The following is a 144,179-nucleotide window of genomic DNA, read 5'->3' as shown; positions in this document are numbered from 1 at the left end:
CTATGTGAGCTAGTTTTGCCTTTGGAAAACATTTGAATTGTGAAACTTTGATTCCAAAAGTTGTAATAAGTGTTTAATAACATTATTCAACTAATGGTGAAAACCAAATTGGTCTAGGGTCAAAATTTATAAAAATGCCATAGGCATATGTGAGGGTTTTTAGGGTTTTGCAATTATTGGATTTTCTTCCTCTTTGTTTTATTTGGTTGGTGATCTTCATAAGATCTCATTAGGGTTTTAGAGCATATCAAATACAAGTAATAACACTCATCATGGCATATCAATCAAATGCACAAGTCCTATGCATGGTAATATATGCAATTTAAAAAGTTTTTGTTGGTTTGAAATTTTTGCTCTCTGGAATTCTCTAACTTTCTTTTTATTGAAAAAATTGGGGTGTTACACTAAGCCTGATACTGTGTGCTATTACTGCAAGGAGAAGGGGCACTGGAAGCGGAATTGCCCCAAGTACTTGGCCGATCTGAAGAGCGGCCACATCAAAAAGAAAGGTATATTTGATATACATGTTATTGATGTCTATCTTACTGGTTCTCGTAGTAGTGCCTGGGTATTTGATACTGGTTCGGTTGCTCACATTTGTAACTCAAAACAGGAGCTGCTAAATAAACGAAGTCTGGCGAGGGACGAGGTGATGATGCGCGTTGGAAATGGATCCAATGTCGATGTGATCGCCGTCGGCACGCTCCCTCTACATCTACCTTCGGGATTAGTTTTAAACCTCAATAATTGTTATTTGGTACCTGCATTGAGCATGAACACTATATCTGGATCTTGTTTAATGCAAGACGGTTATTCGTTTAAGTCAGAGAATAATGGTTGTTCAATTTATATGAGTAATGTCTTTTATGGCCATGCACCTGAGATGAATGGTTTATTCTTGTTGAATCTCGATAGTAGTGATACACATGTTCATAACATTGATGCTAAGCGAATTAAATTGAATGATAATTCTACTTATATGTGGCACTGTCGTCTTGGTCATATTGGAGTGAAGCGCATGAAGAAACTCCATTCCGATGGACTTCTTGAGTCACTTGTGTTTGAGTCACTTGATAGATGCGAATCATGTCTAATGGGTAAAATGAGTACGACTCCATTTTCCGATACAATGGAGGGAGCTACAGAACTATTGGAAATCATACATACTGATGTGTGCGGACCAATGAGTGTAGCATCGCGCGGTGGTTATCGTTATGTTCTAACCTTCATGGATGATCTGAGTAGATATGGGTATATTTACTTTATGAAACATAAGTCCGAAACTTTCGAGAAGCTTAAGGAATTCCAAAATGAAGTAGAAAATCAATGTAACAAGAAGATTAAGTTTCTGCGTTCTGATCGCGGAGGCGAATATCTGAGTTATGAGTTTGGCATGCATTTAAAGAAATGTGGAATACTTTCACAGTTGACACCGCCGGGAACACCACGGCGCAATGGTGTGTCTGAACGTCGTAATCGAACTCTCTTAGATATGGTTCGTTCTATGATGTCTCTTACTGATTTGCCGTTATCGTTTTGGGGTTATGCATTAGAGACAGCCGCATTCACTTTAAATAGGGCACCATCTAAATCCGTTGAAACGACACCGTATGAATTATGGTTTGGAAAGAAACCTAAGCTGTCGTTCCTTAAAGTTTGGGGTTGCGAAGCTTATGTAAAGAAGTTACAACCTGACAAGCTAGAACCCAAAGCGGAGAAATGTGTCTTCATAGGATACCCTAAAGAAACAATTGGGTACACTTTCTATCACAGATCCGAAGGCAAAATCTTTGTTGCCAAGAACGGGTCCTTTCTTGAGAAGGAGTTTCTCACTAAAGAAGTGACTGGAAGGAAAGTAGAACTCGACGAGGTTATTGAACCTTCTCTCATAGATCAGAGTAGCGCAGTGCCGGAAGATGTTCCTGTACAGCCTGCACCGATAGGAGAGGAAGCAAATGATGATGATCATGAAACTTCGAACGAGGAAGCTACTGAACCTCGCATATCGACGAGGGAGCGTACCACTCCTGATTGGTATGATCCCTGTCTAAATGTCATGATTGTGGACAACAATGATGAGGACCCTGTGACGTATGAAGAAGCAATAGTGAGCCCAGATTCCAACAAATGGCAAGAAGCCATGAAATCCGAAATGGGATCCATGTATGATAACAAAGTATGGACTTTGGTAGACTTACCTGATAGCCACAAGGCTGTCAAGAATAAATGGATCTTCAAGATAAAAACAGATGTTGATGGTAATATAACTGTCTATAAAGCTCGACTTGTCGCAAAGGGTTTCCGACAAATTCAAGGAGTTGACTACGATGAGACTTTCTCACCTGTAGCGAAGCTAAAGTCTGTGAGGATTTTGTTAGAAATAGCTGCATTTTTCGATTATGAGATTTGGTAGATGGATGTCAAAACGGCGTTCCTTAATGGTGACATTGAGGAAGAGTTGTATATGGTACAACCCAAAGGTTTTGTCGATCCTAAAAATGCTGACAAGGTATGCAAGCTGCAGCGTTCCATTTATGGACTGAAGCAAGCATCCCGGAGTTGGAACCGACGCTTTGATACGGTGATCAGAGACTTCGGGTTTATACGGACTCATGGTGAGGCCTGTATTTACAAGAAAATGAGTGGGAGGTCTGTAGCGTTCCTGATATTATATGTAGATGACATATTATTAATTGGGAATGATATAGAACTATTATGCAGTGTTAAAGGTTATTTGAATAAGTGTTTTTCAATGAAAGACCTTGGTGAAGCAGCGTACATTTTAGGCATCAAGATTTATAGAGATAGATCGAGACGCCTAATAGGGATTTCATGGAGTACATACCTGGACAAGATTCTAAAGAAGTTTAGAATGGATGAGAGCAAGAAAGGGTTCTTGCCTATATTGCCAGGTAAGGTCTTGAGTAAGACTCAAGGACCGGCTACGGCAGAAGAAAGAGAGAGGATGAACAAGATCCCCTATGCATCGGCAGTAGGCTCTATCATGTATGCCATGCTGTGTACTATATCGCACATGCTGTTAGTTTGACCAGCAGATATCAGAGTGATCCAGGAATGGAACACTGGACAGCGGTCAAGAATATCCTGAAGTACTTGAAAAGGACTAAGGATATGTTTCTTTGTTATGGCGGTGACCAAGAGCTCGTTGTAAGCAGTTACACCGATGCAAGTTGGAACACTGATCCTGATGACTCTAAGTCTCAGTCTGGGTACGTGTTTATACTGAATGGAGCTGTAGTAAGCTAGATGAGTTCCAAGCAGTGCATGGTGGCAAAGTCTTCAACTGAATCTGAATACATCGCGGCTTCGGAGGCTTCATCGGAAGCGGTATGGACGAAGAGGTTCATTGTTGAGCTTGGTGTGGTTCCTAGTGCATTGGACCCGTTAGTCATCTATTGTGACAACATGGGTGTCATCGCCAATGCAAAGGAACCAAGGTCACACAAGAAGGTGAAGCATATCAAGCTGCGTTTTCATTCGATTCGCGAGTACATCGAAGATGGTGAAGTAGAGATTTGCAAAGTGCACACAGATCTGAATGTGGCAGATCCGTTGACTAAAGCTCTCCCTAGGGCAAAGCATGACCAACACCAGAATGCCATGGGTGTTAGGTACCTTACAATGTAATCTAGATTACTGACTCTAGTGCAAGTGGGAGACTGTTGGAGATATGCCCAAGAGGCAATAATAAAGTGGTTATTATAATATATCTTTGTGTTTATGATAAATGTTTGCATACCATGCTATAATTGTATTAACCGAAACATTGATACATGTGTGTTATGTAAACAACAAGAAGTCCCTAGTAAGCCTCTTGTATAACTAGCTTGTTGATTAATGGATGATCATGGTTTCGTGATCATGAACATTGGATGCTATTAATAACATGGTTATGTCATTAATTGAATGATATAATGGACACACACCCAAATAAGCGTAGCATAAGATCAAGTCATTAAGTTCAATTTGCTATAAGCTTTCGATACATAGTTGCCTAAGTCCTTCGACCATGAGATCATGTAAATCACTTACATGGGAAGGGTACTTTGATTACATCAAACGCCATTGCGTAAATGGGTGGTTATAAAGATGGGATTAAGTATTCGGAAAGTGTGAGTTGAGGCATATGGATCAATAGTGGGATTTGTCCATCCTGATGACAGATAGATACACTCTGGGCCCTCTCGGTGGCACATCATCTGAATAGCTTTCAAGCATGTGATTAAGATCACAAGGGATGACATACCACGGTATGAGTAAAGATTACTTGTCGGTAACGAGGTTGAACAAGGTATGGAGATACCGATGATCGAACCTCGGACAAGTACGTGACAAAGGGAATCGGTATCGTATGTACATGGTTCAATCGATCACTAAGTTATCGTTGAATATGTGGGAGCCATTATAGATCTCCAGATCCCGCTATTGGTTATTGCTCGGAGAGGAGTCTCGAACACTTTTGCTATTGTTTTGCCTCTAATTTGTGTATTTTGGATACAACTAACACGGACTAACGCTGTTTTCAGCAGAATTGCCCTGGTGTGTCATTTTTGTGCAGAAATTCAACTTTCAGGAAAATCCTCGGAATTTATGTCGAAGGGCTTATTTTTCCAGAAGAATCACGGAGCCAGAAGGGCAGGCCTGGGGGAGGCCCAGGCCCCCCAGACACTAGGCCGGCACGACCTGTAGGGGGGCGCGCCGCCCTAGCGTGTGGCCCCCTCGGCTGGCCTCCGACGCCCTCCTCTGGACTACTTAAGGGTTTCGATCTAAAAACGCGAGACGAGAAGTCGAAGTCGCCAGAAACCATCCAGAACACCGCCGCCATCGCGAAACTCCGTCTCGGGACCAGAAACTCCGTTCTGGCACTCCGCCGGGACGAGGAATTGGAGGAGATCATCGCCATCATCACCACCGACGCCTCTCCATCGACCAGCCATGTTTCCCCCATCCATGTGTGAGTAATTCCCCCGCTGTAGGCTGAAGGGGATGGTAGGGATTGGATGAGATTGGTGCTTACGTGGGAGTTGGATTGCAACGGCCCCAGAAAGTAGCTTCCTTGTGACGGTAAAGCACTCGTCCGTTGGGAACCCCAAGAGGAAGGTATGATGTGTACAGCAGCAAGTTTTCCCTCAGTAAGAAACCAAGGTTTATCGAACCAGTAGGAGCCAAGAAGCACGTTGAAGGTTGTTGATGGCGGAGTGTAGTGCGGCGCAACACCAGGGATTCCGGCGTCAACGTGGAACCTGCACAACACAACCAAATTACTTTGCCCCAACGTGACAGTGAGGTTGTCAATCTCACCGGCTTGCTGTAATAAAGGATTAGATGTATAGTGTGGAAGATGATGTATGCAAAGAACAGTAAAACAAGTATTGCAGTAGATTGTATTCGATGTAAAAGAATGGACCGGGGTCCACAGTTCACTAGTGGTGTCTCTCCCATAAGATAAATAGCATGTTGGGTGAACAAATTACAGTTGGGCAATTGACAAATAAAGAGAGCATAACAATGCACATACATGTTATGATGAGTAGTGTGAGATTTAATTGGGCATTACGACAAAGTACATAGACCGCTATCCAGCATGCATCTATGCCTAAAAAGTCCACCTTCAGGTTATCCTCCGAACCCCCTCCAGTATTAAGTTGCAAACAATAGACAATTGCATTAAGTATGGTGCGTAATGTAATCAACAAATACATCCTTAGATATAGCATTGATGTTTTATCCCTAGTGGCAACAGCACATCCACAACCTTAGAGGTTGTTGTCACTCCCCCAGATTTGGAGGCATGAACCCACTATCGAGCATAATTACTCCCTCTTGGAGTTACAAGTAACGACTTGGCCAGAGCCTCTACTAGCAACAGAGAGCATAGATGATAGATTGATAATCAACATAGCATAGTATTCCATATTCATCGGATCCCAACAAACGCAACATGTAGCATTACAGATAGATGATCTTGATCATGTTAGGCAGCTCACAAGATCCAACAATGATAGCACAATTAGGAGAAGACGACCATCTAGCTACTGCTATGGACCCATAGTCCAGGGGTGAACTACTCACACATCAATCCGGAGGCGACCATGGCGGTGAAGAGTCCTCCGGGAGATGATTCCCCTCTCCGGCAGGGTGCCGGAGGCGATCTCCTGAATCCCCCGAGATGGGATTGGCGGCGGCGTCTCTGGAAGGTTTTCCGTATCGTGGCTCTCGGTACTGGAACTATTATCGACGAAGGCTTCTTATAGGCGAGAGGTAGGTTTAGGGGCGACGCGAGGGGCCCACACAGTAGGCCGGCGCGGCCAGGGCTTGGGCCGCGCCGCCCTGTTGTGGCGTCGCCTCGTCGCCCCACTTCGTATCTCCCCCGGACTTCTGGAAGCTTCGTGGAAAAATAGGATCCTGGGCGTTGATTTCGTCCAATTCCGAGAATATTTCCTTACTAGGATTTCTGAAACCAAAAACAGCAGAAAACAGTAACTGGCTCTTCGGCATCTCGTTAATAGGTTAGTGCCGGAAAATGCATAATAACGACATATAATGTGTATAAAACATGTGAGTATCATCATAAAATTAGCATGGAACATAAGAAATTATAGATACATTTGAGACTTATCAATTGGTCATGTAATAGCATAAGATTGTTAGGGCATAGTGCCTAGTGTCCGTAATTGGTACTTTGATGATATTGTTGCAACTTGTTATGCTTAATGCTTGTCACTAGGGCCCGAGTGCCATGATATCAGATCTGAACATGTTATTGTTTCATGATGATATTCATTGTTTTATGATCTTACCTGCAAGTTGTATACACATGTCGCTGTCCGGAACCCGAGGCCCCAAAGTGACAGAAATTGGGACAACCGGAGGGAAGGCAGTGATGTGAGGATCACATGTGTTCACGGAGTGTTAATGCTTTGCTCCGGTACTCTATTAAAAGGAGTACCTTAATTTCCAGTAGATTCCCTACAGGCCCGGCTGCCACTGGCTGGTAGGACAAAAGATGTTGTGCAAGTTTCTCATTGCGAGCACGTACGACTAAATATAGAACACATGCCTATGGATTCCTTAGTACCTGGATACCGTTTTATTACTATCTGCAAATGCCCTGCTTTGATTGTTACATGAGTTTCTCTCATCCATGCAACGCCCGTTCATCCATCCCTGTGCCTACAATATTTTAATCCTGCTGTTTACTATAATCACTACTGCTGTCTTTGTTACACTGCTGCTGATATTTCACTACTGCTACTGCTATAAAACTGTTACTACTGATAAACTCTTGCGAGCAAGTCTGTTTCCAGGTGCAGCTGAATTGACAACTCCGCTGTTAAGGCTTTCAAGTATTCTTTGTCTCCCTTGTGTTGAATCAATAAATTGGGTTTTACTTCCCTCGAAGACTGCTGCGATCCCCTATACTTGTGGGTCATCAAAACTATTTTCTGGCGCCGTTGCCGGGGAGCACAGCTTTATTTGGAAGTTCACTTGGATTGATATTGTTCGCTGCAAATTCTCCATCATGGGTAAATCTCGCGATCCTAAAGTCGCCATATTACCATCCACTACAAGAAAAGGTACAATTCTGAGTACCTCTGCTGCTCTTGATTCACCATCTGTGATAAGTCAACTTGTTTCACCACCACAAGCTGCACATGCTGATACTTCTGCTGAATCTGAAAACTCTTATAATTTTGATGATGCTTCTGCTGTGCTTGATGATAGTGGTTCATTGGGATCTTTTGTAGATGCTACAATTGCTAGGTCTAGACAACTTGAAAATACTAAAACTCCTAAAGAAAATACTGCTACACCTGTTAATTCACGTGAGTCTGTTGAATACTCTAGTGATGATCCTGATGAGGATTATGTGGAACTTGATGATGATTTTATTGATAAATGCAATGCTACTACTGATGCAAGAAAAATTAAAAGTTGCTTGCACAACATACTGTTAGATATAAGCTGTCTCCTGATCCTAAATTTGCCACATCTCCTATAAACATTAAGGATAAAGATTATGATTTTTCTCTTGATCTATCTCATATAGCTATTATTGAGAAAACACCCTTTTGTGGTACTGACAAAGAAAGTGATGTAGAACACATGATTGAGCTGTCTACTCTGAGTGGCTTGTTTTCTGATGATATCAAGATGCGTACTTATTTTGTCGCTAAAATTTTTCCTTTCTCATTAAAGAATGATGCTAAAACTTGGTATAATAATTTGCCTCCTAATTCTATTGAAAGTCCAACTGGTTTGTGTGATGTTTTCTTTCGAAAATACATTCCTGCTAGTGCTCAACATATTGCTTTGCAGAGAATTTATAATTTTGACCAGGAAGATGGAGAGCATTGAGTCTAGAGCATATTTGGATAGTTGTGCTGGTTGTGTTTTCAGGAAAAGAACTCCAGACGAAGCTGAAGAATTATTGGCTAAAATAGGCCGCAATCATGATGATTGGTCTACACCTGAACCAGCCCCGACGCCGATATTGAAGAAGAGGGGTTTGATTAAATTAAATGATGAAGATATGAGGGAAGCCAAGAAATCTCTTAAGGAGAAAGGTATTAAATCTGAAGATATGAAGAACTTGCCTCCCATAGAAGATTTATGTAAGATAACTCCCCCTTCATCCATGATTGAGGTAAATTCTCTTCAACGCTTTACTAGGGAAGATATTCCGTATTCAAAACCTCCTGCTCAATGCTTAGATGAGTTTGATAATTATATTGTTAAGCAAGAAAATTTTAATATGAGAGTAGAGAATCATTTAATGGAAAATTCTCAAGCTATTAGTGAATTGCATGGTATTATGGAGAGAACCTCCAATGATGTTAAGATGATTGTTAAACATTTTCATATGATTCAAACTCAAATTGATCAACTCACTAAAGTGCAAAATGACTTGTTAAAAAATAACTCTAAAGAAAAACATGCTTATGAAGTAACAACTAGAGGCGGTGTTTCTACTCAGGATCCTCTATATCCTGAGGGGCATCCCAAAAGAGTTGAACAAGATTCTCAACGAACTAAAGAAATTAGTGCACCATCAAAGAAAAAGAAGAAGAAACATAAAAATGTTGTAGAATCCTCTGCACCTGTTAATGATCCTAATAGTATTTCTATTTCTGATGCTGAAACTAAAAGTGGTAATGAACATGATAAAGATAATGATAAGAATGATGCTTCTGATAAAGAAGAGGTTGAAGATGAACCGGAAAAGCATGCTAAAAATAAAAAGTATACTAAAGAAGATTTTATTCCTAAGAAACATGGTAATGAAAGAGAACCATGGGTTCAAAAGCAAATGTCTTTTCCTGCTAAGAAACTTAAATCAAAGGAAGAAGAACACTATAATAAATTTTGCGATTGGATGAAACCTTTATTCTTGCAAATCCCTTTGACTGATGCTATTAAATTGCCTCCTTATTCAAAGTATATGAAAGATATTGTCTCTAACAAAAGGAAAATTCCTAATGAGGAGATTTCCACTATGCTTGCTAATTACTCTTTCAATGGCAAAGTTCCAAAGAAGTTGGGCGACCCAGGTATACCTACTATTCCTTGTTCTATTAAGAATAATTATGTTAGAACTGCTCTATGTGATTTGGGAGCAAGTGTTAGTGTTATGCCTTTTTCTCTTTACAAGAGACTTTATTTAGACAAGTTGATACCTACTGATATATCTTTGCAAATGGCTGATAAATCTACTGCTATTCCTGTTGGTATATGTGAGGATGTTCCTGTTCAAGTTACTAATAACTGCTTGATATTAACTGATTTTGTTGTGTTGGAAATGCCTGAAGATGATAATATGTCTATTATTCTTGGGAGACCTTTTCTTAACACCGCAGGGGCTGTTATTGATTGCAATAAAGGAAAAGTTACTTTCAATGTTGATGACAAGGAGCATACCGTTTATTTCCCCAAGAGGATCGATAAAGTTTGTGGAGTTAATACAATTTCTAATGTGAGAACTATCAAAGTGGGAGCTATTGATTGTCCTATATATGAGCCTAAAGAAGGATATCAAAGTATTATGATTGGATCCATATCAATTCAATACAAGGTAACATGATTGATTTGAGGTTTATTTCTTCATATGTTATGTAAAATTTATTTGGTGGCAAGACTTGATCAACCTTGTTAACAAATCCATTTTATATGCATAGAGGAGTTAAACAACATCTCTTTCTTCCTCCACTTGTTCTACTTGCTGTAGCATTTTTGTTTTGCAAAGTTCTTTAGTTGTATAGAGATTTCAAAATCTTTTTCTGCCCAGTAATAATAAAATTGACACCCAGAAATATGCATTTTTCAAAGTTTTCAAAAATTTAAAAAAATTATACCGTTGGTCTTATTTTTCGAAGAGGCACCTGGGAACACCTGGGGATGACCAGTGGGGCACCCCAGGGTGGCTCCCACCTAGTCGGCGCGGCCAGCAAGGGGGGCGCACCACCCTGGTGTGTGGGCCCCTCCTTGCCCCACCACTTCATCTCTTCCTCCCACTCTCTTCTCTCTCCCGAAAAAACTCACACCAGCTTTCTCTCACTCGTGTTTCTGCTCAAGAGCTCAAGATTTCCTGATCTCTTTGCTCAGCCCAGATTTCTGTCCGAAATTTGGCACATTTGCTCTCCGGTATGTGACTCCTCCGATTATCCAAGTAGAATTTTGTTTGGTTGAGTATATCTTGAATATTTTGCTGCTGTAGGCAACATGTTTGGTGAGCTTGAATGATTGTTCTAAGTTGTAGAAACTAGTTTTGATGCATGTTTAGTACTCTAGCAAGTTCCTATAGTAGTTTCCCTCAATTATATGTCACCAAATCAAATTTTATATTGTTTGTTGAAAAATTTCAGAAAATGGAGTGGAATAGGCATCAACTAAACCAACAAGAATTGGAGGTGCAACAAGTTATGCGAGTTCACCGTGAAGAGGGAGTATACCCCTCCTACTACCCATGCACTGATTTTATGAGAAGCGCGAGAATCTTGCGGGATGTTCAAGATCTAATTTCTCGTGCAGGGTTGGATGATTTTGTTGTTGATGAACCATGCCAATATGCAAAACTGACTATGTATGTAGTGCAAGATTTTGAATTCAATTGGTCTCAATCTAACCCCATGGTTCGGTACAAAATTTATAATAAAACTGTCAACTTGCCTTTCAATGATTTTTGTGCAGCCATAAGAGTGCCGCAATGGGGATCGTGCGAGAAGATGAGGGGATCGCCGCAAGAGCTCTTGAATCTCTACAAGATGATTTGTCATGGAAGAAGCTTCTCAGAGGATGGTGGTAAAATTAGTAGTATTCAACTCCCAGCTATTCGTTACTTTGCTTATTTCATCACCAAGTGCGTTCTTGCTAGAAAGAATGCAAGTAAGTTATCTATCCAGGATTTAGCCTTTCTAGCTGCTGCATTACAAGGTGATAGGACTTATAATTTGGGAGCTTTGATAGCCTATAGACTTGCTACTAACCGTGAGAAGGGAGGAATTTGCGGAGGTCTCATCGCCTCTCGTTTATTAGCTATGCATGGTGTAGAACCTCACCATCTTGACATTCAACTCTCCATAGAAAAACTTGACATAGTCTCCATGATTAAACATGAATTTGTTTCAGATTTGTCTAATTTGAGTAACCTGTCTTATAAGATAACATTTTACAAGAAAACTTGGAGAACAACTAAGAAAGCTAAAAAGCTAGTAGTATTGCCTGCACCTGCCTTGTTTAACCTTGATTCGAGGAAGGATTGGTCAGTCACAGAAGGTGAACTGAATGCATATATAGAGGGGGATGGCCATCATGCAAGAGACGGCACGGAGGAGTCCGAGGAACACCTCGACTCGTCATCCAATGCAGCGAGCTCTTCGCATCACATTTTGGGCATGAGGAGCCTTCACCCTTTTCTTCTGCACCGGGACCTTATTATGACTACGCCATGTATGATCCACCGGCGTGGAACCCTGACCCTCGCTGGGGTTGAACTCCACTTAGGCCAAAAGCCTAAGCTTGGGGGAAGGTATACCGACATCACTCATTCTTTGCATATTATGATTGTTGGATACTTGTATATACTTGTTTAGCTTCTTTAAGTGGTTTTCTAATAAGAGGGAGATGATATTTGGGGAAGTGCTGATTGAAAACAGATTCTGGACTGATGCCATAAAAATTCTCAAAAACAGCCAGAACGTTATTTTGCGAAGACAATTTTTGAGCATGTTCCCCAGGTTGTTATATAACTTTCATTAGTTTAACACTTTTCGATCTGGGCAGCGGAAGAATTTCTTAAAAATCGATTACTGTACTGCTGTCAAGTTTGATGAATTCCTGCTGCCTTGTGTTTATGTGACTCTTCTAGTTTTCATTTTCTTGTTTTTGCTTTGTTTCTTCCTAAAACACAAAAAGACCAAAAATATTTCTGTTGTTTCTCTTCACCATTTGCTTATTTTGGTTTCTTGCTTTTATCTTGCCTTATTTGCTATCGTTGGTTTGCTATAAGAAAATCCAAAAAGATTTTGCTTTGCTTTGTTTGCTTGCTTCCTTTTGTTCTTGTTTCCAATTCAAAAACACCAAAAATATTTGCTGTTCTTCTTTGGTTTTGTAAAGTTCATTATGGAGTTCATTGGTATTCGGTGGCTGGAGCGTGGTTTTCATTCCATATTATTCAATCTACACAAGTGAAAGGCAATAATGACGATCTACGACAATTCGACTGCGGTGAGAGGCTGGTATGAAATCTATTTGTTTTCATTTTTGTACATATACTCATCCATGTGAGCATGATTAGTTGGTTCATGTGAGGTATATGTCGTTTAAGAAAATCTAGTAGTTCATGATCTCTCATGTTTAGCTCCAGTTTATTAATATGAGTAGCATGTCATAGATGTTTGCTTGCATTGTTTTATTCATAAATAGGTATGACATTGTGGTATCCTCCTCTGAATAATTCATTCGAATCGACTTGGCACATGCTCACGCATGCATATGACTGAACAAAAGTCAACTAAGTCTTGATGATTTAATTTGCTTCAGAGTTCTTGTATCACTTTTATGCCCCCGTTAATTTATTTTGCCGCAAGCATGATTATGACAGTTACTGCTCTCTTGATTGTCGCTTCCCAGTCTATTGCTAGCTTTCACTTGTACTGAGCGGGAACGCTGCTCGTGCTTCAAAACCCCCGAAAGCCAAGTTATTCCAAAGTGTCCACCATAAATACCTATGCATGGCATTTCAAACCATTCCAAGTAAATTCTCATGCGCTACCTTTAAACCTTCGAAATGCTTCTCAATTTGTCAATGTTTTATAGCTCATGAGGAAGTATGTGGTGTTTATCTTTCGACCTTGTCATTTACTTTTGACAGACTTTCATAATAAGAGCTGGCAACGGGGTGCCCAGCCCCAAATTAATCAAACTAAATTCTCTTCACATGTTTTGCCCTGATTCATCAGTAAGCAACTTAATTTTGCAAATAGACACTCCTCCATGGTATGAGATTGATTGGAAGGCACCCGAGGATTCGGTTAGCCATGGCTTGTGTAAGCAAAGGTTGGGGGGAGTGTCACTCATAATAAAACTAAAATACGTGTGTAAACAAAAGAGAAGAGGGATGATCTACCTTGCTGGTAGAAATAACGTCCTTCATGGGAGCCGCTCTTGAAAGTCTGGTTGATGAGGTAGTTGGTGTACCCATTACCATTCGTTGACAACAACAAACACCTCTCAAAATAATTTTTACTCCTGTTTTAAAAATGAAAAGCTCTAGCGCATGTTAATCCCTGCTTCCCTCTGCGAAGGGTCAATCTTTTACTTTTATGTTGAGTCACCATCCTTTCTTTGAGCACTTTCTTGAGAGCACTACTGTCATTCTTAGTATAATATGCTTGTCCCAAAATGTGATTAATTGTGGTATAACTTTGATGCTTTTATCTTTGACAATCTCTACTTCTAGTCTTTCCATGAACTTCAGAGGTGCCAGAGCATTTATGTTTTGCTATTCAAATTCGGGCAAGCGAGATACCACTTTATCGTATCCTTTTATGAACATTACAATCCTGCTGATAGACATGATTCATGATGCTTATTATTAATTTGTTGGTACCTGTCCATGATTGACATAGCCATTGGATGATCTTATTTGCATGTATCTTATTATGAATTTCCTAAGTACTTGTCCATATCATGAGAATATTTACATCATATGAACAAATGTGTTCGTGAAAGTTCTTTTATCGCACTCAGTTGTTAACTGAATTGCTTGAGGACAAGCAATAAGCTAAGCTTGGGGGGAGTTGATACGTCCAAAACGTATCTACTTTCCCGAACACTTTTGCTATTGTTTTGCCTCTAATTTGTGTATTTTGGATACAACTAACACGGACTAACGCTGTTTTCAGCAGAATTGCCCTGGTGTCTCGTTTTTGTGCAAAAATTCAACTTTCAGGAAAATCCTCGGAATTTATGTCTAAGGGCTTATTTTTCCATAAGAATCACGGAGCCAGAAGGGCAGGCCTGGGGGAGGCCCAGGCCCCCCAGACACTAGGCCGCGCGGCCTGTAGGGGGGCGCGCCGCCCTAGCGTGTGGCCCCCTCGGCTGGCCTCCGACGCCCTCCTCTGGACTACTTAAGGGTTTCGATCTAAAAACGCGAGACGAGAAGTCGAAGTCACCAGAAACCATCCAGAACACCGCCGCCATCGCGAAACTCCGTCTCGGGACCAGAAACTCCGTTCTGGCACTCCGTCGGGACGGGGAATTGGAGGAGATCATCGCCATCATCACCACCGACGCCTCTCCATCGACCAGCCATGTTTCCCCCATCCATGTGTGAGTAATGCCCCCGTTGTAGGCTGAAGGGGATGGTAGGGATTGGATGAGATTGGTCATGTAATAGCATAAGATTGTTAGGGCATAGTGCCTAGTGTCCGTAATTGGTACTTTGATGATATTGTTGCAACTTGTTATGCTTAATGCTTGTCACTAGAGCTCGAGTGCCATGATCTTAGATCTGAACATGTTATTGTTTCATGATGATATTCATTGTTTTATGATCTTACCTGCAAGTTGTATACACATGTCGCTGTCCGGAACCCGAGGCCCCAAAGTGACAGAAATTGGGACAACCGGAGGGGAAGGCAGTGATGTGAGGATCACATGTGTTCACGGAGTGTTAATGCTTTGCTCCGGTACTCTATTAAAAGGAGTACCTTAATTTCCAGTAGATTCCCTACAGGCCCGGCTGCCACCGGCTGGTAGGACAAAAGATGTTGTGCAAGTTTCTCATTGCGAGCACGTACGACTAAATATGGAACACATGCCTATGGATTGCTTAGTACTTGGATACCGTTTTATTACTATCTGCAAATGCCCTGCTTTGATTGTTACATGAGTTTCTCTCATCCATGCAACGCCCGTTCATCCATCCCTGTGCCTACAGTATTTTAATCTTGCTATTTACTATAATCACTACTGTTGTCTTTGTTACACTGCTGCTGATATTTCACTACTGCTACTGCTATAGAACTGTTACTACTGATAAACTCTTGCGAGCAAGTCTATTTCCAGGTGCAGCTGAATTGACAACTCCGCTGTTAAGGCTTTCAAGTATTCTTTGTCTCCCCTTGTGTCGAATCAATAAATTGGGTTTTACTTCCCTCAAAGACTGTTGCGATCCCCTATACTTGTGGGTCATTAGCCCACGACCCTAGGAGGCCTAGCATGGGTCGAGGGGGTGCTCCCTAGCCTAATGGGCCTGGGGCACATGCCCCTCAAGGCCCAGCCGGCCAACCCCTAGGGTTTCCCTAGGGGGGATCAACTTGGGGGGGGGGGGGGGAGATTTCCCTCTGACCCTCCCCTATATAAAGAGGGGAGGGGATGGCCGGCCACCACACCCCATTGCCTCCTCCTCTGGCCGCCCCTTTCCTCCTCCATACGCTGCTCCGGCTTAGGCGAAGCCCTGCAGCTTTTCTTCCTCCATCACCACCACCACGCCGTCGTGCTGCTGGATTTTGGAGGAGATCTACTACACCTCTGCTGCCCGCTGGAACGGGGAGAGGAAGGGCATCATCGACACCGTACGCGCGACCGAGTACGGAAGTGCTGCCGGATTGCAGCACCGGGGACGATCGTCTACACCAACAACGAGATTAATCTCGTAGGCTTTGTAATCTTCGAGGGTTAGTCTCATCTCCATCTCGTTGCTCCGATCTTGTAGATTAGATCTTGGCTTTTCCATAGATTAGATCTTGGGTTTATTCGTCTTTGCGGTAGGAATTTTTTTGTTTTCCATGCAACGAACCCTTCAATATATTGCCGCTCTGTGGGGCTACCGCAGCCAATGACCAGTGGGGTCGTCTATTTATTTATAGAAAATCATATATTGTCGCTCTATGGGGTATCCGGAGCCAATGACCAGTGGGGTCATCTATTTTTCAGGAAAATACATATATTGCCGCTCTGTGGGGCTGCCACAGCCAATGACCAGTGGGGTCATCTATTTAATTTTTTTAAGCTAGACCCATCAGGTGACTGTTTTTGCAGCTTAATCTAAAGTGAATTTTATGCTAAACATGGCTGGAACCTAGTGTTGTGTATCTCATTAGTCACCGGAGAACCGCTGGCAGCTCGTTCCCCACCCTCGGACGGAGCAGCTCCGCCGTAAGCAGATCCGCCGCCAACGATGACTGGGATTTGTTCCGCGCACCAATTGGTAGTATAGCTTGGTAAGACCTCCGCTTCTGCCTCCCTGCCCCCTAATCGATTCGGTTCCCATAATTTATTGGAGTTTGCAGGTGCGAAATAGTCCTCAATGTCTGGTCGTAGCGGGTATACCGGCGAGGGTGGGGATTCGATCATGTCGTGGCCACGTTCTACTTCTCCTACCTCGTCGGAAGTGCGGGTATCTAGCTTCTGCTCTCTGTACTATCGTTTAATTTGAAGACCGCCATGGCCTGTTGGAGTGATTTCAGTTGTTCTTTTTCCCATTATTGTTACAGTTAGCCAGGCAAGCCGATGATCCATGGTACATTGCATATCAAGATGAATCAACTCAGTGGTGTAGCCAGATGATGGATTTGGAGGAGAAGGTGGCCAATTTAGGTGATGAATTGGCCCGTAAAAAACTGAGGATATTCGAGCTGAAGCGTACTGTGGAAGAAGAAAAGAAGAATTCAGAGCTTATTCACAAGGAGAAGTTGAGAGTTGAGACAGATCTTGCTGTATTTGATCAAGTGGTAGAAAATCTAGAACATGAACTTCAAGTGATGGGAGAGGAGAAAAGTAGATTCATCTGAGCAGTTTTATTAGGTGTCATCCCTGTCCTAGCAGTTATGTGGTTGTGGTAGACGATTTAGATAGTATAGAATTGTTATTCAGTAGATGGCTCTAACCACTGTATTTTGTTGTGGCTCTAACCACTGTATTTTGGCGTACAATTTCCTAGTTGTGCTAAGTAATGCGCGCGATGATTTTAGCATGTACCAGCCTCTCGGATCAAATACATATCAAGTTGGGATAGAATTCAAATCATACATACAGATGTACATGGACACATCAAGAACGTGGAGAAGCTTTTTTTGAGACGGAGGTAGTAGTTCGAACAATTTTATCCCAATTTGAAATTGAAAAATACAAATTTATCATAATTTATCCCCATTTGTGGCATCGAACACGGCCGCGCAGCGATGGGCAAGAAGGGCCGGGACGATGGGCGGCTGAGGGGTGGTCATCTGTGCCATCCGCCGTCGAAGCGATGTTGTAGGCGATAGCTTCAATGTTCATGGCATCGATGACCACTGTCGGCACCGCCGTTGTCTTGGTGTACTTCATCAGCGAAAGATCTGCGGAGGGCTGGATCGGCGGCTTCGTAGCGCGGTTGTAGACGATGGCTTCAATCATCTTGGCATCAATTCGCACTCTCGGCACCGGAAGTGAGACATCAACAGGCTCCGACATTGAAGGCTAGATCTGCGCCGTCGAAGCGATGTTGTAGGCGATGGCTTCAATGTTCGTGGCACCGATGACCACTGTCGGCACGGCCGCCGTCTTGGTGTCCTTCATCAGCAACGAATCTGGGGAGGGCAACGAAAGTGAGACATCAACAGGCTCCGACATTGAAGGCTGGATCTGCATCGTCGAAGCGGTGTTGTAGGCGATGGCTTCAATGATCTTGCCATCGATGACCACTGTCGACACGGCCACCGTCTTGGTGTTCTTCATCATCAACAGATCTGAGAAGAGAAACGAAAGTGAGACAGAGAGAGACATTTCAACTATTTCTGAGGGTTAGATCCTCACCGGCACTCTTAGATCCACGCCGCCACACGGTTAGATCCGCGCCCCCACACGCCGCCGCACGCACGGTTAGATTCGCGCCGCCGCGACCGCCGGAGTAAGAGAGGAAATAGGAGAGAGGAAGATGCGACTGGAATATGCGACTGCCAGGGTTGGTAGGTATGTGCTCTGCTCTTGTCTCCGTATGCGTCCATCGTGGTAGAGAGAGATATATAGGCCGTCCTATCATAAAAGATCGAACGGTGCAAGTATTCATTGAGCTTTCAACTAACCAAGATTCGTGTGACATACATCTCGACCAATCAGAGATCAGCCAGTCAGTACAAGTGAGGAAAACTGAGTAGAACTAAGAGGGGGAAAAGTGAGGAAATGTTTATCGGAAGGGCAAAACTGAGTAGGACTGAGTAAAACAAGTGGGCCCGGAGGGGGAAAACTGAATAACACTAAGTAAAACAGGGGCACCTAAATAATAAATGGACTAAGGAAAATTGAAGCTTTTGGCATAAAAATTGTAAAATTGTGTTATTTGAACAGTATAGTACATTTTGGCCGACGTGATATTGTTTGCAATTCAAAGATACACAAGTGTGATGAATTTGGACTCATTTGGACAAAGTTTGTAAGCATAGTTGGTATTTGGGAGGTGTGTTGAGTAGAAAGCCCTGCATCTTCATAGCTCGTAGCTCATGGACTAGGAAGTGGTTTTGAAGTTTTTGGCATAAAAACTTCATATCTCTATATTTTCTTTTCCATTATTATTTCTCTAGGTTGTAGGTAACATAACAAGACTCCATGGGAAGGTTCCACCATGTTTTGAATTATTTTGAATTAAACCGTAAACCCTAAAACCCTAAACCCTAGATAAAATGATAATTGTGGCTTAACACATACATTCAAGGGATCCCTACATTCAAATTGTTCAATACAAAGGGAACCCCAATACAAATTGTTCAATACAAAGGGACCCCCAATACAAAGGGATCATGCAAATTCAAATTGTTCATACAAATTAAAATTAGTTGTTCAGAATAAAATATTTCTCTTGCTCCTGGTGTGACTCGCTGGGGCCACCACCTTACTCCGGGTAACCCTACCAGGGATATTACCGGTGTCTACCTTCCTTTTGCCATCTTTCTTGTTCTTCTTCTTCTGCGAAGCTTGTGCTTTTTCTTCTGCAATCTGCTCTTCGAAGCTAGAACTCAGCTGGGACATATTAAATTCAAAGCACTCTCTCTCAATCTGTTCCCTCTCCTCTAGACTCATTGGTTCAAGCAGCTCTCGATCCATCGGTTCAATTTCCTCATGTTGAATTGCTGCTTCAATATCCTCATGTTGAATTGCTGCTTCAATCTCCTCATGCTGAATTGTTGCATCAATCTCCTCATGTTGAATTGCTGCTTCATTCTCCTCTGCATTTGCTGCTCCCGCCTGATCTTCCATTCCAAGAGCTGGGTCAACACCATTTTTACAAAGCCTAGCAATGTGTCTAGGGATTCCACAACGTTTGCACTTACGTCTTCGAATCGGTGCACCACCCTCTGCACTAGCTCTGATCCTATTCTTTCTCGGCCTACCTGCCGGTCTAGTCAAAACTGGAGAGTACAGTTTGAAGTCTGGATCGACTGTCAACCATTGGTCTTTTCCCAACAAGGTAGGAACATTCATAGCATATGCAGCCCTAAATTTCTGACACATACTGATCAACTTCACCTTCTTCACCCCCTATAACACTCATGAAAAACAATGCGTGTATGCAGGGTATCCCACGGATCTGCCATCCCCTACAATGGCATTTCCTATCAACCAAACTCACTGGATACCTCCACTGCATGTTTTTACTATCAGTGTAGGTTACCTCAGCCTCCATTCCTTTTCTGACGCATTGCATCTTCAATTGTTTTGCCCTGTCATGCAAAGACTTAATCAAAGATGGGAGCATGAGATGGCCAGCATATTTTGTGGATGCAATTCTTTGACGCAGATCGATCTTTATCATGATCATCTGCCTAATCTTATCAAATATTTGCCACAACATAAGCCCTTTCAATGACTTGACCTTTGAATTGAAACTCTCTGCAAGGTTACTTGTTACATAGTCTACCTTGCAAATTTCATTGAATTGGCTTCTTGACCACACCCTACCATGATGTTCATCCAAGTACTCCTTCACCCCAGGTTTTTGTTTATACAACACATCCAAATGAAACAGATGCTTCCTAGAGTTGCATGTGTATGAAGCTGGCTATAGGTTGTCAGTAAAAACTTTACCCTTGAATTTCTTTGTAAAATTTTGTACCAAGTGTCGCATACATTCCCTATGCTCCACTCCAGGGAATACTGCTTCTACCGCACTCTCCAAACCTTTGCAAGCGTCTGTGTGGATAACAAGTCCTATTGGATGACCTATAAGGTCGCGCAAATTCTGTAGAAACCAAGTCCAACTTTCCTCTGACTCAACCTCCAAAACTCCATAAGCAACAGGGAACATCCAACTATGTCCATCAACTGCAGTAGCAGCAACTAGCTGTCCTTTAAACGTGCCATGAAGAGTTGTTGCATCCACGACCAAATAAGGCCTACAACCGTCCAGAAAGCCTTTCCAGCAAGCTTTGAAACAAACAAAAGCCCTTCTAAAACATTCCTTGTGCATTACCTTCCCGCTTTTCAATTTGTAGGGAACGGTATGCGTGTCTATCGCTACAACACTGCCTGGACTAGCCATCTCCACTTCAGCTTTGAAAGTGTAAAGCAACTGAAAGCTTTCATTCCATGGACCATTGATCTTGTCAAGAGTCATTTCTTTTGCATAGAACATCCTCATGTAAGGTACTTTTATATCAAACTTCTCAGCCATGTTTTTCTGGAGTGCTGTAGGAACAAGTGAAGGAGTTTCTCTCAGCCAATCTAGGATTCTATCTGTCAACCACCTAGTCTTCGCTAGCTTTGTTTTCACCTCTGGCTCCCCCCTCGAGGTGGACACCTATGGACCTCCTCATTCTTCTTTATCTGAAACATAATGATAAGGGATGTCAGTAACAGTTAACAAATTTTACACCGTGATCTAAAATACACAACTGGTTGGCGTAGTACCTGAACCAAGGTGCTTCTGTGCATTGTTGATGCATGCAGCCTCCACCTACACCTCTTGTATGGGCATTTAACTGTGAACCTACCTGGCTCACTTTTAATAACCTCATAATTATTCTTAGAGAGAAGGAAATATGTAGTAATTGCATTACGGCAGTCCATCATTGTTTGAAATACGGTGCCTGCTGCGGCGGCACACCAGACGGAAATACAAACTCTACCTCGACAGGGGTAGATCTAGATCTGGTGGAGGCGGAGCCCTCTCCGCCTCCCGGGGGTGGTGGTGGGGGCGAGGGCAGCTCGGCGGCGGACGACGCCATAAGGTAGGTGGGCAGGACGGTGTGGCGGCGGAGGGGCGGTGTGTGAGCTCCTCCAGTCTCGGGCGGAGGGGAAAGCTTTGGGTCTTCTCCTCCAGTCAACAGTCAACACAATTCAAAAGCAACGGTCAAGTCAAAACCACCGCGGCTCCCTAGCCGTCACCGGTAACGGAAGGCCTCTGACCAAACGGCAACCTTCCCGTCCGAGCGTCTGCGAGGGGTTTCAAACTAGTGGGAGGGGAAAACTGGGGAAAAGTTAAGAGGCTAGGGAAAGCTGAGTACAACTAACGAACCAGGGGCACAAGAACAAAAAACCCAATTTTATAAGCTAGAGACTAAGGCCCGCTACCAAATTCCAACAGATATACACGTTTTAGGGGCTTAGGGCGTTGGCAGAGTGTTGCATTGGTAAAAGAGGCTTTTCTAGTTAACAATATGCATTTCTGGGCGAGCATTTTTTTGGTTTGGCCCTCCACGTCACTCTCCGCGGGCGACAGGATGGCGAAAAACCATAGCGCCCGAGCAACCGCCTCTCCCCGCCCCTCCCCGCCACCGTTGTCGACCTAGGCCGACGGTCAAAGCCCACGCGGTGCCGGTGGCGGCGGAGCTGCCTTTACCTGCGCATGTGAAGGGGATACGTGGGGTATCCTCGTTACGTGGCGGTGCTCCTAGGTTGGCGGGGTGCCACCGATAGCGCTTCCTTCCGGGCGGCGCGATGGCGGGTGGCGAGGAGGCGGTGGCATGGCTCCTTGGCCGCGGGGCGGCATGCTGGCTCGGGGTGTGATGCATGTAAAATGCATACATGGACTTTGTAGTTTATTGATTCATATTTCCACATATTTGCACCATATATGATGTTATATCCATGTTTTACATTAATTTATTATGGGGATTTATCAATGATCCCCTTTATTTGGGTTATAACTCTACATGACACAAAAACCTTGTTTTGTGTATTTTTTACTTTGAGGGACCTAAACGGAGTCAAATTGAGCTAACATTTCGGGGATATCAATATTTTACCAAGAGAAGCATCTGGAGCACTGGAACCTCACGAGAAGGGCTTGAATGCCCAAATGAGGGCAGGTGGCGCGCCCACCAGCGCATCACCCTTTTTTCCCGATTCTTTCGCCAACCGACTTCATTTGACCTAAAAACCCTATATATACGACCCCCCGGGGTCCCTCGAGGAGAGCGCCGCAGAAACACCAAAATAGAGGCTTAAGCATCGAAGATTGGAGGGGGAAACTCCACCGGAGCCGCCTCCAGAGGGTTCTCCACCTTCTCAAATATGCTCAACATCATCACCACGACGAAGGGCCGGGGGGGTTGTCCACCTCTGGACTATGGGTTTGTGGCAATATCTTGATCTATTTTTCTCATGTTTTTCATAGATCTTAGTACCATATGAGATGTCCAACATGATTATGGTCATATATGTAATTTCTATGTGGTGAATCTCTATTCTATGATATTGATATATGAGATTGGAATCTATGATGTAAGATGTATTGATAGATGTATATCATTTACCCCGTTCTTAAGTACTTGTTCTGATCCAACTTGTATGCAAGAACATGTATGGGGAGAAGTGTGTATTAGATGAAGTAGCATGGTTGTAGTGATTGAATAATGATAACAAATTATGGTTTTACCTTTTCCTTTGCCGCCTTACTAGGGATAAAGTGAATGCATGTGCTATATTTATCATGTGACAATAGTGATAATCTTGTTGAATCAACGTATCATATTTGATATTCAAACATAATGTCAAAATAGTTAAGGCTATGCTTTGTTAATTCTTAATACAAGATTGCTTCGAATTTTCCCTTTCTTGTGGAGTACTACCTCCGTCCCAGGGAATAAGGCGCACACGTATTCCAAGACAAATTTTGATCATAAAAATTGAGCAACAAAATCTTGATTATATTATATGCAATTGGTATCGTTGGATTCGTATTGAAAAGCACTTTCTAATGATGCTAATTTCATACAACCAATTTTATATATATGAGTCAATTCTTCGTCAAACAAAAATCACGTAAAATGAGGGCGCCTTGTTCCTTGAATCAGGTGGAGTATAAGAGGGATGTGTTGCATCATCTTTATGTTAGGACATGATGCCCATATGAATGCTTATCAAACACATGTTGGAGTTCCACTAATATTATGTCATTTGATGAATTGTTAGTGTCCAGTACAACTTAAAAAGGAGTAGACAAGTGAATCCATGAACCCGATCCAATTTTAATCATAAGAAACACATTTCCATTACTTTTACCATACTTTATGCTTGCAACAATATTTTAATCCGAAAATAAAAAAATATTTTCTTTAGTTAAATGCACACAAAACCCCAAAACAACTCTCTCTTTACCTCTTTTATCTAGTTTACTTAGTTTATTTATTTTACTTTACTTTCAGTACCTCTTTTATCCACAATCACTAATACAAAACCTTGTGCTTGACAACCACACGGTGAAGTTGGAGACACAAGGTAAAACTTTGCTTTGCAGGATTACTGGAAGAGGAGAAAGAGGAGATAACTCAAAGCCAATTCCCCGAGAGTTCGATATAAACCCTCGAGTCACCCTTGTGGGGAAAACAATGCTTTCTAGGACACTTTGCGCTTGGAGTCCCAACGAATTGACGATATACCCGAGCATTATCAGGGCGGAGCCCACCTTGGCCAGATCTTGTCCCTTCGGGCCCCATCTGGGTTCAGGCGGGCCGGTTCCCCCGACAGTGCTCTTCTTGGCGGATGGAGAGGCGGCCCAAGTTGGGGGGTGGAGATGTCGGTGTCGCGTATGCTGCAGCAAGGAGACGAGAAAATCGCGAGCTTGCTCGGGCTTGGCTGGGCTAGGTGGGCCTGGTTTGTTCCGATCGATGCGGACGGTCGGTCTTCGCAAGTGGCGGTGGAGGCGGTTCCCTCCGGCGTGGCTTCTGACGTGATCCCTCTCGCTCTCGGATGGCCCTTCTTGTTCGTGCTGACCTCGTTCTCATTGGTCACATTGAGATGGTGGTGGTGCTTGCAAGGTCGTGGTGGCGCGTGGCGGTGGCCAGCGAGTGTGGTGGAGCACGATGAAGCATCCGAGGCGGGGTTGCGAGGAGTTAATAGCATAAAACCATCACTTTGATGGTGAAATTTACCGTCTACCACCACTTTACGTTTGCGCGACAAAAAACCACCAGATTTTGCGAGTTTTTTTTGCAAAATAGGCTAAATGCGAACTAAACGCGAATTGGCAGGGAATCTGACAGGTGGAGCGCTAAGGTGGAAACACTATGCAATAGCTTGCTGATGTGGACAGAGGGCCCACTTGTCAGTCCACATTAAAAAATAAAAAATTCCAAAAAGCATAAAATTGGGGAGGTTATCTCCTCCCGTGACCACCCTCCGCCGTCCGCCGGCCGTCGGAGTACTCCCGCCGCCACCCCAGTGAGAAGGGCGACGCCAGCGAGGAGATCCCCCAGCGCCATTGGGCCCTAGCTCCACCCCGCCCGCCAGGCCCCAGCTCCAGCGCCACCGTGCCCCTGCAACACCCGCGTCGCTGCCCCGTGCGGGAACGTCGCCGTGCCCCCTGCAGCACCCGCACCGCCGCCCCTACAACTCCCACGTGGTCGTGCCCCCTGCAGCACCCGCGCCGCCGTGCCGCCATCGCTCCCCTGCAGCACCCACGCTGCCGGGTCGCGAGAATGCTGCTCCGCTGGTGATGCCTGCTGCCCCCTGGGCTCTGTGTCGGCTGTAGCCGTGCTCAAGGCGGCAAGGTGGCCAGATCGCTGGAGGCGGATGGTCGGCGGCGAGGGGGAGGCGGATGGCCATCGGCAACGGAATTTGGGGACCGGACGGACGAGATTTGGGGACGGACGGGATTTGGGGATGGGGCTTTTTTTCGGATATTATTGTTTCTTAATGCAGCTTGACAAGTGGGACCCATGTCCAGATCATCAACATCACTAGTATGTTGCCACCTCAGCGCTAGCAATGGGATCCACCTTTCAGATTCCATGTCAATTCGCGTTTAGTTCGCGTTTAGCCTATTCCGCAAAAAACCTCGCAAAATCTGGTCGTTTTTTGTCCCGCAAACTTAAAGTGGTGGTAGATGGTAAATTTCACCATCAAAGTGGTGTTTTTATGCTATGAACTCGGGTTGCGAGGGTCGAGGAGAAATCCCTGTCGGTTTTGCCGACATCGACGTGGTGATGTTCGCAGGCGCCACCCTAGCTTCCTTCTTGAAGGGTGTTGGGTGAAGCCTTGTTTCCCTGTCCTTGCGCATACCAGGGGAAACTCTAGGACTAGTCCGGGCAGTAGCGCTGCCGTCATCGCATCCCTTGTTGAAGGTGTTGCTTGGTACGCGGGGCTTCAGAGTGCTAGGAGCGTGGTGGGAATTCTCCGGTGGTCTTAGCGGTTGCGAGGCATTCCCGTTTTCGTCGATCCGATCCTTTCGACATTCTTTCTCTTTTCTTTCTTTTATGTTTTCTTTTTGGTATGCTTGTGCTTTTTGCCCCAGCAATGGCTCCAATATTGTATCGGTCGTGTGCTATAGTAATAAAGCGGGGCAAAAACATGTTTGGAGGAACAATATGCATTTCTTTCATATGATGAGTAAAATTGGAGGAGTAATATGCGGAGTCAAAACAAGGGTACTTTTGTACAACGTGAATACAATATGCGTTTGTCATCTCATGAAATTTTAGATACAAATTTCAACCACAACTTGAGTAAATAATAGACAACAATTTAGCTGTGATATACTACCTCGTTTTAAAAAGTAATTTAAAAAAAATATTTTTTCAAAAAGATTTATATTTCAGAACGGTGGTAACACGCACGTGCATGTTAATATCTCAATCATAACTCAATGTGGGTTACCCACTGTTGATACATGTATGTTGATTGTCAACGTCACCAATTATTGTCATATTTTGACAACCTAATTCGAACTGTTTTCAAGAGCAATTGGTCCGCCAACTTCATAAAACTCGGAGCATCTCATGGCAACAACCCCTATTAGCCTATAGATGTGATTTGGGGGTTGACCCTATTCCTAAACACCCAAAAATTGACTCCCACTCCAACATTTTCCCCCGTTTCTTGTTCTCTATTATTCGAGATACACAGCCCATTTGTCACATGTGATGTTTAAACCTTTTAAGTAATATAAAGCATTATTTGTTGGAAAAATGCAGCCATTCATCATTTATTCGTTATTTTTGTTGTTTCATTTGTATTTTCCTGTGAGGGAGGAGCTCCAGAGGATTGGCAAAGATCCATAGGGGCATCAAAGTGGAAGCAGAGGAGTTGGGGAGTGAGTAGCAGGGGTGAAGGAGCTGTGCGGCGGTCGATGTGCCTGATGAGCGGCATCAAGGGGAGCTCGGGAGGGGTTGCGGATCTTGGGGGGGAGTGGCTGATCAGCGGAGGAGCTCAGGAAGTGGCAACATAGAGGCGATGTTGTCTGGGTGGTGGTGGAGGATCTTATAAACTACGGATAGGGGTGGATCAGTGGCACGATTGTTAGTACGAGTGGTAGAAGTTCTAAGGAGCGTCATAGAGAGGAAGAAGGAGACAGACAATATGTCTACAGACAACATGTCTACACTCTACACACCTGTGGCAGAGATGGTTCGGTGGTTTTCTGGTGGGCGTGAAAATTTCTGCCACATCAGCAACTTAAAGTAGGGGCCATGGCGATAGAGCCCTAGTTGAAGGAGTTGTCGGGGATGGACGGGTGGAGGGCTAGCTATAACACATGGTAGGGTCCTTGCTGAGTGCTTTTTTTTTTGCCTAAACCCAAAAAAACTAGGGGGCTTGCTGAAGATACTCTAAAGAGGTTTTGGCAACAATATTTCACTAGATTCACATACATGCCATTTTTCTTATAGCATATAAAAGGACTAAATGTATAAAAACAGAGTGGAAAATTAGAAACTTTGAAGGAAAATAAAGAACATCAGCATATTTAAAGGTAAACATGTTATAAAATAGGGAAACGTTACAAATATAGTGTTTTAAGCCTACTTTTAATGGTGAGTGGATTTTATACACTATTTTAAGCCTCATTTTTTATTTACAAAATCCGTCATCACATGCTCCATCTAGCAATTATCAAGTACAATAGAGCATCTCCAACAAAAAGTGCTATTTTAGCGCGCGCTAAAAATCGTTTCAGTTTTAGGTATAGAGCTCACGCTAAAAAAGATTCGCTCCACCGGCCGCTATATTTTACAGCACGCTCGCGGCCGCTCAAACACGAAGCACAAACCTAGCGTATATGCAAATGCGAAGATCAAACAAAGACAATAAAATCAATAAAAAAGAACATCAAATAGTAGACAGGACTTTATATAATAGTTCGAGCAAGCACACTTTTTAGAATACCATAATTAAAACTACTACATATATAAATAACGCTTCGAGACAATGACGACATCGGCCGCTCCGACTAATCGGAGTCCCGATGGCCCCGACTCCGATGACGACAGGTCGTTCCAGCGCGGGTCGTCAGGGGGAATCGTTGGATTCTCCAGCTGCGCGAGGATGAACGCGCGGCTCTCCACCTTGGATTCTCGCTAATCGATTATAATATTTTTTTCAAAAATTGAAGATTCCGCTTAAGAAAAAAAAGTATTTGTATGGTATCTTCGTACGGGAGTAATCTCCACGAAAGACAACCTTGTTTAAACATAATTGTTATGAAAGTATGAAGTGTGTATTTTGTCATCATGATGAGACAATCGAACACTTATTATTCTAATATAAATTTGCTAGATTTATATGGTCAACTGTCCAAGTAGATTCTATTTGTATCTCTAATGTATTTGGCAACTGACTACGAGCGATTATCGTTATTTGGTCGCTCTGTCTATGTAAAAATGGAAGATTTTTAATGATATAAATTCTTCTCTAATGCATTGTATGTATCGGTGCATAACTTTACTCTATTGGTCATGTCTACAACATGTGAAGAATAGAGACCTATTTGTAGAGGTGTCTACAAGACTAGAGGATACGCCGAGTGATATTTTTATCTAACGTGGTTGACAACGTGATCTATGAATTAGCTATCTTCTTAGGTGGCTTTACACTTTTTATATTTTACCTTTTGTAGGACTTGTGCGGCCATGTGCGTCTTACTTATGCAGCGGTCCCGTGTAATAATTAAACATTTTAATTAATAAAACACTCTTTATAAAAAAAACTGGTGTATTTTACAAATACAAAAACATATATCGTGTACATTTTTAGCATGTAGCATGGCCGGCCCATTCGTTGGTCTCGTCTGCATACATGACGCTCAGTCTCCAAAGTCGGTCTAGTACGGGTCGGTAGCACGTGGCGATGGCATTCGTACCATCGATCAAGCGTAACATGGACAGCAGTTAACAACCAACAATATAATGTTAATGAATCTCTGCAAGAGCTACGACGAGCTGGCAACGAACGGAACGAGGAGACACTGGACTTGTACCCAGCAGCTCGTTAGAGAATATAATCTTCGGTCAATCTTTCCGATCGAACGCGGATAGCTTGACCTCCTCAAAACCCATGCTCGCAAGACCGCAAGACCTGCTGAATCAGTGGCGATGCATATGCTTGATCAGGCTAATACTGCGTTAATAGTTTAATTAGTGAGCAACTGGTAGTTGACTAATACGTACATGATCTCCGGACAAAGCAATAATACAAGCCAGCCAAGGAAAGGTCTGCGAAAATATGAACAAGCCTACTTATTTAGTACTTCAGTCAGCTGCAAAGCTAGTATACTTTTACCCTGATCTGTCGCCGATCTAGTCTTGCTTATGATGTGTCTTTGGCGTTCCCTTTCGATCGCATGCGTTCTACGGTCTGCAGGTTATAGTTGGTCCCGAAAGAAGAAATTCAAAGTTTTCTACGGATTGATTTATGCTCTTGGTCGGCCTATAGCTTGCTCGCTGATCTTCCTGGTCGCTTGAATCTTTTTTCGAGGGACCTTCTCTGTTGAATCTGACGGTTCAAAGACTCATATTTGCGGAAGCAATTAATATTCAATTTGTAGGAATCTTGATTTGCAGCAGTGTAGCACATGTCCTGGAAATGTACCCGTAATTTTCCGCAAGATTGGCCGTAATTTCTTCAGCATTATCGTCTATCAAGTGTAGGCAATGCTCCCATATGTATAATAGACAACATTTAGCTTGTATAAGTGTATATACTGTCACCGTCAGAGAGTCATATATGTATTACGTTCCACTAATTCATGGTCGTCGCGAAAAAGCATGCCAAATTGCTGCCACGCACTACGGCGACGTACGTACGTAGGTTGTTTCGTTGATTTCTTTTTCGTCAACTTGATGAATTTCAACAAGCTCACCTCTGTCTAGAACTATTTTGAAAACTCAAGTTTTCATAATCTCTTCTTTTCCTGTCAACGGTATTATTGGTACTGTATGTGCGCAGTGTGTCTATGCGTGCCAGGATAAATAAGAAATCTGGACTATTCCACTTTCACATTCCGGCCCAACGGATATACTGTTACTATCCGTGACCATTATATGTAGCATTATTCAACTACATTAAGGCAGTGGCATCATCACTAATGTCATTCATAACTTAACAAAATTAATATCCTAGTATTTTCGAGAGGCGGCTTTGTGAACAGCTCTGAACTGCAGGTACTTTGCAACTCCACGTGCTGATGCATATGCCTACAATTCTCCTAGCTACTCTTCAATTACTCAGAAAGTTCGTATGTACACATATATTTCGAATTAACCACTTAAATTACTAGTTTTCCAGGTATGTTTGTGATAGCATCATTCATCCGCCTAAAATACATTTTCAAGCAGGCAACACATTACACATATCTTAATTTACACGCATCTAGCTAGTCATTCCATGTGATAGACTGCGGAATATGATTGTATTGATATATGATATTTGGTAATTACATTGAGCCTCTTGGGCTGTTTATATAGTACTAGAGACTTGGAGGGCAAGAAGCCTAGTAGAGATAGAATTGGAGTACAATCTTAAACTACCTAATATAGCCTAGACGTGATATACTCTAACACCCCCCCGCAGTCGGATCGGTAGTGACGCGAATACAGCAAGAGCGTCGCGGACGGTCCGACTGGAGCATAAGCCGAAGATGTGGTGCAGCCCCTTGATGCCGATGTCGATGAAGCCGTTGTTGTCGTGGTCAATGGTGCCGTGTGATTTAATTACCGTTGATGAAGTTCTTGATGTTGATGTTGTTGTGGTCGGTGTCGTCTTGAGCCCGGGGGAAGTCGCCATAGTGATAAAATAAAAGGCGGTTGCAGCGGTAGTCAACTCGAGGTAGACGTAGCTGGATTTGTGGTAGTTGAGATAGGCGACACGCCGCGCCGAACTTGCCGGGCTCGGGAGCGCGCCGGGGACGAAGGCACGCGCCGGTGTTGCCGGTACCGGGCGTGCGAAGACAGGGACCACCATGAGCCATGCGCGCCAGAGTTGGATGGAGTAGCAGAGAAGGCCTCCGTGTACGGTCGGTTGCGCGCCGTATGCGCCGGAGTAGACGAAGTGGTTGCAAGAATAAAATTGAGCACATGCGGTGCAAACAAAAAAATTAGACTGCAACTCTGGCGGTATGGTCATTGTGGACGAAGATGACGAGGTGGTTGTCGATGGCGATTGAACTGTAGCGGTAGTAGGTGTCGGGGATCGAACCCGTTTTATTCATCTACATGCAGGAGCGCGGCGACGCAGAACCCGTTGGCGTTGACGAAGACCTTGATTGGTGATGACGGCGACGATGCAGTACGTGCGGCAGAGTTGTTGGTGTAGATAGTGGTTGGCGATGATGACCAGCGACGATGATGCGGCCCTTTGTTGATGGCGAGGCGCATAGTTGGGACGGGTGTCCCGGTTGGTGTTGGCGAAGATGATCCGACATGGTGGCGGCGTGAGGTTGGAGTAGAGACGCGTGATGACAACATGGCGAGCAGACTATTTGGTGGCTAAAGAAAAATAGAGAAAGAAATAGATCTGAAACAAAATTTTGCTAAACTACGAAACTAATCTAAAGAAAAACCTAGCAACGAGATCGGATGCCCCCGGCGGAGATCATGGAGATCGATCTCCCCGGGGGTGGCGGAAGCGGTGGGTGGCTAAACCCTAGGTCGCAGAAAGAACCGCTCTGATACCATGATAGACTGCGGAATATGATTGTATTGATATATGATATTTGGTAATTACATTGAGCCTCTTGGGCTGTTTATATAGTACTAGAGACTTGGAGGGCAAGAAGCCTAGTAGAGATAGAATTGGAGTACAATCTTAAACTACCTAATATAGCCTAGACGTGATATACTCTAACACCATGTATGTGGGAAAGTATCATGCAAAGTAGTTTGCTTTTCGAGGTAAATGTACGGAATTATCACCTGTGCCATACTCCTATAGATATACTATCTACAATCATTACATCAAATTAACACTCCTAAATATAAATATAGGATTATATATGCGACTATGTATATACGTCCTAATCCCCAGTTCCCCACCTAACCCTCGCATGTAGTATATTGAGTAACGAGTTAACGACTACATCGAAAGAGTCATAACGCGGACAATGCATGTGGCCGATATACATATTGGTTTATGCAAGTATCGACAATGATTAGGTACTTAATCAGTGTACTAATTATATATACAGTCCACGCAGAGGTCAAAGGCCCAAATCAAAGACATGGTCTTCAGAGGAAGTTCAGATACAACATACACTTGCTATGTGCGCTAAGCTGCTGATGATCAACCTAAGATATTGCTGGTTTTCATATTCCTGGTTTTCTTATGCCCGTTTTGCTTCAGTGCATGCATGTTCAAGGTCAGCCATACCCAGTCTTGCTTCCTGGTTCAGTTAATGGTGGACATACATACATGATACAGGCACACTCTCTGAATACAATGATCCTGCCAGCCTTGGTTTGGTTTACTCGATCTCGATCGTATACACTATTTATCAAGGCGATTAACTAGACGATTGATGCTTGTCATTATGGGTGGGGGAGGAAGATATATGTAACTGTCACGCTCTGAAAATAGTGTGAAAAGCTAATAGACTACTATTTGTTTCCCCTCAAAGAGTCAGAAGATAAACAAATTATAGGGTTTTAAACAAGTGAAGCCTACTGAACTGACTTGGAGTATCTAGCAACATTTAATCGTCGTATATATAATACCGAATTCTTTACCCCTAGAGGAGCTACAGTCTACAGGACTATCACCATCATACCTTACAAGATACTCGGTGTATTATCTACATTGTCAAGTATTCCCTTTTTACGGAGTTCGTTTCTATTGATACCTGGCAAATGCCTTATATACGACTGCCTGTGGTTTTACACTTGGCAAAACACTAAAGACTCGGCATAAACGTTTTTTTTTCAGTATTGGCTTGTAGTGGTTTGTTCTTTCAAATTAGATACTGTATTTGAATTCTGCAAGTCTGAAGCTTCTAGCACTAATGCTCTATCCAGTTTTTGGACATGGATGTAATCGAAGTTTTTATTGCAAATACAATTACAAATAATAAATAAACTTTTTCAAAAAATCAGTATATATTTGATAGTATAGTCGTAAATGTTACATCTCCTAAACACTGTTTCACAATTGTGTGAAATACCGTTTTTGTGTGGACCGTGTAAAGTTATTCTATGGATCGTATAGACATACGGTTTCACTAGTTCTCAGTCGACTGAGAATTAGCTTAGTTCTCAGTCGACTTCTAAACCATAGAATTGCACCGTGATTCATGCTAGTATATGTTGCACCTGATATTTCTGTATTTTCGACTGAGGTTGCAACTAAGAAAATAAATGTACGGGCCGTTGGATTGCCTCGTGATTTGTGCTAGGCATGGGTGGTAATTGCCTTGGACAGTTGGATTTCTTCGTGATTCGTGCTACTAATGAGGTGCAACATGTGTTGCAATTGAGTTTCAACTAATATGGTTCAGGCCCATAGACATGTATGTATGGAGACGAATGTCATGAATTAAAAAGATATTACTAATAGTATGTTTTATCAGGAAGAGTATATATTTTCCTTCTAACATATCTATAGCTACAAATATCCCCTGAATTAATAGTGCAATGTGGATATATACGTGCAGAAACATGCATGCATGAATATATTGCTTTGGTCTGGTGCTTGCATACTGCCCGTACGTGAGAGGGAAAGAATAGTCCGCATACGGCCGGCTGGTGACACGACGCCACAGGCCATGGCAACCAAAGGACAGACGGTAGGTCGCGAGGGGACAAGAGGGAGATATAGCCGTATAGGCATATGTACGCACGTAGCCAGAAAAGTGCAGGCAGCGCCGAGATCGGTCGATGCCCGGGCCCCTCCCGTTTGTTCCCTAGCTTTCAGCTTTCTCCGGTCTGAAGAAGTTTCTCCCCGTCGAGATGATCAGCGGGACGAGATCGAGGGGGCCAGCATTGACAAGGTCATCCTTCGTGCGTTCCCGTGTGTCCACGAACGAAACGACTCGACGTGCATGCATGATGAACCCATGCTCGTGCTCTCAAGAAAATTTCATTGCTAAAATTATGTGGTAGCCCCTGGCCCTCTGGCCGATCGATCCACCCAAAAGGACAAAAAAAAAAAAAAAAAAAATGAATTAGTGCTAGGAGGAACTAGACACTAAATGATATAGTAGAAGCGGGACCTCGGCATGAGAATTCCAGAAATTCGTTCCTGACAGGATTCGAACTCTGGTCGTTAGGGTGCGCCACTGCGACCCTAACCACTGGGCTATGCCCACGTCCTCAAACTTGTGGCTAGTTTTCAATCTGACTAAGAATTAACTTAGTTCTCATCATGTTATTAAATCTTAGTGACAATTCATGTCACCTCCGGCCTATTAGAGTTTAAATCATAGGTTTGACATTTTGGTGTCTTGTAAAAGGCGGAACATTCTTTCGGAGGGAGATGATGTTTCTGTCGATAGCGAGATAACTATGGTGATTTTGTAAATTTCATGACCCGCCAAATAAGTTTCTTGGACTCAGTCTTTCGGAGGTCTTCATATGGGTAGAGTGTGCATGCATGTTTTCATAGGAGTGAGTGTATCAGCATCTGCATTTGTACTCTGTTTTAAGAAAAATACTATTGGATAAGTTAGCAGATTCAACGTTCGATGGAATAATTATTTTTACGGTTTCTCTATTTCTCAACTAGATGAGAACTAAGCCAGTGCTTAATTAAGTCCTATGTCATTCAATTGCATCATGATTCGTATATATAAGTTGCAAGTTGGATTGCAACAAAGTTTCTTCAGTTGCAACTCGGGACGCAACTAAAAAAAATTATAGTTACAATTAAGAAAATGTTCCAGGCCATTAGATTTGCTTCGTGATTCGTGCTAATGATAAATAATGACATGAATTGTCACTAAGATTTAATAACATGATGAGAACTAAGTTAATTCTTAGTCAGATTGAAAACTAGCCACACCCTAAACGGGCCATGGCGCCATGCTACCTACCTAGCTGGTCGTGCAGTTTTTCTAGTTTTCTTGTGCATTTTTTTTCTCTAGCTATGTTTCCGGCCATGTTCTCTAAGACACGGTGGAAGACTCACACACACCAGCTAACTTAGCTCCCCTAACCCCTATAAATACCACTGCCGCAGCCCCCCTTCGAAGCACACAACAAAAGCTTAACTGCCGCTCTCTCGCCCTAGCTCTCTCGCTTACACCGAGCAAGCACTCCAGCAGCAAACTAGCTAGCCTCCAACGCCGGCCGCCACTCCATCCATCACCTCGCTCCGACACACAGCTAGCTCCACCGCACCCTCGCTCCACCTAGCCGCCTTTCGTTCGACGGCCATGGCGAACCGTGCCACGAGGGAGGTCGTGCCGGCGTCGTCGAGGGTGGCGATCATCGGCGGCGGGATCAGCGGGCTGGCCTCGGCGAAGCAGATGGCCGCTTACGACCCCGTGGTGTTCGAGGCCACGCCTTCCATCGGCGGTGTCTGGAAGCACTGCGTCTACCGCACCACGCGCCTCCAGACGCCGCGCCCGGACTACGAGTTCTCCGACTACTCGTGGCCCAACCGCGACGATCCGACGTTCCCGACCCACACCGAGATCGTCGACTACTTGGAGGGGTACGCCGACGAGTTCGACCTCTGGCGCTACATCGCGTTCGGGTCCAAGGTGGTGGACATCAAGTACCTCGGCGGCCCCCAGGCCGGGTTCACGGAGCTCTGGAGCGGCACAGGCAAGGCGCCGCTCCAGGGAAGGCCCATGTGGGAGGTCGGGGTCGCCACCGGCGGCGTCGTCCAGGTACGGCCATCACTTCTTATGAATCAGCTGTCTCACGTTCGCGCGCGTGTGCGTACTTATTCTGACGATCAACCTCGTCGGTCGTGCTAATTTGCAGTATTACAAGTTCGAGTTCATCGTGATGTGCGCGGGGAAGTACGGCGATGTTCCGCGGATGCCGGTGTTCCCGGCGGGGAAGGGGCCGGAGGTGTTCAAGGGGCAGGTGATGCACTCGCTGGACTACTGCAAGCTGAGCGAGGAGGAGAGCGTGGAGCTGATGCGAGGGAAGAAGGTTGTGGTGGTCGGGTACAAGAAGAGCGCCATTGATCTAGCCAATGAATGCGCTCAAGCAAACCAAGGTACGTACTACGTAGAGGAAACATGCGCTGGCAGCGTTCCATGGTTTGATTTTTTTCCAAATTCGATTAAAATATGGGGAAATCAACATACTTTGGAACTATGCATGAAACTAGCAGCCAACGCAGATAATTAAGCTGTGGTGCGCCTGTGAGGCGCATATCCGAGGAAACTAATTAAGAGACCTCGTAAACTAATCGTAGAAAAAGAACATGACATGAAAGTTCACACAAAACTTGATTATCCAATAAAAAAAAGAGTGATCGAGCAATCATTCGACAAGGTGGTTGTAAGAATATCGCATACCATATTTGGTAACGATTTGCGGAATCGGATACCCTGTTCCATAAAAGGTCACTCTTGTCTTGACCCGTCGTACACTCCACCTAGAAAGACGCCTACAGTGTAGCCAGCCTATGGAGTAGCTAGAGCCCTTAGGTCTCTCGCATTTACAAGTTCAAAGTACACTAGACACAATACGTACGCATCGTACCACTTTGACTTCTCAACCTCCACACACGGACAGCATCTACATATATACAAGTAGACTACTACACCACTTGGGGGTCAAGGAAAAGTCTTCCTGAACGCACACGCATCACTCCAATACAAGTGTTTGCAGGTTTGACTAGTATATCCAGCAACAAAGATTATCTGCCGTTCTAAACAACCCTTCCAAACTAGTATAGCTAGATTGTTCTTCACATACATGCAGGCTGCAGCTGCTGACCGACTGGTAGCTAGCTAGCGACCATGGCGTCCTTCCTCCATCGCTAGCTTGAGTATACATCTCAAATGTTCCCCTAACAGATAACATAATCAGTGCCGGTACCGACCGGAATTGACCCGGCTCGCCGCTCGATTTAGATATCGTTTCCGGAATTAGTAGCAGGATCCACTGGCCGCGTCGAGATCCGGTCGCGCAAACAAGAACCAGATTCAGATGTTGTAATATTAGTATGACTAACAATTGGTTTGTGTGTTTTGTTTGTTTTCAGGTGAGGGAGGTCAGGCGTGCACGATGCTAGTGCGGACGCTGCACTGGGTGGTGCCTTCTTACTCCATCTGGGGACTGCCATTCTTCATCTTCTTCTCCACACGCTTCTCCCAGCTCATCTACGAGCGCCCCAACCAGGGCTTCTTCAGATTCCTCCTCTGCCTCCTCTTCAGCCCACTGGTACGTTCTACACGTATGTGTGATCATGAGTAGACACTAGACAGTGTGAAACTTGTACATGAAATGTACACATATAGGAAACTTACGTATGAACGTGCACCGTGGACAAGCACGTGCGCATGCACGAGACGTACCAACTTGCCTACTGAGTATATTGCTCACCGTCAAGAATATTATCGCATGCACAACTTTGTCTGCCGATTGCGTTCGTTCTGACAGCAACGTGCGTGCTGAGCTGATTGATATTTTTGATGGAGCAGAGGACGGCGGTTTCCAAGTTCATCGAGTCGTACCTGTCGTGGAAGCTTCCGCTGGGCAAGTACGGGCTGACGCCGGACCACCCCTTCGTGGAGGACTACGCCAGCTGCCAGATGGCCATCCTCCCCGACGGCTTCTTCGACATGGCTGACCGCGGCCTCGTCCGCTTCCAGCGGGCCTCCGGCGGCTGGAGCTTCTGCGAGGACGGCGTCGTCCTCGCTGACGGCACCAAGGTGGAGGCCGACCTCGTCTTCCTCGCCACCGGTTTCGAGGGCAAGGACAAGCTCCGCGCCGTCCTCCCCGACCCCTTCCGCAGCCTCGTTGTCAACAAGTCCTCCATGATGCCCCTCTACCGGTACGTCGTCGTCTACCCTGCCGACCCCCCTCTACCTAGTTTTGCAGGTCTACCGCAGGGCGGCGGCTGATGATCGTCGACTCATTGTGTTTGTCTGTGCAGCGGCACCATCCACCCGCTGATCCCCAACATGGCCTTCGTGGGCTACGTGGAGAGCGTCTCCAACCTGCACACTTCGGAGCTGCGCTGCCGGTGGCTCTCGGGGCTGCTGGAGGGGCGGTTCGAGCTGCCGAGTGTCAAGGCCATGACGGCGCACGTCGAGGACGAGGTGGAGGCCATGCGCCGCACCACGCGCTTCTACCGCCGCCACTGCATCTCCACCTACAGCATCCACGACAGCGACGGGATGTGCGCCGACCTCGGCGCCGCCACGCGCCGCAAGGCCAACTGGATCGCCGAGCTCTTCGCGCCCTACAACAACAAGGACTACCAGGAAGATCAGTAAATCAATTAATACGTACAAACGTACATTTACTCGTGCCGATCAATACACGGCCGAGTATGCATGTACGCATATAGCAGTATAATCCATTCTTTCAGTCAAAATATTCCGTTGGTATAGTAATAGAATATCATCTACATCTACGTGATTGGCTCGTATAATAATTAGGTAATAAGAAGATTCGTTATTCTTGTAATACTACTAGTATACAAATGTAAGTTAGGGATGGGTGGTGACTAATAATCAAGGACTTGGTCGTGATCAAGTGTCATGTGAACTGATGAGCGTTCGGTTAAGGACTGGAGACCGCGAGGTCTCGCCCGCGACCGCAAGATCTCTGCAAGAGGAATCATAACTGGAGCGGGACCATGTGAGTCGAGGAGCATGTAGACCGTAGCTAGGTCGATCGGTGTGTACGTATATATGTACTTCTTGGAACAAAGAATAGTCGTACTAAGTGGTACACTGTGTGTCATTCAGTCCCCTGTAATTCTTGTACTTTTGTGAATGTAACTGTTCATTTTTAAGCATGCAATAAAATTCGTCATTTCGCTCAGCCCTTAACCGTACCTTATTATTATGGTATTTTGTATTCTTTTTTAGGGAGATATACTACTCTTGATGATGCATCCGTGGAAAAGAAATTTATATTGTATAGAGTATAGCACTAGTACACCTTTATTTTTATTTTTATTTTTATTTTTAGAAAAGGGGAACGGAGCCCCGCTGCATCGAGTGGTGCATACAACCTTTTGTTCATACCGCAAAAGTCGAACAAGTTCAACCCGTAAAAGAAAGCCTGAGGCCCTATGCCTCGCGACAATAACTCCATAAGACAACCCTTTAACCTTATATGGTACAAGACAGAAACGAAATGAAAAATACACATCTCCTAGACTAAGTCTTCAAGTAGGAAACACCACACGTGCCCCGATGATGACGAGTCCAACCTTAGGTCGGTCTTGGGATTTTCAATCCCAAAGCGAGCTTCGATCCACCTCCTTCAGCAAGGGAACGATGTAGAAACACGTCAACATAGCCTGATCAAGATCTTGTGTTTCGACTGGAGCGTATACTCTCCCTTGAAGCCGCCTCTACAATCATCTCATGTTCGGATACTGACACCTCGAAACCTGGATGTCTTCTCGAGGAGATATCGGAAGACGGAGGCGTCCCATACCGTCTAGCCTTCCGTCACTACTGCACCACCATCCATCCAATATCAAAAGGAATGACATGTCACTTCCATAATAGCCATCGTGCATAGCACCTGTTGGTAGTAGGCATGACTTGACGTCTAGCCGCCGTGCGTAGCACCTTTCCGGCGATAGGCATGACTTGGTGCATCAACATGTGTCGCTATGCGCATTAACTGATGAGATGGATTGATCCCAAAAGTCGTCGCGTCGTCCACACAACCATGAAGGATGCCGTTGTCGGAGAACTAGGGCCGCTGCCCCTATTTCCAAACCGTCACCGCCAAACCGCCACCGCTTGACTGGCTGTCGGCTACCGCGCTCCCTCGCAGCATGAGACAACGACAATCACCACCATCTCGCTGTAGATCGTAGCAAACCTGATCCAAAGGCCCGTCGGTCTGAAGAATTTTCCGCACTGGCCTCGACACCACCACAATTGTTGCCTAGTTGGTCGCCGCCAGCCCCACCTCGGTGCCAGGTGGCCACCACAGCCAAGCATCGTAGCGCCACCTACATCAACGAAGGAAAATCACTGATCTGCCTAGGGCAAGGCCCAGGTCAAACCCTGATCTGCCGACACTGCTATAGGGACCTCCCATCCGGGTTAGATGCGCCCACCTCCGCCTTCAGGGATCTACAGCGCCACTCCACCAATAATCGTCAGCATCAAATACGACCACCACAAGGAAGAAGGATCACTACCATCCGTGGGGAATACATGTTGCCGCAGTCTCCGCATGGGACTTTCCCGCTGGTTACCTCAGGCGATAAGAGGGAGGGGGAGATGCTGGAGGCGCCGGTACCCCCATGTACACCACTATACATATACACAAGCAATCAAATGATTTATTTTGGTTTTTTGCAAATCACCTAGATTGTTTCAAATTTGAAGCCTATATATTTAACCAGCCCTAGTCAAACCGGTTAGATTATTTGGATGCTTCAAGTACATACTACGCAACACTTAAACTAAGAGTTGACTGCAAGCAATTCATTTAGTTGATGTGTATTAATACTAGTCTATTATACTATCCACATCATGTCCTGCCAAAAATTATAACTATCATTATGCCAGTACATAAACAAACATTAGCTAAGCTAGTAGCTAAGATCCGATAAACTACCACTAGCCAGCTCTCCCTTTCGAGTTGTTGCCACATACAAAGTCAGATCGATGTTCATTGATTAATTGACTAATTAAGTTGGTGCTTGTAGTTCATCGGCAGGTTTCATGAATGTACGTACGTACGCAAAGACTTGATCGATGGAAGCAAGTTCTGTCGTTAATTGATTATTAGTTCGTGCAGGTAAAAACAAGAGACGCAACTCCAATTTGCAAGTTGCTCTTGCATGTTGCGAGTCAACTGGTCAAAACCGTGGGCACGTATGTTGCACATATGCAGCACGGTTTTGACCACCAAAACCACCTAGAACTAGGTAGCTACTCCTATAAGGTTATAGCAGATGATTGTTTAGAAATTTCAGTTTGGGTATCCAGAAAGGGCTAGAAAAAAATAACAACACAATCGACGTCCTAAGCTACGATTTTAATTTGAGGATCCGTCAACAATCCACTGATTTAGATGTTTTATATCAAGTATGGTGATAATTAACCATCTGGTCTAATATTGATTATACTTACTACCGCGTGAATCTCAAGACAGAAGTACCACGTCTCAGAGGATGTCATATGGAAAAATTATATCAAGATATATCATCAGTTTAGCATCGCTATAGCAAATTTGGAGAGTTCACGCTACGATGTTAATCCCGAAATTGCGTGCTATTGCGCCGCTGAACCATACTAAACATTGTATAGAACATTTGGAGAAGATCAACGCTAAATCTAATACCGCGCTATTTTTACCTCAATCAAATTGATGAATATCACCAATTTGATTTTCATCCAAAGCGAGTGTACTCTCGTGTGGAGCTCCAAAATGGTTCTTATAATAGTTAATTATGTTTTTTTTCAAACAAGCGGGACCTTCTATTCTACCTTCATTTTGGTGAAATCCAACAATGCGCTTCTTTCTATATCGCCAGTTTGCGAGCATACGGGAATATTTACCCCCTTCTAAGATAAACTGATCCTTAGACTTTTGATACCATTTGATCTTCCTCCTATAAAAGTTTAGTTGTCTGTTCATTTGATTGGTTCTTAGTCTCAATCTCATGTTTGGATAACACTCTACTTTCAGCTACCTTAAGCTCATAAATTATGAGATAACCTTTCATCTCTTTATTGTAATCCCCATCTGTGTCTACAGCTCATCCAAAAGGAATTATTGCAATATGTGACTTTCAATTCTGATGTTGGATCGACGTGTTCCCTTTTACAGGTTTATCCTGGATCGCGAAGTTGATAAAATTTTAATTGGCGCGATGATTACCAGTAAAAGCTTGTGCATCCAAGTTAAGCAGCAAAGCATGATATTTTTTACAATAAAGGGTACTCTATTGCCTAAAAGGTTTAAGCATTACACCATGTCTCTCTTAACTAGGATGCACATAGCCACTCAAGATGTGCACCACTAGACACCTCCATAAATACGTCACGATTCCCCACATGTTGTAGAGACGACATGAACGAAGCAAAGATGTGCACCGTTAGATAACTTGCATGCGATATGACTTTTTTACAATTAAACACCTTGTCATTTCTACATATCCAAAGCCTGATTCACACAGGTTAGCCAGTTTTCGAATATATTAGCAATGGTCCGTGTTGGGTACAAGGTTGATCTACTTAGACGGCTCCAAGAGTAATATGTGTTTAATAGTCTGATCATGTTGAAGGACTACACACTTTGTACTTCCGTGCTAGTTGTGCTTTACAATGTTGTCTTAGGTGACTTTTATCTTTACGGAATCTTCAATTTCAATTTTTTTATTATCAACTGGCATCTCTGGCTGGATTAGTGCTCTATACATGGATCCTACATAGAGTTTACCACTCTTGTGTAGATTCCACCGAAGTTTGTCAACCCCTTATGCCAGGAGGACCAAACCCAAACATTGTAGAAAATCATTCCATGATGCAACTCTAGCGCCAACTAGATCTCTTCTGAACATAACATTTCGCGGTGATATATCCAACACCTTAGCGATTATATATATCCCTTGTAAGGAACAATATTGTATAGAGATGGAAATTGTTCTTAGAGTGTAGCATTACCTAGCCACTTCTCCTAGAACATAACTTTAGGAGTCATCCTTCATTGTGAATGAACCGTATGGGAAGAAGTTTTGTGTTCATCTCCATTAGGCCATCCCGGAAACACAAGTGTCCAGGTTTCAAGTAAACTTGGGATAATGCATATGATCCTATGAATTTTATTTTAAAAAGAGTTTGCCACACTCCATTTTGAGTAAGAAGCTTGAAAATACATTTACCCAAGAAGAGTTGTATTCTTGACCTCACGGTCATGAATCCCTAGTTCTCCTTGATCATTATATTGGCAAACAACACTCCATTTAGTTGGTGGTATTTTTTTCACTATCAAGTTGCCAAAAGAATCTTGATCGAAATATCCAATCTCTACAAATCTCCTTTGGGTACTTGGAACAAGGAAATCATATAAAGTACCATGTTACTTGGTACCGAATTGATGAGAGCAAGTATTCCACCAAGAGAGAGTAATTTATTTCCAAATACTTAATATCTTTCATAGTCTCTCTCGAACGTGTTTCCGTTCAATGTTTGCGAGTCTCACATAGTTTATCGGAATACCCATATAGCTAATACGAAACCTACCTTGCCCACAACCAAAAATGTCAGCAGATAGGGTGGCCACGTCTTGGGCCTCACCAAAGAAAATCTATTCACTTTGGTGAAAATATATTTTGACTCCTCAAAGTTGCTCAAAATCTAATAATATTAATTCGTATCTTCGTATTAACAGGCAGAAAACCCTGTCAACTAAATGTGATTACACCTTCAACTCCGTCATCATCAGGAAACTATTGAAGATTTAGATATTTTTGGCTTTTTATGTGGCCTTTGCCTCTTTTTTGAGAAGGAAGCTTTAGATTTCCGGCTATATGCTTTCAGATCATAAACAGAATTGAGTCCCACCTCATTTAAGCCAACCTCAAATACGTCACCAACTAGATACGAGAGAAGGTGTCCATCAGTTGTGGCATGCACCTCCTCATTATTAATTACTTAATCCCTCCCTCTATCGAGGTTCTACACTAACACCTGAAGTTTCATCGTATCTAGCTTGAGCCACAAAAGAAAAACTATATGTACGGGACTTGGACTGTAGGAGGCCCGATTGGGAGGCGGCCAAGAAGAACCATCTAGAGTTTTGTCCCCTCGTCAGCTATGTCGTTGGTACGCACGTCCTCCGATGGCCTTGGAGCCATGGAGGTGTGGCGGACCACGGCCTCTTGCCGAGGAGAGTGTTCGTTTTTTATTAGGTTGTTTTCAGTGTATTCTTTGGGATGGTGAGGCAACGTCTACATCCTGAAGTCATAATAAGGTCATTTTCGCCCTATCCTCACTCTAGTGGTGTGTATAGCATCGGCGGAGGGTACGTGGAGTAGTGTGCCCGGTGGATCTCCTCGGATCAGGTCGGTTTTCATGTTCATTCGTGTGGTTTCAGGTTAGTTCCTTCGGATCTACAGTTTAGTTTCTTCCGATCTACCGGTTGTCATCTTTGGCGACGGTTGGTTCTTGGTCCTTTGGGACCTTAGCACGGTGTATTTTCATTTGTCTACGACAACAAGCTCTACTACGATAAGATTTGCCCGCCTTCGATGATGGAGGGGCGAGAACGGCGGCGCGGCTTTAGCAGATATATTTGATGTACTACCTCTAACCATAAAAGATAAAAGATGTCTTAACTTTTTCAACATTTAGATAGATCTATATCCTAAATCGTGTGTAGATAATCTAAAGTTTAACCAAGTTGTTATATCCTTTTATGGAGGGAGGAAGCAGAAAACACAAGATTTTTCAATGATTTCTCTGCACCTTCCGAGTCAAGGTTTCGAACCTCCATGCGACGCATAGCCTCAAATAACCTTTATATACCAAACGATGTTTTCTTGAGATCGATGGGACATAGCTTGTAGTATGAAACTTCTTGTAGCTTGCATGAATCTCCTTTGGAAAATGTAGGCGAGACGGTAAAACACATGCTCAATTTGATACAACCAAATATGACACCCTCATCTAAATTTCCATTCCCTTTCCAATTGTTGCCAAACGCGCCGTCATGTGCATTGCATACGTCAAGATTCAACACGTGAATGTTTTTCCTCTCAAGCTAAGCCATTCCTTTTCAACCTAATGACTGGCTAATTTCGTACGAGACTGTAATATGGCTGTACGAGACGTACGGTCCTCTGCTGGTTGCTTTTGATTGTTTGTTCACCCGACCATACCGTACGTATGTGGGCCCTGTATGTCCGGTCAGTCTGGCACCCGACATACGTCCATTTGTGTTTTTCCACGTTGAAATCTTGGGTTCGTTTTTACCAGCACGTGGATAACCAAAAGTAGTAAAGTTTCAACACGCAGTTCGGGCTTTGGTTTACGCGCTCGTACGGACTGTTTTGGATTGGCATTGCACCGAGGGAGCGCCGTTAGTCAGCGAGTTAGTTCATTTAAAAAAAAATCAACCGATCTATTGTTTTATCTTTAGTACAATAAAATAAATTACAAATAAATTTTTAGACCGCGTAGCAACAAGACACTAGTGCGAGCAAAAGGGTGTCACAATCCTCGTTCCTCAATCACCGGAGCCACGTGAACCTTGTTGTGGTAGTTTGTTGCTAGACAAACGAAATAGTCAATGATGTACACAAAAGATCAATGCACTATAGCAGCAAATATGACACATTATGAAACCTGTAGATTGGAAGACTCACACCAAATACCACATCAATGAATACGATAATCAACTCAAGTGTATGAGATCCATGGGACACACAACTCCACAAACCTTCAGTCGCTGTTTGACACGCAACCTAATCAAGGATATAGCAGAGAGAACCTTATTATGACTTCAAGATGTATTCGATGTCTCACCATCTCGAAAAAGACACTAAAATAACCTAAAAATAAAAGGCCTCTCGTCGTCAAGGGGTCGTGGACTCGTGGTCCACCTCGACTTCAAGACACAAAGTATACCAGAAGCAGAGCAAACTGCAGGCGTCGCGGGAGGGGGAAGGAAACATAAATGGGTTCTATCGATGACCTCACGACTATTTATCTTCCACCTCATGTACCGGTTGGGTGGGGGAGCTCCTACTCGCCGCCCTAAGCGACGAGAAGGGGTCGCATCGCGATTCTGTCCGACATGGGTTAAGTGGGCCAGCCCCATACCTGTTCGGTAGTGTCATTCGTCTACTTTTTGGCACACCAGACTGGAATTTCTAAAAATATTTAAATCTAAAATATGTTTGATTTTTTTAAAAAAAATTAAAGTACAAATTTGAAGAAAAAATCAAATTAAAATTGTCGAAAAATTTCAGATGTTGCAATTTAAGAAAAAAAATCAAATCTGAAAATTATTCAAATATGAAAAATTCCAAAGTTGAAAGTTTCAAATATGAAAAATGTTTGTACTTGGAAAAAACTTCAAAGTGAAAATGTTAAAATTCGAAAAATATTCGAATCTGAAAAACGTTCAAACTTGAAAAGGGTCAAACCTGAAAAAATGTTCAAACTTTTAAAAGGTTCAAAAGTATTTGAATGGTAAAAACTGAAAAAACGGAGAACAACGCACAAAACACGGAGAAAATAAAGAAAACCCAGGAAACCCCGGTCGTTGGTAGAATCCATAGCTAAATAATGGGCTGGCTTTTCTCTTTCGAACGGTGCAGAAGTGTTTTGTTTGGAGGCTGGATCTGGGCCGTGGCCTACTAGAGCAGAGGCTGGCAATTCCGTCGGGCCATTTCTCCACTCCGCCCCGTTCCCGCTCCGCCTAGGCCTTGCAGTTGCACGGGCCGTTGCAGAACTCCATTAAGCTCCGGTCTCGCGCGCGTTGCATGGGCCGTCGCCGTGCAAGCTCTCGCGCCCCACTACTCCGGGCGACTACGATGGCAGGGAAAATGGATAGCTCCTTGTCCTTGTTTACCGTTATCCTCTTCTCCCCGAAGCTTCCATGTCCACATCTTCGTCGACCGGCGCCGCCGTCGTGATAGGTGACAGCCGCCCGCGAAGCCAGGCGCCGGCGGCGACTTGACTCAGGTGCCTTGAACGTGCTTCTGCTCCGGTCTCCAGTACTACATACCTCTGTTTAATGCACGCCGTGAGGCGCGTACGCCCGTACACGCATACATCAGGTCGCCGTACGTAGTCCACGGGAAGAACAAAATCCCGATCGATCGAGCCATTCGGTGCTGTCGCTAGCTTGAGATTTCTAGCGGCAGTCGGACCTGCCCGCGAGCCGGTAATGGCAAGGCTTATCCGAACACAATCCCCGTTTATGCGTTCTTGCTTCCAGATGTCGCAACAGTTACTGCACGCCCAGCGTCGTTCTCCTGAAATATATCTCCAGATCTCACTCACATGCTTGATGCTTATCCCCCGTCCGTTGAAGGAAAATGTGTATAACACCTGCCGCCTTTTTCCTCCTTTGTTAGAACAATTGGTCTGCCGTTTCTTACCATTAGTAGAGTGATATACTGGCTAGTTGCAAACTTCAGTTTCCGCCATGCGTCCCCCAAACGACCTCTGGAAACATAGCCGGATCAGTCATGCATCGAGTAGCTTGGAGAGGTGAAGTTGGCCATTATAACTTTGTTGTGCAGCCGCAGGTCTCGAATCCCAAGCCCCCTTGCACTGTTGGCATCGTCACAATATCCCACGCCACAAGACAATGGCCACCTAATATTTTGTCCTTGTTTTTCCATAGGAAGGCTCGTCTCAGCTTGTCTACTGCTAAATGTCAAATTATGAGTGACTAGTGTACAATTTGACATACCCACCGGGTACCCAATGGGTACGGGTACCCATCGGGTATGGGTATGGGTAAAGTTCTGTACCCATGGGTACAAGTATCAGTAGAAGTTTGTACCCATTGACTATACGGGTATGGGTATGGTGTTACTCTACACTGCCCATATCCTACTCATCGCCATCCTTAGATGCAATATTGTTGGCATCTTCCTGTGTCATATGCATAGGAACAAAAGTGCTTTTCTGAAAATTTATTTGCAGCCCCGTGAAATCTGTAAAGGCATCCATGATCTTCTTCCGTCGTAGTAGCAGTCACAGTCACGTCGAATCGATATCGCATGGACCACATCTATCTCCCACTCCTCTTGCGACATCAATCTGGCTTTGTCTTCGCCGCTGAAACCTTGTGTGGCTTGTTGAAGGGCGCCTTCGCACCCTTTGGACCCGCATGCTTCATTACCTTCGGCTCGGCCTGCTTCATCTTCGACGACCGCTTTGGGGCTTTCGGCGGCAGCGGCGAGGTATGGGTAGGAAAGTGTATCAATCGGCGGGAGAAATGAAACGAGAATAGGAATTGTAAGAGATATGAAACAGTCGCCGTGTCAATGATAGGGTTGGCCCGCCATGCGTCACGTCTATCACCGTGTTGCGTCTGGCACGCCCGCAAGGAGCCTTTTGAGCGGGGCAGCCTCGTGGCATCGGACCAAAAAGACCTTTGGGGCACGGCGTTGGGCGTTGTCTTTTGCTCGGTGCTCCCCAAAGGCTTTTAGGGAACGGTTTGGCGACGCGATTGGAGATACTCTTATCATGGTATATTCTATAACTGGCTAGGAAAATCAAGTTAAAATAATCAGTTTTAAGGCCATCTCAAGCCAAACACTTATAAACGGTTAAAGGAGTAAAAATTTGGTTTTACTCCTCTAAACTGCATCGAACTAAACCCCAAAACGGTATTAAGGAGTAAAATTTTTACTCCTTGGTCACTCAGTCCCATATTCATACCGATCAACTGAGCGCCCGGGTATAATTTTCTCCCCCTCCACAACCCTTCCAACTCTACCTAGAATCCGTGCGGAGCCCCCCACCGCAACCCTAGCCCCACTATGGCACTGTAGATGGCCGGATCCTTCAGACGCCGATCCCCTCCGTCGATTCAGAGCAAGAATCGAAGCCGCACACAACCATCTCGAGGCGGCACGACCCGGTCTAGCGGCAGCTCCTCCCATGATAGTCTGTCACGGTCCAGCAACAAGCCATGATCGCCGCTGCAGAGGTAGTACTGAGACATGCGCTATTGTGCAAGGAGGCGTCGGTGGCGGAGATCACCGACTGCAGTGGACATAAAATAATATGAATCGGCACCTTCCATTCGGTGGAGCAAGCGGCAAAGGTGTACAACATTGAGTCAGTACACCTCCACGGCGCATATGTGAAGGCGAACTTCCTGCTTGGCATCCTCGATTGGCAGGACGATGCTTTGGCTTACCGTCGCCTGGTCGACGGGTGCGAGGTGCGGGAGCATCAGGAGTCCCATGAGCGCGTCGAGGCGGAGCGCGCCGCAAAGGAGTGCATGGGAATGCTCTGCTCTTATTGTCTAGAGTGCGTCGAGGAGGAGCACCAAGCCTTCTAGCACTACAAGGCTGGGTACGCCGATGAAGCTAGGCCATCTGATTCACCGATCATTGACCTTAGCTCCGACCAACGACTTGACGAAGATAGCGATAGATGAGACCTTCAGTAGCAGCAATGAAGGAGTTTAGTTTAGATTTAGGGAAATATAGTTAATCTAGTAGTTTAATCAAGTTCAATAATAGTTTGAGTCAAACTTGTATGAATTTGTTTCAAATTGGTATGAATATAAGTTTAAAGAGTTAAGTATAAAGGGTCGGATACAAACCCTACTTTTTAGAGGGATCAACTAGAGATGCCTCAATACCCTTCACTAGTAGAAAAAGGGGCAATAGGCCCGGTCCATTTGGGCCTTCAGACCCGGTTCCCGAACCGGGACCAATTAGGCGGGACTAAAGGGGTTACCCTTTAGTCCCGGTTCAAAGATCAACCGGGCCTAAAGGCCTCGACACGTGGTGCGGCCAGGGAGCTCGCGGTGGAAGGCCTTTGGTCCCGGTTCGTGGTACGAACCGGGCCTAGGTTTCTCTGCCGCGGCAGAGAATTGCTATTTCTCTGCCGCGGCACAGATTTAGGCTGTACCAGCGTTTCTCTGCCGCGGCAGAGAAACAGGGCGTTTCTCTGCCGCGGCACAGTTTCAGCAATGCATATATATCATTCAAGAAAACCACAAAAAATCGTCATGAATATATATAGACATCGTCAACTGTACACGACATAGTCAACAAAGTACACGTAATGCATGCATATTTACAATTCAACATCTCCTCTACGAAGATCCTCGATCGTCACGATCTGCCGCGGATAGTGCTCTCCACCTGGGGTAAGGACCTCGGTAATAAAGAATCCCGCGATTTCCTCTTGAATTGCTTTTATTTGATCCATTTGTTATGAGAGTGTCCCGCAGCGTGTCATCTATATTTAAAAAAGGAGATCAATATATGAATGGAACTCAATACAATAGATGGTACTAATTAAGATTAATTGTGAAAATTTGTTATCGTACACGAGTGTGGTGTATTTGGGCATCCCCACCCTTGGGACAGGACATGTCACGCATGAAGGTGCAGACGTAGTATCCACATAAGTTATTCCCTTGTTCCTGCCTCATACACTTTACGAAAAAATAGTTCGATCAAACTAATAATCAAGCATCGTATTGAAAGTAAATATCATATATAAAGTTTCACGGACATAGCTATATATATAGTACTACTTACAGGGTAATCTTTAAATGTAAGCTCCGGTTTCCATTTACCCGGAACAGTATTGATGAACCGTTTCCAAGCCCTGCCCGGCAAAAAATAATGAGTAAATGAGTAATTGATTAGTTGATGATATCTTCGAATTAGAGCAGATGAAGATGCCAATACGAAATTGATTGAAACTACCTCTGGAGGATGGCAGCCATGTCCGCCCATTCCGCATATTCTTTACGTTTCGAGTCCATGACGTTTACGACTCCAAGGTGAAGATCAATGATTAGGAGAATAAAGTGGAAACTGCACAAGCATAGCTCAATGATTACGAGAATAAAGTGGAAGGTGCACAAGCATAATGTATGTTATATATAACACTCACTTGAAGTTGTAGGGAAAGAATATATCCTCTTTGTCTGCTTGCTTCTCTAAAAACATTACGATGTTGTCCTCTGTGTCCTTGGCGAAGTCTCGAACCGTAACTTCATGAACTGTGTTTGGGTCTATGAACCCCAGCGGTAGGAGCTTGCCTCTTTTGTATTCCAGCTTCTTCATTCTGCATAATTAAATGTATAGCGTACACAAAGAATATAATGAGGATAATTGTTAGTGCAAATGAATGAGCTACAAACTTAATTACACAAATAAATCACTTACAAAAGCGGTAGCAACTGATGACAGCTTTGTCGAGGGCGTCTTGATTGAATAACTGAAACAGTTCTTCTAACTCAAGGTTTATCTCGTCTTTCCCCCGGAAGTAATGCTCATCTCTAAGATACACCGTGAGGTAGGCATCACCTCTTCGACAGGCTTTCAGGTACCATTCATGTAACCTTCGCATTTGAGTCCCTAGACGCGCGAGCTCGCCAGGTTTGACGAGATCAGATCCGTATCTATACGTGTTTACCACTTGAGCCGTTGGATAGTAATCTTCGTACTCAACTGATGCTCCCTGAGCTCTAGCCGCCCGTTCGATCATCGATGCTGTCTCTGAATCATGATAGGGCTCCACGACGAAGTGGGGTGCGGCCTGAATGTCCTGCTGTCCAAGCTGGGCGACTTTTTTTGCTTCTTTGCTCGCTCTAGAGGACTGTCCAAGAGAGCGGTCATAATCAGCTCTCTGCTCAGGTCTCTTCATTCTCGTCTCGGCAAAGTGCTTCACTGTCTGCGGTGGAATAAACATCTTCTTCGGAGCAAGAAACGCCTTTTGCTCTTCAGTCTGCTCATGTGGTAACAACTCTGGAGTCTGTGCCCTCATTGGAGTTGATGATCTCTTCGGAGCTGTAGGAGGTGCCGCGGACCGCTTCCTCTTTTGCTTAGGTGGAGGCGGCGGAGTCTCCTGACGAGGAGGAGGAGGCGGCGGAGTATTTTCACGCGGAGGAGACTGGTCATGGATAGGGGAATCATCATCGCGCAGAGGAGAATCATCACGCGGAGGAGACTGCACAGGTGGCGGAGGAGGCGGAGGTGGCCTCGCTTGTTGGCTTCTCACCTGGAAACACAATGTTCTCCTTCCGCCATTGCACGGTGGTTCTACGGGCTTCTCCCAGTTCTTTGATTTCCCCATCTTCACCTGCAGGGTGCTCAAGCACCAACCCCTCATACTCTCTCAACACTTCATCCACCATCACAACAGCAAAGTCGTCTTGGACCGGACGACAATGGTAAGACCTTGTAGGTAAGAGGATGCCGACCGCCGCCTTGAAGGATAGGTTGAAAACTTTAACATGCAGCTCACAAGGACGGCTCTCAGTGAGATCATCCACGGGGGGGTAGCGAGGAGGCTCGACCACCTGGTCATCATCATCATCATTATCCACCTGCTGAGAGGAAGCCACGCTGCTTTTCCGGTGTGGTTGAGATTGCAGCGGGGCGAGGGCATTGAGCAGTGCAGGATCTACAGCCTGCCCCCGAGCCATCTGAGATGTAAGTACTTGGGTTACCATGGTTAATTGGGCTTTCATGGTGCTCATACCCTCCTCTAAGTTAGCCAGGCGGTCTGTTTCCCTTGCCTTCCTCCTCTCATGGCTTTTATCAGGAAATCTCTTCCTTTCCGCAGGAAAGCCATACTTCCACGGAACGGAGCCTTCTGTGCCTCGTGTTCGTCCGCCGTGTTCTTTGTTCCCAAGGGCGCGTGTCAGCTCATCGTTCTCTCTTTCGGGCTGGAACAACCCCACCTCCACGTCCCTATGTGCTTGTTCCAGGGCATCAATGGGAACCTTCAGATGAGCTTTCTTATAGATGCACTTCCCTGTTTCTGGATCCAACGTTCCCCCAATCCCGTAGAACCACTCCTTACACCGTTCGATCCAACCGTGTGTCCCTAATCTGATCCCTTTACTGGTCAGTTCCGCCTCAGCTGCCTGCCACTTAGGACGGTTAGCCCCGTATCCACCTGGACCCGAGAATTTGGTTATATAGCTACAACGCACCATTTGACTTATTAATTTCCTACCTTATCTTAAATTCTTCCGACTCCGTCTTTGTACTTCACGAATTCGTCCCAGTGATTTTTTACCTTCTCACTGTCCGGAGTCTTCTTTAACTTGATAAGGCGGCGCAATTTTTTCTTGTGGCTCTTGAATAGTTCGGCCATCTTCTTCTTGCCAAACTCGCGGAGGGCCTGCTCCATCTTGGCCTTTTCAGCGTCACCCCCCTCTTCGGGTACTATGTTGAAATGTGACATGAGCTTGTTCATAATGCTGTTTTTGGCTACATCATCGATATAAAGACCTTGAGCTTCTTCCTCTGCAGACAGCACTAGTCCCTTCGGCTTGTGCCATTCTCGAACGGTGATCGGGACGTGGTCCCTAACAAGCACTCCGCATTGAGCTGTAAATGCCTTTGCACCTTTCTCCGGAGCAATCGGTTTACCATCCTTTTCGATGTGGGTGATGTCGTGCCTAACACCGTCATCCAACTTTTTGGCCGGGCCTCGCTTCCTCGACTTTACAGAAGAAGTGCTCGATCCGGAGGGCTAAAAAAGAAATAGTTCATAGTCAGTACAATTTAATTAGTTAATGCATCTAGTCGATCAACAGCGGCTTAATTAATTTATATACCTCGGTGATAACTACAGTTCGGGAGCCATTATGATGATCTTGTTCCTCACCGGCGCCACTAGGATCTTCTTCCTCAATATTCTCCGCTCCCTCACCGGAGTCATTCAAATAAGTTGCGGTGACATCGTCACCGCCATCATCTGGAATAACGTCGTCGTCGCGATCATCCAGAGTACCGTTTGCTATGAGTTCCTCCATGAAATTTTCTTGAATTTCATCTCTGTCCATGCTTTCTACAACGACCTGCAAGCTATACATAGGAACCATCATATGATCAAATTAAGGATAATGCAGAAAACTGAAATGGAGTTACATATGTAGTTCTTAACTAAGGATCGATAATATAGTGTCAAAGCAGATATCTGTGATTACATGCATGCATAGATCGGGTTCATGTTTATTTAACCCTAATACATATCAATCACTACACTACAACCACTCAACCGCGCAGACCGGGTCCTAGAGGGCGCCGACCGGGTCCTGAGCCGCGCTGGGTGTACCCCCAAAGCCACGGAACAACAACGGGAGCATAGCTAACATGAGATCCCCGCATAACGCTCCATCCGGTCCTATACATGTTGTCTAACGCGTACATGTAACGGCGAACGTGCTGGTCCTCCGCTTCAATGCGCTGAGCTACCTCCTCCGGCGGGGCCGGCTCCCTCTGAAACGACCGTGGCCCATAAGACCTCCACCAAAGAATATCCGGGTCGACAACGGGACCCGGATTCCGCACCAAGGTGCGCGACCCGGAAGCTAAGACCTCCCAGTGCCACCCTGGCGGAGCCCAGTCCCGGACCTCCCCCATCTGCTCCATCTCCTCTAGAAGAGTCAGATCACGGCGCGGCGGCTGTCGCGGCATCGTAGCTACGAAAACAAATCATATATATATGTACCAACGTTAACATAAATTAAAAAATAACTTCACTACTTTTATGTTAGTCGGCGCCGGCACTACCATTTGGGGGGCGCCGGCACTACATACTCTATTTTGGGGGCGCCGGCAGGGGCGTCGGCACTACCGTATTTGGGGGGCGCCATCGTGAGCGTAGCGGTTACCGGCGCGGCGGCACTACATACTCTATTTTGGGGGCGCCGGCAGGGGCGTCGGCACTACCATATTTTGGGGGCGCCATCGCGAGCGTAGCGGTTACCGGCGCGCCGGCACTACATACTCTATTTTGGGGGCACCGGCAGGGGCGTCGGCACTACCGTATTTGGGGGGCGCCATCGCGAGCGTAGCGGTTACCGGCGCGGCGGCCCTCATAACTATTTTTGTAACAGTAACACTAACTAAATTTCTAACTATTTTAACTAAATTTTACTAACTTTTTTTCTAAATTTCTAACTATTTTAACTAAATTTCTAACTATTGTTTTAACTAAATTTCTAACTATTTTACTAACTAATTTTACTAACTTTTTTTCTAACTATTGTTTTAACTAATTTTCTAACTAAATTTCTAACTAATTTTACTAACTTTTTTTCTAACTAAATTTCTAACTAATTGTACTAACTTTTTTTCTAACTATTGTTTCTATATAATTAACCTAACAAATTAACTAATCTAACAAATAAAAAAAATAAAATAAAAAGAGAAGACGGCGGCGCTTACCGCGGCGGAGGTGGGGGTGGCAGCCGGCAGTGGCGGGGCGCGGCGACGGCGAGAGGTGGCATGCGGGCGGTGGCGAGCGCGGCGACGCGGTGGCGGACGGCGCGGTGGCGGACGGCGCGCGGCGACGCGGTGGCGGGCGGTGGGCGCGCGGGCTCGGCGGCGCGCGGTCGGCGGCGCGGTGGCGGAGGCGGTGGCGCCCGGCAGCGGGGAGACGGCGGCGGAGGCGGTGGCGCGAGGCGACGGCGACGGCGCGGGAGGGCGGCGGCGATGACGGCCGGCGGCCGGCGGTATTTCGCAGCCTGGCGGCACATCGCTTCGTCTCCGCTGGATTGATCTCCGCGGAGACGAAGTGTTTTCTTTTATATTGCCCCCCTTTGGACCCGGTTCGTGTTACAAACCGGGACCAAAACCCCTTTGGACCCGGTTTGTAATACAAACCGGGACTAAAACCATTTTCTTGCGTTTTTTTTGCGCGCGCAAAAAGGCCTTTAGTCCCGGTTTGTAATACAAACCGGGTCCAAAGGCCACTTTTTAAAAAGTTTCATTTCCGCCTTATTTCAAATGAAAAAAAGCCACCGCACTGCCACACGTGTCCACCGCCGCCACCGCCATGCATGTACGAGCCACCGTCGCCACCGCCGTGTATCGGCCACCGTCGCCACCGCCACCGCCTGGCCACCACCGTCACCGCCATGTACGGGCCACCGCCGTGTACTGCCCACCACCGCCACCGCCATGTACTGGCCACCCCCGCCACCGCCCCAGCGGTCCCTGCCCCGTGCCACCTGTCGCCGCCGCATCCACGTGCCTCGCCCGCCGCCACCGCCGTGCGGCGTGTAGATCCCGCTTCCACGTGCCACGCCCGCCGCTTCCAGCGCCACCTGTCGCCGCCGCTTCCACGTGCCACGCCCGCCGCTTTCCCGCGCCACCTGTCGCCGCCGCTTCCACGTGCCACGCCCCGCCGCTTCCCCGCGCCACCTGTCGCCAAACTTGCCGCGTCGCTGTGCTATAAAGCGCCGCGTGCGCGCGGAACCACACGTCGCCGTCGCCTCCGTTCATTCGTCGCCGGGATGCCGCCGCGCCGTCGCGGCTCGTCCGGCTTCCGTGGCGTCCGAGCGCGTCCGAACGGTAGGTTCTACGCCGAGATGCGCGCCGGTGGCTTCCGGCTCACCCTCGGCACGTACAACACCCCGGAGCTGGCGGCGCGCGCTTACGACGCGGCCGCATGGCGATTTCGGCGGCCACGGTGCGACATGAACTTCCTAGACGTCGAATCGCTAGAGGAGGCGGAGTTCCTCGCGCCGACGCCGTGCCTCGTCGACGACGAGGACCGTCGCCGCCACCGCCAGGTGCAGCGTCGGATCGCAATCGCCGAGCACGACGAGGAGTTGATGCGCCAGTGGAGGGCGCAGTTCCCCAACGACGTCGACAACACCGCCGCGTTCTTCGCTGACCTCCGGGCACAACGCAGGTCCAACAGGCGCCACCGTCGGGCCGTCGCCGTGTTCGAGCTCGATAACCCGAATACAACTTGGGCCGACAACGACCCTCGGTGGGACGACATTTGGACCGAGACAACCTCCGACGACGAGTAGATCGACTAGACTAGTTGTTTATCTATTTTATTGTATTTTCAATAAAGTCGTTGTGGCAGACGCTGATGATGAGAAAAGTTTCCCGCCAGATTACATGTGGAATTAAAGTACAGAACTCAACTGAAAATTAATTAAGATACATGGCCAGATTCGACTGTTCGAGTCATTCAGTCATACTCGTGCCTAGCCCTATAGTACTCACCATTGTAGTCGTCGTAGTCGCCGTCATCATCGTCGCTGGCATCGGGGTCGCGGTAGTCAAACCTCGGCGGGAGAGCACGCGTGGGTTGGGACTGAGGGTAGCGCAGGCGGGGGCCACGGTGGGCCGTGACGCCCTGGAGAGTCCGGTCGCGCCACCACAGCCGACGGCCGGCCTCGTTGAAGTTCGAAGGAGGCGGGCCGCCCTCCTCGTGCCTGGCGAGCGCCCTCTCACGCCGATTGATGAAGAAGCTTTCCCAAGTCGGGCTGTAGTCGGGATGCCACTGGGGATTCCTCCGCTGCTCTGGCGTGAGCTCGAAGTAGTAGTGGTTCGTGATGGCCATCTCGCGCGCCACACCTAGAGGGACAGGAGGGACCGGTACCCCTCTGACGCTCAGCAACCAGCCGGTAGGGACGCGGTAGCCCGGCGGGCAGGGGTAGTTCGACGCGCAAAGCGCCTCCGCCTCCCGGAGGGTTAGAGATACGATGGAAGCCATGTGACCTGGTGATGAGGTTTGCAGATATGAGTCTAGATGTGATATGTAAATGGAGGCCAAGCCAACATATATATAGTGAAAAAATGGCGGGAGGACAGAGGCGGGAAGCAGTGGAAAGCGCGGGAAGAAAAATAGGCGGGAACGCAGTGGCGCCAAAAACTGTCGGTGGGATAAGGACGTGTGGGTAACCTTTAGTCCCGGCTGGTGGGTACAACCGGGACTAAAGATCCTTTTTTGTGTCATCTAACAAAACTGTCGGTGGGATAAGGACGTGTGGGTAACCTTTAGTCCCGGCTGGTGGGTACAACCGGGACTAAAGATGTCGGCAGGATAAGAACGCATGGGTGGACGCACTGCTCGATGAGATAAAGCATGTAGCGCATGACGCCCTGTCGAAGGAACAAGACAAAGTAGAAGAGGTGTCGTGCCTATAAAAGGAGCATCGATACGCCTTGCCAAGCAGATCAACAAGCCAAGCAGAGTTTCATTCCCATGGATGAAGGGAAGGGTTGGGAAATCTCCCGTGGCGCAGCTTCTCGAAGATGTCGTTGGTGCACACGCCCTACGACATCTTCGGAAGCTGCTCCTCGGAATTTTTCCCTGCAAGCCCCTAAACGACTACATCTCATCTAACAGTGTTGGGGAAAGGGTTGGGAAATCTCCCGTGGCGCGGTTTCTCGAAGATGTCGTTGGTGCACACGCCCTACGGCATCTTCAGAAACTGCGCCTTGGAATTTTTTCCTGCAAGCCCCTGAACGACTACATCTCATCTAACAGTGTTGGGGAAAGGGTTGGGAAATCTCCCGTGGCGCATCTCCACTTTTAATATCTTACATACAGTTACATGATTACACAAAAATAAATGGGAAATTGATTGCCATGTTGAGATACTCATTTGTGCCATGAACATTCTTCAATTAACTTGATGATGGAGCATCTTCATCATTTAATTAATCTTCTTCGGCCGTAACCATGGAGCATCTTCATCATTTAACTTGATGCTTGGATCAATGTTCACTCTGAAGGGTGGAATTTCATCAAACTGATTATAATCTTCTCACATGTCTGTCTTGTCCTCCACTCCCACGATGTTTCTTTTTCCAGAAAGAACTATGTGGCGCTTTGGCTCATCGTTTGATGTATTTGTTTCCTTATGTTTCCTTTTTCTTGGTTTGGTAGACATATCCTTCACATAGAAAACCTGGGCCACATCCTTGGCTAGGACGAATGGTTCGTCTCTATACCCAAGATTGTTGAGATCCACTGTTGTCATTCCATACAACTTGTCTACCTCGAACCCCGCCTCCTGTTTTGTTGACCCATTTGCACCTAAACAAAGGGACCTTAAAAGAAGGTCCATAGTCAAGTTCCCATATATCCTCTATGTAACCATAATATGTGTCATTTGGGCCTTCATTCATTATTGCATCAAACCGGACACCACTGTTTTGGTTGGTGCTCTTTTTATCTTGGGTGATCGTGTAAAATGTATTCCCATTTATCTCGTACCCTTGGAAAGTCACTACAGTCGAAGATGGTGTCTGGGCCAGCAAGTACAACTGATCTTCAATATCTTTGTTATTCAGAGATGTTTTTGCAACCAACCGCCGAAAGTCGACATGTGTTCACGTCTAATCCAATCGTTCGACTGCCCCGGGTTCTGGGAGCGTAGAAAGTTCTTGTGGTCACCGATATACGGAGCCACCAAGGTGGAACTTTGTAGAACTGTGTAGTGTGCTTGAGTCAAAGAAATCCCGTCCCTACATATCATTGATTTCCTTCCTAGCGTGCCTTTTCCACTTAGTCTCCCTTCATGCCGCGATTCAGGAACACCAATCGGCTTAAGGTCAGGAATAAAGTCAACACAGAATTCAATGACCTCCTCTGTTCCATAGCCCTTGGAGATGCTTCCTTCTGGCCTAGCACGGTTATGAACATATTTCTTCAAGACTCCCATGAACCTCTCGAAGGGGAACATATTGTGTAGAAACACAGACCGAGAATGGAAATCTCATCGACCAGGTGAACGAGGAGATGTGTCATAATATTGAAGAAGGATGGTGGGAACACCAGCTCAAAACTAACGAGACATTGGACCACATCATTACGCAACCTCGGTAGAATTTCTGGATTTATTACCTTCTGAGAAATTGCATTGAGGAATGCACATAGCTTCACAATGGGCAGTCGAACATTTTCCGGTAGAAGCCCCCTCAATGCAATCGGAAGCAACTGTGTCATTATCACGTGACAGTCATGAGACTTCAGGTTCTGGAATGTTTTCTTCTCCATATTTATTATTCCCTTTATATTGGAGGAGAAGCCAGACGGGACCTTGATACTGCTAAGACATTCAAAAAATATTTCCTTCTCTGCTTTTGTAAGAGCGTAGCTGGATAAATGACGTCCTTTAACTCTCTCATGCAGCTTTTTGGGGTCTTTCCAACGTTCTTTGGTCCTCCCGTGCTTCTGGTGTATCTTTTGTCTTCCCGTACACACCCAGAAAGCCTAGCAGGTTCACGCAAAGATTCTTTGTCACGTGCATCACATCGATTGAAGAGCGGACCTCTAAGACTTCCCAATAGGGTAGATCCCAAAATATAGATTTCTTCTTCCACATGGGCGCGTGTCCGGCATCGTCATTCGGAACAGACCGTCCGCCAGGACCCTTTCCAAATATTACATCTAGATCCTTGACCATACCAAATATATCAACACCATCACGATGGGGAGGCTTCCTCCGGTGATCAGCCTCACCGTTGTAATGCTTGCCTTTCTTTCTTACGGGATGGGTAATCCTAAGAAATCGACGATGCCCCAGGTACACGACCTTCTGACCTTTTTCCAAATAATCACCTTCGAGCTCATGTAAACCGTGTGTGCATGCATTGTATCCCTTGTTTGACTGTCCTCAAATGTTACCAAGAGCAGGCCAGTCATTGATGGTTACGAAAAGCATCGCTCTTAGGTCAAATTCCTCCTGCTTGTGCTCGTCCCACACACGTACACCTGCTAGGGACCACAGCTGTAGAAGTTCTTGGACTAATGGCTTCAGGTACACATCAATGTCGTTCCCGGGTTGCTTCGGGCCTTGTATGAGCACTGGCATCATAATGAACTTCCGCTTCATGCACAACCAAGGAGGAAGGTTATATATACAAAGAGTCACAGGCCAGGTGCTATGGCTGCAGCTCTGCTCTCCAAAAGGATTCATGCCATCTGTACTTAGACCAAACCGTAAGTTCCTTGCATCCTGTGCAAAGTTTGGGAACTCTCTATCGATTTTTCTCCATTGGGAGCCATCAGCAGGGTGCCTCAACATCACGTCTTTCTTACGGTCTTCTTTGTGCCATCGCAACAACCTAGCATGCTCTTTATTTCTGAACAAGCGTTTCAGCCGTGGTATTATAGGAGCATACCACATAACCTTGGCAGAACCCTCTTCTGGGCGCTCGCCCTCAACATCACCAGGGTCATCTCGTCTGATCTTATACCGCAATGCAGTGCACACCGGACATGCATCCAAATTCTCGTACTCATCACGGTAGAGGATGCAGTCATTAATGCATGCATGTATCTTTTGCACATCTAATCCTAGAGGGCAGACAATCTTCTTCGCTTCGTACGTACTGGCGGGCAATTCGTTACCCCTTGGAAGCTTCCTCTTAATTATTGTCAGCAACTTTCCAAATCCTGAGTCAGTGACACCGTTCTCTGCCTTCCATTGCAACAATTCCGGTGTCTTTGCCTAGCTTTTTATGGCCATCCTCGCAAGGTGGGTATAACAAATGGTTGCGATCGTCCCGCATCTGGTCGAAAGCCACCCTTTCCATTTCAGTGGCACATGCTCTCCAGGCATCCGCAATGGCCCGGCCAAGATCAGCATCAGCAGGCTCATCTGGTGCCTCTTGATCTTCTACTTCATTGTCTTCATTGCCTTCTGCAGTATCATCGTATTCAGGGAAATTGGGATAACCGTCATCATCCTCTTCCTCTTCGTCATTGTCTTCCATCATAACCCCTCTTTCTCCGTGCTTGGTCCAACAATAGTAACTGGGCATGAAACCGGATCGCAGAAGGTGGCTGTGAATGAGACTCGAGTGAGCGTAATTTACGGTATTCTTGCAGTCCACACATGGACAATACATGAAGCCACCATGTTTGTTTGCCTCCGCCACGGCCATAAAATTATCCAGGCCCGCAGTGAACTCGTCAAACCATCGGTCAATGTACATCCATTGCCGATTCATCTGCATGATATAATTAAGCTGATCAAAACCATTACAGAACATCACGATGTATATATACACATGCATTTTATCAATTGCAGATGAAAAGGATAAAGTTGTTAACCTCGATGAAGAAGAAAAAAGCAAGTTAAGTGTGGCTTGATTTGTGTAAACTCAAGTGGCAAATCCTCTTAAGCATTTCATCGAACACCTCTTGTGCATGTGAAGAAGAGAGGAAAGCAATACACCCCTCTTGTGAAGATAGTGAAAAAATGGCCAAGTGTGGCTCACACTTGGGCAGGGGCAAGGATATATAGCCAGAGGCGGGGCCTTTGGACCCAGTTTGTATTACAAACCGGGACTAAAGGGTTCCCCACGACTGACACGGCCTGCGGCGCCCTGCGGTGGACCCTTTAGTCCCGGTTTGTAATACAAACCGGGTCCAAAGGCCACTACAGGACAGGCGCCAGCGGGTGGGGTCGTCCTGGGCAGAAACGAACCGGGACCAATGCCCCCATTGGACCCGGTTTGGTTCAGCACTGGGACATTTGCTTGGGACCAAAGGCCTCTTCTCCACTAGTGCTTCTAGGCTTCTAGCACAACGCGCTGAGCAGAATGAACATACTCCAACAGTAAGTATGCACTAAACCTAGCGGTGCATAGTCTGGGATAGGCCAGGACTAGACTTTTGAGCCCAAAGATCAGATCGGGCTCAAACTTCATGTATGGGCACGCTAAGGCGAAGACGTGGCCTGAGGCTCGTTAAGGCTTTTCAACTACTTAGGGCCTATTTGTTTGGGCTTTTTTCAGCTTTTCACTAGAAAAAGCCACCAAATCGCTTTGAATAGTAGTTTTCCAAAAGGGTAGCACTCAACGTCGGTCACCCGATGTGGCCTAAAAATCGGTTGATGTCCCGACCATCTGTTGGAGATATGCCCAAGAGGCAATAATAAAATGGTTATTATAATATATCTTTGTGTTTATGATAAATGTTTGCATACCATGCTATAAATGTATTAACCGAAACATTGATACATGTGTGTTATGTAAACAACAAGGAGTCCCTAGTAAGCCTCTTGTATAACTAGCTTGTTGATTAATAGATGATCATGGTTTCGTGATCATGAACATTGGATGTTATTAATAACAAGGTTATGTCATTAGGTGAATGATATAATGGACACACACCCAAATAAGTGTAGCATAAGATCACGTCATTAAGTTCAGTTTGCTATGAGCTTTCGATACATAGTTACCTAGTTCTTCGACCATGAGATCATGTAAATCACTTATACCGGAAGGGTACTTTGATTACATCAAACGCCGCTGCGTAAATGGGTGGTTATAAAGATGGGATTAAGTATTCGGAAAGTGTGAGTTGAGGCATATGGATCAAGAGTGGGATTTGTCCATCCCGATGAAGGATAGATATACTCTGGGCCCTCTCGGTGGAATGTCATCTGATTAGCTTGCAAGCATGTGAATAGTTCACAAGAGATGATATGCCACGGTACGAGTAAAGAGTACTTGTCAGAGACGAGGTTGAACAAGGTATGGAGATACCGATGATCAAACCTCGGACAAGTAAAATATCGTGTGACAAAGGGAATCGGTATCGTATGTAAATGGTTCAATCGATCACTAAGTCATCGTTGAATATGTGGGAGCTATTATGGATCTCCAGGTCCCGCTATTAGTTATTGATCGGACAAGAGTCTCGATCATGTCCGCATAGTTCTCGAACTGTAGGGTGACACACTTAAGGTTTGATGTCGTTTTAAGTAGATATGGAATATGGAATGGAGCTCGAATGTTGTTCGGAGTTGATACGTCTCAAACGTATCTATAATTTCTTATGTTCCATGCTAGTTTTATGACAATACCTACATGTTTTGTTCACACTTTATATCATTTTGATGCGTTTTCCGGAACTAACCTATTGACGAGATGCCGAAGTGCTAGTTCCTGTTTTCTGCTGTTTTTGGTTTCAGAAATCCTAGTAAGGAAATATTCTCGGAATTGGACGAAATCAACTCCCAGCATCTTAGAATTCCACGAAGCTTCCAGAACACCCGAGAGCCGCCAGAGGGGAGCCCTGGGGGGCCCACACATGTGGCCGGCGAGGCCTAGGCCATGGCCGCGCTGCCCTATTGTGTGGTGGCTCCGTACCCCCTCCGACTCCGCCTCTTCGCCTATTTAAAGGTCCCTGACCTAAATCTTCGATATGGAAAAGCCACGGTATGAGAAACCTTCCAGAGCCGCCGCCATCGCGAAGCTAAGATCTGGGGGACAGGAGTCTCTGTTCCGGCACGCCGCCGGGATAGGGAAGTGCCCCCGGAAGGCTCCTCCATCGACACCACCACCATCTTCATCAACGCTGTTGTCTCCCATGAGGAGGGAGTAGTTCTCCATCGAGGCTAAGGGCTGTACCGGTAGCTATGTGGTTAATCTCTCTCCTATGTACTTCAATATAATGATCTCATGAGCTGCCTTACATGATTGAGATTCATATGAGTTTTGTATCACTATTAGTCTATGTGCTACTCTTGTGATGTTATTAAAGTAGTCTATTCCTCCTTCACGGTGTAATGGTGACAGTGTGTGCATCGTGTAGTACTTGGCGTAGGTTATGATCATAATCTCTTGTAGGTTATGGAGTTAATTATTACTATGATAGTATTGATGTGATTCATTCCCCCTTCATAGTGTAAAGGTGACAGTGTGTATGCTATGTTAGTACTCGGTTTAAATTGCAAAGATCTATTATGCCCTAAAGGTTACTTAAATATGAATGCCGAATGTTGTGGAGCTTGTTAACTCCGGCATTGAGGTGCTCTTGTAGCCCTACACAACGAATGGTGTTCATTATCAAACAAGAGTATATGTAGCACAAAGGTAGAGAACTTATTTATTTATGTGATCAATGTTGAGAGTGTCCACTAGTGAAAGTATGATCCCTAGGCCTTGTTTCCAAATACTGCAATCATCGCTTGTTTACTGTTTTACTGCATCTTTACTTCCTGCAATATTACTACCATCAATCGCACGCAGCAAGCACTTTTCTGGCGCCGTTACTACTGCTCATATTCATTCATACCACTTGTATTTCACTATCTCTTCGCCGAACTAGTGCACCTATACATCTGACAAGTGTATTAGGTGTGTTGGGGACACAAGAGACTTCTTGTATCGTGATTGCAGGGTTGCTTGAGAGGGATATCTTTGACCTCTTCCTCCCTGAGTTCGATAAACCTTGGGTGATCCACTTAAGGGAAACTTGCTGCTGTTCTACAAACCTCTGCTCTTGGAGGCCCAACACTGTCTACAGGAATAGAAGCGTGCGTAGACATCAAGCACTTTTCTGGCGCCGTTGCCGGGGAGGTAAGGTAAAAGGCACTCACACTCCGGTCCCAGGTAACTAAGTTATTTTCTGTTGCCGTTGTAAGTGCTCGAAGCTATTTCCTTTAGATCCTGCAATTGCATCTTTTTGTTTCTTGTTTTCACTAGTTAGGCTTAATGGAAAACAATAACACAATGAGAGATCTTTATGAATTTTATCTTGAATTAGGACATGATGTGTTTGAAGTGAGAATTAAAAAACCCATGGAACTTTATATGCATGCTAATGAGAATGTTATTAGTTTGAATGCTTTGAACACCATTGTTGCTAATGCTATGGAAAATTCTAAGCTTGGGGAGGTCGGTTTTGATGAAAATGATCTCTTTAGCCCTCCGGGTATTGAGGGGAAAGTTTATGTTGATTATGATATGCCTCCCATATATGATGATTATAATGATAGTGGTCTTTTGGTGCCGCCTACTATGGAGGATAAGTTTAATTATGATTACAATATGCCTCCTATATTTGATGATGAGAATAATAATGATAGCTACTTTGTTGAATTTGCTCCCACTACAACTAATAAAATTGATTATGCTTATGTGGAGAGTAATAATTTTATGCATGTAGCTCATGATAAGAATGTTTCATGTGATAGTTATATTGTTGAATTTGGTCATGATGCTACTGAAAGTTATTATGAGAGAGGAAAATATGGTTGTAGAAATTTTCATGTTACTAAAACACCTCTCTTTTTGCTGAAAATCTTGAAGTTACACTTGTTTTATCTTTCTATGCTTGTTGCATTATGCTTCATGAATTTATTTGTGTACAAGTTTCCTATGCATAGGAAGCATGTTAGACTTAAATGTGTTTTGAATTTTCTTCTTGATGCTCTCGTTTGCTTCAACTCTTATTTCTTGCGAGTGCATCATTGAAACTGCTGAGCCCATCTTAATGGCTATAAAGAAAGCACTTCTTGGGAGATAACCCATGTTTTTATTTTGCTACAGTACTTTTGTTTTATATTTGAGTCCTGGAAGTTGTTACTACTGTAGCAACCTCTCCTTATCTTATTTTATTGCATTGTTGTGCCAAGTAAAGTCTTTGATAGTAGGGTTGATACTAGATTTGGATTACTGCGCAGAAACAGATTTCTGTCTGTCACGAATTTGGGCAGGGTTCTCTGTAGGTAACTCAGAAAAATCTGCCAATTTACGTGCGTGATCCTCAGATATGTACGCAACTTTCATTCAATTTGAGCATTTTCATCTGAGTAAGTCCAGTGCCTCTAAAAAATTTGTCTTTACGGACTGTTCTGTTTTGATAGATTCTGCCTTTTATTTCGCATTGCCTCTTTTGCTGTGTGGATGGATTTCTTTGTTCCATTAACTTCCAGTAGCTTTGGGCAATGTCCAGAAGTGTTAAGAATGATTGTGTCACCTCTGAACATGTGAAATTTTTGATTATACACTAACCCTCTAATGAGTTTGTTTCGAGTTTGGTGTGGAGGAAGTTTTCAAGGGTCAAGAGAGGAGGATGATATACTATGATCAAGAAGAGTGAAAAGTCTAAGCTTGGGGATGCCCCCGTGGTTCATCCCTGCATATTTCAAGAAGACCCAAGCATCTAAGCTTGGGGATGCCCAAGGCATCCCCTTCTTCATCAACAATTTATCAGGTTTCTTCTCTTGAAACTATATTTTTATTCGGTCACATCTTATGTACTTTACTTGGAGCGTCTGTTTGTTTTTGTTTTGTTTGAATAAATTCATGCTTGTGTGGGAGAGAGACACGCTCCGCTGTTGTGTATGAACACATGTGTTCTTAGCTTTACTCTTAATGTTCATGGCGAAGGTTGAAACTGCTTCGTTAATTGTTATATGGTTGGAAACAGAAAATGTTGCATGTGGTAATTGGTATAATGTCTTGAATAATTTGATACTTGGCAATTGTTGTGCTCATATAGATCATGTTTAAGCTCTTGCATCATATACTTTGTACCCATTAATGAAGAACTACATAGAGCTTGTTAAAATTTGGTTTGCATGATTGGTCTCTAGAGTCTAGATATTTTCTGGTTAAAGTGTTTGAACAACAAGGAAGACGATGTAAAGTCTTATAATGCTTACAATATGTTCATATGTGAGTCTTGCTGCACCGTTTTATACTTGAGTTTGCTTCAAACAACCTTGCTAGCCTAGCCTTGTATTGAGAGGAATTCTTCTCGTGCATCCAAATCCTTGAGCCAAAATCCATGCCATTTGTGTCCACCATACCTACCTACCACATGGTATTTCTCTGCCATTCCAAGCAAATACTTCATGTGCTACCTTTAAACAATTCAAAAGCTATTCTCTCTTATTTGTGTCAATGTTTTATAGCTCATGAGGAAGTATGTGGTGTTTATCTTTCGATCTTGACATTTATTTCGGACAGACTTTCACCAATGGACTAGTGGCATATCCGCTTATCCAATAATTTTGCAAAAAGAGCTGGCAATGGGGTTCCCAGCCCCAATTAATTAACTTGCATTAATAATTCTCTTCACATGTTTTGCTCTGATTCATCAGTAAGCAACTTAATTTTGCAAATAGACACTCCTTCATGGTATGTGAATGTTGGAAGGCACCCGAGGATTCGGTTAGCCATGGCTTGAGAAAGCAAAGGTTGGGAGGAGTGTCATCTAAAAAATAAAAAATAAAAACTAAACTAAAGTACATGTGTAAACAAAAGAGAAGAGGGATGATCTACCTTGCTGGTAGAGATAACGTCCTTCATGGTAGCCGCTCTTGAAAGTCTGGTTGATAAGGCAGTTAGAGTACCCATTACCATTCGTTGACAACAACAAACACCTCTCAAAACTTTATTTGTATGCTCTCTATATGATTTCAAAACTTAAAAAGCTCTAGCACATGATTTAATCCCTGCTTCCCTCTGCGAAGGGCCTTTCTTTTACTTTATGTTGAGTCAGTTTACCCACTTCTTTCTATCTTAGAAGCAAACACTTGTGTCAACTGTGTGCATTGATTCTTACATGTTTACCTATTGCATTTGTTATATTGCTTTATGTTGACAACTATCCATGAGATATACATGTTACAAGTTGAAAGCAATTGCTGAAACTTAATCATCCTTTGTGTTGCTTCAGTACCTTCTACTTTGAATCTATTGCTTTATGAGTTAACTCGTATGCAAGTCTTATTGATGCTTGTCTTGAAAGTACTATTCATGAAAAGTCTTTGCTATATGATTCATTTGTTTACTCATTGTCTTTACCATTGCTTTGAATCACTTCATTCATCTCATATGCTTTACAATAATGTTGATCAAGATCATGTTGGTAGCATGTCACTTAAGAAATTATCATTGTTATCGTTTACCTACTCGAGGGCGAGTAGGAACTAAGCTTGGGGATGCTTGATACGTCTCAAACGTATCTATAATTTCTTATGTTCCATGCTAGTTTTATGACAATACCTACATGTTTTGTTCACACTTTATATCGTTTTGATGCGTTTTCCGGAACTAACCTATTGACGAGATGCCGAAGTGCCAGTTGCTGTTTTCTGCTGTTTTTGGTTTCAGAAATCCTAGTAAGGAAATATTCTCGGAATTGGACGAAATCAACTCCCAGCATCTTAGAATTCCACGAAGCTTCCAGAACACCCGAGAGCCGCCAGAGGGGAGCCCTGGGGGGCCCACACATGTGGCCGGCGCGGCCCAGGCCCTGGCCGCGCCGCCCTATTGTGTGGTGGCTCCGTACCCCCTCCGACTCCGCCTCTTCGCCTATTTAAAGGTCCCTGACCTAAATCTTCGATACGGAAAAGCCACGGTACGAGAAATCTTCCAGAGCCGCCGCCATCGCGAAGCCAAGATCTGGGGGACAGGAGTCTCTGTTCCGGCACGCCGCCGGGACGGGGAATTGCCCCCGGAAGGCTCCTCCATCGACACCACCGCCATCTTCATCAACGCTGCTGTCTCCCATGAGGAGGGAGTAGTTCTCCATCGAGGCTAAGGGCTGTACCAGTAGCTTTGTGGTTAATCTCTCTCCTATGTACTTCAATACAATGATCTCATGAGCTGCCTTACATGATTGAGATTCATATGAGTTTTGTATCACTATTAGTCTATGTGCTACTCTTGTGATGTTATTAAAGTAGTCTATTCCTCCTTCACGGTGTAATGGTGACAGTGTGTGCATCGTGTAGTACTTGGCGGAGGTTATGATCATAATCTCTTGTAGGTTATGGAGTTAATTATTACTATGATAGTATTGATGTGATTCATTCCCCCTTCATAGTGTAAAGGTGACAGTGTGTATGCTATGTTAGTACTCGGTTTAAATTGCAAAGATCTATTATGCTCTAAAGGTTACTTAAATATGAATGCCGAATGTTGTGGAGCTTGTTAACTCCGGCATTGAGGTGCTCTTGTAGCCCTACACAACGAATGGTGTTCACTATCAAACAAGAGTATATGTAGCACAAAGGAAGAGAACTTATTTATTTATGTGATCAATGTTGAGAGTGTCCACTAGTGAAAGTATGATCCCTAGGCCTTGTTTCCAAATACTGCAATGATCGCTTGTTTACTGTTTTACTGCATCTTTACTTCCTGCAATATTACTACCATCAACTGCACGCCAGCAAGCACTTTTCTGGCGCCGTTACTACTGCTCATATTCATTCATACCACTTGTATTTCACTATCTCTTCGCCGAACTAGTGCACCTATACATCTGACAAGTGTATTAGGTGTGTTGGGGACACAAGAGACTTCTTGTATCGTGATTGCAGGGTTGCTTGAGAGGGATATCTTTGACCTCTTCCTCCCTGAGTTCGATAAACCTTGGGTGATCCACTTAAGGGAAACTTGCTGCTGTTCTACAAACCTCTGCTCTTGGAGGCCCAACACTGTCTACAGGAATAGAAGCGTGCGTAGACATCAGGAGTCTCGGATGGGATCCAAGACATCACGAGGAGGTTTGGAATGGTCCGGAGAATTAGATTCATATATGGGAAGTCATTTTCCGTGGTTCGGAAAAAGTCCGGTGTTTTGACCGGCGCTTCTAGAAGGTTTTGGAAGGACCGGAATAGTCCGGAATATTATGGAAGGTTCTGGAAGTGTCCGGGACGACCCGGGCTTTCTAAGGAAGTCCGGAGGGCTCCATAATAGGTGCAACCACGTTGCCTTAAGGGAAAATGAGTCTTTTCTTAATGCAATTTCGGAATTGGCAAAAGTGTCCGAGTAGGAGTAGGTTTTTGGAACCGGAAACCTGTCGGAACTCAGTCAAACTTGGGGGAAGGTTTTTGGACGACCCAAGGGCTTGGCCACCTATTTAAAGGGACCAAGGGGCACCCCAAGGGCACCACAAGTCGCAGCCCTTGCCCCCTCTCCCCAAACCCTAGCCGCCCTTCCTCCTCCTCCCTCTTGCACGGCTACGGTGAAGCCCTGCCGGAGATCTCCACCACCACCGCCACCACGCTGTCGTGCTGGCGGGATTCCGAGGAGGATCTACTACATCCGCTGCCCGCTGGAATGGGGAGAAGGACGGCGTCATCAACACCGAACGTGTGACCGAGTACGGAAGTGTTGCCCCACTGTGGCACCGTCAAGATCTTCTACGCGCTTTTGCAAGCGGCAAGTGATCGACTACATCCACAACGAGATCTAATCTCGTAGGCTTTGGAAATCTTCGAGGGTTAGTCTCATGATCTTCTCGTTGCTACCATCTTCTAGATTGGATCTTGGCTTGTTATTCGTTCTTGAAGTAGGAAATTTTTGGTTTTCTATGCTACGAATCCCATCAGTGGTATCAGAGCCGTGTCTATGCATAGATTGGTTGCACGAGTAGAACACAATGGTTTTGTGGGCGTTGATGCTTTGTTGTCTTTAGTTCGTGTACTTTGCATCTTGCAGCATGGTGGGATGAAGCGGCTCGGGCTAACTTTACATGATCGCGTTCATGAGATTTGCTCCACGCTCGACATGCAACTTGTATTGCATAAGTGGCTTTGCGGGTGTCTGTCTCTCCCACCATAGTGAAGATTCAATTTACTCTTTCTATTGACAACACTAGTATCACCGTTGTGGTTCATGTTCGTAGGTAGATTGGATCTTACTCGAAAACCCTAAACCACGTAAAATATGCAAACCAAATTAGAGGCGTCTAACTTGTTTTTGCAGGGTTTGGTGATGTGATATGGCCATGATGTGATGATGAATATGTATGAGATGATCATTATTGTATTGTGGCAACCGGCAGGAGCCTTATGGTTGTCTTTATATTTCATGTTGTGGTATTATTTCAAAGTAGTTGTAATAGATGCTACACACGGTGAACAACTATGAAGACGGCGCCATGGACCTTGACGCTACGCCGACGATGATGGAGATCATGCCCGTTGATGATGGAGATCATGTCCGTGCTTTGGAGATGAAGATCAAAGGCGCGAAGACTAAAGGGCCATATCATATCACATATGAATTGCATGTGATGTTAATCCTTTATGCATCTTATTTTGCTTAGATCGCGACGGTAGCATTATAAGATGATCCCTCACATTAATATCAAGATAATAAAGCGGAAGAAGCCTGGTGACTGGGTGTATACGTGAGCACGCGTCCAGAAGTCGACATGTGTCTAACGGCGTTTATTCCGCCGTGAGGTGATGTGCTACTAAAAAAATTGTTTTCATCAAAGCTGCAACCCCACCCGCAACTCTCTTCTTATCCCTTCGCGAGTCCATCCTGACCACTCAATTCCCCAATTCTATCACCACCACGGAGTAGCTGCGCTGCTAGCGGAAAAGTCGACGAGTTCGTGAGCCACCAGATGATAGGGCCGCCGCCGCCGGGTACGCAGCGGGAGGCGCCGCGCTGGGGAGGGTGGAGGCGCGCGCCGACGAGCGCATGAAGCCTGCGCGAAGGGGTGTCCCTCTGCTAGCGCAGGGGAGGTTGACGCCGACGAGCTTCTGCGGTGCGCTCGAGGAGGAAGCGTCAGTCCCTAGTGCAGGGAGGGCTCCGCCAGCCCGCATTTGTCGTCCCTAGCGCGGACACGCCACGGACGAGTGTGTGGAGGAGTCGCCCGTCCCGTGCGCGGCCACGCCACCGTCGAGCCCGTGGAGGAGTAGCCCGTCCCTTGTGCGGCGACGCCGCCGAGCGCATGGAGAAGGCGCCCGTACCTAGTGCTGAGACGCACACGGCGACGAGCACACAACGGGAAGCATGGGCGGATCCAACAGGGTGGAAGGGTGGGGCTAGGACCACCCTAAAAATTGTCCCAATAACCTTACTATATAGTATATATTCGAGAAAAAATAAAGATAATAACATCTCTAAGAGCAACCGAGGAAGCAAAAAATCACGCTAGTCCATACCGATGTGGTTTCTATCTTCTCTCGACAATCCTGTGCGGCTGTTCTCGCAATCCCCAAACCTGTCCTAGATGCCTAGCCCCGATACTGCGGTTCCGATCCAAAGTAGCTCGTGTTTTAGACTTTTGATTTTATGAGTAAAGGAAGACGATCAGAAAAGCAGCGAGCGAGCACGCGGCATGTTGTAGATCAGAAGCCGGCCTGCCGCGTAAGCAGGCTAATCAGGTCTATCTCTTTACTTCTCTCAAGTGTTAAATTGAAAATTTGATTACCTTGTTCTTCCTACACAAAACTAGAACATCGATTCATTAGTGATCAAAGTAATCGATTCAATGTAGTTCGTACAATTTGGCTTATCAGTTTTAAATTTGCATTGTAGATTTACTTTGAACATGAAAAGGACCGGGGATTTTCCGCAAAAAGAAAGAAAGAAAGAAGAGGACCAGGAAACTGCTGCTCTCTTCGAGAAGCATGAAACAAAGAAGCTCGCCTGTTAAGATGAGAACTTTAAAGGCCTAAACTATCTTGTTGGTCTCACTGTTAAGCTTGTTGAAACAAAGAGGCATATTGTTCATGATGTGGTCTATTCCCTTCTCAAATTAGTATTGCTTCTACCTGTGCCGATCACAAGTTTTGAAAGGGCATTTTCTGCAATTAATCTAGTGAAGCATAAGATGAGGAATCAGATGGGTGATAGTCTTCAGGATGATTGTCTAGTCACATTCATTGAGCGAGATATTTTCTCCATGGTAAAAAAATGATGATATAATTGAGACTTTCGTGGTTGTGAAAAAACGTTATTCTAAGAAGAAGAAGTTTATTTGAATTATTGCAGACATGTAATATTACTATATGCGTATTTTACATATTTTATTTGTAATCATTGAATTATATGCTGCATGTGAAACCTTATAAATATATTTTTATTGTTATTATATACCAATACAATTATACATTATTTTTTGGTATTGAAGAAAAGATTGTGTCTAATTGCCCCACCCTAGTGCAAAATCCTAGATTCGCCACTGACGGGAAGTCCACCATGGATGAGCACGTGGGAGGAGTCCGTAGCTAGAGCGAGGATGTCGCCGCCTACGAGCATGCATCCAGGAGACCGTCATCGAGCATACTGAGGGGAAGCTCCCGCCATTGAACATAAGGAAGCATGTGCGTTGTGGAATTTGGCAGCCACTAGTATTGGAGTAGTAATATGGGTACTGACCAAATTAATCTGGCAATCTATCCCAATTAATCTGTATGTTACTCCTAATCATTCTGGCAATCGATTGACGTAATAATGTGATGATTTGGACTACCTGGTGACCATGACAAACTAATCTGGTAGCTCTGCGATTAAGATAACCCAGGGAAGTGCTCTTTTTGCATCGTAGAATATGAAGCACTGGACTCGGGCGCATCACTCCTTCCTCCCATGGCGAGGTGAGCCACGACAGGAGCGGCAGGCACCCTGGCGTCGCAGGCTGCTGTCGCGGGCATGCTTCGGAACTGGTCTCCGTGTTCTGCGACGAGGGCGCGCTGCAGTGGACGGCTGCAGCCGTGCCGCCTCTCCTCCCGCGCATCCGCGCGCGCCGCGCAGAGCCAGTCCGGCGGCCTTACCCGCGCCTTCCGCGTCGCCGCCTTCCAGCTAACCCCGCCGGCACCGGCGTCGGACGACGAGGAGGCCAAGGCCGCCGACGAGGGCGCCGCCAACCACACCGACAAGGCCGCCGACGAGCACATGGGTGTCGACAGAGCTTTTGGCTTGGAGCAGTTTGTTTCGTTGCTAGCACGCCCCGCGCTGATTCAGAAAAGTGGACAACAGCCAGGAAAAAGTAGAGTTAACGTCGTTTCATTGCCGTGAGCCTTGGCGAGAATCTAAAAGCAAATCGAATGATAGGGAGCGCGTGCTCACGTATACACCCGGTCACCAAATCCACTCTCGATAATAAAGTGTTCTCCCCTCGTATGCACCGTTGCTACAGTTCGTCGTTTCGAAGCATCTCGTGATGATCGGATGTGATAGACTCTACGTTCACATACAACGGGTGTAAGCCATGTTTTCACACGCGGAATACTTGGGTTTGCTTGGCGAGCCTAGCATGTACAGACATGGCCTCGGAACACAGGAAACCGAAAGGTTGAACACGAATCATATGGATGATATGATCAACATGTTAATGTTCACCATTGAAGCTACATCATCTCACGTGATGATCGGTTTTGGTGTAGTGGATTTGGATCGTGTACCACTTAACAACTATGAGGGATGTTGTATTAAGTGGGAATTCATTAGTAATTAGATTAAAACATGAACTAATTATCATGAACATAGTCTGAATAGTATTTTGAATTAATTTTGTAGTATTGGCATCCGTTTTCTACCATGCGCTAGTCTTGTAATTGAGATAGAAATACTGTTAAGTCTGACAAGAAACTTTACGGACTGGTACCGTATTGTTAAAAAATCATGAAATGATTAAGTCCTATTGCAAACTTTTAGTAAACCTCACATTGTTGATTCAAAGAGCTATGGTTTCAATTAGTACCTAAAGTCATCTTGTCTCTGTGAAACTTGAAGTTCAAATCCATTTGAAAAGTAAGGAGCTGATTTTTTCCAGAAATAAGCGAGGTATGAGATATATGTGATATCTAAGACCTTATTGCAAGGTGATAGAATATAATTTGGTGAGACTACATAAACTCATAAGTTTTATGGGAATGTACGAAGGTTGAAGACGTCAGGCGTCCCAATCCTCCAACTATTGGGGCATTAACGATATTCGCATATCCATGAAGTGATCGTCCTTAGTATGCACCGTTGCTAAGACTCGTCGTTTCGAAGCATCACGTGATGATCGGGTGTTATAGATTCTACGTGTGCATACAACGGGTGCAAGCCAGATTTGGACATGCGAATACTGAGGTTAAACTTAACGAGCCTAGCATGTACAGACATGGTCTCGGAAAGTCGTCATGATATGATGGATAAAATTATGAGTGAAATTGTTCATCATATTACAAAGTTACTAATAGTGAAATCTGGAACACTTTTCATATGATGATCAACTTCAAAGTAAGAACGACCTCAAGGTTATTGGTATTTGACCAATGGACCTAGAAGTTATTGAAGGTGAAGTGTTTTCTGAGAATGAGGAAAGCTAAAATAGAAACTACAAAAGATATTTTGGCAGAAAGAAAGAAAAGACTAGAAAGTCTAGCTCAGGTATATATAGGTGATATACATGTTAAGGATGTATTCCTTTGGTCACATAATGAAATTCTTGCATATTTGTACCAGATTGGTTGGTATGAGATGTCATACAATACAACGCAATACAAGAATACGATGGCCTAAGTGACTGATAAGGAATATGGTAATAATGTATTATTATGTTCGTCGTTGGCATTCTACCTAGCCCTTAGAATTTATAGTAAAGAACTTAATAATTGTTATTTTTCTCTGGTCAAATGAAAACAATGAGTTGTTCAAATTATGACATTTTACTCCATGTACGATGGATAAGTTATTATAAATCTTAATGGTGAAACACACATACATAACACTGACGCTAAAATGCCATAAGGCAAATGATTTGAATTCCACTTATTTCTGGAACCGCTATTTAGGTCATGTTAGAAAGGAACGCATGAAGGAACTCCATGCAAATAGATTTTTGGAGTCATTTGATTTTTGAATCGTTTGGCGCTTGCAAATCTTTTCTAAAGAGAATGACTGAAATACCGTTCATAGGCCAAGAGTTGAAACGGGCAACTAACTTAGTGGAAACATACATGATGATATATGTGGTTCACTGGGCATAGTTGTGCGCGGGACATTCTTCTACTTCATGAAAACTTCCAACAATGAATTGAGTGTATATATGTGGATATATTCGATAAGGAAGAAGTTTGAAACATTTGAATGGATTCAAATAAATTTCAGCATGAAGTGGAAATCATCGTAATAGAAAATTCAAATATCTATGATTGGATCATGGTGGAAATATTTGAATTACGAGTTTTAGCGAACATCTAAGAGAGTTATGAAATTGTTCTACAACTCACATTTCTTGGAGTATCATAGTGATGATGTAGTATCCGAGAGACGTATCCAAACCTTGTTGGATTAATGATGAGATAAAATAAAATGACGCAATTATATTTTTGTGGATTATGCTTTAGAGACTACCGCTTTTACACTGAATAGAGCATCATCATGATCCGTTGAAATAACACCATACGAGTTATGGCATGGGTATAAACCCTAATAGTCCTTTCTTAAATTTTGGTATGCATAGCATACGTAAATAAGTTTACAACCAAAATCAGATGAATGTCTTTGTTGGTTTTCCCAGAGATTTGATTGGGAATTCTTCTCACTATGGAGACAAAGACAAAAGTGTTTTTCAATGTTTCTTATTTCCAAGAAATTGTTTCTAGCGAAGTATTTGAGTGGGAGGACAATAGAACTTGATAAGGTTGATGAACCTGAGCATGATGATCAGAGTAGCGCAGCATCAGAAATGGTTCTGGAAGCGGCCACGATGATCATGGCTCCCATGTCTACAAAGTGTTATAGTCATGGAGATCGAAGTACCTATTGAACCTTGTAGGTATTGTTTACTTTGTGATCAAATAAATGATTTGTGAACAAAGGATTGATTTTGAACAATGATAAACCAACTACATACAAAGAAGTTATGATGGGCCCTGACTCCGTTAAAATGGCTATGCGCCATGAAATCCAAGATAGATGAATACGTTTTGAAAGTAAATAGATCTATAAAATTGATGGACTTGGATGGAATATCCTTGAAGAAGCACGACATGTCGAAAAGTTGTTTACGACAATGTTCAAAGAGTTGACTACGATAAGATTAGATCTTCCGTAATGATGCTTATAGTCTATGTGGATTTTTCTAGTAATCGCTACATATTTCTTTTATGAGATATGCTAGTAGGATGGAAAAATATATTACTTAACAGAAGTGTGTATTAAAGGTGTATACAAGATACAACCAAGAGTTTTGCTGGCCCGTGGAATACTAGATAGGTATACGAACTTCAATTAGATGAAGTGAGTATCGCAGAGTTGGAATCTTCACCGGATGAAATAGTCAAAGAGTTTTTGATTTCATCAGAAACGATGAAGATGCTTGCATTTGCAAGAAATTAAGTGGGAGCGCCGAGACATATTTATAATACTTTATGTAGATGACATATAGTTGGTTATAAATGATGTAATTATATACTTGATTATAAAAGGTTTCATTGAGAATTAACTTCAATGAAAGGATATGGACTGAAACATATTTAGTGTCAAGATCTATGAAGATAGATTGAAACACATAAATAAGTTTAAGTCAAAGTACATAGAATAGATATTGAAGTAGTTCAATATAGAAATATTAAGAAGGTGCTCTTTTCATATGAAGGTTTAACAAGACTTGAGTGTATTTGACACTCGATGAGTAAAAACACATGAGTGATTTTAGATCACGAATAATATGTACAAAATCAGATGTCCTGTGCTCTAAAAAGTTAGGAGCATATACCAGAATGATTCATGTGATGATCATTGGACAACATTAAGAATATCCCTGTTTGCTTTAGAAGAACCAAAGATATATATAGTTTTATATGGGGTAATGACAAATAAATCGCGGTAAGGTGTTGCACCGATATTTGTTTGGTCACATATAAAAATGAATTTCAAATCTCAGTTAGGCTATGTGTTGTTTAAAAGGTAGCACAATGCTAGATTTAGAAGAGTTCTAAATATTGTGACGGATTTTACAAAAGAAGGCAGAGTATGTCATTGTTTTGACAATGATTGAGGATGTTAAGTCAAGAAGTTCTTTGAGAACTTGGTGTAGTTCCGATAGTGTCAGAACTTTGAAGCTATATTGTGTGTGACAATATTAGTGACATATTTCAGACCGCGGAATTAAGGTTCCACCAGAAGACCAAACATATTTAATGCCGACTCATTTGGAAAATGAGTGATGCGTTGAGACGCAAATGAATTGCAAAATACATACATTTCTGAGCATGTCAGATCCGTTGACTAAAACCTCTCTCGTGAGCAAAACATGATAAAGCAACAGAAGGCCAAGGTGTTATATCTTTACAAATGTAAACTAGATTATTGACTCTAGTGCAAGTGGGAGACTGTTGGAGATATGCCCAAGAGGCAATAATAAAATGGTTATTATAATATATCTTTGTGTTTATGATAAATTTTTGCATACCATGCTATAATTGTATTAACCGAAACATTGATACATGTGTGTTATGTAAACAACAAGGAGTCCCTAGTAAGCCTCTTGTATAACTAGCTTGTTGATTAATAGATGATCATGGTTTCGTGATCATGAACATTGGATGTTATTAATAACAAGGTTATGTCATTAGGTGAATGATATAATGGACACACACCCAAATAAGCGTAGCATAAGATCACGTCATTAAGTTCAGTTTGCTATAAGCTTTCGATACATAGTTACCTAGTCCTTCGACCATGAGATCATGTAAATCACTTATATCAGAAGGGTACTTTGATTACATCAAACGCCACTGCGTAAATGGGTGGTTATAAAGATGGGATTAAGTATTCGGGAAGTGTGAGTTGAGCCATATGGATCAAGAGTGGGATGTGTCCATCCCGATGACGGATAGATATACTCTGGGCCCTCTCGGTGGAATGTCATCTGATTAGCTTGCAAGCATGTTAATAGTTCACAAGAGATGATATGCCACGGTACGAGTAAAGAGTACTTGTCGGAGACGAGGTTGAACAAGGTATGGAGATACCGATGATCAAACCTCGGACAAGTAAAATATCGTGTGACAAAGGGAATCAGTATCGTATGTAAATGGTTCAATCGATCACTAAGTCATCGTTGAATATGTGGGAGCTATTATGGATCTCCAGGTCCCGCTATTAGTTATTGATCGGACAAGAGTCTCGATCATGTCCGCATAGTTCTCGAACCGTAGGGTGACATGATACGCGTTCAGCACACGTCCGTTGGGAACCCCAAGAGGAAGGTGTGATGCGTACAGCGGCAAGTTTCCCTCAGTATGAAACCAAGGTTATCGAACCAGTAGGAGCCAAGAAGCACGTTGAAGGTTGATGGCGGCGGGATGTAGTGCGGCGCAACACCAGAGATTCCGGCGCCAACGTGGAACCTGCACAACACAACCAAAGTACTTTGCCCCAACGAAACAGTGAGGTTGTCAATCTCACCGGCTTGCTGTAACAAAGGATTAACCGTATTGTGTGGAAGATGATTGTTTGCAGAAAACAGTAGAACAAGTATTGCAGTAGATTGTATTTCAGTAAAGAGAATTGGACCGGGGTCCACAGTTCACTAGAGGTGTCTCTCCCATAAGATAAACAACATGTTGGGTGAACAAATTACAGTTGGGCAATTGACAAATAAAGAGGGCATGACCATGCACATACATATCATGATGAGTATAGTGAGATTTAATTGGGCATTACGACAAAGTACATAGACCGCCATCCAACTGCATCTATGCCTAAAAAGTCCACCTTCAGGTTATCATCCGAACCCCCTCCAGTATTAAGTTGCAAAGCAACAGACAATTGCATTAAGTATGGTGCGTAATGTAATCAACAACTACATCCTTAGACATAGCATCAATGTTTTATCCCTAGTGGCAACAGCACAACACAACCTTAGAACTTTCTCACATCGTCCTGTGTCAATGCAGCATGAACCCACTATCGAGCATAAATACTCCCTCTTGGAGTTACAAGCATCTACTTGGCCAGAGCATCTACTAGTAACGGAGAGCATGCAAGATCATAAACAACACATAGATATAACTTTGATAATCAACATAACAAGTATTCTCTATTCATCGGATCCCAACAAACGCAACATATAGAATTACAGATAGATGATCTTGATCATGTTAGGCAGCTCACAAGATCCGACAATGAAGCACAATGGGGAGAAGACAACCATCTAGCTACTGCTATGGACCCATAGTCCAGGGGTAGACTACTCACACATCACTCCGGAGGCGACCATGGCGGCGTAGAGTCCTCCGGAGATGAATCCCCTCTCCGGCAGGGTGCCGGAGGTGATCTCCTGGATCCCCCAAGATGGGATCGGCGGCGGCGGCGTCTCAGTAAGGTTTTCCGTATCGTGGCTCTCGGTACTGGGGGTTTCGCGACGGAGGCTATTTGTAGGCGGAAGGGCAGGTCAAGAGGCGGCACGAGGGCCCCACACCACAGGGCCGCGCGGCCAAGGGGGGGGCCGCGCCGCCCTAGGGTGTGGCCCCTCGTGGCCCCTCTTCGTCTCCTCTTCGGACTTCGGAGGCTTCGTGGCAAAATAGGACCCCGGGCGTTGATTTCGTCCAATTCCGAGAATATTTCGTTACTAGGATTTCTGAAACCAAAAACAGCAGAAAACAAAGAATCGGCACTTCGGCATCTTGTTAATAGGTTAGTTCCAGAAAATGCACGAATATGACATAAAGTGTGCATAAAACATGTAGATAACATCAATAATGTGGCATGGAACATAAGAAATTATCGATACGTCGGAGACGTATCAGCATCCCCAAGCTTAGTTCTGCTCGTCCCGAGCAGGTAAAACGATAACACAGATAATTTCTGGAGTGACATGCCATCATAATCTTGATCATACTATTTGTAAAGCATATGTAGTGAATGCAGCGATCAAAACAATGTATATGACATGAGTAAACAAGTGAATCATATAGCAAAGACTTTTCATGAATAGCACTTCAAGACAAGCATCAATAAGTCTTGCATAAAAGTTAACTCATAAAGCAATAATTCAAAGTAAAGGTATTGAAGCAAGACAAAAGAAGATTAAGTTTCAGCGGTTGCTTTCAACTTATAACATGTATATCTCATGGATATTGTCAACATAGAGTAATATAACAAGTGCAATATGCAAATATGTAGGAATCAATGCACAGTTCACACAAGTGTTTGCTTCTTGAGGTGGAGAGAAATAGGTGAACTGACTCAACAATAAAGTAAAAGAATGGTCCTCCATAGAGGAAAAGCATCGATTGCTATATTTGTGCTAGAGCTTTTATTTTGAAAACATGAAACAATTTTGTCAACGGTAGTAATAAAGCATATGTATCATGTAAATTATATCTTACAAGTTGCAAGCCTCATGCATAGTATACTAATAGTGCCCGCACCTTGTCCTAATTAGCTTGGACTACCGGATCATCACAATACACATGTTTTAACCAAGTGTCACAATGGGGTACCTCTATGCCGCCTGTACAAAGGTCTAAGGAGAAAGCTCGCATTGGATTTCTCGCTATTGATTATTCTTCAACTTAGACATCCATACCGGGACAACATAGACAACAGATAATGGACTCCTCTTTTATGCATAAGCATGTAACAACAATTAATAATTTTCTCATTTGAGATTGAGGATATTTGTCCAAAACTGAAACTTCCACCATGGATCATGGCTTTAGTTAGCGGCCCAATGTTCTTCTCTAACAATATGTATGCTCCAACCATTAAGGTGGTAGATCTCTCTTACTTCAGACAAGACGGACATGCATAGCAACTCACATGATATTCAACAAAGAATAGTTGATGGCGTCCCCAGAAAACATGGTTATCGCACAACAAGCAACTTAATAAGAGATAAAGTGCATAAGTACATATTCAATACCACAATAGTTTTTAAGCTATTTGTCCCATGAGCTATATATTGTAAAGGTGAATGATGGAATTTTAAAGGTAGCACTCAAGCAATTTACTTTGGAATGGTGGAGAAATACCATGTAGTAGGTAGGTATGGTGGACACAAATGGTATAGTGGTTGGCTCAAGTATTTTGGATGCATGAGAAGTATTCCCTCTCGATACAAGGTTTAGGCTAGCAAGGCTTATTTGAAACAAACACAAGGATGAACCGGTGCAGCAAAACTCACATAAAAGACATATTGTAAACATTATAAGACTCTACACCGTCTTCCTTGTTGTTCAAACTCAATACTAGAAATTATCTAGACCTTAGAGAAACCAAATATGCAAACCAAATTTTAGCATGCTCTATGTATTTCTTCATTAATGGGTGCAAAGCATATGATGCAAGAGCTTAAACATGAACACAACAATTGCCAAGTATCACATTACCCAAGACATTTATAGCAATTACTACATGTATCATTTTCCAATTCCAACCATATAACAATTTAACGAAGAAGGAACTTCGCCATGAATACTATGAGTAGAAACTAAGGACATACTTGTCCATATGCTACAGCGGAGCGTGTCTCTCTCCCATAAAGTGAATGCTAGGATCCATTTTATTCAAACAAAACAAAAAACAAAAACAAACCGACGCTCCAAGCAAAGCACATAAGATGTGATGGAATAAAAATATAGTTTCAGGGGAGGAACCTGATAATGTTATCGATGAAGAAGGGGATGCCTTGGGCATCCCCAAGCTTAGACGCTTGAGTCTTCTTAGAATATGCAGGGGTGAACCACCGGGGCATCCCCAAGCTTAGAGCTTTCACTCTCCTTGATCATGTTGCATCATACTCCTCTCTTGATCCTTGAAAACTTCCTCCACACCAAACTCGAAACAACTTATTAGAGGGTTAGTGCACAATAAAAATTAACATGTTCAGAGGTGACACAATCATTCTTAACACTTCTGGACATTGCATAAAGCTACTGGACATTGGTGGATCAAAGAAATTCATCCAACATAGCAAAAGAGGCAATGCGAAATAAAAGGCAGAATCTGTCAAAACAGAACAGTTCGTATTGACGAATTTTAAAATGGCACCAGACTTGCTCAAATGAAAATGCCCAAATTGAATGAAAGTTGCGTACATATCTGAGGATCATGCACGTAAATTGGCTTAATTTTCTGAGCTACCTACAGGGAGGTAGACCCAGATTCGTGACAGCAAAGAAATCTGTTTCTGCGCAGTAATCCAAATCTAGTACTTACTTTTCTATCAAAGACTTTACTTGGCACAATAAAACACTAAACTAAGATAAGGAGAGGTTGCTACAGTAGTAAACAACTTCCAAGACACAAAATAAAAGCAAAGTATTGTAGGTAAAAACATGGGTTGTCTCCCATAAGAGCTTTTCTTTAACGCCTTTCAGCTAGGCGGAGAAAGTGTGTATCAAGTATTATCAAGAGATGAAGTGTCAACCTTACCTTGGGCTTTACGCTTACCTTTATTGTTTTTCTTTCCCTTTGACTTAGGAAATATATGATTTCCCCCCGGTATAGAGGTGAATTTCAGGGTGCCTTCTCCCACATCAATGACTGCTCCCAATAGTTTCAGCAGGGATCTTCCGAGTGTGATTTTTCCTGTCCCTACACATTCAACAACAAGATAATCAATGGATATTGTTCTTCCAAGAATGGTTGTATGCACACCTGCGGCTATTCCCTTAGGAATTATAACAGAGTTATTAATGAGAGTTATTTCCTCTCCTCCTTCATCGACTCCCCAAAGTTTCAAAGATTTATAAATGCTCTCAGGCATAAGGCAAAATTCAGACATAATATCACAGTTGGCGCGAAGAGTTCGATCACCGATAACAATTTTAACAGTAGGATCCCACAATGAAAGTTTAGAGTTCACTAAAACTTGTTCAAGACGATTACGAACATGGCAATAGTTATCATCCAAGCGAGATGTACTTATCTCGAGATTGTTTAATCTATTATAAATGCTAGTGAGGGCTGAATCAAAGTTATTAGCTGAATCATGTGATGCAACCAACTTCTTTATGGCATTAAAAGCTTGATCCCCATTGCAATGAAGGAAATCTCCTCCCACTAAAGTATCCAAAGCATATCTATAGCGAATCATAAGACCAAAATAAAAATTACTAAGGAGCAAACTTAGAGTTATTTGAGGTTCAGTTTTACGATAAGAAGTAAAAATTCTAGACCAAGCATCCTTAAAACTCTCCTCATCCCCTTGTTTAAAAGTGAAGACTAATTCTTCAGGCGAAGAAGTAACAGGTTCAGAGCTAGACATGTTATCAAAAGTAACTAATTTTTTTTTGTATTTCTAATGTAGAGTGCAAGACAGTAAATAAAGTAAAGCAAGATAAAGTAAATGCAAGTAACTAATTTTTTTGTGTTTTTGATATAGAGAACAAGGCAGTAAATAAAGTAAAGCTAGCAACTAATTTTTTTATGTTTTGATATAATGCAGCAAACAAAGTAGTAAATAAAATAAAGCAAGACAAAAACAAAGTAAAGAGATTGGGAAGTGGAGACTCCCCTTGCAGCGTGTCTTGATCTCCCCGGCAACGGCGCCAGAAAAAGCTGCTTGATACGCGTTCAGCACGCGTCCGTTGGGAACCCCAAGAGGAAGGTGTGATGCGTACAGCGGCAAGTTTCCCTCGGTATGAAACCAAGGTTATCGAACCAGTAGGAGCCAAGAAGCATGTTGAAGGTTGATGGCGGCGGGATGTAGTGCGGCGCAACACCGGAGATTCCGGCGCCAACGTGGAACCTGCACAACACAACCAAAGTACTTTGCCCCAACGAAACAGTGAGGTTGTCAATCTCACCGGCTTGCTGTAACAAAGGATTAACCGTATTGTGTGGAAGATGATTGTTTGCAGAAAACAGTAGAACAAGTATTGCAGTAGATTGTATTTCAGTAAAGAGAATTGGACCGGGGTCCACAGTTCACTAGAGGTGTCTCTCCCATAAGATAAACAACATGTTGGGTGAATAAATTACAGTTGGGCAATTGACAAATAAAGAGGGCATGACCATGCACATACATATCATGATGAGTATAGTGAGATTTAATTGGGCATTACGACAAAGTACATAGACCGCCATCCAACTGCATCTATGCCTAAAAAGTCCACCTTCAGGTTATCATCCGAACCCCCTCCAGTATTAAGTTGCAAAGCAACAGACAATTGCATTAAGTATGGTGCGTAATGTAATCAACAACTACATCCTTAGACATAGCATCAATGTTTTATCCCTAGTGGCAACAGCACAACACAACCTTAGAACTTTCATCACTTGTCCCGGTGTCAATGCAGGCATGAACCCACTATCGAGCATAAATACTCCCTCTTGGAGTTACAAGCATCTACTTGGCCAGAGCATCTACTAGTAACGGAGAGCATGCAAGATCATAAACAACACATAGATATAACTTTGATAATCAACATAACAAGTATTCTCTATTCATCGGATCCCAACAAACGCAACATATAGAATTACAGATAGATGATCTTGATCATGTTAGGCAGCTCACAAGATCCGACAATGAAGCACAATGGGGAGAAGACAACCATCTAGCTACTGCTATGGACCCATAGTCCAGGGGTAGACTACTCACACATCACTCCGGAGGCGACCATGGCGGCGTAGAGTCCTCCGGGAGATGAATCCCCTCTCCGGCAGGGTGCCGGAGGTGATCTCCTGGATCCCCCGAGATGGGATCGGTGGCGGCGGCGTCTCAGTAAGGTTTTCCGTATCGTGGCTCTCGGTACTGGGGGTTTCGCGACGGAGGCTATTTGTAGGCGGAAGGGCAGGTCAAGAGGCGGCACGAGGGCCCCACACCACAGGGCCGCGCGGCCAAGGGGGGGGGGGGCGCGCCGCCCTAGGGTGTGGCCCCCTCGTGGCCCCTCTTCGTCTCCTCTTCGGACTTCTGGAGGCTTCGTGGCAAAATAGGACCCTGGGCGTTGATTTCGTCCAATTCCGAGAATATTTCGTTACTAGGATTTCTGAAACCAAAAACAGCAGAAAACAGCAACTAGCACTTCGGCATCTTGTTAATAGGTTAGTTCCAGAAAATGCACGAATATGACATAAAGTGTGCATAAAACATGTAGATAACATCAATAATGTGGCATGGAACATAAGAAATTATCGATACGTCGGAGACGTATCATGACACACTTAAGGTTTGATGTCGTTTTAAGTAGATATGGAATATGGAATGGAGCTCGAATGTTGTTCGGAGTTGATACGTCTCAAACGTATCTATAATTTCTTATGTTCCATGCTAGTTTTATGACAATACCTACATGTTTTGTTCACACTTTATATCGTTTTGATGCGTTTTCCGGAACTAACCTCTTGACGAGATGCCGAAGTGCCAGTTCCTGTTTTCTGCTATTTTTGGTTTCAGAAATCCTAGTAAGGAAATATTCTCGGAATTGGACGAAATCAACTCCCAGCATCTTAGAATTCCACGAAGCTTCCAGAACACCTGAGAGCCGCCAGAGGGGAGCCCTGGGGGCCCACACATGTGGCCGGCGCGGCCCAGGCCCTGGCCGTGCCGCCCTATTGTGTGGTGGCTCCGTACCCCCTCCGACTCCGCCTCTTCGCCTATTTAAAGGTCCCTGACCTAAATCTTCGATACGGAAAAGCCACGGTACGAGAAACCTTCCAGAGCCGCCACCATCGCGAAGCCAAGATCTGGGGAACAAGAGTCTCTGTTCCGGCACGCCGCCGGGACGGGGAAGTGCCCCCGGAAGGCTCTTCCATCGACACCACCGCCATCTTCATCAATGCTGCTGTCTCCCATGAGGAGGGAGTAGTTCTCCATCGAGGCTAAGGGTTGTATCGGTAGCTATGTGGTTAATCTCTCTCCTATGTACTTCAATACAATGATCTCATGAGCTGCCTTACATGATTGAGATTCATATGAGTTTTGTATCACTAGCTATTAGTCTATGTGCTACTCTTGTGATGTTATTAAAGTAGTCTATTCCTCCTTCACGGTGTAATGGTGACAGTGTGTGCATCGTGTAGTACTTGGCATAGGTTATGATCATAATCTCTTGTAGGTTATGAAGTTAATTATTACTATGATAGTATTGATGTGATTCATTCTGACATAGGCATCCCCAATGGGCCTGCCAAAGGTAGTACCCGAGGTTTGATGAAGGCCCACTACCCGAAGAATAAGAAGACTCGGAAGCCCAAAGATATTATTAAGGAAAGTTAGAGTTGTAATAGGAAGGGTTGTTTGTAATCTTACGGGATGAGTTAAGAACCTTCCCGGACTCTGTAACGTGTACAATATGAATCCCTCGGCTCCGCCTCATATATAAGGGGGGGTCGAGGGACGAGAGGATCATCGAATCATTGTTGAGTAAACCCTAGTTTGTATTTCGTCGAGTACTTTTCGGCTGAAACCTTCGAGATCTACTTGCCCTCTACATCCAACAAAACCCTAGTCTACTACTTGTAGGCATTGACAAGTTTATACCCTTGTCAATTGGCACCGTCTGTGGGATTTAGAGGCGACAAGGAGCTGATCTCGATGGCACGCTCAGAATCATCGACTTCATCGGCAGCAAGCAACATCATGGATAGAGGTAAACAGATCGAAACTGGTCTCGTTGATTTTGTACCTCACCCGCCCTCCCGTTTGGATGCATATACATATCCGGAGGAGCCCATGGAGATGACGTTCGGGAGGTTCCACTTTCGCGTCGGGAAGGAAGGAAGTTATCGTCTCGAAATTCCGACCTTCCCGAGGTTTCCTGTGGAGCATACCGAATCTTCAAGCTCGGCATCATCGATCGAGTCAGGCGATGAAGAAATCTCTTCGCCACGCTTCGTCAGCACCAAGGCAAGCGAAAAACTCGCCAATATCTTCAGCGACATGTCTTTCGAGCCGTCTGCGGACTCCTATATAAGCAGCGATTCTGAAAGCGTCGACAGCTTCGACTTCATCGACAAATCTATCACCGTTGGAAAGGTCTTCACCAATCTCTATGATGGTGTCACCGAATCCAGCAAGGCGCAGAATTCTAAATATCATCAAATCTACGTCATCGGAGAAGCAAGTCGTGATCAGGATCAAGCATCGGAAGCTTTCGACGATCTGGGAAATCCATACGTCGATCCCTCTGACTTAAGGCGAGGATTAGGCGACAAATACGCCAGGCCTACACCACGTATGAGGGTTCAGTTGTCACAAGCAGCATGGGACAGAGCCGCAAGAGCTATGGATGGTTCAGAACCAATGGCGACAACCGCCACGGTCGAGGAATTGCAAGCATACCAATATAGTCTCGCTCGAGCCGGAAGGGAATTGGAAAAACAAACAGAGGTCCTGAACAAAAGAAGGGAGGCAGCTTCCGCGTCAAGCAGGCGAAGGGCGGACCTCAGTCGACACTCAGGAACTTCGGGAGATAGTCACGGAGAAGCTCGGAACAGGGCAAGGTCAAGGTTGCAAAACATACCTGAAGCAGAAAGAGAGAATCTAGTTCAAAACCTCGACATGTCATTTATGTCGATAGACACGAGAGGAAACATTATTCCTAAAACACCGGAAGCTGGGTACATGGCGACACAAGCCTTTATCCTCGCATCTAGACCACCTCCTGGAGATCCAAGGGAAGCATTGTATAATATGGCCATGGCAGGCGTTGGAGCCATGGGAACAGCGTTCGCATCGACGCCTCCCGAAGGATCAGCAAGGCAAAATAGTCCACGACCCGCGGTTGCAGCAGCAGCTCCCGAGAGAACAGGCGAAGCAAGGGACGCAGAAACCCAGGCAAGGGTAGACAGGGCACGACAACATAGAAGGGAACATCGACATTCTCCAGACTTAGCCGAAGAGGATATGTGCGGGCTACCATGTTTTACGAGGAGGGTCCGAAAAACTCGGGTGCCCTCAGGGTTTAAGCTACCCGATAACTTCAAAAAATTCGACGGATTGCAGGATCCTGAGGATTGGCTGGTAGATTACCTCGAGACAGTGAAATTAATTGGCGGCACAAGGGCAATGGCAATGCAGAGCATTCAGGTGCACTTGAGTGGAGCCGCAAGATCTTGGATAAAGAAGCTTCCAGTAAGTTCCATCGACAGCTGGACTGATTTTGAGGACATATTCATCAAAAAAATTCGGTCCACTTGCAAAAAGCCTGCGACACTCGAGGAGCTGAGATCATGTCGACAGAAACACGATGAATCAATGAGGAAGTACATCCAAAGGTGGAATATCATCAAAAACTCGGCGGAAAACATATCTGACGAGAGAGCCATAGATGCATTTGTGGCAGGAGTCCGACGAGGAGATTTCGTGGAGGATCTGGGGAGAACTAACCCAAAAACAGTATCAGCATTAATGGAGATAGCAAATAAATGGGCAGATGGCGAGGATGCTGTGCACAATAAGCGACACAGGTCGCCAGAGGAGGACCGCAATCGAAATTACCAGGGCAGGCGACGATTCTCTCGATTTTCGAGTTATGATCCACCTGGCCAAATTTCAGCTGGGTTTCGATCAGGCACTGGCGGAAACAACAGAGATAATTATCAGCGCAGCAGCGAGCAGCGAAGTGACAACAGAGATGACTCGCGAAATAGCAGGCCAAACAACGGTCCTAGGTTTCAGAGGCCCTTTGTGACCCCTGAGGATATGATGAACGGTCCATGCCAGATGCACTTTTTCGTCGACAACAATGGGGTAAGACAGTCAGGACATCTACAGAAAGATTGTCGGAACTTTCAAGCAATGATGAGGGTTGCCGCGCAAGCCCACGCCCAGGCAGCAAGTCGAAATCCCCAAGGACCTAGGAGTGAGATCCATCTACCACCTCCTCCCGCAATTACGGAAGAAAATCGACACCAGCTCAGGATAGCGGCAGCACCAGCACCACCACCATACGTCGATCCCAACTCCCATGGAACGGTCTCGACGATTCAGAAAGGCAGGCCATCCAATAGAGCTCAGAAAGTAATCTCGCGGCAGGTGTTCATGGCAGAAAAGATGCCTCCACCAACAGTCGAGTATCTCAATTGGTCGGGACAAGACATTGGTTTCACAATTGCGGATCACCCGCAGCAAGTTCCTCGACCAGGGCAATCAGCACTTATTTTGCCCGCAGTAATTGCAGGATTCGACGTGTCTCGAGTTTTCATCGACGGGGGAAGCAGTCTAAACCTTATGTATGCAGATACACTAAGGAAAATGAACATATCCTTGGCAAACCTCAAACCAACGGATACGCGATTTCATGGCATCACACCAGATAAACCAAGTTACCCACTGGGAAGGATTAATCTCGACGTTCAGTTCGGCACCCGAGAGAATTACAGGATCGAAAGGTTGGAGTTCGAAGTTGTGGATTTCCCATCACAGTATCATGCTCTGTTGGGGCGCCCAGCATACGCTAGGTTTATGGTAGTACCACATTACACATACCTGTTGTGGAGGATGCCTGGACCAAAGGGGCCAATCACGATTAAAGGAAGCTTTTCGCTTGCCGATAAATGTGATAAGGATTTTCATCGGCTTTCAGAAACCTTCGGGATGCAAGCAGAATATATGGAGTCAAAGCTCACGACAGATTACGATGTATTACCAGATGTGGGGAGGCCTAGCAAGGAGTCAACCTTCAACACAGCAAAGGATTCCAAGGAAGTACAGATTCACCCGACAGACCCGAAGAAAACGACGTCCATCGCAAACAACATGGACCTCGCATAGGAAAGCGCGCTCGTCGAGTTCCTCCGTGAGCACTGGAAAATCTTCGCATGGTGTCCAGCTGACATGCCAGGAGTACCCAGGGAACTTGCCGAGCACCACCTACACTTGGATCCAATCGCGAAACCAATCAAACAACCTCTGCGACGTTTTTCGGAGCCAAACCGCAAGGCTATGCTGTCGGAAATTAACAGACTCAGAGAAGCAGGTTTCATCAAAGAAATACATACAGAGGCCACATGGGTAGCTAACCCAGTGCTGGTGCCGAAGAAAAACACGAAGGTCCTTCGCATGTGCGTCGACTTTACGTGTCTTAATAAACATTGCCCAAAGGATCACTTTCCCCTCCCAAGGATCGATCAAATTATCGACTCCACGGCAGGATGTGAATGTCTTTCCTTCCTGGATGCCTATTCTGGTTATAACCAGATTAGATTGAAAGAAGATGATGAGGTGAAAACAGCGTTCATCACCCCTTACGGCGTGTTCTGCTATCGAACAATGCCCTTCGGGTTGAAAAACGCGGGAGCAACATATCAGCGGATGATGCAGAAGTGCCTAGCAGAGCAGATCGGAAAAAATGTACAAGTATACATTGACAATGTAGTCATAACATCCAAAAAAGGCGACACTCTAATTGAGGATCTGAAGGAAACTTTCGATAACCTCGACAAGTTCTGCCTCAAGCAGAACCCGACAAAGTGCTCTTTTGGCGTCCCTGCAGGAGAACTTCTCGGGTTCCTAGTATCAGCAAGAGGGATTGAAGCAAACCCCGAAAAAATACAGGCCATCGTAACGATGAGGAAGCCAACTAAGTGTACAGCAATTAACCGGGCGAGTCGCAGCTTTAAGCAGATTCGTCGCCAGGCTAGGAGAAAAGGCGTTACCATTCTACGCCTCGATCAAACAGGGCGACAAGTTCCAATGGAACGAAGAAGCGGACAGAGCTTTTGAGGACCTCAAACGCAAAATCTCGACACCCCCCATCTTGGTGGCGCCAAAAGAGAAGGAGCCTCTGTTGCTGTATATTGCGGCCACACCCCAGGTGGTAAGCACAGTCCTTGTCGTCGAAAGGGAGGAAGAAGGAAAACTCCACGGAGTGCAGAGGCCAGTATACTTCGTCAGCGAAGTTTTGTCGCCCTCAAAACAAAGGTACCCTCAGTACCAAAAGCTAGCATATGGAGAAGAAAATATCGAGAAAGAATGACAATATAGCGATAAGGTGCACTAAAATGTTGAGCCTACAACCAAGCACAAGTCCTTGGCTGTAGCCTCGGGGGCTACTCCCATCGGGAACGCTGTTCGCGTGCCCGATGAAAATTATCAAAAATAAAGAGAGAAAGAAAGAAAGTGAAGGAAGAAGGAGCATATTTCGAGTTATAAAGATGACTCTGCATATACTCCCATCGGGAAAGTAATATAAGTCAGAAATTGACTCGATGAAATGTGCTATTCCAACAGCCGAATAAGCACTCGACAATATATTCTCAGAACGCCAAAAGTTGCGAATAAATTCTGAATGCCGCAAAACATTGCAAAGGTAAGACCCCGGATCCGTTCTGTGCGGCGTGGCCCCATCTCTGACGGTGGTTTGCTACTTCTATCCGTATCAACAGATACGAAGAAAAATCCTAACGGACGCGTTAGGTACCCGATAAATTTAACTGGGACTCGACAGAATGGTAAGACCTTAAGCGGCACCTGTCGAAGTTTACACCAGTATCCCGAGATCATGTCCAGGGACGTGATCTTGAAGTAGGTTTTTGCGGATTGCCACTAGAGCAGTTAACTAGTACCTGATCCGTCAGATGAACTAGCCCCAACTACCATTATCCCTGTACAATATAGAAATTCATGTGAAGAAATATAGACAAGTCAAAGTTGTCGAGTAAAAATAAACAGGGGAGATTTTCCCTGACTCTACGATTCAAGAAAAATCTCGGGGGCTACTGACATAGGCATCCCCAATGGGCCTGCCAAAGGTAGTACCCGAGGTTTGATGAAGGCCCACTACCCGAAGAATAAGAAGACTCGGAAGCCCCAAAGATATTATTAAGGAAAGTTAGAGTTGTAATAGGAAGGGTTGTTTGTAATCTTACGGGATGAGTTAAGAACCTTCCCGGACTCTGTAACGTGTACAATATGAATCCCTCGGCTCCGCCTCATATATAAGGGGGGGTCGAGGGACGAGAGGATCATCGAATCATTGTTGAGTAAACCCTAGTTTGTATTTCGTCGAGTACTTTTCGGCTGAAACCTTCGAGATCTACTTGCCCTCTACATCCAACAAAACCCTAGTCTACTACTTGTAGGCATTGACAAGTTAATACCTTGTCACATTCCCCCTTCATAGTGTAAAGGTGACAGTGTGTATGCTATGTTAGTACTCGGTTTAAATTGCAAAGATCTATAATGCTCTAAAGGTTACTTAAATATGAATGCCGAATGTTGTGGAGCTTGTTAACTCCGGCATTGAGGTGCTCTTGTAGCCCTACACAACGAATGGTGTTCATTATCAAACAAGAGTATATGTAGCACAAAGGAAGAGAACTTATTTATTTATGTGATCAATGTTGAGAGTGTCCACTAGTGAAAGTATGATCCCTAGGCCTTGTTTCCAAATACTGCAATCATCGTTTGTTTACTGTTTTACTGCATCTTTACTTCCTGCAATATTACTACCATCAACTGCACGCCAGCAAGCACTTTTCTGGCACCGTTACTACTGCTCATATTCATTCATACCACTTGTATTTCACTATCTCTTCGCCGAACTAGTGCACCTATACATCTGACAAGTGTATTAGGTGTGTTGGGGACACAAGAGACTTCTTGTATCGTGATTGCAGGGTTGCTTGAGAGGGATATCTTTGACCTCTTCCTCCCCGAGTTCGATAAACCTTGGGTGATCCACTTAAGGGAAACTTGCTGCTGTTCTACAAACCTCTGCTCTTGGAGGCCCAACACTGTCTACAGGAATAGAAGCGTGCGTAGACATCAAGCACTTTTCTGGCGCCGTTGCCGGGGAGGTAAGGTAAAATGCACTCACACTCCGGTCCCAGGTAACTAAGTTATTTTCTGTTGCCGTTGTAAGTGCTCGAAGCTATTTCCTTTAGATCCTGCAATTGCATCTTTTTGTTTCTTGTTTTCACTAGTTAGGCTTAATGGAAAACAACAACACAATGAGAGATCTTTATGAACTTTATCTTGAATTAGGACATGATGTGTTTGAAGAGAGAATTAAAAAACCCATGGAACTTTATATGCATGCTAATGGGAATGTTATTAGTATGAATGCTTTGAACACCATTGTTGCTAATGCTATGGAAAATTCTAAGCTTGGGGAGGTCGGTTTTGATGAAAATGATCTCTTTAGCCCTCCGGGTATTGAGGGGAAAGTTTTTGTTGATTATGATATGCCTCCCATATATGATGATTATAATGATAGTGGTCTTTTGGTGCCGCCTACTATGGAGGTTAAGTTTAATTATGATTACAATATGCCTCCTATATTTGATGATGAGAATAATAATGATAGCTACTTTGTTGAATTTGCTCCCACTACAACTAATAAAATTGATTATGCTTATGTGGAGAGTAATAATTTTATGCATGTAGCTCATGATAAGAATGTTTCATGTGATAGTTATATTGTTGAATTTGGTCATGATGCTACTGAAAGTTATTATGAGAGAGGAAAATATGGTTGTAGAAATTTTCATGTTACTAAAACACCTCTCTTTTTGCTAAAAATCTTGAAGTTACACTTGTTTTATCTTTCTATGCTTGTTGCATTATGCTTCATGAATTTATTTGTGTACAAGTTTCCTATGTATAGGAAGCATGTTAGACTTAAATGTGTTTTGAATTTTCTTCTTGATGCTCTCGTTTGCTTCAACTCTTATTTCTTGCGAGTGCATCATTAAAACTGCTGAGCCCATCTTAATGGCTATAAAGAAAGCACTTCTTGGGAGATAACCCATGTTTTTATTTTGCTACAGTACTTTTGTTTTATATTTGAGTCTTGGAAGTTGTTACTACTGTAGCAACCTCTCCTTATGTTATTTTATTGCATTGTTGTGCCAAGTAAAGTCTTTGATAGTAGGGTTGATACTAGATTTGGATTACTGCGCAGAAACAGATTTCTGTCTGTCACGAATTTGGGCAGGGTTCTCTGTAGGTAACTCAGAAAAATCTGCCAATTTACGTGCGTGATCCTCAGATATGTACGCAACTTTCATTCAATTTGAGCATTTTCATCTGAGCAAGTCCAGTGCCTCTAAAAAATTCGTCTTTACGGACTGTTCTGTTTTGACAGATTCTGCCTTTTATTTCGCATTGCCTCTTTTGCTGTGTTGGATGGATTTCTTTGTTCCATTAACTTCCAGTAGCTTTGGGCAATGTCCAGAAGTGTTAAGAATGATTGTGTCACCTCTGAACATGTGAAATTTTTGATTATGCACTAACCCTCTAATGAGTTTGTTTCGAGTTTGGTGTGGAGGAAGTTTTCAAGGGTCAAGAGAGGAGGATGATATACTATGATCAAGAAGAGTGAAAAGTCTAAGCTTGGGGATGCCCCCGTGGTTCATCCCTGCATATTTCAAGAAGACCCAAGCATCTAAGCTTGGGGATGCCCAAGGCATCCCCTTCTTCATCAACAATTTATCAAGTTTCTTCTCTTGAAACTATATTTTTATTCGGTCACATCTTATGTACTTTACTTGGAGCGTCTGTTTGTTTTTGTTTTGTTTGAATAAATTCATGCTTGTGTGGGAGAGAGACACGCTCCGCTGTTGCGTATGAACACATGTGTTCTTAGCTTTACTCTTAATGTTCATGGCGAAGGTTGAAACTGCTTCGTTAATTGTTATATGGTTGGAAACAGAAAATGCTGCATGTGGTAATTGGTATAATGTCTTGAATAATTTGATACTTGGAATTGTTGTGCTCATATAGATCATGTTTAAGCTCTTGCATCATGTACTTTGTACCCATTAATGAAGAACTACATAGAGCTTGTTAAAATTTGGTTTGCATGATTGGTCTCTAGAGTCTAGATATTTTCTGGTTAAAGTGTTTGAACAACAAGGAAGACGATGTAAAGTCTTATAATGCTTACAATATGTTCATATGTTAGTCTTGCTGCACCGTTTTATACTTGAGTTTGCTTCAAACAACCTTGCTAGCCTAGCCTTGTATTGAGAGGAATTCTTCTCGTGCATCCAAATCCTTGAGCCAAAATCCATGCCATTTGTGTCCACCATACCTACCTACCACATGGTATTTCTCTGCCATTCCAAGTAAATACTTCATGTGCTACCTTTAAACAATTCAAAAGCTATTATCTCTTATTTGTGTCAATGTTTTATAGCTCATGAGGAAGTATGTGGTGTTTATCTTTCGATCTTGTCATTTACTTCGGACAGACTTTCACCAATGGACTAGTGGCATATCCGCTTATCCAATAATTTTGCAAAAAGAGCTGGCAATGGGGTTCCCAGCCCCAATTAATTAACTTGCATTAATAATTCTCTTCACATGTTTTGCTCTGATTCATCAGTAAGCAACTTAATTTTGCAAATAGACACTCCTTCATGGTATGTGAATGTTGGAAGGCACCCGAGGATTCGGTTAGCCATGGCTTGAGAAAGCAAAGGTTGGGAGGAGTGTCATCTAAAAAATAAAAAATAAAAACTAAACTAAAGTACATGTGTAAACAAAAGAGAAGAGGGATGATCTACCTTGCTGGTAGAGATAACGTCCTTCATGGGAGCCCCTCTTGAAAGTCTGGTTGATAAGGTAGTTAGAGTACCCATTACCATTCGTTGACAACAACAAACACCTCTCAAAACTTTATTTGTATGCTCTCTATATGATTTCAAAACTTAAAAAGCTCTAGCACATGATTTAATCCCTGCTTCCCTCTGTGAAGGGCCTTTCTTTTACTTTATGTTGAGTCAGTTTACCCACTTCTTTCTATCTTAGAAGCAAACACTTGTAACGCCGACTTCACACTGTTGGGGAACCCCAAGAGGAAGGTATGATGAGCACAGTAGCAAGTTTTCCCTCAGTAAGAAACCAATGTTTAATCGACCAGTAGGAGAAAGACGTGACTTCTGAAGGTGTTGCTGGCTGACTATTGGCAGGGTGCACTACCGGCATCAGCAACAACGTGGAACCTGCACACAACACAACCAAAGTACTTTGCCCCAACTTACAGTGAGGTTGTCAATATCACCGGTTTGCTGAACACAAAGGTTTGCTGAACCAAAGTATCTACTAGTAACGGAGAGCATGCAAGATCACAAATAACATATGACACGAATATATAATCGACCTCAACACAGTATACAATATTCATCGAATACCAACAAACACAACATGTAGGATTACATAAGGATGATCTTGATCATGTAGGGCAGCTCACAAGATCTATACATGAAGCACAAAGTGGAGAAGACAACCATCTAGCTACTGCTATGGACCCATAGTCTAGGGATGAACTACTCACGCATCACTTCGGAGGCGGGCATGGCGATGTAGATGCCTCCGGCGATGATTTTCCCTCCGGTAGGGTGCCGGGAAGAGCTTTAGAACCCCCGAGATGGGTTCTATGATGGCGGCCACGATGGAACTTTTCGTGGATGGAGGCTCGGGTATCCATGGTTTTCCCAAAATCGCGATTAAATAGGCGGAGGGGTGATGTCGGTGGAGGCCAGGGGGCCCACACCACCCTTAGGCATGGGCCAGGGTAAGGCCGCGCCTAGGGCAGGTGTGGCCGCCCTGCTGCCCCCCTTCGACTCCCCTGTGGACTATATCTTCGTTACGGTAAAATATTGGCTTCGGCTTTCGTTTCGTCCAATTCCGAGAATATTTCATGTACAACTTTCTGAAATACAAAAATAGCAGAAAACAGGGAACTAACACTGTGACATCTTGTTAATAGGTTAGCGCCAGAAAATATATAAAAGTGAAATGAAGTATGAGAAAAACATATATGAATTGGTGTAAAACAAGCATGTAGCATAAAAAATTATAGATACGTTTAGACGTATCAAGCATCCCCAAGCTTAACTCCTGCTCGTCCTCGAGTAGGTAAGTGATAACAAAATAAATTTTGAGGTGACATGAAGCCAACACAATCTTGATCAAGCATGTAAAGCATTGTGAGCTGGGATCAAAGTACTCTAAACAAAGTCATGATAGATATAATTCAATAGAACTTAGCAACTATGTTATAACATGAAGAGTAACTCAAACAAAGGATCATGAATAATAGTGCATTGAAAGCAACTGTTTGTTTATGAGTTTAGAGTAAACATAACAAAGTGGTACTCAACATGTCCTTTATGGAGTAGCAAAACATAAATGCTAGGACACCTTCAAAGTTCAGAGGGTGGCTAGATACAAGTAATTTAAGAACAAACAATAGCACAATCATGAATCAATCAATAATAATTTTGGGACTATGCACATTGCACTAAGAATGACAACTATGCTCACTTAATTGGTGCATAAAGTAGAAGATGAAGACTCAACATAAAAGTAAAAGAGAGACTCTTTGCAGAGTAAGCAAGATAAACAAATTTTATAAACCTTCCAAAAAGTATGGTACTTATTAGCTCTGAGCTCTCATTGCCCCTATCATAAGCATCTTAAATGGTTAAAGTTAATGTGAATAAAAAATGAGCTATATGCTTGCAAATCACAAGTTGAAAATCTCATGCCCCTTGAATGCGAGTACCTAAACCTCATGCTACTCAAGTTAGGTCCCAAATAAGTTCTTGTCATTGTAAGTATACATGTATCATTGAGAACCGCCAACGGGGTACCTATTGCCTGATGATATGGAGGTACTCTTATAAGAGCAATCCCATGCCAAAATGACAATACAAACAGACAATGAGCATCTCAGCAATTTTTTATTTACTATGGGTATAGCTTTTTATTGCAAATGCTTCATAGAATGCTCACTATGATTTAGCTGTTAATTTAAACCATGAATGATGCATGGCTTAGATTAGCGGCCCGGGCATTTCTCTAACTCATATACAAACTCCATGGACTTACAAGTTTCCATTTTATTTCGCACCGCTAGGAATCCATAAACAAAAGAACATGACATCAACTAAATATAAGTGCAATGTCGAAAGTGTTCCCCATGAAAGCATAGTTAGACTAACTCCCAACTCGCAATTTGCAAACATATAAACTTCATAAGTGAGGAACAATGGTCAAATTTATTAAGCGCAAGAAAGTAAATGTGCCATCAAGTTCGTGAGAGCTTTACTGACTAATTTTCTCATGCCAAAATTTAATTTGGAAGATAAATAAAAACATGATGAATTACTTGGAATAACAATAATGCTACTAGGTAGATATGGTGGACACAATTGGTAAACTTTGTTTCATGGTGGTTGGATGCACGAGTAGAGATCATACTCAGTACAAGCGAAAGCTAGCAAAAGACGGCCTACTGCTGCTTGTCTGGATTTATCTGGGCGCTTTCGTGTTGTTACAATGAGTTGTGGTTATGCCTCTAGGGCTCCCAGGATCCGGCTTATAAAGGCGCACGGATCTAGGGTTTACACGGAGAGTCCTAGCCGGATTACAGGTCGCCTAACTACGGTACAATGTCTTGCCGTGTACGTCAAGGATCCGCCTTCTATCTATGTCGTACTGGATCCGGGTTCCTCATGGGCCTCCACGGATCCGGCCTCCTTCGTAGGTCGGTTGGGATCCGGCTTGCTGATCCTGGGCTGGACTTCATCCTTCATGATCAACAACAACTGGGCCGCCCGATGGGCCACATGCCACATCACCATCTGTGGGCCACCCGGGCTTGCCGGATCTAGGCACTGTCGATGGTACACCCATGAAGTATACCCACAACAACAAGGGCCCCGTCAAAAACGACGCAGAAACGGCGGCGCGGTCGCGATTCTGACGAAGGCGAGGAAACGGGAGCTCAACAGGGAAGGGTCGGGCGACAGATGAGGGTGCTGGACAGCGAGGGAGCGAGCGGAGGCGATGGATGCCGTCTCGGTCGCGCTCCGGTGGCCCACGTTGCCGACGCGGACGAGATCAAACCACTACGTCCGGGCGATGACTGCGCGGATGAGGAGGGCGGCGCTCACCGGTGGCTCACTGGGATGACGCGGGAGACATGGAGGAGGGAGCGTCGGAGGCTGGGGAGGGTCGACCGGTCACGCATGCATGCAGGGGCGTGTACACGGACGGAGCCCCGGCGACAGCGAAGACAAGGGCAGGGTCGATGGTGCCGCGGACGAGCTCGATGATACCGGCCTCATCGAGTTTTCCTGGGCAAGGGAGGGGACAGGATTAGATTCGAACGATATAGAGGGGTCGGAGAGACAGGGAGGTAGAGAGGAGAGGTTGAAGATGGGCTCCCGCTCGGGTTTTCGCTGCCCAACCATCCGGTGCGTGCTCGATTTGGAGGCGAGGAAGAATGAGGACAGGAGTGCCGGGGTTCTGCCTGGGTCTTGGGGAATATGAGTGGGAGTGAGTGGGTGTGTGCAAAGGGGTGGCGAGGCCGGAGGTTTTTAGGTAGGACGAGCCCCGGGCTTGGCCTTGACGTGGCGTCCGTGAGTTGGCGATCATGGGCGGCGAGCACGGCCAGCAGGAAGGGGACAAGAAGGGGACCGGGGACTGCTCCAGAGAGTTAAGAGGGACGAGGGGAGCCCTGAGGCGAGAGGGCAGGTCGGGGGAGGCTCATTCGGCTGGGAGGGATGTTGACGAGCGGACGCAGACAACATGTTTGATGTCGTGTTAGCATCTAGAGCGGGTTCGATCGCGTCTAGAGAGAAGAAGACAAGGGCTGGATCATTCTAGGGTGCGGCCAGGGACGATGATTGGAAGCTGGTGGCGCGCTGGCTAGGGCTGTGGTGCTCGTTTAAGTTTTTGGGGCATGCCAAGGGCGTGCATGTTGGTAAGCGAGAGGGACAGAGAGGGGGGTGGCTAGGGTGTGGTTGAGTTGCTTCCAGGAGGGTACATGGGCGTGTAGGGTCGCTGTACTCGAGCAGTCACGGGTGGATGGAAAGGAAGGGGTTGCAACAATATTTTCCTTCAAGATTTTGCCAAGGACATGCATCGGCCTCTCTCTCTCTCTTTCTCTCATGCTCTCCAAGAGGAACCTGCCAAAAGAGGTATTGTAGCTAGAGCTAGTGTCGACTAGAAGAGGGGAGGGTGCTGAGAAGGTCAAAGAGAAGGGTACTGTGGTCGTCATATAATAATAGGGGAAGAAGGAGAAAGGAGGGAGAGGGATATGGCCGGGCCTAGGGTTACCATGCATGGCATGGCCGGCACAACACTAGTGCCAAGCAATTATGCATCACCTTTTCTCCCTATAGTAAAAACAAGCTAGATAGATGGGGGTTCTAATGGTGCTTAGGGTAGGTATAAATTTATAGAAAGATTTGGAAGGATGTTTGTGAAAGAAAAAGGAAATTGGAGCTTAGTGGAATAGATGATGAAATGACCAATTAATTAGATCAAGGGTAGAGTGTTGATGTGATGATGAGAGAGAGATCAAGGGGGTACATTTGTTGTCCAAGTGTCACAATTTAAATTTGATTTCATAAGGTACACATTTGGATCACTTCCTATGGCTATGGCCAATCTGAAAGAAACTCAATTGAAAAGAAATAGAAAAAATTAGAGAGTAGCTAAGTAGTACAAGAATTTTCAAAATGCTCTACTTGCATTACTAGGCATGGTAGGTTTTCTCAAATTTTAAAATAAGCAAGAAATGGTACAAGTACCATAACATGCATTTTGTCCAAAGAGAAATTAAAACCAAGAAGATAATTATATCGAAATTATTCTTGGGTGGAAAATAAGGTGATATAAAATACCACACACATTTACCATTTTATTCGAGAAAATAAATTGAAAAGCTTTGATAAACCTAGAAGTAGTTTTGTAGTGAGAAAAAGAGAAGGATCTCAAAATAGGATTTTGGGTAAAACAATTTTTGGGAAAATATTTTCTCAAGGGTAGATGATTACTACTTAATGTAGCCATCATATCTACTCTTGGTTTTGTGAAGATTAGACTTGAATTTTTAAGAAAAACCAAAAAGACTAGAGTGGAAGAAGGGATCTAGAGCTAAAACATTGGTTAGGGTACAAGATCGAGTTGGAGAGATGGGGTGAAAGACTTACATGGGACATGCAACACATGGAAGCTGTAGAGGGAGTTGCATAGATGAGATCCATGCCTTTAACTCGCCTATAACAGGTGTGAGTGCTTAAAGATCAACTGCCAAAGATTGAATCTTTTAAGCCTGCCAAAACATCTTATTGACCTGGCTTCAAAACCAACAAGGATAAGTGGGTATATGAGTGTTCTGGTCCAATGCAATGGTATGGTTGAGAAGTGCTCAAGACAAGGTACGCCTAGGACCAAGTGCATTGCCTTAGATGGCAAGGGGTAGCTTAATCCAGAGGCTCCAAAATGGAACCTGATAACAATTTTAGGACTTAGCCAGAATTGGAGTTGTGGCAAGGTTGATATGAAGGGTACAAGAGAAGGATATAATAAGGAGTAGATGATCTTCCCAACGACAATAAAGGATAGAGTGAGCTATGTACAAGACCAGGAGAATCTCACAGATGATCTCAAGACAGGTGCATTCACGGTTCCACAAATGGAAGAGTTTTATTTTGGTGAGTTACTAAGTTTTCTTGATTAAAGAGAAATTAATCCCTGAAGTAGCTCAAGAGAAATTCTAAGCAAGCAGATCAAGACAATTCATCTTGATAAACAGGTCAAGGCAATTCATCATAGCAAACAGATCAACACAAATCATCTCAACAAACTATTTAGAAAAAGTTCTTGTTCCCCCTAATTTTTGCACTCTGGACACTTAACAAGGTTGCAAAAGTTGGGGTGTTACTGTGTCTCACATCAATCAATATGTGCATCATGCCATAATGCATTCTCATCCGAACGGAGGCAATGACCACGATCTCACGTGGGTTGTTTTTGTCTCCCATACATACAACATCTCAATTTTGCATGAACTCATAAGAATTAATAGAACCATTCTTGGTTACAACAAATATGAAACACACATGCAGAATCAAGTACCCATCCATCAATACCACAAACACAACCAGCGAAAATAACTTGGCAATCGCCATCAAAATTACCACTGGAACAACAAAAACCTTACCATGACCATCATGTTTGTTTTTTCGTTAGTAAGTATTGGTTATTCTCTCCTTGTTAGCTACAACTTCCATCAGTCATCAAGGACATGATTATTTTTCTGCCAGTACCTGCAAAACGGGCCAAGCCTCCCCATGACGGGCCTCACTACGTTCGTCAAAGTTAGCCTTCCTATTATATGAATTCGGATCACAACATAACACATAAAATGAAAATGAGGAGAAAGAAGAGGGATTACCAGTGAGGGGGAGGTGGAGGGGTAGATGGAAAAGTGACGAAGGGAGTGGGGTGGGTGAAGGGATAAGGCAGCGAGAGGGGGTGACCTCGAGAGTTGGTACAATTTTTTTGGTCTGATGTTTATTTTTCACTCGTATGTATATATATTGTTCATCCGTAATAAAATCAACTGTATGTATTATGTGAGCCGGTTGTTTGTTTAAACTCAGTTAGTATACTTGCTTAATTTTTGTTGATGTGGATTTATATGGAGAACCAACTATGATGGTGGAATTTTTTTAGAAGATAGGCTCAAAGAGTCGGCTTTGAATTAAGGAAGCCACCTACGACCGGTGTTACAAGGGTGCTGAGAGCAGCTTACAAAAACCAAAAACAAGCTAAAGATTACAGGTCGACCAAGAGCAGAGAACACAACACAACTAGGTCAATGACTCGAGCAGCAACTACCAACACCGGGTGGCGTGTGTGGGTACATAGACATCAGGAGTATTGCATATCCCCTTTCTTTGTTCAGAGGTGGGGTGGAAAGCACATCCAAGGTTTCACTCTATCTACAAGAAAACGAACACACGAGGATTTTTACCTACGTTCAAGCCGCTCGAAGGCTTAAGCCCTACGCCATGCATGTCTGATTGCACTGATCTTTGGAGGATAAACTGGTGTTGCTCTTACAAGGGAGAGATCTTCTTGTTGGGTGTCCTAGGAAAGGAGAGAACTACGACGACAAACTGGGTTGATCTAGTTCTCTTCATGATCTACCTCTCTCTTTCTCAGCGGGGTGAGCCTTTCTCTATATGTTTTTCCATCCCACCTCTCCCTAAGGCTCGGGTCCTCCTTTTATAGCTGAAGGGATACCAAAATGGCCTAGGTTTTACAACAAAGACAACGGGAAAACCCTTAGAAAGACCCCTTGTCGGTGCATGGCATCCTTCCTCCTTTGGCTTGGGGGTCCACCGATGCTTCCCGCAAGACTCCAAAACACTTGTCAGAAGGGATGCCACATTGGTGACGGGACGCCGTTGGATGCCCTGTGATGAAGCCTGGCTCTACTCAGATCTCTGGTGGCACAGATGCCACGTGACCTGGCCAGGCACTACAAGAAAAGTTGCCATGGCCGACGAAGTTGAAGTCGCGCCGTGGTTGCTGGTGTACCATGGCCGATGATTTTGGGTCCCTCCGTGGTGCATGTCAAAACTTTTTTTTCTCGTTTTTGAGGCCACCTAGCCCGACGAAAGCGGCCAAAACGTCGCGTATGGTGGCCCGGGACGTGGTGCATCTCGAAATCTCGGGTTCGCCGGCCGAGTCAACGCAAATCCGCACCGCCGAGGGATGTAGGGCCCAGATGGCAGCCTCTCTGGCATTGTTTTTTTTCTCGATCGCGCCATCTCGTTCAACGTTCTCCGATCGAGCCGTTTACGATGCAGGATCATGGGTCCCGCATGTCATCCTCCATGAACCAAAATTCTTTCTATTCTTGGATTTTTTTTGACCCCCTGATTTCTGGCTACTTCCTTTTTCTTTTGATCCCTTGCCGCCTTGGAAACGTTGAGACCGCTGCTGCTAAATGGGACCCGCATGTCATCCTCTATGTGCAATCAACTTTCTTTTCTTGGAGTTTTTTTGGCACCTCATATTTGGTCACTTGCCTTTTTTCGATCCCCGCCGCCTCTCAAACGGTGATACCGCTTCTGCTAAATGGGACCCTCATGTCATCCTATATGGACTATAAAACTTTCTTTTCTTGGATTTTTTGGCACCTCATATTTGGTCACTTGCCTTTTTTTTCGATCCCCTGCCGCCTCTCAAACGGTGATACCGCTGCTGCTAAATGGGACCCGCATGTCATCCTCTATGTACTATAAAACTTTCTTTTCTTGGATTTTTTTGGCACCTCATATTTGGGCACTTGCCTTTTTCTTTCGATCCCCTGCCGCCTCTCAAACGGTGATACCGCTGCTGCTAAATGGGACCCGCATGTCATCCTCTATGTACTATAAAACTTTCTTTTCTTGGATTATTTTTGGCACCTCATATTCGTTCACTTGCCTTTTTCTTTCGATCCCCTGCCGCCTCTCAAACAGTGAGACCGCTGCAGCTAAATGGGACCCGCATGTCATCCTCTATGAGCAATCAACTTTCTTTTCTTGGAGTTTTTTTTGGCACCTCATATTTGGGCACTTGCCTTTTTCTTTCGATCTCATGCCACGTTTGAAACGTTGAGGAACCTGCAGGCTCATGGGACCCGCATGTCATCCTCTATGTGCTATAAAAGTTCATTTTCTTGGTTTTTTTCACCCTCTGATTTTTGGCAATTTCTTTTTTCTTTTGAACCCCTGCCGCCTCTCAAACGGTGATACCACTGCTGCTAAATGGGACCCGCATGTCATCCTCTATGTACTATAAAACTTTCTTTTCTTGAATTATTTTTGGCTCCTCATATTTGGTCACTTGCCTTTTTCTTTCGATCTCATGCCACGTTTGAAACGTTGAGGAACCTACTGGATCATGGGACCCGCATGTCATCCTCTATGTGCTATAAAAGTTTATTTTCTTTATTTTTTTCTCACCCTCTGATTTTTGGCTATTTCCTTTTTCTTTTGATCCCCTGCCGCCTTGGAAACGTTGGGTAAGCTGCTGACTCATGGGACCCGCATGTCATCCTCTATGTACAATCAACTTTCTTTTTCTTTTGATCTCAAGCCGCATTGGAAACGTTGAGACCGCTGCTGCTAAATGGGACCCGCATGTCATCCTCTACGTACAATAAAGTTTCTTTTCTTGGATTATCTTTGGCTCCTGATATTTTGTCACTTGCCTTTTTCTTTCGATCTCATGCCGCCTTTGAAACGTTGAGTAAGCTGCTGGCTCATGGGTCCCGCATGTCATCCTCTACGAACAATAAAAGTTTCCTTTCTTGGAGTTATTTTTTACCCCTAATTTCTGGCTATTTGCCTTTTTTCTTTTGATCTCCTGCCCCCTCTGAAACGATGAGGACGCTGTTGGCAGGTCGGTCCCACATGTCATCCTCTATGAACAATAAAAGTTTCCTTTGATGGATTTATTTTGAACCCCTAATTAATTTCTCGGATATTTCCCCGCCGCCTTGGAATCGTTGAGGATGCTGCTGCCTCATGGGTCCCGCATGTCATTCTCTCTAATGGTAAATGTTTATTTTCTTGGATTTTGTTGACCAAACGATTTTTGGCTTATTTTTTCTTTCGATCACGTGCAGCCTTTAAAACGTTGAGGACGCTGCTGGCTCACGGGTCCCACATGTCAACCTCTATGTAAACGCTGAGGATGTCACGCCTCATGGGTCCCGCATGTCATCCTCTCGTAACGAAAATGTTTCTTTTCTTGGATTTTTTACCAACAGATTTATGGTTTATTTTTTCTTTCCATCCCCTGCCGCCTTTAAAACGTTGACGACGCTGTTGGCTCATGGGTCCCCGATGTCAGCCTCCCCGTACAAGAAACATATGATATCTTGATTATTTTGCGGACAATAAACAATGTATTGTGCTCTGAGCTATTTCAAACGGATAATTAAATCTTTATTTTTACATAAACAAACTTATATGTTGAATCTCCTTGTTTTTTTGTCTTTGCGAAGCATAGGACTTTCCTGTTTTTTTAGAAAATTCAGAACTTTCCTGTTTTGGAGTGGGCTGAAATTGTACGAGTCAAAAGGCCAAGCAGGATAGTTCGAAGGCCCGGATGTCCGTGATGCAGCCCAATTGAAATCTTTCTTCTTGGATTTTTTCACCCCCTGATTTCTCGGCTACTTCATTTTTCTTTTGGTTCTGTGCCACCTTGGAAACGTTGAGACCGTCTGCTGCAAAATGGGACCCGCATGTCATCCACTACGTACAATAAAATTTCTTTTCTGGGATCAATAGAGCCTCAATATAGTTTGTCACTTGCGTTTTTCTTTCGCTCCCGTGCAGCCTCTCAAACGGTGATACCGCTGCTGGTCCTTGGGACCCGCATGTCATCCTCTATGTACAATCAAGTTTCTTTTGTTTTATTATTTGTGGCTCCTGATTTTTGGTCTGTTGCCTTTTTCTTGCGTTCTATTTCCACGTTTTAAAAGTTGATGAACCTGCTGGGTCATGGGAGCCGCATTTCATGATGTATGTACTATAAAACTTCATTTTCTTTGTTTTTTCACCCTCTGATTTTTGGCTATTTCCTTTTTCTTTTGATCCCCTGCCGCCTTGGAAACGTTGAGTAAGCTGCTAGCTCATGGGACCCGCATGTCATCCTCTATGTCCATCAACTTTATTTTCTTGGATTTTTTTGACCCCCTAATTTCTGGCTACTTTCTTTTTCTTTTGATCTCAAGCCGCATTTGAAACGTTGGGACCGCTGCTGCAAAATGGGACCCGCATGTCATCCTCTATGTAAATAAAGTTTCTTTTCTTGGATTATCTTGAGCTCCTGATATTTTGTCACTTGCCTTTTTCTTTCGATCTCATGCCGCCTTTGAAATGTTAAGTAAGCTGCTGGCTCATGGGTCCCGCATGTCATCCTCTACGAACAATAAAAGTTTCCTTTCTTGGAGTTATTTTTTAACCCTAATTTCTTGCTATTTGCCTTTTTCTTTTGATCTCCTGCCCCCTTTGAAACGATGAGGACGTTTGTTGGCAGGTCGGTCCCACATGTCATCCTCTATGAACAATAAAACTTTCCTTTGATGGATTTATTTTGAACCCCTAATTAATTTCTTGCTATTTCCTTTTTTTTCTTTGATCCCCTGCCGCCTTGGAAACGTTGAGGATGCTGCTGCCTCATCGGTCCCGCATGTCATCCTCTCAGAACGATAAATGTTTTATTTTATTGGATTTTTTTACCAACTGATATTTGGTTTATTTTTATTTTTGATCCCCTGCCGCCTTTGAAACGTTGACGACGCTGGCTCATGGGTCCTCGATGTCGACCTCCCGTACAAGAAACATGTGATATCTTGATTATTTTGCAGACAATAAACAGTGTATTTCGCTCTGAGCTATTGCAAACGGATAAATTAAATCTTTATTTTTACAACTTATATCTTGAATCTCCTTGTTTTTTGTTTTGGCGAAGCATAGGACTTTCCTATTTTTTTTTTTTGAGAAAAATCCGAACTTTCATGTTCTGGAGTGGGCTGAAATTGTACGAGTCAAAAGGCCCAGAAGGATAGTTCGAAGGCTCAGATGTCCAGATGCAGCCCAATTGAAATCTTTCTTTTCTTGGATTTTTTTCACCCCCTGATTTCTGGCAACTTCATTTTTCTTTTGGTCCTGTGCCGCCTTGGAAACGTTGAGACCGCTGCTGCAAAATGGGACCCGCATGTCATCCTCTATGTACAATAAAGTTTCTTTTCTTGGATTATTTTTGGCTCCTGATATTTGGTCACTTGCCTTTTTCTTTCGATCTCATGCCACGTTTGAAACGTTGAGGAATCTGCTGACTCATGGGACCTGCATGTCATCCTCTATGTACAATCAATTTTCTTTTCTTGGAGTTTTTTTTTACCCCTAATTTCTGGCTACTTTCTTTTTCTTTTGATCTCAAGCCGCATTTGAAACGTTGGGACAGCATGTCATCCTCTATGTACAATAAAAGTTTCTTTTCTTGGATTATTTTTCACCCTCTGATTTTTGGTCACTTGCCTTTTTCTTTCGATCTCATGCCGCCCTTGAAAACGTTGAGGAACCTGCTGGCCCATGGGACCCGCATGTCATCCTCTATGTACTACAAAAGTTTCTTTTCTTGGATTTTTTTCACCCTCTGATCTTTGGCTATTTCCTTTTTCTTTTCATCCCCTGCCGCCTTGGAAACATTAGTAAGTCATTGATCGGTGGGACCCGCATGTCATCCTCTATGTACAATCAAGTCTCTTTTCTTGGATTTTTTTACCCCCTTATTTTTGTCACTTGCCTTTTTCTTTCGATCTCATGCAGCCTCCAAACGTTGAGGAAGCTGTGGCTCATGGGACCCACATGTCATCCTCGATACTATAAAAGTTTCTTTTCTTGGATTTTTTTTCACCCTCTTATTTTTGGCTGTTTCCTTTTTCTTTTGATCCCCTGCCGCCTTGGAAACGTTGATTAAGCTACTGACACAAGGGGCCCGCATGTCATCCTCTATGTACAATCAACTTGCAAGATCTTGGGGCGGAAGAGCTTGTATAAGTGGGACCCATATGTCATCCTCTATGTACAATAAAAGTTTATTTTTCTTGGATTATTTTTTGCTCCTGGTATTTGGTCTCTTTCCTTTTTCTTTCGATCTCATGCCGCCTCTGAAACGTTGAGTGAGGTGCTGGGTCATGGGACCCGCATGCCATCCTCTATGTACAATCAACTTTCTTTTCTGGGAGTTTTTTTTACACCTAATTTCTGGCTACTCTTTTTCTTTTGATCTCAAGCCGCATTTGAAACGTTGACACCGCTGCAAAATGGGACCCGCATGTCATCTTTTATGTACAATAAAGTTTCTTTTCTTGGATTATTTTTGGCTCCTGATATTTGGTCACTTGTCTTTTTCTTTCGATCTCATGCCCCCTTTGAAACGTTGAGGAAGCTGCTAGCGCATGGGTCCCGCATGTCATCCTCGATACAATAAAAGTTTCTTTTCTTGGATTATTTTTTGCTCCTGATATTTGGTCACTTTCCTTTTTCTTTCTATCTCATGCCGCCACTGAAACGTTGAGTAAGGTGCTGGCTCATGGGACTGTACAATAAAGTTTCATTTCTTAGATTTTTTTTACCCACTGATTTTTGCTAACTTGCCTTTTTCTTTTCGATCATATGCCGCCTTTGAAATTGAGGTTGCCGCTGGCTCATGGGTCCCACATGTCAGCCTCTATGAACAATAAACCTTTCCTTTGTTGGATTTATTTTTTACCCCTAATTTCTGGCTATTTGCCTTTTTCTTTTGATCCCCTGCGGCCTTTGAAACGATGAGGACGCTGCTGGCAGGTCGGTCCCACATGTCATCCTCTATTAAGAATAAAAGTTTCCTTTTTGGATTTATTTTTGACCCCTAATTTCTGGCTATTTGCCTTTTTCTTCTGATCCCTGCCGACTTCGAAATGATGAGGATGCAAGCAGATCGGTCCCACATGTCACCTCTATGAACTATAAATGTTTCCTTTGTAGGATTTATTTTTTACCCCTATTTTCGGGCTACTTGCCTTTTTCTTTGAAACGTTGAGGACGCTCTTTGTCTCATGGGTCCCACATGGCATCCTCTCTGAACGATAAACCTTCATTTCTTGTTAACGACAAGGTTTATCAAGATTATTTTCGCAGACTAATACAAGCTCTTTCGCTCCAAGATCTTGCAAGTTAATAGAATAAATCATGGAATTATTAGGATATGTTTTAAATTTCAAATCCACTTTATGAATTTTTGAAAATACCGTGATCTTTGTGGGTATGGAGCGATCAAGGATTTTCATATTGGCCATGAGCAGTTTCAAAAATTGCAACCCAATAATTCAAAATAAATACAAACAACTTTTATGTAGAATCTCCGTGTTTTTGTTTTTTGCCAATCATAGGATCTGTGGTTCTTTAGAAAAGGGCCAACATTGCATGAGCAGAAAGGCCCATTTGTAGTTATTGGGCTTCGACAGCCGGAGCAAGTAGGCCTATAGCAAATACCTTGTAGATGGCCGTTGGAACCCAAAAGTATTTGTTGCCTAGACTTAGATGCCAAACTCAGCCTTATTGACATGAACCTTGCTATGCACACGACAATTTCAGTCCGATCCGTGTACGAAACACAAGATCCAACCCTTCGTGTGAGGAAGCAGGTGGCAGCACACCTCCAGATGCTCAATCGTACATACGCATATCATATAGGAGTTGTCGTATGTACATCAGTTCCGTATTGACATGTTTTTTTCTTTGGTTCACATGTGGGGTCCGACAGTCACCTAGGTCGCACATCTACTTCCTTGCTCGTAGTTGATGCATGTTCGGTTTGGGGATGGGGTGGAACCGGAACACACCCCCGTGCCAAAGGATGTACTTTACCCTTTAGCGGCGAAAAAAATAGGAATGGTCCTCTCATGAGTATGATCAACAAGAGGTGGCTATATTATAAAGGACGTACACACATTGTTATTATAGTGCTGAAATAAAGTCAATCCTAAAACAGCCATGCATGGGTTATAATATGAAGGCAACACGAAATACAAAAGCAGGGCAATGTTCAAATAAACTGAGTCAAACTAGTACATACTAAAAACAGTGTACTACTTCTCAACACTTCAAGCATAATAAAAAAGTGTCACTGTTTTTTTAAAGGTAACACCGAACGGGCAATGTTTAAAGCAGGCTTAAACCACATAGCCGCTTGTCGGACACTATCCCAACCATCCTTGGGAAGGCAGATAACTCCCACGCCTCACCTTCATCTGGTCGGAGGTTGCAGCGCAAAATTTTAGGGTATTGATTATAACAAATATTCCGGTATGTTGTGTAGACGCAGTTTTTCCTCATGAATGGAACCAATGTGCCATCAGGAGCTTTGGATTCACGCTTCTTCAGGTTGGCAATGATTGGGTAATTGAGTCCGAGGAACAGAGAGTGGTCGCTGAGGCTGTTAACCTGCCTCCAAAGAAAGTCCCCTGCACGTGCAGTAGATAAGGGATCCAGCTCAAAGACGTAGGTGGCAACAAGAGGATACTGCCGTAGCTGAAGCCCATTAGCAGCATAGGGAATGTCAGGAGGTACTTCAGCATTGGCAATCCCAATCTTGTTTACTGTAAGGATGATCATCAATCGCTTGCCATCAGCAGATGGAGCGAGGAACCACGCGTACTGCTGATCATCCACCACCGGTGGCGGGATTACAAATGGGAGCATCAGGTTTTCTGCAATATTAGAAATGGAGACGAATAGGGTGTTACTGGCAACCATATTCAAACAAAGAAGCATTGTTCATCGTTCATGCTCACAGTATAAATACGACTATGTAAGCTAAGGACATTGGTCATTCATGTGTTCAAATCGAGTGTCCAATATATCAGTTATACTGCATCCATCCCACGAAACTAGTCTAAACTTCGCCAAAACTAGACACTAGTTAGTGTATACACAGTTATATACTACCTTGTCCCACCGAAAGTGTCTGAGATTTGTCCAAATTTAGATGTATCTAGACAGTGAAAGCATATAGATACATTCAAATTTTGACAAATATATATCATCTTAAGTTTAAGTCCTGTGCTGTAGTTAATTCCCTTTGTCTTAAGTGATCTATTAGAGAGCTTCCCTGTGACCACCCGAAGGGTAAGAAATGTTTAACTGTATAAGTGGATTGCCTAGACCTTTCCATCAGTTCGGACTTTTGGTTGCGTTGGCTAGTCCATGAAGCTTGACATGGTGTCAGAGCCAGGGTCTCGAGTTCGAGTCCTGGCTTTCGCAATTTATCCTAAAATTGTTGTTGCCCCCTCGGAGTCCACGTATATGCCTCTTGAGCTATACCTCTGAGTCTTTCCACATGTTGACTTGTCTCCCATCACACGTGAGGGGGGGTGTTGAATTGTATAAGTGGATTGCCGCCCTTGCGATCAGTTCGGACTTTTGGTTGTGTTGGTAGTGCATTAAGCTTGACAAGAAAGAAATGCCTTTTTATAGCTAACCCCAAGTCTGGTAACATTTGCAAAATAGGTATCAGATGCAGCTATCCATTCAGTAGAAGAATTTGCATTTTAGAGTTGAAGGTTCATAATCTCTTCTCTACTATTGATAGTAAAGGGTACACATGGTATTTGTTTACCTCATTTTCGCGTTCTAAAAAAGGTACGCCATATGGTTGTGCTAAGTTAAACTGATTTAAGTCTGTTCAAGTTTATCGAAAGTTATACTACCAACATCTAAAACATCAATATAGGTTCATATATTACAAAAGATATTTAGATTTTCTTTTCTCGAACACATGCCTAGTCGTGCATCATTATATATTAGAGCATACAGGGTTGTAGCAAGGCTACGAAAAACTGAGAAAGCAAAAAGAAAGAACTATACAGGGGACTACAGGCAGCTAACTTTGCTAGGCCTGCAGGTGCTAAATCTTATATATATATATGAGGTTGTAGATATTAGTCGTAAACTTACTCAAACTTAAATAACACTGAATTAGGAAAAAGATAACCTGAGTTATTTTGAATGAGGGGACGTCACAATCACTAATCAAAGATAATTGTGGGAAACTGAAATCTATTCAAGAAAATGGGAGAAATAATGTATCAAAAACAAAATTAATTATACCATTTTGCAGATTGTTCACCGATATAAACAAAGAACTGTTTGATCTGCATGTAGGTACATCCAATCAACGCTTTTTCCCCGATCTCTAGAAAATATAAGCTACGCATGTAATTACAAACGATTTTCTTCTATTTTTCTGTTTCTACGTTAACATTTGAGATACTTGTTAATTACATCCATATTCTGCAGTTGCATAGAGTTACTAATTCAGGAATGCATTCACATACGGAGTATACTATGTTTGCTGATGACTGACTAGTACTAATTCATTGCAAGCAACGGTTCATTCATATTCAGATAAAGGATGTGATCGTTAAGTCATATACTTATGAAAGTCCTTATGCATCTCTCTGATGCAGATGGCGGGGGTCTCTCGTCCTCCTTTTGGAGGCAAAATCAATTAGTTATATATGAAACAATGGGTGTAAAAGGTTATCAAAAAGGGTGCCTTCATAGTGCTACGTTATCTTTTGAGATACTGCTTAATTACATCCATATTCTGCATTGGTGTAGAGTTACTAATTCAGGAATGCAATCACATACTGAGCATACTATGTGTGTTGGTGGCTAATTAGTACTACTAATTCATTGCAAGCAACGGTTCATTCATATTCAGCAAAAGGGGGTGTGATCATTAAGTCATTTAAGAAAGGTAAAATATAAACAAGGTAGTTCATTAATAACTTCATTGGTTAAGGCAGTGTATCATGCAATGCAAAAGGACTGAAAAAATACCATTTGCGGTGTCCCAGAAGTACGTGGAGCCGTCAGTTTCGTCCACCACAAAAACGTGGCCACCGAGTTCAATGGCATCACAGTAATTTGGATAATCAGGTGCAGGTGTAAGGGCCTCCAGCATTCTCCAGTCGCCACCCCCTTCAAGGTAGAAAATCGTTTTGTCGAACAAGGCGATGAGCTTGTAATCTGCGTACCTCCCACCTTTTGTGGGCACTTGGCAGATTACAATCTTCAACAAATCAATTGCTGGATCCCAGTTAAAAGAGTATGCAGGTTGATATGAAAAACTACTATGATCGATCTTCGAAGCAGGTAGGGATGGAAGGGGGATATGTCGCTCGGTGTAGACGTTCACGAGGCACCACTGGTACCCATGATGATCGGCGGCGGCGATCCAGTCGCCGTTCGCGCCAAGCCATTTTATGTCGTGCATGAACGGCAGGGCGACAGAACGGCGAGGATGGTCGAGGGGCACCAGGTCGTACACGGTATCATGCAGACGAGATGCTGTCGCCCAATCCCAGTGTTCATCGAACCAATAAGCAGGCGGAGGCATCAGCAGGCAGGGTTCACCCCAATGGTGCATCTTACCTTCATCCTTGCTGATCCGGTCGTAGAGCTCCCTGGAACATGCGGCAAGTCGGACGGTGTAGGTAACGTCCAGATGCGCAGCGATGAGGTTGGTGTTGTCGCCGGTGAGAGCCTCCCAGTGGCCTTCCCCGCCGCCCCGGCAAAGCCTAGAATAATTCATCACGTGAAGATGGATTTAGGTGGATGGCGGATGCAACCGCGCTTGGGGATTTCGGAGGAGAGGGCGAGCGCTATGGAAGGAACGATGCGGCGTGGTGGGGATCGAGATACTGCGCGTGCGCGTGATTCTGGGAGGGTGAAGAAGAAGATGATAGACATGCAAGGGGCAAAAACTAGGTAGTACTCTAGGCTGCTGCTGCGACTGGGCGCCGATTTGACTGTTGGTATACTAGCACGCCACCCATCTATAAATTTCCGACGACGTTTGGTGCAGTGATGTCTCGTCACATCAGGTTGACCAGAGAGGTTTTTTTTTTACAGTTTCCATTTCGATATATTTTTCGCCAATAATCGTAGTTCTCTACATGCCAGAGACACGTACCTTAACACGTGGGCAGCATGCAACCGCGCGAGCACAAAAATGGAATGAGAAATGTTTTAGAGCAGAACTTCATTTTCAATGCCTTTCCTAGCTTGGTTTGGAAACCGGACAGAGCTTCAGTGACTTGATGCTTCCAAGATACATTGTGACTGTGTCCCACCATCTACCATCCATTTGAGATCCAACGTTCCAAACTATCTCTTATTTCGAAGCTAAAAAAGAAAAACTATTCAGAAAATTTTGAAAAAAAATCCAGTAATATGTAGATTCCTTGTTTTAAAATCTATGAATATTTCATCCCATTCGGATGACTAGCTTGTGATTAAATAGATTCTTACGTACTCGAGCACTAGTTTAAACTAAATATATATTTGCTCACAAACCTATGATTCAAATCGAATGAAACTTCACCAAAATATAAATCGAAATATGCTTGATTTACTGGAAGTTTTTCAAAATTTTCATGGTCCATGGGGTCCTCCAAAGTGCAAGCTTTTTTTTCTTGGTTGGTACTTCAAAACCGAGTTTGGATGGTGGCAAGACTTGCACAAAGAGGATGTCAAAATTTTGGCCTTTGTGAACTTTGCAATCAACATCAAGTGTCGGACTCTCGAGAAAAAAATATGAGTTGGCGCCCACCTTTCTTTCAACCGTTGGTTCTCAATCCGAGGGTGGTCCAACTAGCTAACAAAATTGGCTTGGTATTCATGGTCTTGAACCAACGATTTGGCATGGCTTTCAATCGGTATGAGAGGTGATGTATGGAGGTGATTCATACGAGAGGGCAATAAAGAAATGTTTTGTCATCCTCGCAAAGCTAGTCTATTTGGAAAGAAATGAATAATTGGTTTTTCGCAACATTGCATGATACTAATTCATGATACTATGCATTGAAGGTGTTGTATCATAGACTAGTATCAGTCTACGATATTTCCCATTGTGACTAGTCTAAGTGCTTTTGCACCATGAACACTAGCTATGCATTGCACCTCAAAAAACACTTCTCCATCATTCTACTATTCACACTTTCTTTTTCTAATAGAACTATGTACCATTGTTTTTAATATAATCTTGTGTCGAGAGTATATATTTCTAAAATAGTCATTTATGTTTCGCATAAGCTCAAAGAGGGGTACTTACTTATGAGAGATATCTTTCAACTAATACGTTGTAGGAGTACTTTAATTATGTGAGCTATAGTATGAAATGCTTACTAGAACGAGTACAAAAGGTGTTTGATAACATTACAGGCCACACGCCCAAAGGTAGCCTCGCATTGTAGGAGCATTACATCAATTTAACAACTACGGAGGAGTAGCCTAGGTAGAGATAACAGGCAAAGGAAATAGTTCAACAGATAGTACAACACAACTACGGAAAGGGAGTAGCCTAGGTAGAGATAAACATGCAAATGAAATAGTTCAACAGATACAAATCTTGCATTACAACACGAGTATTACATAAAGTACATCAGCCCTTCTTTCTCGGACTCGTGACGCGAAGGCAGGTTCCATTGCCGGCGTTGGCGAAGCTTGGGATGAGCCACAACGGAACCTGCCGCCATGTCCATCTAATGTTGGTTTGGAAACCAACGATGCTCTTCGTAATTCAAACTGAAGCGGCAAATTTCTGGAGAAGGAGGATATGCAAGGCCTACTGCATGGTGCGATGTGTAAACAGAGTTGCTTCTCGCCATATTTGGACGGTCATGTTCTGCCCCGTCTTCTACTGGAAGGATAATCGGATAGTTCACTCCAAGGAAGAGAGAATATGATCCAAGGGAAATAATCCTCCTCCATGGCCTCGGTGGCATCAACTGACTGGTGTCCATGCTGTACACCTCGCAGCCAAGTAAACCCTTACCATACCCGCGAATAGTGCGACCATGACGACCCTCAGAGGTAGCAGCAGCAGGTAAAATCCGAACCAGTCCAGTATAATCCCGCCCGTCAAGAACGCCCGGTATGGACCGTAAAAAGTCTAGAACCATCGTGAGATCGTGCTAACCACCAGAGCCAAGATTGTACCGACCTTGTTCATCAAGTTCTGGCGGAATAGGTGCCGTGCTGATCAACAAAGGACCTTGCAAAGGAAAGCACAGCTTGAAGTCAGTTCAGCAAAACTTGATTAGTTCATTACATACATGAATAATGATGTAGCTAAAATACTGCCTCCGATCCAAATTAATTGACTCAACTGGATATGTCTAGCTAGATATGCACAAATTAATTGACTCAAGTTTGTCTAGCTAGATGCAATCGGCTAGACAAAGCTGAGTCAATTTGATTTGGATCGGAGGGAGTACTTTATTTTGACTCAAAGGCATATCGCTGCTGATTTTGATTGAATATAGAGGGGGAAAGGTACAGGCATGACACGAAAACTGCACAACAAAAAGAAAAAGGCTAAAGCTAAATCTGAAACTAGCAGGTGTAATAGCGAAAACACATCATATGAGATGAGAAAAATTACCCCAAGAAAGTTGATTCCATGCATAAACTTCACTGTCTGAGTTACAAAGCAAATACAATACCCTTGTGGATGATTGCATCGGAGTAGCCGTACGCTAAGAACTGGTTGTCAAGAACTGTCCATCTGCTAGAAGCACAGTGAAGGACTGCAATTGCCGCGTTGAAGATGGCAAGAACAGAGAAACTAGTATAATTTGAAGCAGCTGTTGGAACTCGGCAAATAGCTATCTTCAGCAGCTTGAAGATGTTGATCATTAGACTCGAACACAAGTTTATCCGGTGGATTTAATATCACTTATTGTTGGTAGAGGAATCCGGCGACCAGTGTACACATTGACAAGCTCCCAATTCCAGGGAAGCCAAGAAGGGCGATCCAATCTCCATTCGCGCCGCCCACATGCCCGTACCACCATCCTGGAATCACGGCATCGGAAGAGATCCTTTCCAGCGGCGTCGGTTGGCACAAGGTACCCTTGCGATCTTTTGCATCATGCTACTTGTCCTTCGCGCACCCCGCTGCTTGAACTTGTGGACGCGGGAGAAGGGATTGTGCGCGGGCGGTACCTCGCTTGGTGAGTATGAAGAACACAGGGCATGCCAAACGGCCGAGATGCAGCAGAGCTACACTTTGTGTTGCTGAATCATGATAAAACTTGCATGAACCGACGAGGCTCGCGGCGGTGATGACATCGCATCGGGATGCGATTTCTTCAAGGGGCCATCAGAAACACCCAAGAACTGCCACTCTCATTGATCGATCTCGCCATTGGAAGGATGCGGTCAAGTGGGTGTGGGGGTGTGGGAGTGGGACGCCGGGCGTTTGGGTATGAGGTATTGGAGGACAGTGAGCAGCAGCTGGTAGAGCGATATGGATAAAAGTCCACAACTCCTACTAGTACCATCAAACAGGTGGCTCGAGATGATCCGAAAAAGGCATGGCGGCGGTGGTGCAGGGGCTGCTGGTGTAGGCGGGGTCGCCAGAGAAGATGGAGATGAAGAAGACGGAGAAGCAGGCAAAAAAACAATTTGAATTGAAATCAATAATACGAGTACTATGGGCGTGCCTTCTCTCTCTGGTCTCTGCTGCACTACTGCACCTGTCGTGAAGGCGTGTGACCCGAGAAGAAGCTAATGTACTGTATACTGTCCTTGCACGTCGTGGAGCTGTATTTTGTCTCATCAAATCAGCTCTGGACAGTTTCAGCAGAGAAAAGATCCTTTGCCATCATCATGATATATTACCACGGGCCCACGGCAGTGCACATTCATCTTGTACTACCATATACTGTACTGCTCTATATGTTGCACAAACCACCACTTGGACATTTTTTTGCGCTTTCCACCATGTGGTGGTCTAATATGTTGCAAATTTCACCACTTGGTTATCTAATCAGCTAGTTAGTCATGTTGATAGCAAAATCGACAAGTGGGTTCAACATGTCAATGCTCCAATTAATGTTTTAGAAAAAATAAATTTTTCAAAATTCATACTTCTTTTATTTAGCTATTTAAAAATGCTTATTCATTTATTTCAACAAATATTGTGCGGTCTTGAATTTTTTTCAAACAAATATTATGGCGTCGGGTTCGGGACTCCTGAAAAGGACTGGCCGTCGTACGGGAACCCGAAATGATGCCCACAACATGGTCGAAAGTGGCAAGGAACCCGTCGAGGTGGATGAACTCGGGAAACCTTGGTAGAGGTAGGGATCTTGAGGAGGCCATTAGGGTTAGCCTACCCCCCAATAAGCGTATGAACGAAAAAATTCACATAAGTAGTAGCTATTATTAAAATTTCACAAATATTTCGCGCTTTTGAATATTTCAAAAGTATTGTGGCGTCACGCTGGCCTTGCCCGAATTTTACCTTTCGTGCTGGATGTCACGAGCATGATCACTCAACCAACCGGGTCCAAACATATATATACAATTGGCCTCCTCGAGCCTACACCGACCAGATTGTCGCTGAAACTGGATCATATAGTTTCTATTGGATTGATGTCCTAAGGAAATATTCCAACAACGGAAGTTGTTTGTTCGTTGTATTATATTCCTTTGGAATCTTGTTGGGCTTGTTTGGTTCAAAGAAAATTCATAGAAATTTTGTGGGATTCAAATCTCAGTGGCTCCTTTGATTCTTGAATACATGATAATTCATACTAATTCACGTGTTTTTTGTGTAGCACTACAACCAAAGAACATGCTATTCAAATTTGTGTGATTTCTCTCATATAGGATTAATTCAACATGCAATCATATTCAATTCCTACATTATTTCTATTTTAACATTTTGTACACATCATGCATGCGACCCAAACAATGCGTACATGGTGGGGGGGTTCTTTCGTTGCAAAAGCAGTTGGTCACACCACAAACAAACATGCAACAATTAATCTAAATTCACGCGGTTTCCCCGCGATGCAACCAAACAATATTCGATGAAACTAAGCATGGCATAAACATATACAATACACACCATACATTTTTGCTGCTTTGATTATTCGCAAGATTTTCAAAGTGCGGGAATATGAAAATTGTATGATTAGAGAGTGATGATCATCTCCAAATATATAGGATTGAGAAACAACGGTATTTGGATCCAATAACATTTGATTGCATGTGAAAACCAAAAGAAATACTAGTAGTAACATACGGTTACACAATGAAGGATTTTTTGTTTTTGTATAAAAATGTATTGTCAATGAATTCTGAAAATTGCAATCCTATGAATTAAACAATCAGAAATAGTGTCAGACTAATTCCTACGTTTCGAGATTCTAGTACGGAGTATGATTTCTTTGAAGGGGCGCAGAGGGATGTGGGTAGCAATGTATAGTCCCTGTCTTGTCTGTATACACTGTACTTACGTCAGACTAGTGTTGCTCATGAAGTCTTAATCTGACGTACTCTGAAGCTAGATGCATCACCGTTTCCAGTCTCTGTCCTCGTTTTTTCGATCGGCAAAATAGACAGAAATAACCCAAAGTCGAAAAGATTGGGAAAAACAAACTTTCGACATACTAGCAAGATTGGGTTATTTTTGTCCAAATTCTCGTTTTTTTCTCTTGGCTTCCCTACCCTTGAATCCATGTCACTTACGTGTGTTGCCCATGCATGCGTCATGTCCCACACTTCAGTGAGCACAAGTGACGTGTTGTACGTACGCAAACTCCCAGCGATCTTCTTTGTCAAGAGAAGACGCATCAAGATTCAAGACCCGATCGCATTTCTTGCTTTCAGCCTGGGGTCCTCCATGTAAAAGTTAGGGATTTAGATATAATTTCATGTTTATTTTGTGTGCTATTGTAAACTGTTGATTTTTTATGTCCATTTCAATCTTGGTCAAATCCTAGGTTTGACCTAGATTTAAACAAGTTTAAAACATGAAAATGAAAAAGTAAGCCTGGATCCTCCTTAGTCAATCCAAAATGAAGCTTTTGGGAGGTTTTTGAAATTTCCATGTTTGAAACCCAAAACCACTTCTTTTCATGCTAGACTTCATAAGACATAGTTTAGGGATAGGGGTAGATACATGATTTGTCTGGTTTCAGTATGTCTAGAGCTTGTTTATCCACTTGAATGCTTACTATATGGCATAAGAAGACTATGTGCTATGGTTTTTCATTTATCTAATTTTTTTGAATTTTATGCCCATTTGAATCTTGGTCAAATCCCAGGTTTGACCAGGTTTTAAATATGTTTAAAACTTGAAAATGAAAAGGTGTAAGCATGGATCCTTTCTAGTCACTCTTAAATGAAGCTTTTGGGAGGTTCTCGAAATTTCCATGCATGCTTGAAACTCAAAATCACTTTTCTTCATGCTTGACTTCATAAGACAGAGTTTAATTAGGGTTAGGGGTAGATACACGATTTTTCTGGTTTGAATATGTCTAGACCTTGTTTATCAACTTGAATGTTTACTATATGACATAATTAAGAAGGCTATGTACGTGCTTTGGTTTTTCATTCTTTAGATTTTTGTCCGAATTTTTATGCCCATTTGAATCTTGGTCAAATCCTAGGTTTGACCAAGATTTAAATAAGTTTAAAACATGAAAATGAAAAGATAAGCATCGATCCTTCTTACTCGCTCTAAAATGAAGCTTTTGGTAGGTTTTTGAAATTTCCATGTTTGAAACCCAAAACCACTTCTCTTCATGCTTGACTTCATAAGACGAAGTTTAGGGTCGATAGGGGGTAGATACATGATTTGTCTGGTTTGAATATGTCTAGACCTTGTTTATGAACTTGAATGCTTACTATATGACATAAGAAGACTATGTGCTTTGGTTTTTTTTATTTTTTATTTTATGCCCATTTTAATATTGGTCAAATCCTAGGTTTGACCAAGATTTAAACAAGTTTAAAACATTAAAATGAAAAGGTAAGCCTGGATCCTTCTTAGTCACTCTAAAATGAAGCTTTTCGGAGGTTTTTGAAATTTCTATGTTTGAAACCAAAAACCACTTCTCTTCATGCTTGACTTCATAAGACAGAGTTTAGGGTTAGGGGTAGATACATGATTTGTCTTATTTGAATATGTATAGACGTTATTTGTCAACTTTTGAATGCTTATTATATATATATATATATATATGACATAAGAAGACTATGTGCTTTTGTTTTTCATTTTTCTGATTTTTTTAATTTTATGCCCATTTAAATCTTGGTCAAATCCTGGTTTGACAATGATTTAAACAAGTTTAAAATATGAAAATGAAAAGGTAAGCATTGATCCTTCTTAGTCACTCTAAAATGAAGTTTTTGGTAGGTTTTTGAAATTTCCATATTTGAAACCCAAAACCACTTCTCTTCATGCTTGACTACATAAGACAAAGTTTAGGGTTAGGGAGTAGATTGATGGCGTGTATTTCACACGTTCGTTGGGCAACCCCAAGAGGAAGGTATGATGCGCACAGCAGCAAGTTTTCCCTCAGAAAGAAACCAAGGTTTATCGAACCAGGAGGAGCCAAGAAGCACGTTGAAGGTTGATGACGGCGGGATGTAGTGCGGCGCAACACCAGGGATTCCGGCGCCAACGTGGAACCTGCACAACACAACCAAAGTACTTTGCCCCAACGAAACAGTGAGGTTGTCAATCTCACCGGCTTGCTGTAACAAAGAGTTAACCGTATTGTGTGGAAGATGATTGTTTGCAGAAAACAGTAGAACAAGTATTGCAGTAGATTGTATTTCAGTAAGAGAATTGGACCGGGGTCCACAGTTCACTAGAGGTGTCTCTCCCATAAGACAAACAGCATGTTGGGTGAACAAATTATAGTTGGGCAATTGACAAATAAAGAGAGCATGACAATGCACATACATATCATGATGAGTATAGTGAGATTTAATTGGGCATTACGACAAAGTACATAGACCGCCATCCAACTGCATCTATGCCTAAAAAGTCCACCTTCAGGTTATCATCCGAACCCCTTCCAGTATTAAGTTGCTAACAACAGACAATTGCATTAAGTATGGTGCGTAATGTAACTAGTGACTACATCCTTGAACATAGCACTAATGTTTTATCCCTAGTGGCAACAGCACAACACAACCTTAGAACTTTCTCATCCGTCCTGTGTCAATGCAGGCATGAACCCACTATCGAGCATAAGTACTCCCTCTTGGAGTTACAAGCATCTACTTGGCCAGAGCATCTACTAGTAACGGAGAGCATGCAAGATCATAAACAACACATAAGCATAACTTTGATAATCAACATAACAAGTATTCTCTATTCATCGGATCCCAACAAACGCAACATATAGAATTACAGATAGATGATCTTGATCATGTTAGGCAGCTCACAAGATCCGACAATGATAGCACAATGGGGAGAAGACAACCATCTAGCTACTGCTATGGACCCATAGTCCAGGGGTAGACTACTCACACATCACACCGGAGGTGACCATGGCGGCGTAGAGTCCTCCCGGGAGATGATTCCCCTCTCCGGCAGGGTGCCGGAGGCGATCTCCCGGATCCCCGAGATGGGATCGGCGGCGGCGGCGTCTCTGGAAGGTTTTCCGTATCGTGGTTCTCGGTGATCGGGGGTTTCGTCACGGAGACTTTTTATAGGCGGAAGGGCAGGTCAAGAGGCGGCACGGGGGCCCCACACTACAGGCCGGCGCGGCCAAGGGGGGGGCCACGCCGCCCTATAGTGTGGCCCCTCCGTGGCCCCTCTTCGTCTCTCCTTCGGACTTCTGGAAGCTTCGTGAGAAAATAGGCCCCTGGGCTTTGATTTCGTCCAATTCCGAGAATATTTCCTTACTAGGATTTCTGAAACCAAAACAGCAGAAAACAAAGAATCGGCACTTCGGCATCTTGTTAATAGGTTAGTTCCGTAAAATGCACGAATATGACATAAAGTGTGCATAAAACATGTAGATAACATCAATAATGTGGCATGGAACATAAGAAATTATCGATACGTCGGAGACGTATCAGCATCCCCAAGCTTAGTTCTGCTCGTCCCGAGCAGGTAAAACGATAACACAGATAATTTCTGGAGTGACATGCCATCATAATCTTGATCATACTATTTGTAAAGCATATGTAGTGAATGCAGCGATCAAAACAATGTATATGACATGAGTAAACAAGTGAATCATATAGCAAAGACTTTTCATGAATAGCACTTCAAGACAAGCATCAATAAGTCTTGCATAAGAGTTAACTCATAAAGCAATAATTCAAAGTAAAGGCATTGAAGCAACACAAAAGAAGATTAAGTTTCAGCGGTTGCTTTCAACTTGTAACATGTATATCTCATGGATATTGTCAACATAGAGTAATATAATAAGTGCAATAAGCAAGTATGTAGGAATCAATGCACAGTTCACACAAGTGTTTGCCTCTTGAGGTGGAGAGAAATAGGTGAACTGACTCAACATTGAAAGTAAAAGAATGGTCCTCCATAGAGGAAAAGCATCGATTGCTATATTTGTGCTAGAGCTTTGATTTTGAAAACATGAAACAATTTTGTCAACGGTAGTAATAAAGCATATGCATCATGTAAATTATATCTTATAAGTTGCAAGCCTCATGCATAGCGTACTAATAGTGCCCGCACCTTGTCCTAATTAGCTTGGACTACCGGATCATCACAATGCATTGTTTTTACCAAGTGTCACAAAGGGGTACCTCTATGCCGCCTGTACAAAGGTCTAAGGAGAAAGCTCGCATTGGATTTCTCGCTATTGATTATTCTTCAACTTAGACATCCATACCGGGACAACATAGACAACAGATAATGGACTCCTCTTTTATGCATAAGCATATACCAACAATTAATAATTTTCTCATTTGAGATTTGAGGATTGTTGTCCAAAACTGAAACTTCCACCATGGAGCATGGCTTTAGTTAGCGGCCCGATGTTCTTCTCTAACATATGCATGCTTAACCATATGGTGGTAGATCTCTCTTGCTTCAGACAAGACGAACATGCATAGCAACTCACATGAAATTCAACAATGAAAAGTTGATGGCGTCCCCAGTGAACATGGTTATCGCACAACAAGCAACTTAATAAGAGATAAAGTGCATAATTACATATTCAATACCACAATAGTTTTTAAGCTATTTGTCCCATGAGCTATATATTGCAAAGGTGAATGATGGAATTTTAAAGGTAGCACTCAAGCAATTTACTTTGGAATGGCGGAAAATACCATGTAGTATAGGTAGGTATGGTGGACACAAATGGCATAGTGGTTGGCTCAAGTATTTTGGATGTATGAGAAGTATTCCCTCTCGATACAAGGTTTAGGCTAGCAAGGCTTATTTGAAACAAACACAAGGATGAACCGGTGCAGCAAAACTCACATAAAAGACATATTGAAAACATTATAAGACTCTACACCGTCTTCCTTGTTGTTCAAACTCAAAACTAGAAATTATCTAGACCTTAGAGAAACCAAATATGCAAACCAAATTTTAGCATGCTCTATGTATTTCTTCATTAATGGGTGCAAAGCATATGATGCAAGAGCTTAATCATGAGCACAGCAATTACCAAGTATCACATTACCCAAGACATTTATAGCAATTACTACATGTATCATTTTCCAATTCCAACCATATAACAATTTAACGAAGGAGAAACTTCGCCCTGAATACTATGAGTAGAAACCAAGGACATACTTGTCCATATGCTACAGCGGAGCGTGTCTCTCTCCCATAAAGTGAATGCTAGGATCCATTTTATTCAAACAAAACAAAAATAAAAACAAACCGACGCTCCAAGAAAAAGCACATAAGATGTGATGGAATAAAAATATAGTTTCAGGGGAGGAACCTGATAATGTTGTCGATGAAGAAGGGGATGCCTTGGGCATCCCCAAGCTTAGACGCTTGAGTCTTCTTGATATATGCAGGGGTGAACCACCGGGTGCATCCCCAAGCTTAGAGCTTTCACTCTCCTTGATCATGTTGCATCATACTCCTCTCTTGATCCTTGAAATCCTCCACACCAAACTCGAAACAACTCATTAGAGGGTTAGTGCACAATATAAATTGACATATTCAGAGGTGACACAATCATTCTTAACACTTCTGGACATTGCATAATGCTACTGGACATTAATGGATCAAAGAAATTAATCCAACATAGCGAAAGAGGCAATGCGAAATAAAAGGCAGAATCTGTCAAAACAGAACAGTTCGTATTGACGAATTTTAAAATGGCACCAGACTTGCTCAAATGAAAATGCTCAAATTGAATGAAAGTTGCGTACATATCTGAGGATCATGCACGTAAATTGGCTTAATTTTCTGAGCTACCTACAGGGAGGTGGACCCAGATTCGTGACAGCAAAGAAATCTGGAACTGTGCAGTAATCCAAATCTAGTACTTACTTTTCTATCAACGGCTTAACTTGGCACAACAAAACACAAAACTAAGATAAGGAGAGGTTGCTACAGTAGTAAACAACTTCCAAGACACAAAATAAAAACAAAGTACTGTAGGTAAAAACATGGGTTGTCTCCCATAAGCGCTTTTCTTTAACGCCTTTCAGCTAGGCGCAGAAAGTGTGTATCAAGTATTATCAAGAGATGGTGCATCGTTATCATGAGCTCCCCCATCCATAGTGGTACTAAGGGTTTTGTCAATTTTAGGCCTATAATAATACTTCTTTGGTCTAGGCACTTTAGAGACATACATAAACTTTTGCTCCTTACCCGCATAAGCTTTCTCCTTATATTTAAGAGAAGAAAATGTTGAACCCAAGGTTCCCATAGCTTTTTCAAGTTCGTCATTCCTATTGATTTGATCATCATGGACAGCATTAGTTCCTAGGACACTAATTCTTTCATCAATTCCTCCTAAGGATTTATCAAGTTCATCAGTTTTATCAAGTAATATTTCCAATTTAGCTTCAATACTTGGAAAATTTTTCTCTATGGTTTCCAATTTTTTCATAACATCTTCAAGAGAGATTTCAGTTTTAACTTTATCAACAGGGGGTATTCCAAATAAGCTCTCAATAATGCAACTAGCTTCTAATGCAGGAGTACTTAGGAAGTCACCTTTTGCGAGACTATCAAGAACATATCTATTCCAGCTAGAGATACCAACATAAAAATTCCTGAGTAAAATAATGGTGGAGTGCTTCTTAGTGCATCTATTATGAGCATCGCTAATTCTATACCAAGCATCTCTCAAACATTCTCCCCCTCATTGCTTAAACGTGCGAACTTCAACTTCAGGATTACTCATTTTAGTAGTAGTAAATAAAGCAAACTAGATAAAGTAAATGCAAGTAAACTAATTTTTTTGTGTTTTCGATATAGCAAACAAGATAGCAAATAAAGTAAAACTAGCAACTAATTTTTTTGTATTTTGATTTAGTGCAGCAAACAAAGTAGTAAATAAAACTAAGCAAGACAAAAACAAAGTAAAGAGATTGAGAAGTGGAGACTCCCCTTGCAGCGTGTCTTGATCTCCCCGGCAACGGCGCCAGAAAAAGAGCTTGATGGCGTGTATTTCACACGTTCGTTGGGCAACCCCAAGAGGAAGGTATGATGCGCACAGCAGCAAGTTTTCCCTCAGAAAGAAACCAAGGTTTATCGAACCAGGAGGAGCCAAGAAGCACGTTGAAGGTTGATGACGGCGGGATGTAGTGCGGCGCAACACCAGGGATTCCGGCGCCAACGTGGAACCTGCACAACACAACCAAAGTACTTTGCCCCAACGAAACAGTGAGGTTGTCAATCTCACCGGCTTGCTGTAACAAAGAGTTAACCGTATTGTGTGGAAGATGATTGTTTGCAGAAAACAGTAGAACAAGTATTGCAGTAGATTGTATTTCAGTAAGAGAATTGGACCGGGGTCCACAATTCACTAGAGGTGTCTCTCCCATAAGACAAACAGCATGTTGGGTGAACAAATTACAGTTGGGCAATTGACAAATAAAGAGAGCATGACAATGCACATACATATCATGATGAGTATAGTGAGATTTAATTGGGCATTACGACAAAGTACATAGACCGCCATCCAACTGCATCTATGCCTAAAAAGTCCACCTTCAAAGTTATCATCCGAACCCCTTCCGATATTAAGTTGCTAACAACAGACAATTGCATTAAGTATGGTGCGTAATGTAACTAGTGACTACATCCTTGAACATAGCACTAATGTTTTATCCCTAGTGGCAACAAAGACAACACAACCTTAGAACTTTCTCACATCGTCCTGTGTCAATGCAGGCATGAACCCACTATCGAGCATAAGTACTCCCTCTTGGAGTTACAAGCATCTACTTGGCCAGAGCATCTACTAGTAACGGAGAGCATGCAAGATCATAAACAACACATAAGCATAACTTTGATAATCAACATAACAAGTATTCTCTATTCATCGGATCCCAACAAACGCAACATATAGAATTACATATAGATGATCTTGATCATGTTAGGCAGCTCACAAGATCCGACAATGATAGCACAATGGGGAGAAGACAACCATCTAGCTACTGCTATGGACCCATAGTCCAGGGGTAGACTACTCACACATCACACCGGAGGCGACCATGGCGGCGTAGAGTCCTCCGGGAGATGATTCCCCTCTCCGGCAGGGTGCCGGAGGCGATCTCCTGGATCCCCCGAGATGGGATCGGCGGCGGCGGCGTCTCTGGAAGGTTTTCCGTATCGTGGTTCTCGGTACTGGGGGTTTCGTCACGGAGACTTTTTATAGGCGGAAGGGCAGGTCAAGAGGCGGCACGGGGGCCCCACACTACAGGCCGGCGCGGCCAAGGGGGCCGCGCCGCCTATAGTGTGGCCCCTCCGTGGCCCCTCTTCGTCTCTCCTTCGGACTTCTGGAAGCTTCGTGAGAAAATAGGCCCCTGGGCTTTGATTTCGTCCAATTCCGAGAATATTTCCTTACTAGGATTTCTGAAACCAAAAACAGCAGAAAACAAAGAATCGGCACTTCGGCATCTTGTTAATAGGTTAGTTCCAGAAAATGCACGAATATGACATAAAGTGTGCATAAAACATGTAGATAACATCAATAATGTGGCATGGAACATAAGAAATTATCGATACGTCGGAGACGTATCATAGATACATGATTTTTCTTGTTTGAATATGTCTAGACCTTGTTTATCAACTTTAATGCTACTATATGACATAAGAAAACTATGTGCTTTGGTTTTTCATTTTTCTGATATTTTTTGGAATTTTGATGCACATTTGAATCTTGGTCAAATCCTAGGTTTGACCAATATTTAAACAAGTATATATAGAACATGAAAATGAAAAGGGAAGCATGTATCCTTCTTAATTAGTCACCCTAAAATGAAGTTTTTGGGAGGTTTTTGAAATTTCCATGTTTGAAACCTAAAACCACTTATCTTCATGCTTGACTTCATCATAAGACAGAGTTTAGGGGTTAGGGGGTAGATACATGATTTGTCTAGCTAGTTTGAATATGTCTAGACCTTGTTTATCAACTTTAATGCTTACTATATGACATATAAGAAGACTATGTGCGCTTTGGTTTTTCATTTTTCGGTTTTTTTATTTTATGCCCATTTGAATCTTGGTCGATTTAAACAAGTTTAAAACATGGAAATGAAAAGGTAAGCATCGATCCTTCTTAGTCGCTCTAAAATGAAGCTGAATTTTGGGAGGTTTTTGAAATTTCCATGTTTGAAACCCAAAACCACTTCTCTTCATGCTTGACTTCATATAAGACGAAGTTTAGGGTCGATAGGGGGTAGATACATGATTTGTCTTGTTTGAATATGTCTAGACCTTGTTTATCAACTTGAATGCTTACTATATGACATAAGAGGACTATGTGCATTGGTATTTCATTTTTTGATTTTTATGCCCATTTGAGAATCTTGGTAAAATCCTAGGTTTGTTGAGCAAGATTTAAACAAGTTTAACATGTGAAAATGATAAGGTAATTAAGTCTGGATCTTTCTCTTAGTAACTCTAAAATGAAGCTTTTGGGAGGTTCTTGAATTTACCATGTTTGAAACCCAAAACCACCGTACTTCTGTTCATGCTTGACTTCATAAGACAGAGTTTAGGGTTAGGGGTAGATACATGATTTTTCTGGTTTGAATATGTCTAGACCATGTTTATCAATTTGAATGCTTACTATATGACATAAGAAGGCTATGTGCTTTGGTTTTTCATTCTTTCGATTTTTTTCTGAAATTTTATGGCCATTTGAATCTTGGTCAAATCCTAGGTTCGACCAAGATTTAAACAAGTTTAAAACATGACAATGAAAAGGTAATTAATCATGGATCCTTCTTAATTAACCAGCCAGTCTAATTAAAATGAAGCTTTTTGGGAGGTTTTTGAAATTTCAATGTTTGAAACATAAAACCACTTATCTTCATGCTTGACTTCATATATAATTAAGACAAAGTTTAGGGTTAGGGGGTACATGATTTGTCTGGTTTGAATATGTCTAGACCTTGTTTATGAAATTGAATGCTTACTATATGACATAAGAAGACTATGTGCTTTGGTTTTTTATTTTATTTATTTTTTATTTTATGCCCATTTGAATATTGGTCAAATCCTAGGTTTGACCAAGATTTAAACAAGTTTAAAACATGAAAATGAAAAGGTAAACCTGGATCCTTCTTAACTAGTCACTCTAAAATGAAGCTTTAATTTTGGGAGGTTTTTGAAATTTCCATGTTTGAAACCAAAAACCACTTCTCTTCATGCTTGACTTCATAAGACAGAGTTTATGGTTTTAGAGGGGTAGATACATGTTTTGTCTTATTTGAATATGTCTAGATAGACCTTGTTTATCATCTTTTGAATGCTTACTATATATATGTATGTGACATAAGAAAACTATGTGCTTTGGTTTTTCATTTTACTGTTTTTTTTTTGGAATTTTGATGCACATTTGAATCTTGGTCAAATCCTAGGTTTGACCAAGATTTAAACAAGTATAGAACATGAAAATGAAAAGGGAAGCGTGTATCCTTCTTAGTCACCCTAAAATGAAGTTTTGGGAGGTTTTTGAAATTTCCATGTTTGAAACCCAAAACCACTTCTCTTCATGCTTGACTTCTTAAGACATAGTTTAGGGGTTAGCGGGTAGATACATGATTTGTATGGTTTGAATATGTCTAGACCTTGTTTATCAACTTTAATGCTTACTATATGACATAAGAAGACTATGTGCTTTGGTTTTTCATTTTTCTGTTTTTTTTTTGAATTTTCTGCCAATTTTGTTTGACCAAGATTTAGACAAGTTTTACACGTGAAAACGAATAAGTAAGCCTGGATCCTTCTTAGTCACTCCAAAATGTACCAATTGATAGGTGCGTTAACTTTGCTTCATGGAAAAAATAATGTCATGTAAATGAGTTAACTTGGATTTCCTACCCTTGAAACCATAGGAAACTTTGTTCTAATGCACTATAATAATCAACCGAGCTTTTACACCAGCAGGTCTGTCACTTACGTGTGGTGCCCATGCGTGAGGTCCCACACTTCAGTGAGCACAAGTCACGTGCAATAGGTACGCAAACTCCCAGCCATTTTCTTTGTCAAGAGAAGACGCATCAGGATGCGTATTGGAAGTCTGTGGGTCCTTCTGGATCCTTCGGTTGTCCCTCTCACAAAAAAAACAAATCTCTCTCATTCTCGGCCTCGCTCGACTCGCTCGCTCGCTCGCACCTCCTGCTCACTGACAAACCCTGCACAAAAGTCAACATCATCACCCGAAAAAGGGGAGACACATAATTCTCTCCCTTCTTCTCTCCTTCCGAGTGATCCCTCTTCCTCCGAGTTTAACTCGACGGGCAAACACACATGTGATGCATAGTAGAAAAATCGACCTACGAATCTATAATTAAATAGGTTAAACTAGGGTTTTGCCCAGTACTACAGATCAAGGTTCAAAAAATCCAACTACGGGGTTCGAACAACCCCATTTCTAATCCAAGATTTTTTCGACCTCATCCAATGGCCTCAAACTATAGGCCGGGTTAGCATCTAGTGCAGTATGTGTGAGAATGTATGCACTATGTGTGCTATAACTTGTGTGTCTTTGAAATTTGAACCAAATTTGAATAAGTTTGAAATATTTGAAATGGGGCTTTTGGCTTAAACGTTTGAAACCCAAAACGACTTCTCCTCATGCTAGACTTCATAAGACCAAGTTTAGGGTTAGGGGTAGATACATGATTTGTCTGGTTTGAATATGTCTAAACCTTGTTTATCAACTTGAATGCTTACTATATGACATAAGAAGACCATGTGCTTTTGTTTTTCATTTTTCTATTTTTTTAAGAATTTTATGCACATTTGATTCTGGTCAAATCCTAGGTTCAACCAAGATTTAAACAAGTTTCAAGCATGAAAATGAAAACGTAAGCCAAGATCCTTCTTAATTAGTCACTCTAAAATATATGAAGCTTTTGGGACGTACTTGAAATTTCCATGTTTGAAACCCAAAACCAATTCTCTTCATGATTGACTTCATAAGACAGAGTTTAGGGTTAGGGGTAGATATACACATGATTTTTCTGGTTTGAATATGTCTAGACCTTGTTTATCAACTTGAGTGTTTACTATATGACATAATTAAGAAGGCTATGTGCTTTGGTTTTTCATTCTTTAGATTTTTTGTCTGAATTTTTATGCCCATTTGAATCTTGGTCAAATCCTAGGTTTGACCAAGATTTAAATAAGTTTAAAACATGGAAATGAAAAGGTAAGCATCGATCCTTCTTAGTCGCTCTAAAATGAAGCTGAATTTTGGGAGGTTTTTGAAATTTCCATGTTTGAAACCCAAAACCACTTCTCTTCATGCTTGACTTCATAAGACGAAGTTTAGGGTCGATTAGGGGGTAGATACATGATTTGTCTTGTTTGAATATGTATAGACCTTGTTTATCAACTTGAATGCTTACTATATGACATAAGAGGACTATGTGCATTGGTATTTCATTTTTTGATTTTTATGCCCATTTGAGAATCTTGGTAAAATCCTAGGTTTGTTGAGCAAGATTTAAACAAGTTTAACATGTGAAAATGATAAGGTAATTAAGTCTGGATCTTTCTCTTAGTAACTCTAAAATAATGAAGCTTTTGGGAGGTTCTTGAATTTACCATGTTTGAAACCCAAAACCACCGTACTTCTGTTCATGCTTGACTTCATAAGACAGAGTTTAGGGTTAGGGGTAGATACATGATTTTTCTGGTTTGAATATGTCTAGACCATGTTTATCAATTTGAATGCTTACTATATGACATAAGAAGGCTATGTGCTTTGGTTTTTCATTCTTTCGATTTTTTTCTGAAATTTTATGGCCATTTGAATCTTGGTCAAATCCTAGCTAGGTTCGACCAAGATTTAAACAAGTTTAAAACATGACAATGAAAAGGTAATTAATCATGGATCCTTCTTAATTAACTAGCCAGTCTAATTAAAATGAAGCTTTTTGGGAGGTTTTTGAAATTTCCATGTTTGAAACCCAAAACCACACTTCTCTGCTTCATGCTTGACTTCATATATAATTAAGACAAAGTTTAGGGTTAGGGGGTACATGATTTGTCTGGTTTGAATATGTCTAGACACCTTGTTTATGAACTTGAATGCTTACTATATGACATAAGAAGACTATGTGCTTTGGTTTTTTATTTTATTTATTTTTTATTTTATGCCCATTTGAATATTGGTCAAATCCTAGGTTTGACCAAGATTTAAGCAAGTTTAAAACATGAAAATGAAAAGGTAAGCCTAGATCCTTCTTCACTAGTCACTCTAAAATGAAGCTTTAATTTTGGGAGGTTTTTGAAATTTCCATGTTTGAAACCAAAAACCACTTCTTTTCATGCTTGACTTCATAAGACAGAGTTTATGGTTTTAGAGGGGTAGATACATGATTTGTCTTATTTGAATATGTCTAGCTAGACCTTGTTTATGAACTTTTGAATGCTTACTATATATATGTATGTGACATAAGAAAACTATGTGCTTTGGTTTTTCATTTTTCTGATTTTTTTGGAATTTTGATGCACATTTGAATCTTGGTCAAATCCTAGGTTTGACCAAGATTTAAACAAGTATAGAACATGAAAATGAAAAGGGAAGCCTGTATCCTTCTTAATTAGTCACCCTAAAATGAAGTTTTTGGGAGGTTTTTGAAATTTCCATGTTTGAAACCCAAAACCACTTATCTTCATGCTTGAGTTCGTCATAAGACAGAGTTTAGGGGTTAGGGGGTAGATACATGATTTCTCTAGCTAGTTTGAATATGTCCAGACCTTATTTATGAACTTTAATGCTTACTATATGACATATAAGAAGACTATGTGCGCTTTGGTTTTTCATTTTTCTGTTTTTTTATTTTATGCCCATTTGAATCTTGGTTAAATCCTAGATTGACTTCATAAGACAGAGTTTAGGGTTAGGGGTAGATATACACATGATTTTTCTGGTTTGAATATGTCTAGACCTTGTTTATCAACTTGAGTGTTTACTATATGACATAATTAAGAGGGCTATGTGCTTTGGTTTTTCATTCTTTAGATTTTTTGTCTGAATTTTTATGCCCATTTGAATCTTGGTCAAATCCTAGGTTTGACCAAGATTTAAATAAGTTTAAAACATGGAAATGAAAAGGTAAGCATCGATCCTTCTTAGTCGCTCTAAAATGAAGCTGAATTTTGGGAGGTTTTTGAAATTTCCATGTTTGAAACCCAAAACCACTTCTCTTCATGCTTGACTTCATAAGACGAAGTTTAGGGTCGATAGGGGGTAGATACATGATTTGTCTGGTTTGGATATATCTAGACCTTGTTTATCAACTTGAATGCTTACGATATGACATAAGAACACTTAGTGCTATTATTTTTTTTTATTTTTGTGCCCATTTGAATCCTGGTCAAATCCTAGGTTTGACCAAGATTTAAACAAGTATAGAACATGAAAATGAAAAGGGAAGCGTGTATCCTTCTTAGTCACCCTAAAATGAAGTTTTGGGAGGTTTTTGAAATTTCCATGTTTGAAACCCAAAACCACTTCTCTTCATGCTTGACTTCTTAAGACATAGTTTAGGGGTTAGCGGGTAGATACATGATTTGTATGGTTTGAATATGTCTAGACCTTGTTTATCAACTTTAATGCTTACTATATGACATAAGAAGACTATGTGCTTTGGTTTTTCATTTTTCTGTTTTTTTGAATTTTCTGCCAATTTTGTTTGACCAAGATTTAGACAAGTTTTACACGTGAAAACGAATAAGTAAGCCTGGATCCTTCTTAGTCACTCCAAAATGTACCAATTGATAGGTGCGTTAACTTTGCTTCATGGAAAAAATAATGTCATGTAAATGAGTTAACTTGGATTTCCTACCCTTGAAACCATAGGAAACTTTGTTCTAATGCACTATAATAATCAACCGAGCTTTTACACCAGCAGGTCTGTCACTTACGTGTGGTGCCCATGCGTGAGGTCCCACACTTCAGTGAGCACAAGTCACGTGCAATAGGTACGCAAACTCCCAGCCATTTTCTTTGTCAAGAGAAGACGCATCAGGATGCGTATTGGAAGTCTGTGGGTCCTTCTGGATCCTTCGGTTGTCCCTCTCACAAAAAAAACAAATCTCTCTCATTCTCGGCCTCGCTCGACTCGCTCGCTCGCTCGCACCTCCTGCTCACTGACAAACCCTGCACAAAAGTCAACATCATCACCCGAAAAAGGGGAGACACATAATTCTCTCCCTTCTTCTCTCCTTCCGAGTGATCCCTCTTCCTCCGAGTTTAACTCGACGGGCAAACACACATGTGATGCATAGTAGAAAAATCGACCTACGAATCTATAATTAAATAGGTTAAACTAGGGTTTTGCCCAGTACTACAGATCAAGGTTCAAAAAATCCAACTACGGGGTTCGAACAACCCCATTTCTAATCCAAGATTTTTTTCGACCTCATCCAATGGCCTCAAACTATAGGCCGGGTTAGCATCTAGTGCAGTATGTGTGAGAATGTATGCACTATGTGTGCTATAACTTGTGTGTCTTTCAAATTTGAACCAAATTTGAATAAGTTTGAAATATTTGAAATGGGGCTTTTGGCTTAAACGTTTGAAACCCAAAACGACTTCTCCTCATGCTAGACTTCATAAGACCAAGTTTAGGGTTAGGGGGTAGATACATGATTTGTCTGGTTTGAATATGTCTAAACCTTGTTTATCAACTTGAATGCTTACTATATGACATAAGAAGACCATGTGCTTTTGTTTTTCATTTTTCTATTTTTTTAAGAATTTTATGCACATTTGATTCTGGTCAAATCCTAGGTTCAACCAAGATTTAAACAAGTTTCAAGCATGAAAATGAAAACGTAAGCCAAGATCCTTCTTAATTAGTCACTCTAAAATATATGAAGCTTTTGGGACGTACTTGAAATTTCCATGTTTGAAACCCAAAACCAATTCTCTTCATGATTGACTTCATAAGACAGAGTTTAGGGTTAGGGGTAGATATACACATGATTTTTCTGGTTTGAATATGTCTAGACCTTGTTTATCAACTTGAGTGTTTACTATATGACATAATTAAGAAGGCTATGTGCTTTGGTTTTTCATTCTTTAGATTTTTTGTCTGAATTTTTATGCCCATTTGAATCTTGGTCAAATCCTAGGTTTGACCAAGATTTAAATAAGTTTAAAACATGGAAATGAAAAGGTAAGCATCGATCCTTCTTAGTCGCTCTAAAATGAAGTCGAATTTTGGGAGGTTTTTGAAATTTCCATGTTTGAAACCCAAAACCACTTCTCTTCATGCTTGACTTCATAAGACGAAGTTTAGGGTCGATTAGGGGGTAGATACATGATTTGTCTTGTTTGAATATGTATAGACCTTGTTTATCAACTTGAATGCTTACTATATGACATAAGAGGACTATGTGCATTGGTATTTCATTTTTTGATTTTTATGCCCATTTGAGAATCTTGGTAAAATCCTAGGTTTGTTGAGCAAGATTTAAACAAGTTTAACATGTGAAAATGATAAGGTAATTAAGTCTGGATCTTTCTCTTAGTAACTCTAAAATAATGAAGCTTTTGGGAGGTTCTTGAATTTACCATGTTTGAAACCCAAAACCACCGTACTTGCTCATGCTTGACTTCATAAGACAGAGTTTAGGGTTAGGGGTAGATACATGATTTTTCTGGTTTGAATATGTCTAGACCATGTTTATCAATTTGAATGCTTACTATATGACATAAGAAGGCTATGTGCTTTGGTTTTTCATTCTTTCGATTTTTTTCTGAAATTTTATGGCCATTTGAATCTTGGTCAAATCCTAGCTAGGTTCGACCAAGATTTAAACAAGTTTAAAACATGACAATGAAAAGGTAATTAATCATGGATCCTTCTTAATTAACTAGCCAGTCTAATTAAAATGAAGCTTTTTGGGAGGTTTTTGAAATTTCCATGTTTGAAACCCAAAACCACACTTCTCTGCTTCATGCTTGACTTCATATATAATTAAGACAAAGTTTAGGGTTAGGGGGTACATGATTTGTCTGGTTTGAATATGTCTAGACACCTTGTTTATGAACTTGAATGCTTACTATATGACATAAGAAGACTATGTGCTTTGGTTTTTTATTTTATTTATTTTTTATTTTATGCCCATTTGAATATTGGTCAAATCCTAGGTTTGACCAAGATTTAAGCAAGTTTAAAACATGAAAATGAAAAGGTAAGCCTAGATCCTTCTTCACTAGTCACTCTAAAATGAAGCTTTAATTTTGGGAGGTTTTTGAAATTTCCATGTTTGAAACCAAAAACCACTTCTTTTCATGCTTGACTTCATAAGACAGAGTTTATGGTTTTAGAGGGGTAGATACATGATTTGTCTTATTTGAATATGTCTAGCTAGACCTTGTTTATGAACTTTTGAATGCTTACTATATATATGTATGTGACATAAGAAAACTATGTGCTTTGGTTTTTCATTTTTCTGATTTTTTTGGAATTTTGATGCACATTTGAATCTTGGTCAAATCCTAGGTTTGACCAAGATTTAAACAAGTATAGAACATGAAAATGAAAAGGGAAGCCTGTATCCTTCTTAATTAGTCACCCTAAAATGAAGTTTTTGGGAGGTTTTTGAAATTTCCATGTTTGAAACCCAAAACCACTTATCTTCATGCTTGAGTTCGTCATAAGACGAGTTTAGGGGTTAGGGGGTAGATACATGATTTCTCTAGCTAGTTTGAATATGTCCAGACCTTATTTATGAACTTTAATGCTTACTATATGACATATAAGAAGACTATGTGCGCTTTGGTTTTTCATTTTTCTGTTTTTTTATTTTATGCCCATTTGAATCTTGGTTAAATCCTAGATTGACTTCATAAGACAGAGTTTAGGGTTAGGGGTAGATATACACATGATTTTTCTGGTTTGAATATGTCTAGACCTTGTTTATCAACTTGAGTGTTTACTATATGACATAATTAAGAGGGCTATGTGCTTTGGTTTTTCATTCTTTAGATTTTTTGTCTGAATTTTTATGCCCATTTGAATCTTGGTCAAATCCTAGGTTTGACCAAGATTTAAATAAGTTTAAAACATGGAAATGAAAAGGTAAGCATCGATCCTTCTTAGTCGCTCTAAAATGAAGCTGAATTTTGGGAGGTTTTTGAAATTTCCATGTTTGAAACCCAAAACCACTTCTCTTCATGCTTGACTTCATAAGACGAAGTTTAGGGTCGATAGGGGTAGATACATGATTTGTCCTGGTTTGGATATATCTAGACCTTGTTTAAAAACTTGAATTCTTACTATATGAAATAATAACACTATGTGATTTTATTTTTTTAATTTTTTGTGCCCATTTGAATCCTGGTCAAATCCTAGGTTTGACCAAGATTTAAACAAGTATAGAACATGAAAATGAAAAGGGAAGCGTGTATCCTTCTTAGTCACCCTAAAATGAAGTTTTGGGAGGTTTTTGAAATTTCCATGTTTGAAACCCAAAACCACTTCTCTTCATGCTTGACTTCTTAAGACATAGTTTAGGGGTTAGCGGGTAGATACATGATTTGTATGGTTTGAATATGTCTAGACCTTGTTTATCAACTTTAATGCTTACTATATGACATAAGAAGACTATGTGCTTTGGTTTTTCATTTTTCTGTTTAGATGTTGAATTTTCTGCCAATTTTGTTTGACCAAGATTTAGACAAGTTTTACACGTGAAAACGAATAAGTAAGCCTGGATCCTTCTTAGTCACTCCAAAATGTACCAATTGATAGGTGCGTTAACTTTGCTTCATGGAAAAAATAATGTCATGTAAATGATTTAACTTGGATTTCCTACCCTTGAAACCATAGGAAACTTTGTTCTAATGCACTATAATAATCAACCGAGCTTTTACACCAGCAGGTCTGTCACTTACGTGTGGTGCCCATGCGTGAGGTCCCACACTTCGATGAGCACAAGTCACGTGCAATAGGTACGCAAACTCCCAGCCATTTTCTTTGTCAAGAGAAGACGCATCAGATGCGTATTGGAAGTCTGTGGGTCCTTCGGATCCTTCGGTTGTCCCTCTCACAAAAAAACAAATCTCTCTCATTCTCGGCCTCGCTCGACTCGCTCGCTCGCTCGCTCGCACCTCCTGCTCACTGACAAACCCTGCACAAAAGTCAACATCATCACCCGAAAAAGGGGAGACACATAATTCTCTCCCTTCTTCTCTCCTTCCGAGTGATCCCTCTTCCTCCGAAGTTTCACTCGACGGGCAAACACACATGTGCGCATAGTAGAAAAATCGACCTACGAATCTATAATTAAATAGGTTAAACTAGGGTTTTGCCCAAGTACTACAGATCAAGGTTCAAAAATCCAACTACGGGGTTCGAACAACCCCATTTCTAATCCAAGATTTTTTTCGACCTCATCCAATGGCCTCAAACTATAGGCCGGGTTATCATCTAGTGCAGTATGTGTGAGAATGTATGCACTATGTGTGCTATAACTTGTGTGTCTTTGAAATTTGAACCAAATTTGAATAAGTTTGAAATATTTGAAATGGGGCTTTTGGCTTAAACGTTTGAAACCCAAAACGACTTCTCCTCATGCTAGACTTCATAAGACCGAGTTTAGGGTTAGGGGGTAGATACATGATTTGTCTGGTTTGAATATGTCTAAACCTTGTTTATCAACTTGAATGCTTACTATATGACATAAGAAGACCATGTGCTTTTGTTTTTCATTTTTCTATTTTTTTTAAGAATTTTATGCACATTTGATTCTGGTCAAATCCTAGGTTCAACCAAGATTTAAACAAGTTTCAAGCATGAAAATGAAAACGTAAGCCAAGATCCTTCTTAATTAGTCACTCTAAAATATATGAAGCTTTTGGGACGTACTTGAAATTTCCATGTTTGAAACCCAAAACCAATTCTCTTCATGATTGACTTCATTAGACAGAGTTTAGGGTTAGGGGTAGATATACACATGATTTTTCTGGTTTGAATATGTCTAGACCTTGTTTATCAACTTGAGTGTTTACTATATGACATAATTAAGAAGGCTATGTGCTTTGGTTTTTCATTCTTTAGATTTTTTGTCTGAATTTTTATGCCCATTTGAATCTTGGTCAAATCCTAGGTTTGACCAAGATTTAAATAAGTTTAAAACATGGAAATGAAAAGGTAAGCATCGATCCTTCTTAGTCGCTCTAAAATGAAGTCAATTTCGGGAGGTTTTTGAAATTTCCATGTTTGAAACCCAAAACCAATTCTCTTCATGATTGACTTCATAAGACTTAGTTTAGGGTTTTTTGTTGTTAGATACATGATTTGTCTTGTTTGAATATGTCTAGACCTTGTTTATCAACTTGAATGCTTACTATATGACATAAGAGGACTATGTGCATTGGTATTTCATTTTTTGATTTTTATGCCCATTTGAGAATCTTGGTAAAATCCTAGGTTTGTTGAGCAAGATTTAAACAAGTTTAACATGTGAAAATGATAAGGTAATTAAGTCTGGATCTTTCTCTTAGTAACTCTAAAATAATGAAGCTTTTGGGAGGTTCTTGAATTTACCATGTTTGAAACCCAAAACCACCGTACTTCTGTTCATGCTTGACTTCATAAGACAGAGTTTAGGGTTAGGGGTAGATACATGATTTTTCTAGTTTGAATATGTCTAGACCATGTTTATCAATTTGAATGCTTACTATATGACATAAGAAGGCTATGTGCTTTGGTTTTTCATTCTTTCGATTTTTTCTGAAATTTTATGGCCATTTGAATCTTGGTCAAATCCTAGGTTCGACCAAGATTTAAACAAGTTTAAAACATGACAATGAAAAGGTAATTAATCATGGATCCTTCTTAATTAACCAGCCAGTCTAATTAAAATGAAGCTTTTTGGGAGGTTTTTGAAATTTCCATGTTTGAAACCCAAAACCACACTTCTCTGCTTCATGCTTGACTTCATATATAATTAAGACAAAGTTTAGGGTTAGGGGGTACATGATTTGTCTGGTTTGAATATGTCTAGACACCTTGTTTATGAACTTGAATGCTTACTATATGACATAAGAAGACTATGTGCTTTGGTTTTTTATTTTATTTATTTTTTATTTTATGCCCATTTGAATATTTGTCAAATCCTAGGTTTGACCAAGATTTAAACAAGTTTAAAACATGAAAATGAAAAGGTAAGCCTAGATCCTTCTTCACTAGTCACTCTAAAATGAAGCTTTAATTTTGGGAGGTTTTTGAAATTTCCATGTTTGAAACCAAAAACCACTTCTCTTCATGCCTGACTTCATAAGACAGAGTTTATGGTTTTAGAGGGGTAGATACATGATTTGTCTTATTTGAATATGTCTAGCTAGACCTTGTTTATCAACTTTTGAATGCTTACTATATATATGTATCTGACATAAGAAAACTATGTGCTTTGGTTTTTCATTTTTCTGATTTTTTTGGAATTTTGATGCACATTTGAATCTTGGTCAAATCCTAGGTTTGACCAAGATTTAAACAAGTATAGAACATGAAAATGAAAAGGGAAGCCTGTATCCTTCTTAATTAGTCACCCTAAAATGAAGTTTTTGGGAGGTTTTTGAAATTTCCATGTTTGAAACCCAAAACCACTTATCTTCATGCTTGACTTCATCTTAAGACAGAGTTTAGGGGTTAGGGGGTAGATACATGATTTGTCTAGCTAGTTTGAATATGTCCAGACCTTATTTATGAACTTTAATGCTTACTATATGACATATAAGAAGACTATGTGCGCTTTGGTTTTTCATTTTTCTGTTTTTTTTATTTTATGCCCATTTGAATCTTGGTTAAATCCTAGATTGACTTCATAAGACAGAGTTTAGGGTTAGGGGTAGATATACACATGATTTTTCTGGTTTGAATATGTCTAGACCTTGTTTATCAACTTGAGTGTTTACTATATGACATAATTAAGAGGGCTATGTGCTTTGGTTTTTCATTCTTCAGATTTTTTGTCTGAATTTTTATGCCCATTTGAATCTTGGTCAAATCCTAGGTTTGACCAAGATTTAAATAAGTTTAAAACATGGAAATGAAAAGGTAAGCATCGATCCTTCTTAGTCGCTCTAAAATGAAGCTGAATTTTGGGAGGTTTTTGAAATTTCCATGTTTGAAACCCAAAACCACTTCTCTTCATGCTTGACTTCATAAGACGAAGTTTAGGGTCGATAGGGGGTAGATACATGATTTGTCTGGTTTGGATATATCTAGACCTTGTTTATCAACTTGAATGCTTACGATATGACATAAGAACACTATGTGCTTTTATTTTTTTATTTTTTTGTGCCCATTTGAATCTTGGTTAAATCCTAGGTTTGACCAAGATTTAAACAAGTATAGAACATGAAAATGAAAAGGGAAGCGTGTATCCTTCTTAGTCACCCTAAAATGAAGTTTTGGGAGGTTTTTGAAATTTCCATGTTTGAAACCCAAAACCACTTCTCTTCATGCTTGACTTCTTAAGACATAGTTTAGGGGTTAGCGGGTAGATACATGATTTGTATGGTTTGAATATGTCTAGACCTTGTTTATCAACTTTAATGCTTACTATATGACATAAGAAGACTATGTGCTTTGGTTTTTCATTTTTCTGTTTTTTTTGAATTTTACGCCAATTTTGTTTGACCAAGATTTAGACAAGTTTTACACGTGAAAACGAATAAGTAAGCTCCGGATCCTTCTTAGTCACTCCAAAATGTACCAATTGATAGGTGCGTTAACTTTGCTTCATGGAAAAAATAATGTCATGTAAATGAGTTAACTTGGATTTCCTACCCTTGAAACCATAGGAAACTTTGTTCTAATGCACTATAATAATCAACCGAGCTTTTACACCAGCAGGTCTGTCACTTACGTGTGGTGCCCATGCGTGAGGTCCCACACTTCAGTGAGCACAAGTCACGTGCAATAGGTACGCAAACTCCCAGCCATTTTCTTTGTCAAGAGAAGACGCATCAGGATGCGTATTGGAAGTCTGTGGGTCCTTACGGATCCTTCGGTTGTCCCTCTCACAAAAAAAACAAATCTCTCTCATTCTCGGCCTCGCTCGACTCGCTCGCTCGCTCGCTCGCACCTCCTGCTCACTGACAAACCATGCACAAAAGTCAACATCATCACCCGAAAAAGGGGAGACACATAATTCTCTCCCT

General features: G+C 42.9%; 1 protein-coding gene across 1 annotated transcript; it reads left to right on the top strand.

The window, feature by feature from the left end:
* Positions 1-35,405: 35,405 nt before the first annotated feature.
* LOC127298131 (probable flavin-containing monooxygenase 1) lies at positions 35,406-39,111 on the top strand. Its single transcript, XM_051328074.2, has 5 exons — positions 35,406-36,028; positions 36,126-36,366; positions 37,363-37,541; positions 37,802-38,154; positions 38,257-39,111. Exons 1-5 carry the CDS (start codon positions 35,570-35,572, stop codon positions 38,597-38,599), a joined length of 1,575 nt encoding a protein of 524 aa, XP_051184034.1. The 5' UTR covers positions 35,406-35,569; the 3' UTR covers positions 38,600-39,111.
* Positions 39,112-144,179: the final 105,068 nt, after the last annotated feature.

Source organism: Lolium perenne, chromosome 4, assembly GCF_019359855.2.
Source record: "Lolium perenne isolate Kyuss_39 chromosome 4, Kyuss_2.0, whole genome shotgun sequence".
Lineage (NCBI taxonomy): Eukaryota > Viridiplantae > Streptophyta > Magnoliopsida > Poales > Poaceae > Lolium > Lolium perenne.
Note: the sequence above shows the minus strand (reverse complement) of the source record. Positions and strands in the feature narration are given on the sequence as shown.

What these genes read in the sequence shown, in the direction of transcription:
- LOC127298131 (XM_051328074.2), top strand. Translation starts at nt 35,570, where the DNA reads ATGGCGAACCGTGCCACGAGGGAGGTCGTGCCGGCGTCGTCGAGGGTG. An exon ending in CCACCGGCGGCGTCGTCCAG is followed by an intron (nt 36,029 to 36,125) that starts GTACGGCCATCA and finishes GCTAATTTGCAG; the next exon opens with TATTACAAGTTCGAGTTCAT. An exon ending in GCCTCCTCTTCAGCCCACTG is followed by an intron (nt 37,542 to 37,801) that starts GTACGTTCTACA and finishes TTGATGGAGCAG; the next exon opens with AGGACGGCGGTTTCCAAGTT.